The following is a 144179-nucleotide window of genomic DNA, read 5'->3' as shown; positions in this document are numbered from 1 at the left end:
ATTGCATATGATATATATGGTCTGGTTACTATGAGATAAATAAGTTTTCCCACAAGTCTTTGATAATTACCTTAATCAACATCTCTCTAGAGCTTGCACATAGATTTACATTAGCATCCATAGGAGTATTTTTAGGTCGACTCCCCATCATCCTTGTGTCCTCGAGTAGATCCAAGACATACTTTCTCAGAGATAATATAATCCTTTGCTTTGACTGGAATACCTCAATTCCAAAAAAAAAAAAAAAATTACAAGTCCAAGATTCTTTGTTTTAAATTCTTGGCATATCTTTTTTTTTTACATCTTTTATGTTGTCAGCATCACTACCAGTTAAAACAATATCATCTACATAAACTACAAGTAATATTTTTTCCTTTAAGGTATTCTTGATAGAGACAAAATGATCTATTGAGTACCGGCTGAATCTAAACCGTAACATTGCTTGGCTAAATTTGCTTGGCTAAATTTTTCAAACCAAGCCCGAGGAATTTGTTTAAGCCCATATAGAAACTTTCTCAATGTGCATACAAATTCCCCCTTAACCACAAAGCCAACTAGTTGATGCATATATATCTCTTCTTTTATGTCCCTATTCAAAAAATAATTTTTGACATTCAATTGAAATATCGGCCAAAAGAAATTAGCATATAGAGATAATAAGATGCCTATTGAGTTTAATTAAGTCACTGGGGAAAAAGTTTTCTCATAATCTACTCCATAACATTGAGTGTATCTCTTGGCAATGAATCAGGCTTTGAGGTGAGCAACAAAACCATTTGGATTGTGTTTGATAGCAAAATCCCATTTACAGCCCAAAGGTTTCTTGTCGGGAGTAAGAGGAATAAGGGCCCAAATCTGGTTCTCATATAAGGCATCCATATCTTCTTCTATGACAACCTTCCATCTTGGATTTCTTAGAGTCTCCAGATAGGATTGTGGAACAGAGAAGGAAGAAATAGATGCAAGAAACTGACAGCATAAAGAAGACAATTGATGGAGAAACAAAGTTTGATATAAGATGAGAAGTGGAAGGGCAAGTGCAAGTCTGAGGCTCCTTCTGTAGAGTTATGGGTTGAGTATCAAATTGTGGGCCAAATACAACAGGGGAAGAGAGACTTACCTCGACGGGATCAATAAACTCTATAGGTATGGTGTTGGCTAAGACTTCAGGGGGCTGAAGTAGAACCATATCAAATGGCACAACGGGCTTCAGAGCTGCCCGAACTGATGAAAAACCTAGAAGTACATTTTTTTAGGAATAAAAATATGTGTCCTAAAACAATGTTACATTCCTAGAGACAATTAATTTCCAAACAGAAGGATTCTAATAGACATAGAATTTTTGGGCATGAGAGTTGTTAGGAATTAGACGCCCTAATTCCAAACTAATGAGAGCAATAAATATAATCGCAATAGAAAGGAAAAACACGAAAAAGGAACAAAAAGATTTATACAGTTTCACCTCTAGCTGAGACTATGTCCTATCTTCTACCGCTACAATAATCTACTATAAAAATGAAATAGTTTACAAGAGAAATCACACACACTTATAGATATTTTCTCTAACCTCTCTTGGGCTACAACTCTAGCTCCTTCTCAGTGATGATAAAACCCTAATAACGGCGCCCCTCAATTATAAAGAGAAAATTAGGGCAACCACGATACAAGAATAAAATTCTCAAACTGCCCTTAATGAAATAATAATTAATATATCGTGGATCAAGCGGGGGATTGGCCCCCACACCCTTGAGAAGGGGGCTTCTCGTCCCCCTTCCAATCCCCACGGTGACCTTATCGCGAAGGTCAATCCACGTACCGACTAACACATGGCATTGATTAGGCTCCACAACTTAACAAGAGTAACCCAAAAAGATACACTTAAGTGATTTAGGCTCAAGTTTACTCTTTGGAGGGGATGTGATATGAACAAAGCACGTGCAACCCAAAAAATTTCAAAGGAAGGGAAGAAGAGTCTTTATCCAAAAAAAAAAAATGAGTATGGGATTTATGGCTAAGGACTGAAGAAGGTAGCCTATTAATAAGGAAACATGTTGTATGAATGGCATGAGGTCAGTAAAAGTAGGACACCTTCATAGAGTAGAGTAGGCAACGAGCTACCTTAATGAGATGTCAGTTTTTTGTTTCAGCTACACCATTTTGTTGAGAGGTGTAGGCACATGATGTTTGATGAATAATGTCATTATTGTGACAAAAGGATTGAAATTCACTTGATAGGTACTCTTTGGCATTATCTAATTGAAACACTTGTATATTTTTTCCAAACCGAGTGGACACCATTAGCATGAGAGGATTTAATATGGAATAAAATTTAGATCGTTCTTTAGACAGAAATGGCCATGTGACTCGAGTAAAGTCATCAACAAAGGTGATAAAATACTTAATTTGAGATATGTTCAAGACACTTAAGGGTCCTCATACATTTGAATGAATTAATGAAAAAGGAGCAACACCTTTAAGATCAATTCAAGGAGAATATTATATCCTCAGGTGTTTGTTCAACTGACAGACATCACAATTGAATTTGGTAAAGTTTTTAAGGGTGAAAATAAGTGTTGAAGTGATGTTGTGGATGGATGACCAAATCGGTTGAACCATAAGTTTGCATCTGTTTGAGAAGTGGCAATCGCAATGACTGGAGGCAGGTTCAAGTAATAAAGGCCCCCTTGTTTATGGCCGCCACCAATCACTTGCTTCGTTGTGAGATCTTGGAAGACACAAGAAGAAGGTGAGAAGGAGAAGGAGAAATTAAAACGTTTTGTTAACTGGCTAATAGATAATACATTTAAGGGAAATTTAGGGACAAATAGGACAACAATAAGTGGAAGAGATGGTGTAACAAGGGAGGATCCATGCCCAAGAACTTTGGTTGGGATCTGTTGACAATGGTAACAAACTCTTATTACCTGTAAGATTCTCAGAGGCTCTTGAGTCGATGATCCAAGATGAAGAAGAGGAAGTGGAAAAAATTATACTTGAAGCAGTGGTGGCAGCAATAGTAGTTGAAGATGTTGGAGAAGATGGAAGAGATACCATAAGATTTTTCATCCTCTATAAGAGGTCATAATCATCATTGATGATAGTTTACTTTCCTCGTTATGACTCAGATTGGACATTATTCTCACTTTGAATCAAGGCTTAGTTGGCAGTGACCCAGTCTAGTTTGCCATGAAGCTTCCAAAAGGTATCTACCATATGGTCCAATCCACCACAATGAGTGCAGACCCAGTTGTCTGACTTTGAAGGACTAGAGCCACTTCTACCACCTCTTGTTCCGCCTCCTCTATAATTTCTATCGTGCCCTTGTGTGATAGAAGATGTATCCCTATTTCCTATGTACATAGCAGATGATACTTCACTATGTGAGGTGGAGGAAGGATCTGGTATCCGAAGTAATATTACACTGATGTCATCAAATGATGGAAGTGTGGAGGAGCTAAGGAGTTAGATTTTGGCCACTTCTGTTAGGAATTAAACGTTTTAACTCCAAACTAGTCAGAACAATAACAATGATCATAGAAGAAGAAAAAAACAAGCACTATAATACAAAAAAATTTATACAAGTTTCCCTTAAGGTGAGACTACGTCATGTCTTCTGTCACTGCAGTAATCCACTATGAAGAGAAAATAGTTAACAAGAAAAATCGCACAATTACTGGTGTTTTCTCTAACCTCTCTCGGGCCGCAACTCAAGATTCTTCTCTGATGATGAAACCCTAACAATAGCGTCCCCAAATATAAAGAGAAAATTTGGGCAACCGGATTACAAGTATGAAATCCCCAAACTACCCTTAATGAGACAACTATCAATATATCATGGATCTGTGTACCGACTCAGCGTAAGGCATTAATTAGGCTCCACAACTTAACAATCTCCAACTTGGAGACTAATCCATCATCAAATATCTCCTCTATAGTGGCAACAACTTCTCAATCCTCAGAGAGAAGTCCAACTGAAGTTGCACACAATTTCAGTTTCTCAATCGTAACAGTCTTTGTCAACATATCAATCGGATTCTGACTCCCTTGAATCTTCTCAAGTGCTAATACTCCATCCTCAAGAGCCGATCTAATGAAGTGGTAACACACTTGTATGTGCTTTATTTTGGCATGATAGACATGGTTCTTTGCTAAATGAATAACACTCTTACTGTCACAATACAACACATTTTTCCCATGCTTGAGACTTAATTCTTCCAAGCAAGATTGAAACCATACCATCTCTTTATTGGCTTCGGTCACGATGACATATTTTGCCTCAGTAGTGGAAAGAGCAACTATCTTTTGCAACTTAGAGACCAAACTAACTACTGTACCACCCAATGTCTATACATATCCCGTGGAACTCTTCCTACCATCAATGTATCTAGCCATGTCAGCATCAACATAACCCTATAATCCCAAGTCTGACTTTCTGAAACATAAGGCTAAGTATATTGTGCATCTCAAATACCTAAGAATCCAATTCACTGCTTCCCAATGTTTTTTACCTGAATTAGTCATATATCTGCTCACAACTCCCATAGCATGAGTTTTGTCTAGTCTAGTGCACACAATGGCATACATGAGACTGCTAACAACAAAATCATAAGGCACATTGACCATGTAGGCTCACTCCTACTTTGTAGAAGGTGATTGATCCTTAGATAGCCTAAAGTGACTAGCCAAAGGAGTACTCACTGGTTTTGCATCATTCATGTTGAATCTTCTTAGCACCTTCTTCACATATTCTTCTTGTGACAGTTTCAAAACATCAAAATGCCTTGTAATCCTCATCCCAAGGATTTGTTTTGCAGTACCCAAATCCTTCATTGCAAGCTTCTTGAACAACTCCCTTTTCAACTTATCTATTTCCTATTTGTAAACACCTGATATCAACATGTCATCAACATATAGCAATAGAATAATGTAGGAGTCATCAAGTTTCTTCACATAATAGCAATGACCCGCTGGGCACCTCAAGAAACCATTACTACTCATAAAGGTATCAAACTTCTTATACCATTGTCTTGGAGCCTGTTAAAGACCATACAAACTCTTTACAAGTTTGCACACCATTTTCTCCTTTTCCTGTGCTATGAAACCATGTAGTTGTAACATGTAAATTTATTCCTTCAAATCATCATGAAGAAAATTTGTCTTTGCATCCAACTACTCTAAGTGCAAATATTTATTATCCACTAGTCCAAGCATTGTTCTAATAGTAGTCAATTTCACTACTAGAGAGAAAATTTCAGTATAGTCAATGCTTTTTTTTGTTGAAAGCCCTTTACCACCAGTCTTGCCTCGTACTGCTAGCTTCCATCATGTTCGTCTTTTATTTGGTACACCCATTTATTCTACAAGGCCTTCTTCCCTTTTGGTAACTCGGTCAACTGCCATGTCTAATTGGATAACAGTGAAATCATCTCATCCCGCATGGCCAACTCCCACTTGGTTGATTCATCAGCTTGCACAACTTTCTCATAACTCTTTGGTTCACCTTTATCTATCACCAAAATATAATTCAATGCAGGGGAGTATCTCTGTGGTGGTCTGCTAGTTCTGGTAGATTTCCTGAGTTCAGACATAGGAATATCCTGATTTACTTTTGTGGGGTAAGTTTTCCTAGTCTTCCTGAGGAATATTCTCTATCTCAATAACTGGAAGATCTCTCAGTTGAATCACTTTAGACTTCTTGGCTTCCTCACTTGTGCTCTCAGACTTTGTTCTCAACCTATATTTATATAGGGCACCTTCATTGAAGATCACGTCCTTGCTCCTGATAACCTTACGACTTTGGTCATCCCAAAAAGGATAACCAAACTCGATACCACCATAGCCAATAAAGAAACATATCTTAGATTTTGCATCGACTTCTAACAGCAAAATCAATGTGAATATAAGAAACACAACCAAAAACCTTCAAAAAAGAAAGGTTTACCTCTTTGCTGCTCCAGACCTCTTCTAGTATTTTGCAATCCAATGGTGTTGAAGGACCTCTATTGATCAAATAGGTAGCGGTGCTAATAGCCTCAAACCAGAACATCTTTGGCAATCTCGTATGGAATCTCATGCTCCTAGCACACTCGTTCAAAGTCCTATTCATCCTCTCAGCCACACCATTTTGTTGAGGTTTTCCAAGAGTGGCCTTCTTCGTTTTGATTCAATTATCAGCAAAGTACCACTTGAAATCATCATCTATGTATTCTCCCCAATTATCTGACTATAGGCACATCACCTTCAAATATGTCTCATTCTCAACCATTGCTCTTCATCTCTTGAAGGAATAAAAAACATCAGATTTATTTTTCGGGAAATAAAACCATACCTTTCTACTTACATCATCATTCAATGTCACATAGTAGTTAGAACCGCCAAGGGAGGTAGTAGTTGAAGGCTCCCACACATCTGTGTAAACCAACTCATATTTTGTTGTCTTTTGTTCTTTTCTAGCCTTAGAAAAGCTAACCCTTTTCTGCTTGTTGAAAATACAACCTTCACACAAACTGTTGTTTACAATTTTCAACCCTGGTAGCGTCCCTTTGGATTGAAGCACTTTCATTCCCCTCTCACTCATGTGACCGAGCCTATAATGCCACAAATCAAAATTAGTAACAACATCAACAACTGCAATCATGTCTCTGCAATCGGAAGTGATGTAAAGAGTTCCAGTTTTAACTCCTTGTGCAACAATTATGGCTCCCTTAATGACTTTCCAAGCAGCACCATTAAAAGTCACATTATGACTTCATCATCAAGCTGCTCTACTGAGTTCAGATTATGCATCAGTTTTGGTACATGTCTCACCGTGTGAATTTCCACACTAACTTGTTTTATATCCTCAAACTGATATTACCAATATCGACAGTAACCAAAGGTTCTCCTAGTGCAAATGGTGTGAAAAGAAGCTCTTGAATCTAACACCCAAGAATCAATAGGGCTATCAACTGACAAGAGTAAAGCATCCTATACTTCTTCAGTCACTACATTTGCAACATCATTTTTCTTTTCATCTTTATTTGGTGCTCTGCAGTTCTTCTTTATGTGACCAGACTTGCAACAATTTCAGCACTCCACATTCCTTCCGAATTTGGGCTTGCTTCTTCTATTCCTTGACTTCCATCTACCATTGCCCTTGTTGGAATTCCTCTCGAACCTTCTGCCCCTAGTATCGACATTTAGGGCTGAATTAGATGTTGACGATTCTCCAGAGTCCTTCTATGAACTTCCTTGGCAAGAATGTTATTCCAAACATCATTAAAGATCAATTTTCCATTGCCTATAGAGTTGTTAACTATAGCCCTTATAGGCTCCCAACAATCATGTTAAACTCATTCAAATGCGCTGCAAGTGATGTATTTTCTGTCAACTTTAAATTGAAGAGTTTTTTCATGAGATGTACCTTATTATTTACGGAAGGCTTCTCATACATGTCGGACAAAATCTTCATCATCCCCGTTGTGGTTTTCTCTGATGCCACGTTGTGAGTGACATTCTTCGATAGTGTTAACCGGACTACTTCCAATACTTGTGTATCAAGGAGATTTCACTCATCATCTTTCATACCTTTTGGTTTCATATCCAGAAGTGGTGAGTTCAGTTTTTTACTGTATAGATAATCTTCGCTATGCATCCTCCAGAATGCAATATTTGTACCATCAAACTTGTTGATTCTAAGTACCGATCCTTCTCTGCCAACCATTGCTCTCAATCATGTACCAAAGCATTGATACCACTTGTTAGGGATTAGATGTCCTAATTCCAAACTAGCAAGAACAATAATAATGATCGCGGAAGAAGAAAAAAGAAAACATGAAATACAACAAGCTTTATACAGGTTCGCCAAGGTGAGACTACGTCATGACTTCTGCCACTACAGTAATCCACTATGAAGATAAAATAGTTTACATGAGAAATCATACACATACAAGTGTTTTCTCTAACCTCTCTTGGGCCGCAACTCAAGATCCTTCTCTGATGATGAAAATTAGGGCAACCGGATTATAAGTGTAAAATTGCCAAACTACCCTTAATGAGACAACAGTCAATATATTGTGGATCTGCGTACCGACTTAGCATAAGGTGTTAATTAGGCTCCACAACTTAACAAAATCAAGATATGTCTTGATATTTGACAAGAATATAGCACCTGCTAAAGCCTCCCGTTGCTTTTCTTGAACCCATATATCAGTTGAATAGGGTTGAGCAAGTTTCCACTCCTGAATCAGTCCTCTATAGCCAAGAACTCATGCAGGTTATGTCCTTATTTTGTAGTAAACATGTTCTGAAACACATCATATAATTTCTATAAACTTTCAGTGCTAGAGCACAACTTGGAGTAAGTGTCCCATATCTACTTTGCAATCTCAAGGTGGACAACATTATTTGCCACATATTCTTCCATGTTGTTAATGAGACAACTAATGACAAGTGTGTCATTCTTAAGCCATTTAATATAGGAATTATCATCTTCATCTATGGGTGGAGCTGGTTTAGCCAAATGTCCTAAGAGATCCCTAGTGATAAGAAATCTTTTAACCGACTGAGCCCAAAGTAATTTGATAATCCTCTCAGGGGTATTGTGGTAATCTTAAGTAAGTCACTTTACCACTCATATTCACATAATCTTCACCCATCACCAATAAATATTCAATGCACCATATCAATGAACCAATAATAGAGGAGAGAAAACCAATCAAACCAAACCGAGTCAATTAACCATTCACACAATGCCAAACAAAACCAAGGTCTTAATCATTCATGTAATCAAAGAGATTATGACTCCATGTGCTAATAAAAAATAGATAAGATTGATTCCAAATCTTCCTAAATTAAGAAATAATTATAAAGGCAATCGAAATTTCAAGGCATCTGAGACAATTTTGAAGATCTTCTTAAAGAATGCAACTTTCCTTCTATGTCACTTGCGCCAACTATGAAAATAAGATTTCAATGTTTGACTTCCTTCTTTCGTAAATGATTTAGGAAATAAATTCTATAGAATAATCTAATATAGGAAGCCTTTAAATAGATAAATCACAACACTTACTTTTCTCCAACCTTCATTTTTTCAAGTTCTAGATGAAGGAACTTTCCTTCTATGCAAAATGCGCTAGCTTTGTGATTTAAATCACAGTTTGATCTTACCTTTTCTCCTTGATTTTTTTAGGTAATATAATCCAAATGATAACACAACCAATGGAAGATAAAAAAATAGTGCAAAAAGACTAGCACCTTTTTTAAAAAAAATCTTCCTCTCGTCAAACAGAAAAATAGCTTTCACCGAGCTCTTTAGAGAGTAAAACATACACACAACAACATAAACCAGTCTTGAACGGATTTAATCATGCTTTTATCATGATAATCCTCATATACAACAAGAGGACAAGAAAACCTTCATCAAGCATATGTTTTTCTCAGAGACAAAATTGAACATATGATAATCCAATATAAGCTTAAACAGAGCATTCTCTAGTATGGAAAATAAACCGAGCACAAGACATTATCATGCATGAGATGGAACACTTATCTTTTATCCAGAGGAGAAAAACTAGTAAACCTCTTGCTGAGATCAGGACATTATCAAAATCATCTCATGAAGGACAGAAAAATAAAAAAAATCACTTATCTTGCTTGTCGAGCCTTTGCTTCACCAACAACAACACATGAAGCTTCCTGAATGTTGGAATCCTAAAATCATTGCTCCAATACCATGTTGGATTTAGGATCTCATGATAATGTCCTCGATTAGAGGGTGAGAAAAAGGAGAGAAAGAAGAAGAGGAGAAGAAAAAGAGAGGAAGAAGGAAGAGATGAGAAGAGAGAGAGAGCGGGACGGTTAAGGAGAAGAGAAAGGGAGAGACTTTGAGAGAAAAGTCTAATTACGAATTTGAGAGAGAAGAGGGGAGACTTAATGATCTGCCCTTTGCCTTGAGCCTCTATTTATAGTTTATGAAGAAATATTACAATGACTACAATGCCCTTAAGGTTACAAACTCTCAAAAAGAAAAGACATAAGTAGACATACGTCATCTTCTTTAATTACACCCTTGTGCCATCCTTATGAGAAGATCATTAATTTACACTTTGTGCCACCTCCTTGACATGGGTAAGGAATTTACCTTTATACCACTTGGGGTGCCTTCCAACACCTTGAGAGTCATGTAAGACTTCCATATCCGATCTTCAACAACTTTTTAGGTAGTGAATCTAGGTATTGCTCTAAAGTGATGAAAACACAACAAGATAAACTGGAGAAATACTAGAGGAAAACAACTTTAACCAGAATTAGGTGACTATGCAACACTCATTCTTCCAAACGAATCTAGAGTACGACTTTTTTTATTGGAAAACCGGGGGAAAGTAGAATGGTAGAACTTAATAAATTTGACCAAGTATAACTTTTTCTTGGGGTTTTAAAATTTTTTTGGAGTTAACGATGTGGAAGATACACAACCAAGTAAAAAAACGCAAAACTTGAAACCAACGTCAAAATAGGAAATTTTTGCATACCTTGAACGAGAACATCTTGAAGTGATTAATTTTGACCAAAACTCTTTGATTTGAAGAGAATTTTTTTTCTAAAAAACAATAATTCTAGGAGAAAAGGAAACTCAAATCACACCAATGCAAGGAGAGAAAATAGAAGATGAAATAGAAAAAATGAGAAATTTTTGGTAGAACTGACCTCTAGTACTTCTAACATCAGTATCTCCCACTCTATAGATCAGAATCGCAAATCATTTATTGCTTAAGAAATTAGACAAGAAGGGATTTAATTTTATAAATAATTTTATGAAAAAAGAAATGAATCTTTGATGATCTCTTGATTTTTTTTTTCATTCTGAAGCTTGACACGTGCCGACTCCAATGTTAATATCTTATTAAAGATAGAATAGATTGATATGAAATTTACTCCATATGAAACTAGACTTTGATAAATTTCATTAATGTATAATTTTTCTTCACAAAATATACTTCTTTTGGGAGAAAGAATCTGATTTATTTCGAACTCTGTAATTTGGCTGAACTGAGTACTCTTTCTTCTTTAGTCAGCATGACCATTGACTATTCCGAAATCAATATCTCAGTCAAGAAAACTCAGATTGAGAATTGGATAGATAGGTAAGATAATAGACTTACATAGATTTCTTTAAATATATAATTCTCTATATAAAGTATCGTTCTTGATGGTATAAAATGGCTCAAAAAGTTGAAGCATTCTACTGCTACTCGAACCTCTCTTGTAATCTGACATTTTTCTATTTCAAATATCGATTTCTCTTTATAAAAAACTCCGATTACCAAGATTTTTTTTTGCATTGGAAAGTTAACTCAAAGAGATTCTCGTCAACCCTAATGCTCTTTATGAATCTCTAAACTCCACATGGAACTTCTTACTCATCTCCCTCATAATTTTATCCTGCATCCTCGTTTGAGAGAGAGTGTAGAAAGAAGTGCATATATATATATAAAGACAAAATAAATAAAAGAACATGTTGATTTTTGGTACCGACATGCAAGGGTCAAGGTTTGCATAGAAGGCCATTTAATAGGGTCGGCGCAGATACGTTGGATCAGGTCCGGTTGAGACCGACGAAGAGATAGAAAGGGGTTTGATGTGGAGGGGTTAACCGTGATTGAGTGGTGCATTTGATCACGTTCTGCATCATGTGTAATCTAGGTTAAGAAACGGAAAATATCTTCGTAATCTGTTTGTGGATATTTAGACTCGTGGCCCGCAGGTAGATAAGATGAAGGGAGCTTTCATAGGATCTCTCCACCACTCATTTTATTTTCAAAAAGCCTTCTAGAGACGAAGGCTAAAATTTACTCCACCTGTCTCTTTCTGGACTAACCGGTGTATATGTAAAATGCCTCAAATCGTGTAGTGGGTCTTGTGTCTCGTCGCATTCTCTGATTTAGTGTATGGGTAATTTTTTCCAACTGAACGCGACCATTGTCGGACAATGGACCTATCTGTCTGTCACTCGTACCGCATGAAAAGTGTGGTGATTGAAAGAAATCAACCACTAGTGGGCCCCGCCCCGTCTTGATCCCTTTCTCTGGTTAAGGTTCCACATGCTCCGATGCTTTATTTCAGTGCCTATAGTGGACGTGCCGAACTTGTTGCCCCACTGCGGCATCCTGATCGGCCACCAACTGGAGTGCTTTTGTCTTTTATGATACATACATCCATATATGGACCATATATATGTACCATATATGTACATACGTCTTTTCTTGAGTTAACTTTGAGAGTTGAAGTTTTACATTTATGTGGGACTCACACCGGTGGTCTTATCTTGATTCCTTCTTGTACTTAAAATGCGGTCTAAAAAACCTATGAGATATTCTATTGTCCGGTACCAAAGGGCTACACTTATAGTTTTAGAGAGTCAATTATGAGGAAATTTTTTTTCCCAGTGAGCCAAGTTGAATTGGTCCACTAAATCTTATTATTACTTCCTGCAAATTCTTCTTGACTGGCAGAGATGTGGATAGTATAAAAGAAGTCAAAGTGCAAGGAATTCAAAACGAAAGACCTTGGACTTCTGAAATATTTTTTGGGTATTGAGGTCTTCCAATCAAAGCATGAGATTTTTTTATCTTAGAGGAAATATATTCTTGATCTATTAGATGACACATGGATGATCGGATATCAACCGACAGATACTCCTATGGATACTAACACAAAGTTGTGTGAAAACTCTGGTGAAGATGTGGATGTGGGGTAAATATCAGATACTTGTGGGAAAATTCATTTACCTTACATTGACCGGACCAGATATATCATAAATCATAAGTGTGGCTAATTAGTATATGCATAAACAACAACTTACTCATTGGCAAACTCTAGAGAGGATCCTCTGATATTTAAAAAGTGTTCCAGGCAAGGGACTTTTACATAAATATCATAGTCACTTCAACATTGAAGGATTTATGGATGCAGATTGGGTTGGATCACTTGATGACAAGAAGTCCACTTCTGGGTATTACACTTTAGTTGGAGGGAATTTGGTTACATGGAGGAGTAAAAAGAAAAATGTGGTTGCAAGATCCAGTACTGAAATAGAATACATAGCTCTGGCCCATGCAGTCAGTGAAATTCTATTGATCAAATCCCTCCTTACTGAATTAGGGTTTCACAAATAAACTCCTATGGAACTATATTGTGGCAACCAAACAGTCATCCACATTGCTTCAAATCCAGTCTTCCACGAAAGAAAAAAACATATTAAGGTAGACTGTCATTTCATAAAAGAAAATTTTCAAGCAGGCATTTATATCTCATCCATGTTTCATCTCAAAGACAGGTGTTGTGGTCCTGGGTTAAGTATTTGGCTTTTTCTCTACCTATCAGGCAGGTCTTTTGGGTAGTATTGGCTAGGTGCATGACATTTTGTATCAGAGCAGGTGCTACGTCGCGAGTTCGACTCCCGGTGTGGGCGATCGTGTTGACGCGGATGCAGGCGACCATGTAATAGTGGACCTCGTTGCTGTGTGTTAAGCCGCCGTGGCAGTCGTAAAGTTGGGCCACCGTGGACGTCGGCTCGTGAAGGTGGGTGTATTGTTGTGGTCCTGGGTTAAGTACTTGGTTTTTCGCTACCTACCAAGCCGGTCTTTTGGGTAGTATTGACTAAGTGTTTAACATTTGGTATCAGAGCACAAGCGGATGACCGGGTCCCTTTAGCTGCCTTCCGTCCTGTCTATACCAACTTTGAGCTTGAGGACAAGCTCTTTCTCCAGGAGGGAGATGATGTTATGGACTCCATAGTAGGTCGAGTGATTAGTGGACGTCATGGTTAAATCATGTAATTTTTTGGTGTAATCACTTTGTTGGTTTAGATGTAATTTTATTTCTTTTCATGGGCCTTGTTATTGGCCTTTGCTTTGTACTCGAACCCTAGTCCTCTATTAAGGGGGACGAATGCTTGAATGAAATTAAGCTTGATCATTAGTCTTAAATTAGAGATCAGATACTCTTTCTTCCAAGGAGGTCCAAGGTGCAAGCTTCCTTCGACAACTTGAGTCTTCTCAACCATAGGGTGTTCTAAAAATGCCAAACCTCACTCAAGGATGAATTCCAACTTGGAACCAATAGGAGATCGCCGAGTGACTCGATCCATGGCTAGGGACCTTAACAACAGGTGACATATATACTCACAAAGCCAGTCACATCCAAGATACAGACCACTATATATGGCAAACTAGATATTTATGATATTTTCTCTCCCACAACTTGAGAAGGAGTGTTAAAATATGTAACCTGAGTATCGTGGCAGTGATATAAAATGTCTATATTTCTTGTCCTTTTCCTACCTTCTAAGGGCAAAGGGCATTGATATAATTTGTAAGATGTTCAATATTATAAATACATATTGAAGGGGAGGATTATGGACGTCACTCAAACCCTAATCTTCCTTTACCTCTTCTCAAACTCTCTAGTCATCTCTCACTCTTTCTCTCTTCTTTCTTCTATTCTTTCTTCCCTTCTACCTCTCATCTTCCCTTGAATGATGAATCCACGATCTTCATCATGGGATCCAAAATCCTACATTTACCTTTCTTTCATTAACTTCAAATTTCACAAAGAGGCTTCGTCAATTCAAACAGACATCTCCTAGCAACAGGAGTTAGACTACACCTAAGACAACCTTGTCACACTCCAAGGCGAATAGATAGAAGTGTTGCTTAACTTGGACAGCTTGAATGTTGAGTTTGAGGTCGAGACAAATGCCATCGCTACTATCACAACGAAGGTGTGACCATGGATCACTGGCAGCCCCAATTCTTGAACCAAAGAGGTGCTGACGAAGTTGTAGGAGGCGCCATTGTCGACCAATATCACGACTTGTCTGTCACTGATAAGTTTGTGCAACTTTAGTATTTTCTTGGTGGTAACGTCGAGCGTGCAAGGACATGGTGTTATGGACTAAATAACATATCGAGTCACTCAAAGGAGGAGACAATAACTCACCGAGTTTATTAGTTTTATATTTATATTATTTTAAGAATGATTTTCATTAATTATATAGGGAGTATAGATGTAGGGGCAAAATTATCATTTTTAGCCCTAAAACACTTATGATATCAAACCCTATTTATGGGGTAAGGAAAAAGAGAAAAGGCAAACATTGATTTTTAGGTTAAACAGACTTGGAACTCTCGTTGACAAATTATAGGGTTTGGAGGTCTCCCTTGATGATCTCTAGGTCTAGATTTCCTTAAAATCTGCATATCCATCTCTCATTCTTGATCTGTTTTCCATTGATCCGCACCGAGCAAGGAGAGGAGAGTTTTCTGTCCCTTTTCCGAGTCCAAACAGAGGCTTAAGCTTCCCTTCCATCACGAGCAGCCAGAAGAGGAGTCACTCTCTCTTCCGAGCAAGAATTGAGGTCCTCCCGCCCTCCTACCACGAGCAACCAGAAAGCAAGGTTCTTTCCAGCCTTGAGATCAACCAGAAGCTTGGAAGAAATTCCTCAACGTAGGCCCAAGGGCTGTCCAGGTTAGGGGTTTCAATTCTCACACGAGCAGTAGCAAGAGGAGGGTTAAACCCTATTTTTCGAGGTCAAGAAAAGGGAATCCTTTCCCTTCACAATTCGAGTTCATCAACGTAGGGTCCTTTGGCCCTACCGAGCACCATACTAGCCTCATCAAAGATGTTGTTTTTCTCTTTACCAAGATCAGTCCAAAGGGCCTCAAGTCCCGCGCTGTGTTATTCGATCCAATACTAGGAACCGTAACACGTGGTGACGAACTATTGTTCGGGCTGCTCTTCATCGGCCTCGGCCAGACATTCTGCTTCCTCTATCGCTCTGTCGCCATCGTCTTCTTCCTCGGAGACCAATATCACATCCTATCGGTGCAACCGACATCAGTGGCTAGGCCCACTCCACTTAACTTCTCTCCCCAAAGCCAGATCTAAGTTGCGTTCGTCGATCCGTTGCACCAACTTCATGAGTTTCACAAGCGAACTCCGCAGGTTGACTCGCAGCTCTGCCCGAACTCCATTTTTAATTCAATGATGAATGCCCCCATCAACATCTCATCAGAAGCTTCAACCAGCGGTGCCGAGAGTAGCTTGAAGCGTTCCCAAAATTCCGCCATTGACCCATCTAGCCGGAGCTCCATCTGAATCTCATACAATGTCCTGGTCTATGACGATTGGAATCAATCATCGGAGGATGGCTACCCTGAACTGTGCCCGACTTGACATTGGAGCTCTGTGTTCCATCATTTGGAACCAATTAAGGGCTCGATCCTCCAAACAGACGACTGTCGCCTGAATCCGATCATCTTCTTCGACGCTGTTGACGGAAGAAAGTTGTAGAGGTTGTCTCCGGTAAACACAGATTACTCTCAGGGAAAAATGGTTAGAGGGAAGTGCTTGATAACAAATAGAATAACGTCTCAGGATGATCTTATCGCTGAGGACGCAGATGACATTTATTGGACGCTTCGGTGCGGCAAAAACTGATACGAAATGTCTCTACCCAATCAATGCGCTCCAATTATTTTAAAGCAGCGGATCATTTGAATATTAAAGAAGAAGAGAGTTCGATCCATGGTAACACGCTTGATGCTTTGAACGATGGAATTTCAAATTGAATTACCATAAAAATTAATTACACATTTATAGGTGACTCGGGGGGGCTCCGCCACAGTGGGAGTTTCTATGAATTAGCCTACTTTACATCAGTAGTTCAGAACCGAAGGGAAAACAAAAAGAAAAAGAAAAAGAAACAGAGAAAAAAGCTGAGGAGGCCGTTTGCACTTCGTTCTTCTTCTTTTCCAGCGAGTACTCGAGTTTCCGTAGAGAAATAAAAACCAAACAAAAAACGGCTTGGGGAGAGTGGTTGGAGATCATCCAGTACAGGTTCTTGCTGTTTCAACTGTCGATATTGAACCTGTGGTCATACAGGTTTCCCTGCCCAGAGGCAGAGCTTCTTCTCCAGAGCGACTGCATCATACTCTGTACCAACTCTTACCTAAGAAGAGAAGAGAAGATCAGAAAACCCATTTCAGCGACTAGGCGAGTAGAAAAGGAGAAAATGTGAGGACCCACGACCTATTTACGATCATGGCGATGGACTCACAAGATATTATGTAAACAAGTACCTGAATGGTATGAGCCACTTTGGTCTCTGTCCTGTACTGGTTCTCGTACAAGATGTCCAGCTTCTCTTCTTCCAAGATGCGGAATAGAGCGGAAGTAAGTGCCACATCCTTGAGAACGATAGTGCTAATGAGAAGAGCATCAACCATTCTCTTGATCTTAATAGATGGAACGAATGGCTTCTCTGCCTCTGTTTCTTCCTCAAATAACACCTCATCTTCTTCCTCATTGCTCTCGTTCCTATGAGAAGTAATTTGCAAGTTGGTGGAGATTTCTGCATTTTCCTCGTCGGAATCCCCGGCGGGAAGCTCGTCACGGGAAGGCTCATACTCCACAACCCCCTGCAAACACGTATCATCATCCCAGCAGAAAAGAAGGATAAATACACAAGCGAGGAAGAAGGAAAACCGGAAAAGGGAAATAAATCGAATCTCTCACTGTCACCGAGAGGTTATTCCTCATTCTAGTTCTCTCTCGCTGTAATATTACCTCAGGAGAGGGGTTTCGCGGTGGCATCTCAGACTTCAGAGGCGGCACCAAGGACCTTAGCTTGGAAAAGAGTAGATACTCCTGGACCCGGTGAAGGATTAGAGCTTCGGGGCTATTTTTCCGTATAATCACGGCTCGGACGCCCACAAGAGACTTGGAAGAAGCCCTCTTCTCGTTTCCATTTTCTTTCATATTCTTCGTCTCTTTAGCTTTTCTACAAACACGACAGCCCCCAAAAGTATGCAGAGAAGAGTTAGAATTAGCGAGCTTGACAGGGTGAAAGGAGAGAGAGGGAGGTGATTTTAAGGGAAGGGGAGGGGAGCGCGAGAACAAGCGAGGGAGAGACGAGTAAGGTAACCCACGAGGATCTCGAGGGGAACGAGAAGTGCTGCTGCCGCGTTCTTCAACGTGCTAAAGGTGGCGAGTTTCTAGAAGGCCTACATGTATTAATTAACAAAGCATTAATAATTCGTAAAGATTAATTAAAATTTTTAATAATTTTTGGGCTATTAAAAAAAAGAACGGAGTCTGACGACAAACGACAAAATCACGTACAAATGTATTAGCGTCCGCCACGTAGACATGCCAGGTGAATGAATGGCCTTCGGCTTCTAGAATCTAGATAGATACCCGTTTACATGACAGAGACATAAAAAATCAAAATATCCACGCCTACACACTAGTGTCCGTTTTTTCATATTTGAATTTTATATATATTTTAAATATTTGATTGGGTTTCTTCGGAAAATTCATATTAGATATTGAACCAAAAAATCCGGTTCATTGACCGCTTTATTTAATGCTTCTTTTCCCAGTCCTAGTTCCTCGACGTGACTTTGGGGCGAAAGCTTGGGCCGGGCATCGAGTAGGCTGCCTGCCATTCAACTCGCGGATGCCGATGATTGAGACTTGAGAGTCACTGTTCCCACTTCTCGATTAGATAAGCTGTCACATGTTTTAATAATTTAATTCACGGTTATCAATCTCCTAATCCCTTCTCTTCTTCTTCTTCTTCTGCTTCTTTTATTTTCTGGCTCTGGGCTTCTGATCAATGGGTGTTTTATATGAATTTTCCCCATTAATTATTTACGTTTTTCGCTTGCTGTATCCAACAATTGGTAAAGTGAGACAGCGAATTGGGGTTTGAACTTTGAATGGAAAACGTTGAAGGGTGAGTATAACCTCCTACAACCTGTCTTAATAAAATGAGCCACCAGAAAACGATCAAACAAACACAGAAGAAAACAAGAAAAAGCGAGTACACGCCGCGGAAGAGGAGCAGCAGCAGCTGCGGCGCCATATTTCACGTGGGGTAATCTCAACTAGGATCCTCATTCCTCTAGGGCCTCCTTCAAGCTCGGTTTTCACCGACCCAGCGGAAGGTTATAACTTATATACGGTTGGTTCTTCAATCGGTTCAAGGTATTCATTCACCATTCACCTGGAAGAAGAAGAAAGCATAATTGAGAAGAAGAACGTACAGCGGCCACGGCTTAAAATAATCGTAGAATCAAACCAGAATTGAAGTCCCCGGAGTCGAACTAGTTGAGGCGAACGGATTATACAAATAATTGGGACGTCATGTAGCAGTGGGAGTGCACAATACGAATTTTTGATTAAATAATTTGGACGTCTTGTAGCAGTGGGAACGCGCGCGTTCTAGAAGAGAGCGTCTTTTCAACGTGGAAGGGCCGATCGATCGACAAAAACAGAAAACGATGTTTGTCCATTAGCTCGCAAGCAGCTTCCTGGGAGTTTAGTTCTGACTAGAATCCTCAGAAAAAGGTCACTTAGGGAACGAGACAGGCGATTGGGTTTGGTGTTGCGAGAGGTTGCCTCTTCTAGAAGACGACCCTTAATCAAATATCCACCCTTTTGAATGCTTGCTTCTGCTGTGCGTAGGCACCATCGGATTGCGGATATATTCACTCTTTTCACGCACTTATCCGCCAGTTTTTTCTAAAGACTGTTCAAAAGATAGGACACGACCCTGCTACAGAAAGGTAAGCACCAGTGAAAAGGAAAACTGTAATTCTTCGTTGTTTTCTCCTCTGAGTTGGACTTCAATTCACTGGAGAAGAACATGGTGGACCGGAATAGATCTATGACTAGAGACAAAAAAGTGGAGTCCTGAGCTTTCTAGATTTTTTACCGATCTTGGATACAAAGTATGCGGTTTATTGCTTTTAGAAAATGTCGGCCCATCGCGGGTAAAGATGGTTCTAGCCAAGACGCCGAGACGGATCTTCCATTAAAATTTTAAATTAACCAATGGGTAAGAAAGTAAACGCGGTGGTGGTCGTTGTGTTAATTGGAATGATAGGTAGTGGGTGAGAAGGGGGGAGACAGGCGCAGTTAAAAATATTAGTTAAATAAGGTTGAAGAAAGGCTGCCGCCGCGCTTCCGGCCATCGTTTCCGACCATGCGGCAAAACCAGCATCATGGCTGACGCCACTGGAGTTCGTTCGTGACCTCGTTGGAACCAAGTCAAAACCATTGTTTTACCATCGAGAGTCCACTAGGGTTTTTTATTGATCCAGTCAGTTCCGGGGTCGGAACCGCCCAATTATACCCAAACCGTTCTATATTTAACGAATTGGGTGGTTTGGGTCCAATTTTGCGCCGGTTCTTGGCTCCTTCCCCAAGTTCTGTACTGTCAAATAAATATTTTTTAAAATGTTCTTCAATAAATTTAAAATTTTAACATATTATTTATTGTATTATAGAAATCATTTAGGGGGGGGGGGGGGGGGGGGGGGGGGGGGGGGGGGGGTTAGTCAACTTGAAGCCCAAGATGAAGATCAGCCTTATTATACTGTTCATGCTGTTCATGCTGTTCATCAGTTTACGTTGTTAGTGGAGCGTTAAATTTCATGTCATCTGGATACTAGGGATGAAACGGAAAGTCATCTCATCGTTATAAAAAATAGAAAGTAGTTTCCGGCCTTTTTTGCCATTCATCCGGATGAAGCGAACGGGGGTTCGAACCCTTGACGTTTTTTTTTTTCCCTCTCTTTGCACCACCCACCTCTCTCTTTCTCTTCTCATTTTCGTTTTTTCTCCCTCTCTCCCCTACCCCCTCTTGTCTCCCTGCACCCCCAACGCTCTGCTCCCTCTCTTCCCTCAGACTCGCTCTCCGTTTTTCTCTCTCGTTTCTCCCTCTCTCTTATCCCTCTCGGCCCCCCTTTCTTCTCTCGCTTCTCCCTCTCTTCTCCCTTTCAGCCTCCCACTCCCTTCTCTCTTTCTCTCGCTATTCTCTTTTCCCCCAAAATACCTTCCGATTTCGTTCGATTTTCCTATTTCGATTTCGATTTTTTTCAATTTTGACATTTGGGCATCAATTGCTTAATTTCTACTTCGATTAGGCATCGATTTCCCCATTCATCTTCGATTTCACCCTTCTGCTTCAGTTTTCCCCAAATTTCAAAAGGTATGACTAAAGCCTAATTATTTTTCTATTAAATTAGTATTTTATTTTATTTTAGTTTCAGTGCCTAATTGGTTGTGCATAATTATGGGATCTAGGGTTACTGTTTAGGGTCTAAATTCTTGATTTGGGTTAGGGTTTATTTTTAGGGTTTGGTGTTCGATATTTAAGGGACCTAGAATTAGGGTTTAGGGTTTATGGTTGAGTTATGGTATTTTTAGGGATTAGCGTTTTTAAGGTTTAGGGGGTTTAGGATTTTTAAGGTTTTGGGAGTTTTGTGTTTTTAAGGTCTAGGGTTTTTTGGGTTTAGAGTCTAGAATTAGGGTGTAGGGTTTAGGGTTTAGGGCTTTTAAGGTTTAGGGGGTCTAGGATTTAGGGTATTAAGTTATGGAATTAGTGCTTAGGGTTTAGAGTTTAGTAGGTGATAGGGTTTAGGGTTTGATGGTTTAGGGTTTAGGTTTTATGAGGGGTTTTTTAGTCCAATTCAAATAAAGTTAAGTCGCCTACACGAGCGTCCATTAGCCAACGAAACCCCACCCCCATCACTGATAAGGTACAATTCGTAGTGACTGCGAAGTCATATGTGGCTCTACCAGAGGTATTCAGTTAATTTGGACTTGATGTGTGTGTTTTTGTATTGTTTAGTGCATATGTAGTAGTGAAAATAGTTTGATTAATTTTGAAATGTTTTAGAATGTTGTTGAGAATTTTTGAAGTGCTATGAAATGTTTTTGCCATGTAGTGAGGAGATTATACATATCCACCACATGGATTAATTTTTTATAGTTTGTGTTTCCGTGACGGGTAAAGATTGTCTGATAAAGTTTTTTCCATGAGGACCATCTTGGATTTAGATTATACATGGTCGTAAGAAGACAATCAACTGCTCGACCATATGACATTTGGACCTTCGAAGATGACAACAAGATCATGGAAGAAAACATACTAAACGGTAACGATCTATATCAACACTAGTGGGTTCGATTGGGATGCAACCACACAACGAGTTACTGCATATAATTCTGTATGGCTTGACTACATAAAAGACAGTAAATCATGATGTACTATAAAATATTTTTTATGTTTTCCGCGTTAGTATAACTCTATTCTAATACGTTTAAAGAAAATTTTATTCTTGTAGGAGTATAGAGATGCTGAGAAGTACAGACGTGAAGGTTGCCCCCTATACGATAAATTAGTTGTGGTGGTGGGAAACATAATAGCCATGGGTAGGGGTGGCATCGAGCCGAGTCGAACCCAAACCTGCCTATGTTCGAACCGAACCTGATTTAAATATTTCGAGCCGAGCTTCGAGCCGAGCCTCGTCTCGAACCTAAAATTGTTATCGAGCTCGAGCCCAAAAATTTTAATCGAGTTCGAGCTTAGTTCGAGCTTTAACATGCATTTAAAACTTTTCAAAAAATATATATCAAATAAATTGTATATAAAATTATACAAACATTTTACATAAAATTGGGTATGACCTCTGCATAAAATTGGGCATAACCTATATATATAATACATGTATAAGATTGGGCATGACTTCTACTTAAAATTAACCATAATCTATGTATATAATACTGTATAAAATTCGGCATGACCTCTACTTAAAATTAACCATAATCTATATACATAATACATACATAAACACTCCATAAAATTATCTATACATTCCATAAACACTCCATGAAAATTTGTATACACTTCATACACTCCATAAAATAGTCTAAACACTCCATACGCTGCATACCATTATGAATAAACTTCATACAATAATCAAATACAACAAAATTAAATGAAATATCACTATCAATTTACAATCACCCAAATAAATTATATATAAAATTATGCATATATTTTACATAAAATTGGGCATAACCTTTACATAAAATTGGACATAACCTATATATATAATACCTGTATAAGATTGGACATAACCTCTACTTAAAATTGGGCATAATCTATATATATAATACTTGTATAAAATTCGGCATAGGCATAACATCTACTTAAAAATTAGGCATAATCTATATACATAATACCTACATAAAATTATCCATAAACACTCCATAAAATAGTCTAAATATTTCATACACTGCATAACATTATGAATAAAAATAAAAACAACACAAATATAATTCATTCAACTATTTAATAAAAAAAAACTCGACTTTACTTTTTTCGTCACCACTTTATTTTTTCGCGAGCCGGCTAGGTTCATAGCCACCCATAGCATTATGCATCTCATCGATTCTCATCTTCATCAAAGGGATTCTTCCAAAGTAGACCGTTTTTTATCTCAAACCCAGCTAAAAAGGGGATTCCAAGTTTCCAATTCACCCAATGAACGGAAAGATGAGTACGAATATCAAAAAGACAAATGCAGCGAGGCTTGGCATTAGTAGTGCGGTGGATGAGAAGAAAGGAATTAATCAAAATCATGTATCTGCCAGAGAAAAAAAGTTGGAAGAAAAAAAGATAGAAGCGATTCGGATTTGCTTAGAGCAAAAGAAAGCATGCTCTAATATGTGTAATTTGTTGAGATGATTTTATTCGCCAATTATAGATGCCATAGATTACAGATTCGTTTTTGTTCTTTGAGTCTATGGATCCATTTTCTGTAAGCTCCAGTAATCTGGACGAAAGTATCGTGGTTAGCAACAGCTAATGTGCTCTTCTCGATAGATGGCAGAAAAGAAAAAGGGTTTTTAGTGTTTTACACGCAAAATTGAAGCAGGGTTGACAACTTCCGAGAGAGGATTGAAAAGAAAGGAACAATTTATCGATCAATAAAACTTAACATAAAACTAAACCATAAATGTCGTATAAAGAGGAAGAAAGAAAGAAATACCTGAGACCATGTTGTTGGGAATCAACAACCCGCCGAGAAGAATGGAAGCGAAGAATAGGAGAAATACAACCGTTCCCATTGTTCTTGTTGTTTTCCGAGTTGAGACTATTGTGGGAGAGAAATAGACAAAAAAAGAGTGAGCAGGCAACGCCGAACGGAGCCGCAAAGACCAGGCCACGCCGTTGGAGCACAAAATTGCAGCAATGGGCAAGTCGGCGAGCTGCAAAGACGAAGGCCAGAAATGTAGGGCAATTTCCGGATAAAATTTTCGTCAGAGGAGGAGGAGAGGCATATTTGCCCGAACGAGAGAATGCGTTCACAAGAAAGAAACACTTATGAGACTCACATCCAGAAGCAGCAGGTCTTGGACCTTCTCGTGGCCTTCGCTGCTCAGAATTGCGGCCTGAACAACGGCACCATAAGCCACAGCCTCATCAGTGGAAACGGCAGAAGGGCACGGGAATCGCGAAATCGCAAAGACGGAATGGAAGACGACGACTCTCTTTCGGTTCCGAGATCGAGAATCCCGAAAATTTCCCAAACCCCTCGATACCGAAACTCCCAAAAATTTCCCAAACCTCCCCGCCTCGTTAGATCAATGAGCCAGCTCGCGCCGTCGAGCTGAACTGAACCTGATTTCGGTCAACTCGAGAGATACCGAATCGAACCGAACTCGAACCGTTCGCGAGCCAACTCAGTTCAAAGCCACCCCTAGCCATGGGTCAAGAGGTGTAACCTTTGTAGAGCAGGGCAACCTGGCAAGATGATCCTCCTGCCAAGGATTAGGGACTTTGCCCTGTTTTTATGTACTAGTTCAGTAGCTGTATTTTTGGTCTATTTTTAATGTCAGATTCATATGCTCTTGTTGTGTACATTTGAACAAACCTTACTGGAAGCTTTCTAACTCATGGCTTGTCTATCACCGCCTGTTCATAAATCTTTTTCTTAATTGACTACTTCAGCAATCGCAGATGACTATAGATTTTTCTATTTCGGCAACTCCCAATTCTAATGCATGTTAAGCTCCTCTCTTAAGGTTGGTTTCAGAATCTACAAATGTGAATGCTCATAATCTGCCTGCTTTCATGCTCCTAATGGTGCTACTTCTTACCACATTCCGGAGAGTCTTGAACTATTCTTTCTCCTCCTTCTAATTGATTATTTGTAGCAGACACTAGAAGAAAACAAATGAAGAAGGCAAGGAAGTGGGAGAGCAGTTATGATGATCGAAATTAGAACCAGACCAGAAATTTCTCAAGCTTTCTGTATGCCTCCTTAATCCGTGAACTGAAGCATGTCTCTGACGCTCAGTAGCGTTCAGGCTCTATAAAAATAATATTTTTTATCAAAATTCGTTGATATTGCTGATATTCCTCGTAAAACAGAAAAGAGGAAGCTATATTCTTGATGTTCATTCGTTTTTATTATTTTTAACGTTATTTTTTTTTATGATTAATCATGTGCACAGTTAATTGACTCACGTAATTAATATATTAATGTATAATAAACAGTGATCTTTAACTAATATAATATATAATTAAATTAAGTAGTATATTAATATATTTTAGTTAAACATTAAATTAGTTATTTGTGTATTCATAATGTTTATTTTACCTAATTTAATGTTTAAGTATTATATTTTAATTAAATATACTTTACAAGTTACTAATTCTCTTATTTTCAGCGTTTTTCTCATTTGGGGGCACTAACACTGGAAATTGTTTTCCAGTGGACATGAACTCGTCCACACTATCTCCCATTTCGAAGATGAAGATCATGTAGATGCATGAAATGAAGATGAAGATCAAATGTGTAACGTGCGTGAATATGTGGAGTGAATGAATTTTATTTATTTTTTGTCAAAACTCGTCGTGTCTTCAGTCCAACCATGAAAACGCCACACCCTTATCTCTACAAAAGTGGATTAGGCATGGGCACAATATTTTATTTAAACCACCATGATTTCATCCTAACGTGGTTATCCATCCAAACTTCATCATCTACTTCTAAACAAATTTAAAACATCTAATACATCCTATATTTTAGAGTGAAGTTCTGGCAAGTGTAAAGGAGAAGTATACGATCACTTCGTCCTATATTTTAAATCCAATATCGCTAAAATGAAGATGACATTTCTCTAGTGGGAATAGTAAACATATACAAGAGTTGAGTAAAGTTATGCATTTATATAAGCCTAAGTATGTGGGGGACTACTAGGGGAAATGTGTTAGGAAAATATTGGTCTAAAAATCTTCTTTCTGTCAAGTTTGGTGATGTTGAAATTCAGGGAAAAAAAAAATCATTGACTTGTTTGTTAACTTTAAGTATAATGAACCCCTCTTTATAATAGAGGAAATAAGTATAATAAAATTACAATTAAACTACCCATGTCCTAATTACACCCAAAGTCGAACGCTAAACTTAGAGACATGGAATAATTGAACAATTGAATACGAATTGAATATTAACATAACTAACTACCTTTAAAATGAGACTCTTGTGTGAGACTTCCTCTGGTGAGACTCCACTATATGAATCATTATTTGGTGAGACTTCTTGCTATGAGAATTATGTAAGATTCTTCCTTACCTGTTCTTCAACCCTCCCCATCAAGGTGGAGTTTATTACTTCAGCTAGTAAGGAAAAAATATTTTTGGTCTTCAATCTTCTTTGGTTGAAAAATTCTTCATAGATGCAAAATATTTATCTTTTATTCTCCCCTTGATTATCTTGTCCACATAAAATAAAATACCCAAATACCCACTAGGACAAAAAATATGGGAGAAGAAAATTACTCATAGTCATGTAACAAAACTCCATACATCATTCGACATGATCATAATCTGAAAAAGCTCCGCTCAATTCAAAGATAGATAAAAAAAACCTAATTTGAGGCATAAAAAGAGACTACTCTTTTTAAGGGTATCGCAAATTAAAAATCACCTATTGGGTGAAGAATAAAAGACTTGATTCAAGTTGGATGTTGGGTACACTCCTATACTTTATAGGTAGTGGGACTAAGCATTGCTCAAAAGTGATGAATTTTTGATAAATTGTAGAAATACTAGAGGAAAACATAATTCAGACGAAGGAGGCAAGAATGCAATATTCTACTACCGAAATTGACTCTAGAAACTTTAGATAGAGTGAAGTGAGAGTGCAACACTCTACTTCAAAACGAATTTCTAAAGAAAACAACAAGGGCTTGCTAATCAAATCAATAATGAGTGTGACCATTTTTATTTTTTTTTGAAAAAATAGGGAAGACTATAATGGTAAACTGTAAAAATAACCAACACGTAGAACCAAGTATGACCTCAAAGAAGGTTTTTGGGTTGAGCATAATTTTTGGAAGTGACAATGCAGAAGTAAATAAGCAAGCCAACACAAGACAGGTGCCCCCGGGCCAAATTGCCTTATGCGATCTTTCCTAAGAACCAAATTAATAGATGCCAAAATAGAGTGCTTAAGTTTGATTAGAAGGGAAATATGTCTAAAAAATTAGGAGTCTATGAGAAAAGGAAAGTTAACTCATGTGAATGAAGAGCAGATTTGATTGGTCTTAAAATCTTCATATCATTAAGTTGGATGATGTTGAATTTATGGAAAAGAGAAATAATTCATTGACTTGATTATTAACTAAGTACAATGAGACTCTATTTATAACAGAAAAAATAAGTAGAGTCAAGTTACAGTTAAACTACCCATGTCCTAGTCATACCCAAAGTTAAACACTAAAAGATAAGTCCTAAAACAATTGTTGTGAGATTTCTTCCTGTGAGAGTGGTGTAAGACTCATCCACCTATTCTTCAATGGATGATAATAAATGTTTGGAACTAGGCATATGTTTTAAGTGAAGTGAAAACTGATTTCCAAATCATATTTATGCCTTAGAAACTTAGAGCATTTGAATGCTGCTTTGGCATTCACATAGGGGGTGTTAGTGTGAACAACTTCATTTTCGAAATCTTCGAAATAGGGTGTTAGTGTGGACAACTTCATCTTCATCTTCATCTTCGAAATTTAAAACCATTGATTTTATTAATTATAAAAATAAGTTAATTAAACCAAGTGTTTGAGTTAACAATATTTTAATTATTACTATGAAATCACTAATACAATAGAGTAAATAAAAAAATTATGATTAATTAATAAAAAGTATTATATTAATAACATAAGATAGATTTGCATGGTATTAATTAATAATATATTTTGACAAAATTAAAAGTAATTAATTAATCAAATGCATACTTTAATTATATTTTATTTACCAGAGACTTAAATATGAATTTTAATATAGTAATAAAATTAAAAAAATAAAATAAATAAATACATATACAACTTTGAAAATAACCTAAAAAAAATTATTCAAATAACGAGTTTGTGCCTTTAATATTAAAACCAACAAGTTACAAGTTTAGTACATATAAATGACGCATGTTCAAAAGTTATAAGAGTAAACCATCATTTATCGTTCCACATGGAAGTCGATATGGCATCTCGAAATTGTGCGGCTCTTGTGGATTCTAATACACTCTGCCTCTGAATGCTTGTTACTTGGCTACCCACATCCACAAGATCATCGCAATCGTCGCTGTCTGTATCATCCATTGCACCTAATTGGACCGCATCACCTCCTCCACCGAGCTCGCCACCCGAATCATCATCTTCATCTTCAAATATATCATCATAATCTTCTACACGTATATAATTGTGCAATTTGCAACAAGCATGTACAATTTTCACCTGGATCTTAAAAGAAAATGGAGGAGTGCCTTTTAACATGTGAAATCAAGCTTTTAAAACACCAAAAGTTCGCTCAATAATATTCCGTAAAGATGAATGTCTTCGGTTGAATAATTCTTTTTCATTTCTAGGAATATTATCTCCAAATTCTTGTAGATGATATCGGGTTCCTCGATAGGGAGCCAAAAATCCCGAAAGATTTGCATAACTAACATCGACTAGATAATATTTTCCTATAATAGAAATTATATACCACCTAAAATAATTGAAGATAAAATAGATAAAAAAATGATTGCATAAAACTATATTACTTACCTTCAAGTACAAAGATTTAATCTCGACGAGTCAATGCGTCCTTCAATACACGGGAATCAACTGCTGACCCCTCCCATCTAGCAAGTACATAAGTGAATTGCATATCAAATGAACATGTTGCCATCACATTTTGTGAGAGATAGCCTTTTCTATTCCAAAACCTTGGTTGATCTTCAAGTGGAATGTTGGCTTTGATATGAGTTCCATCAATAGCTCCAATACAATCCTAACTATACATTTTCAATTAATATTTACTAACTTTGTATATTAATCTAAGATTATTTAGTTATAGGAAGTGATGTTACCTTGAAGTAGGGATAAAACATTGAATTGGTTAAAATCTTTGAGTGTGTGCGTTCTGAAGGCCGTTTGACGTAATCAGAGTGAAGTTTGAGGATTGCATCCAACACCTTGTTGATATACTTACTTATGGTCCAGTTTGATCTATCAAACATCTTTGCTGTGACACTATCCACTTGTCCTTGACCAACAATTAGGAGGAAATATGCAAGTTGGTCTTCAACTGAGATAGTCTTTGTGGCTGATAAAAACCCTTTACTAGTAAGTATATCTGCCAATTTGTGAAATACCAGTTGGTTCATCCTATAAACTTTCCGAAATTTAACTGGTGATTTGTCTAGTGTCTTTTGCAAATACAATGGACCATTCATCCCACAAGAACGTGGTACACATCTGTTGCAATGGTACATGTAGTATCTTTCCATAGCGATCAACAAAGTTGTGAATGCAACCATAGTTGCAACCTTTTCATAGTCTATCATAGTATCCATGGAAATCCACAAATTCAATCGCCTAAAATTGATAAACACAAGTAAACATCAATCTTTAATCATAACCTATTTGCAATCACACCTATAAACAACCATCTTCATCCACATTCCCACATCCTACATTCATCCACATTCCCACATCCTACATTCATCCACATTCCCCCATCCTACATTCATCCACATTCCACATCCATACTCAAAGCACCATATCAAATCCATGCAATATATAAACACACCAACATATCAAATTTAAATACAAACCATACTAATAAGTCTTGCAACGTCATAATTCAAATATCATACCTAATACATAACAATATTCCAAAAGAATAGAGTATTTATAACGCATTACAATTACTTTTCAAAACAAAATTTATGCCACTCAACCCGTTCTTCCATTATCATCTCCGTAAACATGACCATCTTACTTGGCTTATCCAACCATGAAGGAGCGCGAAACTTCAATTCTGTAGGCAAGTCCGAGATTTCCCTGAGGGCTTTGACCATATCTCTTTCAATATCGTCTTTCATCATGAAATTCTCAAATGTCTTAGCAATTCGATCTATTGCATCAAATAATCTTCTACTAGTGTCATCATCGGGCATTTCGATTCTCTTTCTATGACTACTTGAAGATGACCGTTTACTTCTTTTAGATTGATTACCTAGAGAGTCATCCATGCGTAATAATGGTGATGGAGTATCCCTAACTATATCAACATCCTCTGGCTCATCCATCAGGACATGTTCTGATTCACAGATCACCTCATCGCCCTGATCTACAAAGGTTGCACCTCTTGACCCTACCGCTATTGTGTTTCCCACCACCACAACTAATTTTTTGTATAGGGAGCAGCCTTCACGTTTGTACTTCTCAACATCTTTATGCTCCTACAAGAATAAAACATCATTTAGACGTCTTGGAATAGAGTTATACTAACGCGAAAAGCATAAAAAATATTTTATAGTACATCATGTAGTCAAGCCATACAGAATTACATGCAGTAACTCGTTGTGTGGTTGCATCCCAACCAAACCCACTAGTGTTGATACAACTCGTTACTGTTTGGTATGTTTTCTGCCATGCTCTTGTTCGATTCTTCACCTGCTCAACATTTTTTTTCATGACTGCATCTTCATTGAACTTATTTACACAGTCCATGTATACCTCATGCTTCCACACCCCGTTAGGCAACTTGTTCCCTAGATTGACCTGTTCAACCAAGAGATCGAGCATTTTGCTATCATCATCGAATGTCCAAATATCATATGTTCGACCACTTGGTTCTCTTCTTGCAGCCATGTATAATTTAAATCTGAGACGGTCCTCACAGAAAAAACTTTATCAGACAACCTTTACTCGTCACGGAAACACAAACCATAAAAAAAATACCATGCGGTGGATATGTATAATACCCGAATCTCCTCACCACATGGCAATAACATTCCATAGCACTTAAAAAATTCTCAACAACATTCTCACACGTTTCAAAATTAATTAAATTATTTTCACTAATGCATATGCACTAAACAATGAGAACACACACACAGCAAGTCCAAATTCACCGAAGACCCCTGGTAGAGCCCCATATAACTTCACAGTCACTATGAACTGTACCTCGTCAGTGATGGGGGTTGGGTTTCGTTGGCTAATGGATGCCCGTGTAGGCGACTCAACCTTGTTTGAATTTGACTATAAACCCCAAAACACTAATTTCAGAACTTAATACCTTAAAAGCCCTAAACCCTAAACCCTACACCCTAATTCCAAACCCAAAACCTAAAAAACCCTAGAGCTTAAAAACACAAAACCCCCAAAACCTTAAAAATCGTAAACCCCTAACCCTTAAAACCCCTAATCCCCAAAATACCCTAAATCCTTAACCTAAACCCTAAACCCTAAACCCTTAACCTAAACCCTAAACCCAAAACGCAAACCATAAAAAAAAACCTAAACCATCAAACCCTAAACTCTATCACCTACTAAACTCTAAACCCTAAACACTAATTCCAGAACATAATACATTAAAAGCCCTAAACCCTAAACCCTACACCCTAATTCCAAACCCTAAACCCAAAAAACCTTATAGCTTAAAAACACAAAACCCCCAAAACCTTAAAAACCCTAAACCCCCTAAACCTTAAAAACACTAATCCCTAAAATACCCTAAATCCTTAACCATAAACCCTAATTACAGGACCCTTAAATACTGAGCAGCAAACCCTAAAAATAATCCATACACGAATCAAGAATTTAGACTATAAACCGTAACCCTAAATCCCAAAATAATGCACAAATAACACCCAATTACGCACTGAAAATAAATTTAAATCAAATAAAACACAAATTTAATGAAACAAATTAGGGTTTAGGCATACCTTCTGAAATTTGGGAAAAACCGAAGCCGAAGGGTGAAATCGATGCCTAATCAAAGTAGAAATTAAGCAATTGATGCCCAAATGTCCAAACTCGAAGAAAATCGAAATGAAAATGGGGAAATCGAACGAAATCGGAAGGTATTTTCGAGGGAAAGGAGACTAGCCAAAGAGATAAGGGAGTGGGAGGCCGGAAGGGAGAAGAGAGGGAGAAGACAGAGAAGAAAGGGAGGTCGGGAGGGATAAGAGAGAGAGAGGCGAGAGAGAGCGAGTCCTTGAGAAGAGAGGGAGTCACGGAGACGAGAGAGGGGGTGCGAGAGAGAGGGCGAGGCCGAGAGAAGACCGAGAGATGAGGCCGGAGATGAGAGGGAACTTAGACGGCGTCCAGAGATGAAGGACGAGATCAAGTTTATGGCAGCAGCGACGTCGGGCGCGCAGGGAGACAGAGAGGGAGTGATGGAGAGAGGAACAAAAAATGAGAAATGACGACGCGCGAGGGGGGGTGCGAGGAGAGAGAGGGGAAAAAGCCAGCGTCGCCCGTCCTTCAATTCAAAGAAGATCAAACAAGGCCTTCTTCCAGATGATCGAAATTAAACCGTGGAGATGAAGGACCCCTTCATCCCCTGCATCGAGATGAAGCTTCATTTGCGCTCCACTAACGACTTCAAGTGTTGAAGGGCTTTATGCGGTTGAAGATCATCTCGTCCTTCAAGTTGACTACCCCCCCCCCCCCCCCCCCTAGTAAAGAATTAGAATGAGTGAAAGAGAAGAAAAAGTTAGACATACAAGGAAATTGCCCTGCATCCAAATGTTGGAATTACAAAAAGGAAACAATAATAATAATCAAATGATAAAAAAATTTGAATGGTTTTTGCCTGAAACCATTGGACTGATAAAAAGACAATGTTTTGAAGTTGTTGTCCAAAAGTAAGAACATTTCAAATGTTTTGAAGCAAAAGCTAGTCAACCATCAAAATACCTACTTAGATAATTTTGATTAAAACAAACACTTAAGTTATTAATTAAGTATGCCTTACACAATGAAAACACCCAAAGGAAATTTTTATTAGCACAACCTTTCAACAAGCTAAGGACCATTTAAATGGCCCATACATAAAGGACAACAAGTAGCTTATGCCAAAAAGCACATCATCCAAACAACTTAGCAGCACCATTTAATCAATCAAGAGAGAAAAACTCTTTGTTGAAGATTGTTCACCTAGATGTCAGATGTCATAACAACAAACCCAAAAAAGGCAAGAAGTGTAAAATGGACAAAAGGAGTCGACTGTAGATACATGACTTGACAACTTCAGTAGGAAAAATTGAAGTATAAGAGCCAAAAGGAGTCAACTACATGCATAAGAGTCAACCACTTCAGTAGGAAGAATGAAGTACTAAAGCCTAAAGGACTCGAATACTCGAAACCATAAGTTTGGAATGTATTTTTTAGTTGCTTTTTCTCAGTGTAAAATACAAAAGACTCAACTACTTAAATCAAACAGAAGTTTTTTTTTCAGAATTGGTAAAAGGAGTCAACCACATATGCTATATAGTTAACCATACTACCAATACAAAAGAATAACAAGGAGTCGACCACATGGGAGGAGTTGAATGCATGACTTCAATTGAAGCTAGCAAGAATGAAGGACCTCACTAGACTAATGGTGAAGAAAATTCAAATTCTCATCTTTGAAAACTCAAATCAAAACTTTGTGGGTCTAAAAAATTTTCAAGTTGTCTTGATAATATATTTAAATTGCTAATGATGTGCATTAAATATGGCCTGCACCTCAAAAATAATCAAAAGATATTTTTGGAATCACATCCTCCAGCCAAACAGTCCATACAAAAGGGAAGCAATTAACTCGTACTAGAAAGCACACCATCTAATCAACTCAACAACTCTATTTGACCGAACAAGAGGAAGGAATAATCATTTTTACAAACAACCACCCAAAAAGTGGGTAAAAGAATAAAAATGATAAAAAGAGTCGACCGCATTGCAAATGGTCAACTACTTCAATAGAAGAAATGAATAATTGAGGAATAAAAGAAAAGAAGTCAACCACTTAAGCTAAAAGCGGTTGACCACTACCACTAGTAGAACTTGGTATAGAAAGAAAAATAGTTGATCACTATGGGAGGAGTCGACTATTGTTTCACACACAATCAAGATGTTTATACAAAAAGTAGTCAAGCACTTTTTGTAGAAATTCAAATTGTTTGAATGTTAGACCCATATCTGGAAGCTACATGTCTCCAAATCTAGGAAGTAACTTACCAACATGTTCAACAACAAAAATATTATTTATTGATTATATTTTCAAAATGTTGAATCTAGTTTTCACCTTTTTAAAAAATTCCAAAATAGCCTTATCCATTCACAAGGACTAGTTATTTTTAATGCTAAGAATCATGCTATTTAACCCAAACTCACCCCCAATAAACTCTCTATCTCTATCTCTCCTTACAATGAAAACCAGGCCTCCTAAACCTCACACACGATTTGAGAAGTTTTTGAGTCCTCCAAAACTTGAAAGGAAGCCGAAAGAGATAATTCTATGCTTTGTCATTTAAATTCTTATTGAATACTTAGATCTCACTTTGATTAACATGTATCAAGTGATTTTTAGATCACATTTGATTCAGCCATTGCATCATGATTACTTATGTGATTAACAACCATTTGAAATCCATTTTAGAACCTCTTCTATTTTCAAATCATATTTGTTAAAGAAGCCAATGACATATCTTATAATTAAGGGCTAGAGTGGCACACCTTGTAATTACTAAGAGTTTTTTCGTTCTTTTATCTTTATCATGTATTAGGTTTTTCTACTCAAATGTATAAATAAAGGCTCTAGAGAGGATGAGCTCATCACTTGAGCTCATTTCCTTGACCTAAACTCCTCTCCTTCCAATCATGCCCTTCTGCTCTCTTCTTCTTCTCCTTTTCTTTCTTCTACTTCTCCTTACCTCTTCTTCTCTTCAACCCTAAACTTCTAAAATATAAAACCCTAGAGTCTAACTTGGTATTAGAGCATGGGTTCTAGGTTTTCAAATTAAGCTGCTCTACGTCAAGTCATGCTTGTTAAAGGATGTCCAAATTTATGCTTTGGAGGAGGAAGTTGATAAAAACAATTCTAGCGATAGTCCCAATTAGTTAAAGTCTGTTACTCCACACCCTCTGTATGTTTTTTATCTCCAAAATACCAACTTTGAGTCTCTAAATTGGATGTCTAAAGAAAGAGAATTTTCTTACAAAAAATTGTGCCTTTTTTGTGAAGTAAAGGACTGCATATGGTCTCATTTAGTCGTTACTGAAATCTATTTCATTAAGCCTTTAAGTTGATGCCAAAAATTCATAGATATGAAATTGGAAATTTCTCTTTAGTGCTGGGTTAATAGTCTATGATTTGAAGGCTTAATTGACTCTTGAAGTTTATGAAAACCTAAGTTAGGGTTTGCTGAAATGTGTAGAAGCAAAATTCCTTGTTTTAAGTTGGTTTTCAACCTCTATTCAAGTCATAATTTTCATGGTTTTTTTTAGAAATACATAGCCTATTCAATAGCTGTTAATCCTCTTATTAATCCACCCTAGTTCAAGCTTGTTGGGTTATGGAAAGGCTGGTTGTATAAGTCATCTACAAGGTAATATTTCAGCACTTGATTACAAGCTATTAATCTCGTGTTTGCCTTCATCAGTTGTTGTTTGATTTAACACTCTTTTGGCTTCTTAAGATTGCTGAAAGCTCAAATTCATCTTCGTTTTCCTTATCATATGATAATTTCAACAAACATGATCCTTTGAGAATCACTACTATTCTACTCAAAGCTCTGAGAAATTATTCATCTTGGTCACAATCAGTTAAATGCTTCTTGATTACAAGGCACCTAGCTGATCACTTATCTTAGCTACTTATTAATAAAGATTACTCTTCCTAATCACAAGTAGTAGGAGGAAGACACTTTGGTTATGAGTTCGTTGATAAACATTATGGAAGAGTTAGTTGCAAATATCTTTATGCACTTGGATACAACCAAGGTTAGTTGGGAGACATGTTTTAAATTGTATTCAACTCCTAATTGTCTACAAAAGATTTATGATATTTTTAGGAGATGTGTACGACAAGAAAGTTGGCAATCTCCATTAATACTTTACAAGATTCAAAGGTCTTCTACAAGAGTGAAAGGTTGTTCAGCCATACTCAACTGATATAACAACTCAAGAGAAGCCCTTATCTCTACCATTTGGCTTGCCAATTTAAAACTTTACCTGAATGGTGCAAAATCTCAGGTACTTAGCTCTTTAGCTAGACCTTCTTTTGGTGATATTTGTATTATCATACTTAGGATTCCAGCCAAAGGATCCTTATCTTGATTAGAACCTATTGAAAATTAGGCTATGTTCTCCCAAGAAAGGGGGAGCAACTATTATGGTCGAGAAAGAGGAAGAGGTGGTAGATCAAGTGGTAGAGATAGAGAAAGAAGTGGTGAATTCTTAATCAATTCATTTAATATCAGTCAGAATAGGAAGTGTACTTTCTGTGGTTCAAATAATCATGTGATGGAAAAATGTTGGAATCTGCATAGTAAACCAACATTTTAAAGTCTAATCAAGCCTCTATCTCTACTATGGAAACCAACAATGAAGCCCCCTCAGATTTTTTCAAAATGGAAAGTTTTTATAGAGGAGGATTATGATCTATTACAAAAGATCAAGACCATAATGGCTGCCCCTCAAAGTATTTCTACATCTATAGTTGCTACTGCTGATATGTACTCTCTTCTCTCATGTTCTAGTTTTTCACCTTGGATTATTGACTTTGGAGTTTTTGAACACCTTATTGGTAAAATTGAAAATTACCCTCATTATCTCACTGGGCTAAGAATCGGTTTGTATGTATTACAGATGGGTCCCAAACCAAAGTTTAGGGTATCGATACTTCTACCATTTCATCTTCCTTATCTTTCTCTAATGTTTTATTTGTTCCACAACCTCCATTGATTCTCATGTTTGTTAGCCAATTAACCAAGAAGTTGAACTTTTTGTAATTTTTTCCCTTCACATTATGTCTTTAAGGACAACAAGATGAAACACTGGCTATGAGAAAGGTGGTCTCTACTTCTTGGACTCCACAATTTTGAAAGCAATAGCTACAACAAATCAAGAAGCAATTTAGTGGCATATTTGGCTTGGTCATCCATCTTTGTCAAGTTTAAAAATATTAGTTGATTCTTTTAAATATCCTACTCAGTTATTTGCTGAGTTTTGTGAGCTTGTGGAACATTGTAGGTCTATTTCCCTACCCAAGCAGGATAAAGTTTCTTCAAGTTTCTTTTCTTTGGTTCACTCTGATATTTGGGGACTGGTAAACGTACCAAACATTTCTCAATCCAAATATTTTGTGATATTTGAGGATGATTACTCTAGAGTAGCTAGTTATATTTAATGAGAGATAGATAAAAGGTATTTGCTATATTTGATTCTTTATGTTCTATGGTTGAAACTTAATTTTATAAGAAAATTCAGGTTTTCCAGTTTGATAATGCCAAAGAATATTTATCTTCTCAATTTTAATATTTATGTCAAAGAGGTATTATTCATCAATTATCTTGTGCTTATACACCACGATATAATGGTGTCTCAAAAAGGAAAAATAGACACCTAGTAAAAGTTGCAAAGACTCTCATGTTATGCATGAATGCTTCTCAATTTTATTGGTCATATGTTGTCCTTACTTCATGCTTTCTTATTAAAAGAATGTCTTTCATTGTCTTACAAGATCACCCACCATTCTCAAAATTATTCACTGATGCAACTCCTTTTCCATTACCTCTGTCTGTGTTTGGATGTGTTTCCTTTGTTCATAAGTTAGGCCCTCATTAAAATAAGTTCACCCCTGGGGCTATCAAAAGTACCTTTCTGTTTTATTCAAATAATCAAAAGGGGCATGTGTTTTATTGTTCTACTCTAAAAAAACACTTATTTTGATGATGTTACAATTTTTGAACATCAATCATATTTTTTAGGCTGCAAATAGGCTTTTATAGTAAAATATAACCTTGATGGAATCATGGCTCGATATAAAACATGATTAGTAGCAAAAGGGTATACACAATCGTATGACATTGCTTATGATGAAACCTTTTTCCCTTGTGGCTAATTTCCATTCTATATGGGTGCTTCTATCCATAGTTGTAAACTATAAGTGACCTATTTATAAACCAAATATAAATTTTTTTCTTAATGCTGATTTATCTGAAGAAGTTTATATGATTCAACCACCAAGTTAGTTGGTTGAAGTGGAGAAAGTATGTCAGTTAAATAAGGCAATTTATGGGCTAAAACAATCACATGTGCATGGTTTGATAAGTTCACTATGGTAGTTGTACGACTCAACTTTGAAAGCTATGAAAGTGATCACTCAGTTTTTACTAAAAGCATTGCATTGGGTTGTTAACCGAGCATTAACTCCTTTCTTGATTTTGATGATAACAAAAACTTAATTAACCTTACATTGAAAATTTTATAATTTTAGATGCAATTCTTTCAAGAGACATAAAAGTCAAGGTCTATGCAAAGAATAGACAAAAGCTTCTCAAAGACCTCGAGCTACACTATTTTGTCAAAGTGATCTTGAACAACCACCCTCAAGAAGAAGAATCAAAGAATTGAATATTAGAGTTAGGAAATCTTGGAAAAAAAAAACTTAGTCTATGTAAGAGAGTAGCCCCAAACCTTCAAACTTGAGGTACAATCGAAGTTTTTGGAGCCTTAGGCTAAAATTCATTATCTACATGTTTTATCGATGCATACATATGCTTTAAACATCTTAGAATCACTTAGGATCAATTTTAATGATGCTTTGAAAACACAATTAGGGATCTAGCACTGGATTGATCGATGAATATCTACCAATGATCGATCAACCAGAATGTGCACTTGATTGATTAACCAAAAGATGACCAAAATGAGTTATAAAGCATGATTGATCATTCCATGTGGATTGATCAATCATTAATGCCCACACATTTTAAAATTATGAAGATTGATCGATCAACCACTTGACATTGATTGATCATACAAAAGTTTGCCAACCAGGGACATAAAACAAGATCGATCATATGAACTCCATTGATCGATCATACTTGCAACGCACTAATAGTAGGAATTCTGATTGATCGATCATTCCTTGGACATTGATAGATCAAATTAACTTGGCAGACACAATGGGAGGATATTGATCGATCTTACCATCGATCAATAAGTTATTTTTTCTAACTAAAATATATCAATTACACACAATTGATTGATCAATGTAAAGTAGCCTTTTTACAAATGGGTAAAAATGATTAGTTTGGCTTGGTGAACTTATAAATACCCACCAAATATTCTTTTAAGAAGTTAATAAGAATTTATTGGCATACCCGATGCATTCAAAGTTCTCAACCTTGCAATTCCTTTTCTAATTTGATTTTTGAGAAAGAAAAAGTTTTCCTTGCAAATCCATTCCTTTTTTTCTCAAAACCATCTCCTAGCATTTATTTAGACAAGCTCCAAACTCACCTACATTATACATTTTTATGGTAGTATATGTAGATGGCATTATCATTACCAGGAGTGACACTGTGTGGATTGAACAAGTAATGAAGAACTTGAATAATGTGGTTCACACAAAAGACCTTGGTCTACTTAATTATTTTTGGGTATGGAAGACCTTCAATTTAGCTATGACATAATTCTATCTCAAAGATAATATGTATTTGATCTTCTTAGGCCTAAAAAAAGGAATCGACTCGTATAGGAAGTAGAAGACAAAAGATTTGAGTCAGGCAAAGGATTTGACCTTCAAAAGAACCTTTGGAGGAAAATTGATTCTACCTTAATCAAAGGATTTGACCCACCCCTAACTATAGATATGAAAATCCAAGACTTTTAAGAGGCCATAACTTTGGTTTTAGATCTTTAATTTATGTAAGTGATCTACCAAAATTATAAGCAACACAAGTAGAATTTAGTAAGTCATTTATTTAATTGTTGGTATATATTCACCGAATTTTTCACAAGAGCTAGAAACATGCCTAATATTGTATAGTGACTAGTTTTTTAATTGGAATTCTTTCTTATACATACCTAAGTCTCTATCCTAAAAACAACTCTACACATGAATTTTTCAAAGTTCCCTTGTCATTTTTAGTGGTTTCTAAGAGCCTTGATTTTGAATTTTGAAATTGGTTTCTCCCACTCAAGATTTAGTATCAAATAGCTAAGTATTTTTTTATTTATTTTTACATCTACTGAATACTTTTAAAAGTAATAGAAGTTATCCTTACTATTTAAACTATCATTTTCAAATTCAAATCTTCTATTCAATTAGCATTATTTGAATTTACTTTAATATCTATTCAAGTGTTGTTGATTATTTGGTAGTTCTAGGAACTTGGTGTAACTATATTATTGTTATTCAATTTGATATCTACCTATTTGATTGTAAAGCAAGTAATCCTTGCTCATAGGTCAGTAGGATAAGATGGACTTGTTGTATTTTTTTTTTAAATCCCTTTTTGAGTCTAGGTGCGTGCACCTAGAGTCCCAAAGTATTTGGGTAGGTGTTGTAATCGAATCTTGGTGGTTCTATGCTATAGATGTCGTTTGACTAATCATAGTAAAAATTTTAATTCCAAGGCAAGGGCTCCATGGGTGTGGAGTAAAAACCTAAAATAGTGATTATGAACTACTATACAAATTGTCGTGTATGGGATGTACTTTGATTAAAAATTAGATAACTTTGATAAAAAATATTCACTCCACCCCCCTTTCCCTCATCCAGGTTTCTCTGAGCAAAACTTTTTCGGGTCTTAGAGGTGATTTGTTGTGGATGGCATAGGGCAACCCAAACTTAGTGGAGTCATGAGGGGTGTGTTGAAGACCAAATATGGAAGTCTTACATGATTCTCAAATAAAGAAGTCCCAAGAAAGAAGAATTAATATGGTAGTCTACTGAGAATCTCAATTTTACTATTTCTCTTTAGTAATTATTTACTTTGATTATAATTAGGAGTTTTATTCTAGGTTTAATTGGTAATCGATAATTTTAATTTTACTCTAATTCAAAGTGTTTCCTCTATTATAAAAAGATATCCAATGTGTACAATTTATATACCATCAAATGAAATACTTTCTTCCCAAGAAATTGAACCTGGTAATAGAGCATGATCTGTTAGTTGACTAGTAAACTCATATAAATAATGAAGAGAAGGTTATCCACAACATCAACACCCTTCTCTTATGCTTTTAATTTTTTTGCTCTTTGTTTTAGTATAGCCCCGGTTGTCCACAACATTTAACACCCTACAAGCCTCCCATCTATGGTCTCTCTGCCTTCAACCCAAAGCCAATTCTTTTGATATCAAACTGTTATTTTGGTTTTCTTTGTTCATTGTTCTTGTTCTCGATCAACAGATCCGCAAGCTGATTTCTACAAAATCACTTATCGAATGGAAGACTCTTTTCATTTATGCAATCTTATGAGTTAGAGCCGTCTCTACTTAATATTGCTCTGGTCTCCCGATGATGCCTTGAATATTGAACATAGAAGTTGTTGCTGTCATGGTATGAGAAGTAGCTGTTGTTGTTGTTTGAATTCTCTTCAGCAACATATGTAAATCTCAGTAGCTGCTGTGTTTTACTGGAGGTGTCTTCTAATTTTATTTACTTACTGATATTTGCAACCGAAGAGTCTCTCGTCTGTGTCATTGCCATTCTCCAAATATATTGCAGTTGTCGTGCTTTACCAGAACTATGCGCGAGTCCTGTTATCTTGACTTCATTGCATTCCTAGAAGATTTATTTCCGGATTTTACAAGACCATGCAAGACGAGACGGAGAAACCTGAAGCTCCAGAGTGGCAAAATCCCATCTTTCAGCTTCTTTTTGAGAGAGTCCTTTCAGTAAGCACACAAAAGATACGCTTATTGCTAGTGTTTTAATGGTAGTTTGCTAGTGTTTTTTTAGCTCAATGATGATTCTGGCTTTAGCTCACCGTTATCCTATTCCAGCAGTTGAAGTGTCCATGTTTTTTTCTGAGTGAGCTGCATGTTGTGTCTTTTCTTTTTCTATTCAGAACGTGACCTAACAGAACTAGTATTGGTGTCTATAGCCGCTTGTAGTCTAATCACGTTCCTTGTCCCTCTGCCTTCTTTGCTACTTTATTTTCATAACTAAATTCTGCTTCTTTATGTTTTTCGATGTTTCCTAGATTGTCCAGTCATTGTCTGGTTTTTAGGCAGCAAGTTTGAATTAAATTCTGATATGGAAGCTTCCAGTTCCAGGCTTAAGCATTGCTCTCACTGTCTTACTATTCCTCGTATGTGTTTCGTTGCTCTAAGAGTTGTTCTATGCTGTCCAAGGAGTGAGGATAATCATGAAGTCAAAATTTCCAATTTTTTTATATCACCTATATTTTGGCAGTGAGTAGACTCTGAATTCATTTTGCAATCACTTGGCAAGATTCGATTGGAGCTTTCCATTTGGTCAAGCTACCCTTTGAATTTGAAGAGTGGGTTGTCATTTTGTCTTTTTATTTTACCATAGCCTTTCTTTTATTGTCTTTTTAGTCAATTAGTTGAGTATTTTAATTGGTCAATCTTCTGGTTTTATTATGGACACCTCTTTTATTATGGTTTTATTATTGTCTCTTTGTTAAATTTCAAGATTCCATAGTATTAATGTCTTCAACTTTGAGGTGATGAAGGAGAGAAGAAAGAAGGATAAAAGGAGAAGAGGTGAAGAGGAGAAGGTAATGTCCAAGAAGGAGAGAGACAAGAGAGGATGAGCACATGAGGGAAAAGAAAATAGGAGGAAGAATAGGGTTATGGACCTGTCTTAACCCTCCCCCTTAAACTTTATTTATAGATACCAAAAGTACCAATATTACAAGTTTACCCTTCACCCTAATAAGAGTGAATAAGAAACATAAATTATAAAATAATTACATCAATGACACCATAACTTATTCATATATTCCAACACTCCCCCTCAAGCCGGGAAGTAATGACAGTAATTATCTCCTCCATCATGGTGTCCCAAAGATAAGTACGAAATCGAACACAAATTCTCAAAAGGTAAAAAATAGGGAGATAAAACACAAGTCGAAATCAATCTCAAAGGATTTCGAGCAAAAATAGTGATAATAATCACTAAAGTGGGTAATACCTATCATTCACAAGATGGCATTAATAACCCAAGGTTACCAATAAAAAAAGTCTCACTTGACTTAAAAACACCCCATATATATATATATAAAGGACCAACCAAAACAATGCACCAAAGTGTTGGCCAAAATAGGTAAACGAGAGTCAAATAAAGGATGATAGGAGAACGTCTACCAAGTAAAAGGTTAATGGGGGCTTAAAGTAATAGAAGATGAAGAAGCCACCCATCATGTGCTTTATTTTCCAAAGTAATTCAAATTCTTCATGAGGGTAGACGGCTTTATCTTTTGGAGTAATTCAAGCTCCTCTGCAAAGATGATCATCTTGCCTTTGGTGTTCTTAAGAGCCATTGTAGAACTAAACTCTTTGAACCAACCGAAGTCTTTAAATTAAATCAAGCCGACAACGGTCAATAAATAATGAACCCATCATAATCAATTGAGGATTCCTTCTTCAATAGTTATATCTCAATCAAATAGATAAAATAGCAGCCATGATAAACTATACCATATATAGTGTTATATAGCAACAAATAACACATAAACAATAAAAGTTTCTTAAGAGTAATAAGGACACATGAAATAATCAGAGGTATAACTTCATAACTAAACAGGTTCTGAGACCGAGCAATGAAAGATCAAGTGAAGTTGGTATTTGAGAGACCATCAATGGTCTTTTGGTGGTAGTAATGGAGTGAACTGTTGTCACCAATCCCTCAATCACGCCAAATTTATCATGGATCACCTTAGCCAAGGGAGCAAGACAATTGGAAGTACAACTAAATACTTCCAAGGAGAAATTTTCATAATCCAAAAAGTAGGTAATGTAATTGCAATAGCATGCATGCTTCTTCCAGGCAGAGAATTCAAAGCAGTGTGCCCAACATCCAGCTCATGTCAAGTCTTTTATTCTTCACCCCAAGAGGTGATTTGTGTTTAAGCTACCCTTAAAAAGTGAGTAGTTTCTTTGTTTTACCCTAAAGTTGCGCCATTTTTCTGCCATCAAAATTGAGCTGAGTGTGTTTCAGACTATAACCATTTTGACTTGTGTTTAGAACTTTGTCGTATGGCTCGGAGATTTTTTCATCTCTAATATTATGTTTGTTTTCCAAGTTGGGTCTCTATGTTATTTTTATCCCCATCTTGAGGGAAAAAAGAAGAAGAAGTACTCGAAAGAGATATTTTATGCCACATGTTGAAGTAATTTTTATGTGACCAAAATATTCAAGAAAGGGGGAAAAATATGAAGAATTTTGCATCTATGAAGAATTTTTTCAGCAAAAGAAGATTGAAGACAAAGAAACCTTTTTTTGTTCAACTTTGAAGTTATAAACTCCAACTTGAGGGGGAATGTTAAAGAGTAGGTATGGGAGAGTCTTACATGACTCTCACATTAAAAAGTCTCACATGACTCTCACAACAAAAAAGTCTCACAAGAGCTAGAACTAATATGGTGGAGTCTAAGAGGAATCTCACAGAAGGAAGTTTCAAAGAAGAGTTCATTTGAAGGTGTTTTAGTTATCATAGTCTTCTATTTATGATTAATTATTCAATTGTTCTAGCACTTATATTTTAATGTTTAATTTTGGGTGTAATTGGGACAAAGGTAGTTTAATTGTAATTAGATTCTACTTGTTTTCATTATTATAAATAGAGGCTCATTGTATTAATAAGTGAAGTTCTTCTCTTTTTTGGAAATTCAACATATGCCACCTTCACAATTTGCTAGTGATAATCTTTCCATGATAATCCATATTTGAAGAATGGGAGCTCAGAGAGCTGTTACTTTTTAGTTGGTTCAGTGCTAGAATGGCTGAAGAAGCCTTTTGCCATGTGGTTGGATTGAAGAGCGCAATGGATGTATGGAAAAAATATGAAATTGTTGAAGAGTAAATATGAAAAAGTCTTACATGACTCGCACAATAAGAAGTCTTACAGAACCAGAATTATTATGGAAGGAGGTCTCACAGAAGAGTTTCAGTTTAAAGATGTTTTATTTATGTTAGTCTTCTATTTATGTTGAGATATTTAATTATGCTAGCACTTATCTTTAAGTGTTAGAGTTTGGGTGTAATTGGGACAAAGATAGTTTAATTATAATTAGACTCTACTACTTTCCTTTATAAATAGGGGTTCGTGTACTCTTATTACATCAAATCAATAAAGTTTTTCTCTTTTCCATAAATTCAACATAAATTATTTTTGAAAATCACTCAAAGGTACTGGAGAACAACTCTGTCAAGTTTTAAAAACAATGAAGAAGATGGACGATCAAACTTTGAATGACAATGTCACAAAATTTAAAGGAATATGTGACACTTTAGCAGCCATACAAAGTCCTATTTTAGAAGAGGACAAATATTTTTGCCTTCTCCATGGGTTAACAATGCTTGTCCAACCTCCATTAACACTTATGAAGAAATTATATCGGTACTCTAGAGTCAAGACCTTCGAATAAGTCAAACAATTGGAAATTTATTCTCAATCGTGATGGTGAAGAAAACTTTTGCTAACAAGTCATCAAAGGCAAAAAGTAACAACCAAATTTTCAATCAAAATTCAAGTAAGTCCCCTCAACATAACAACTTCACCCAATCCATAAATAATACTCCTGGTCAGTTCTACATAGTTAACTCCAAAAAATTGTGGTTACTCCTAAAAAATTTATACTTGATCATGTTTATAAGTTCTACTGTTATAGTCTCTCCTTGTTTTTTTTTTAAAGAAAAGGACACTTTGGAAGTATGAGTATTTTTTTAGTTAGTGGAAGGAGGTCTATATGTTCTTTTTATCCCAGCTTGAGGGGGAGATGTAGAAAAAAAAGTACAAGAAAGAGGTATTTTGTTCAACATGTTGTGGTAATTTTTATGTAACCAAAATATTCAAGAAAGGGGGAGCACAAAACATGAAGTTTTTGCATCTGTTTGAAGATATGATGTAATTAGGGTGGAACTAATGTAATTAGTTTAAATTTCTTGTTTCTTCTTCACTCTTATTAGGGTGAAGGGTATACATGTAATATTGGTAGTATTGATACCCATAAATATACCTTATGGGGGAGGGTTTGGATTAAGTCCAAGACCCTAATTTCCTATCCACTCTTTGGACGTATACTATATTTCTATCCTCTCTTCTCTCTTCTTCCTTCTTCATTCCCAAAAGTTATCATCTATGGAATCTTGAAAATCAACATAGTATCAGAGTAATGATTTTCAGGATTCAAATTATTTTTCTTTACTGCTGCTTGGTGATTTCTGCTTTGGAAGTACAATGATTTCTTGATTTTTGGAATCGGTATATTGAATTAAACAGTCATCCCGAGCGTTGTTGTTCATAATCTCTCAGTTGTTGATTTATTTCTAGATCGTATTTTGAGATGGTTCTTCGCTGGACTTTCCATTACATCCTGAGCTTATCGCTGTCAATATTTCTATTATGAGTTGATTTGCCAGACATCTTCGTCTGGTTTGGGATCTTATTATTCCACAACTATATACCGAGCATTACTCTGCATCTGGTATATCAATCTGAAAATAGAATCGATGCGTGTGTTTTTGGGCTGTTATTTTAAACTCCTTGATTACAATTACAATCGTAATTGATTTTCATTGCATATTCAATCAAGTGACTCTGTCGATTGATTTCTAGAAATGCTGAGTTGCTGCAGATTTTGTATCCTGCATATCTTGTTATTCTGCTGCCTATTCTAGTGTTGTCTTTCTTTGCCTCTGCCAAGAATAAATCTACCGAGAAGCGAGTTCTGCTATCACGTTTTTTTTCGGCGACGTGGGGAAGAAGATAATTTTTGCAAAATAATGTTTCCCTAAGGGAGGGGTGTTAGTGCGCAATGTAAGTGCAGGGGAAAAGTGGAATGGAAAGTGAAGTACTTTCCCTAGGGAAAGTGAGATGGAATGTAAAGTACTTGTTTGTGTTAGTGTGGTGTAAAGTGCAGATAGGTTATTTATTAAATAAAATATTTGGATATATATGACTTTTAGAAAAATAAATTAATATTAGTTAATAAATAAAATATATTAAATATAACAATTAAACAAATACTTAATTTTATATTATTAAAATTGTAATCAAATTGTAATTTTGTAATATCTAAATATGAAATAATTATACAAACATCGTAATAATAAAAATAAAAATAATACAAATATAACTCAATCACCTATTTAATATAAAAAAATTACAATTTTACATACAAAAATACAACACAAAAAATATTTGTCAAATTAGGATAGGGAAATAGGGTAGATCTAGGTCCATTTTTTAGCTTTTTTTTTGTCAAATTAGAAGTTGGGGTTTAAAGTTAAAAGTTCGGGGTAGAGTTGAGTTCTTAAAAATATGACTCAAGGTTAGGTTGAGTGTTTAGAAACTCCACTTGACCCAAACATTAAACAAAACTAAAATTATTTTAAAAGGAATGAAAGAAAATAAAAATAAATTATTAGTTTTAATTATAATTTATAATTAAAAAATAAAATTGGAAGTAATTAAATACTAAGTATTGCATAATGAAAAACTCCAAAATATGAATATAAAATCAAAAACAGAAAAATGATATTATAAAAAAAATATTGTAGCTCGTCTTCCTCGCTGTAAACAGAAAAAAAAAATAGAAAATTTGGGAACAAATAACGGAGGTTGCAGAGAGGGGAGAGAAGTCGTCGGTGCTGGGGACGGAGAGAGGAAGAGAGTCAAGAGTCGGGGAGGGGTCACAGAGGGGGCGATTGAAATCGCCGACGGTCGCGAGCGAGGGAGAAGCCGGAGAGGTTGCAGAGAGGGGAGAGATGTCACCTAAGGTCGTTGATGCTGGGGACGGCGTGAGGAAGGGAGTCAAGCGCTAGAGATAGGTCGCACAGAGGGCGATTGAAATCGCCGAAGGTTGGACGCAAGCGAGAGAGAAATTTATTTTTCTCCTTCACCCTCGTTCGACAGAGCTTCCTTCCCGACAGCCTGAGCCCAAGATGTAACTGAGGGAGGGAAAGTGAATTCAGAGCTCGACCCCTCTAAATTCACTTACCATCACTTTATGCCTAAAACAGAGGAAGTGAAATACATATGTATTTCACTTTACCCCTGCACTTACGCTGCATACTAACGGGTTTTGCCTCCATTTACCCAGTGTAAGTGAAATACATTTCATTTACGTTGCGCACTAATAGGGCCTAAGTTAGGAAACTGGGTTTAATCGAGCGACGATTTTGACCTTAACTCGAATTGGGCTGAATTAACTGAGTCGTTGTGTCTCTTGCATGTTGTCTTCCACTTCTATTTCCAACAACTTTCTTTAAATTGAATGAGATTTCTTGCAATGATTCTGACGTAGGCTCAGCTTCGAAGCTTGCTTTCTTAGGTTTCTCTATTCTAAGTATATTTACAGCAAAGGTTATCTTCTTTGCTCGATAAGTCTTTTTGGTTTGTCTTCTCTCGCTTCTCTTGTACCAGATTTGCAAGCTAACCATGAAGTAATCTAAAAGAGAGGAGACGAAGGAGATTTAAAACAGTTTGATTATTTGATCACCTATAATGTTGCAGCAGATTTTTGGGTTTTGGAATCTAGAACTTTACTTGGACGTATGCTGCTGTCTTTTTTATCTTCCATAATTGCAGAGCTTGTTCTCTTCTCTTGCTTTCTCTTGAGACAGAGCTTGTTCTCTTCTCTTGCTTTCTCTTGAGATGTAAGAGCAGCAGTAGAGATCAAGAGAGTATCTTCTTCTTCCTGTAGCGGCAACTGGTTTCTTCTCAGTTATTTTCCTTTGGATTGTTGTAGCTGTTAAGTAGCAAAGTAAGAGAGTTTCAATATAAATTCTCTTAGCAGTAAAAATTCAGAATCTGTCACCTGCTTTGATAAGAGAAGCAACCGTTGCCTTCTCTTCTCCCTAGCATTCTAGCACATTGATGATGACTATGCACATTTTTGAAACTCCTCTAACACTTGGTGCTTTCATTGATGATTGTTGCTTTAATTGAAATATACTCTCAGTGCTGAGATATATTTGGTGACGTTGCTGCTCTTGATGTTTTTAACTAACTATTGAATTAGCATGATATGAATCCATCTACGTGCCTCTTCTGTTTTGCTGCCTACTATGTGCGTCAACTAGAGACTCTATCACATTGTTGATTATTCAGCAGAGTTCCAACAGTTGGAAATAATTACTTCTGGTTTATTTTATCTATCTGGTGAATCAGCAGCAGGTCATGTTGTTAATCGTGAATTGAATATGTTATGGGCATGCATTGCTAATACTTCACGTTATCAATATCTTTGGTATCTCTAATCATGAATTGAATACATTATGGACCTGTATTGCTATAGTCCAATGTATTTCTTTACAACAACAATTTCAAGCATAAATTTCTTTGAAATCTAGTCTTCGGCTATCTCAAGCAGCAGTTGATTTTTCTTGTGATATCATTGGCTGCTAATCAATTGAATTAATATGGCTAGCTCTCTGGTTCTAGCTCTCAGTATGATGTCTTGGCTCAATATGTATTTATATTCTAGCTCTCTTGAGCTATCTTTGGATTTAGTCGATGTAATTAGTTAAGTCCTTGCACTGCTAAAAGGAAGATGCAGACGTTGTAACTCGATTTGAGTTCTTGATTACAATAGAAGAGTATTATCATTCTGCTAGCAGTTAGACATATTGCCTTCTTTTGAGAAGTCCTTTTAGTACCTCTCGGATCCAGCAACACTCGGTTCAACTTATTATTGGCAGTCTGTTACTCGGATTGAGCTTATTACTTGGTGCACAACCTATTGTTACTTGTTTGTCAAGGATGGACTCACTGCAAGTTATCTTATGTGTCATTATTACTCTTAAGGACTTTCACTTTTTACGGGTTATCCGCTACTATATATCCGCATATTTGGTATGTTTTATTTGGGTATTGGCTCATTTCCACTACTACTATTGTGTCTTTTTTATTGAGACATTATTTCTGAAGAAGAATTCCTCGGTTGTTTGCCTTCGGTTCATTATTTTCTAACGTTGTCAGCATTGGTTTGTCTAATGCAGAATTTGAATTTCTTAGAAAAATAAAGCACATGATGGCCTCAGCATCTTATCTTCCTCTTGACTCATTACCCTTTGGCAGTCTTTCTCCTACCATAATTTATTTGACTCTCACTTACCCTTATTGGCCTACCCTTTTAAAACATTACTTTGGTTGGTCCCTTTTATTCATATGGGTGTTTTAAGTCCATTTAGACTTTTTATTGGTACCTATGGGTCTTTATCACCATCTTGTGAATGATAGGCATTACCCCCTATAGTGATTATTTTCACTATATTTGTTCGAAATCCTTTGAGTTTGGTTTCGACTTATGTTATATCACCCATTTCTACCATTTGAGATTTTGTACGTGGTCTCATACTTATCCTTGGGACAACATTATGGAGGAACTTATTACTACATCTATGTTATTTGGTTCAAGCTAGGATCACTGCCATTACCTCCCAGCTTGAGGGGCAGTGTTGGAAGATATGATATAATTAGGGTGGCACTAATGTAATTAGTTTAAATTTCTTGTTTCTTCTTCACTCTTATTAGGGTGAAGGGTATACTTATAATATTAGTAGTTTTGATACCTATAAATATACCTTATGGGGGAGGGTTTGGATTAAGTCTAAGACCCTAATTTCCTATGCTCTCTTTGGATGTGTACCATATTTCTATCCTCTCTTCTCTCTTCTTCCTTCTTTCTTCCCAAAAGTAATCATCTATGGAATCCTGAAAAATCAACAACATCTATAAAGAATTGTTTCAGTAAATGAAAATTGAAAACCACAAATCTTTTTCATTGCAAATTGGTTATAAATTCCAGGTTGAGGGGGAGTTTTGAAGAGCATATATGGAAGAGTTTTACATGACTCTCATAGTAAGAAGTCTCACAAAGCCAGAATTAATAGGGTGGAATCTAAGAAGAGTCTCATGGAAGGAGGTCTCACAAAGAGTTTCAATTAAAAGTGTTTTAATTATGTTAGTCTTTTATTTATGTTCAGTTTATTAGGAAACCTCTTTCCCAACTTATAAATCCAACTTATACTCACTAATCTATGTGAGACTATTTTTTAATGCTCTCTCTCACGTGTTACCCCACTTTTGTCGCTCTATATGAGGACAATTTGGGTGGAGGCTCAAGTATGAATACTTGCTCTAATACCATGTTGAGTTTCTGAAAATAAAATAAAATAATACATTGACTTGATTCTAACTGAGTACAATGAGCTTCTATTTTTAATAGTGAAAGTAAAATCATATTATAATTAAACTACTCTTATCCTAGTTACACTCAAAGTCTAATCCTTAAAGATAAGTCATAACATAATTAAACTATTGAACATAAATAAAATACTAACATAACTAAAACTCCTTTAAACTACAACTCTTCTGTGAGACTCCTATAAAACTCCACCATATTAATTATGCTCTATGAGACTTCTCGTTGTGTGTAAGACGAGACCATACCTGCTATTCAACAATAGTTTTATATAATTAATGGGTTTTTTCATTTTCTTTTTTAGTTAATTTGATTTTACATAATTTACTAATTTAATTCTTTAGTAACAAAAACAATTGATTTTATCTATCAAACTTTCATCTTGGACTAAGTTTTATTTTGCATTTATACAATGAGCATAGTAGCGTTTTGATATGCCCAACCAACATAGAATTTATAGAAAGTGATGAAGTTTTTCTCTTGCAAGAGCCAAAACAATGAAGTGGCTGACTGAAGTACTGAGGAGAAGCTCTAAAGAAAAATACAGTTTCGGGGGAGGCACTAGGCTAAAATTTTGAAATTTTGGAAGGTAGTAAAAAAGAGGGCAATTTAAAATTCAATGCTTATAGTTCCTATAAAGGTTGTCCATGTCACCTTTGCAGAGATTTGTTCTCGATCTCATTGATGCATCGAATCGAAGATCTTTGCAACCCCTGTCTATGGACAGAAGTACCCAGATCAGCTCGGATTCCCCAAAAGGGGGGTTAGTGCACAATGTAAGTTCAGGGGGGAAAGTAGGAGGGAAAGTGAAGTACTTTCCCTAGGAAAAGTGAGAGGAAAAGTAAAGTACTTGTTTGTGTTAGTGTGTGCAAAGGAAAGTGCAATGTAAAGTACTTGTTTGTGTTAGTGTGCACAATGTAAAGTACAATATAAATTACTTGTTTGTGTTAGTGTGTATAATGGAAAGTGTGGTGTAAAGTGCAGATAAATTATTTATTAAATAAAATATTTTGATATATCTGACTTTTAAAAAATTAAATTAATATTAGTTAATAAATAAAATATATTAAATATAAAAATTAAATAAATGCTTACTTTTATATTATTAAAATTTTAATTTTTTAATATCTTAATAAGAAATAATTATACAAACATAGTACTACATAGCGTACTACACAAACATCGTAATAATAAAAATAAAAATAATAAAAATATAACTCAATCACTTATTTAATATAAAAAATTACAATTGTATATACAAAAATACTTCACACAAAATATTTGTCAAATTAGGGTGGGGAAACAAGGTGGATCTAGGTCCTTTTTTTAGCATTTTTTTTGTTAAATTAGAAGTTGGAGTTTAAGGTTAAGGGTTCGGGGTAAAGTTGAGTTCTTAAAAATATGGCTCGAGGTTAGGTAGAGTGTTTAGAAACTCCACTTGACCCAAACTTTAAATAAAACTAAAATTATTTTAAAAGGAACGAAAGAAAATAAAAATAAATTATTAGTTTTAATTATACTTTATAATTAAAAAATAAAATTGGGAAGTAATTAAATACTAAGTATTGCATAATGAAAAAGTTCAAAATATGAATATAAAATCAAAAACAGAAAAACAAGATTATAAAAAAAATAAAGCAGAACATAAATAATAACAATGGTTATTTAAAAGAAAAAATTAATAATAGTAAGTATGGCGTACATTGCATTGAGTTATTGTAGCTCGTCGTCCTCGCTCAACAAATGGAACGAATAACGGAGGTTTTAGAGAGGGGAGATAAGTCGTTAGTGCAGGGGATGGCGAGAGGAAAAGAGTCGAGCGTCGGGGAGAGGTCGTAGAGGGGGCAACTGAAATCGCCGAAGGTCGTGAGCGAGAGGAGCCGGAGAGGTTGCAAAGAGGGGAGAGAAGTCGCTGAAGGTCGTCGGTGCTGGGGACGGTGAGAGGAAAAGGAGTCGAGCGCCGGAGATAGGGCGCATAGAAGGGAATTGAAATCACCAAAGGTCGCGAGCGAGCGAGAGAAATTTTGTTTTCTCTGAAGCCCTCGTTCGACAGAGCTTCCTTCCCGACAGCCTGAGCCCAATGTAATTGAGAGAGGGAAAGTGAATTCAGAGTTCAACCCCATTGAATTCACTTTCCCTCCCATTATTTTACTTTCCCCCCTGCACCACTGGCACTACGCACTACCAGCTTAAGGCATATTTTACCCGGCTTACGTTGGGCACTAACAGGGCCTTTCTTATCAATTACTTTGGGACTTCTTATCCCTTCGATGCCACCGGAACAAATAAACTCGGTCCTGTCATGCCCAGTTTTTTCTGGGTCTCGCTCTTGTTCATGTGCATTCATCACAAATTATTATCAAGATTTATTTCAGATTGCAATGCAACGACGTCGGTGCCCCTGTCACTCCAAGCTCGCGTATTGTGAAATCTCACTTTCACCTGCCATATCCTTGCCATTACCCGACATCATGCTGACCTTTCTCAGTATTAGATGTAGCGTATTGGCATACTATGTACTTCTGATTGATCTTACCTACATTCTCTCTTGGGATTTTTCACATGAAGTGAATGGGCTTTAAAAGAAACTCAAACACAGGTTTTTGGTTGCCAATGTTAAAAACGGAATCACTCGGACAGCACACATGTACGAGTGAAATCTTTTCCCAACTCTTGAATCAGAGCTTGAGAAGCTGCAAAAATCTCAGAAGCACAAAGACGCTCCATGCTCTTCTCCTAAGAACAGGCTTTTTCTTCACCTCCCTTAGCCTTCATACTCATCTCATCCTATCCTATGCCAAATTTCACAAAAAAATTATTTCCGTTACCAATTTATTCAAATGCATGGACGCCACTGACCCATTACCTTGGAATGCTACTCTGGCCCGTTTCTGTCACCACGGTCTCCCCTTCTTTGCCTTAGAAACCTTCTTTTTCATGCACAGAAATTCCCTTCCCTTGGACACTTACTCCCTCTGCAGCTGTTTGAGTGCCTCTGCCTCCACTACAATGGTACAGTTCGGGAAACAAGTCCATGCTCAAGTATTCAAATCCGGTTGGTTGGCGAGCGTCTACGTCGGTGGAGCATTAATAGACTTCTATGTAAAATCCTCTGTAGTGGGGGACTCAGCCAAAGTGTTCGATGAAATTCCTTTTAAGAACACCATTTGTGCTAACGCATTACTATCTGGGTATGCCGATGCCAAAGAGTGGAGAAATGCACTAGAGTTAATCCGTGTGATGGACGGTGTGCATTTGAACACCGACAGGTTTACTTTATCTGCTATATTAAGAGTCTGTGCTGGGCTGTCAACCATTGCCTTGGGCAGGCAAGTGCATGGTAATATCATTCGTCGAGTTGAATATATGGAGAATGATGTGTTCCTCTTGAGCTCTTTGGTTGAAATGTATGGAAAATGTGGTTTAGTAGATCAGGGCCGACTAGTGTTTGATTTGGTGAAAAATGGAAAAGGGAAGAGAGATATTGTTCTGTGGACGTCTATGCTCAATGCTTATGGTCGAAATGGTCAATTCAAGGAGGTGATCCAACTATTCGATGATATGTCAGAGGAAAGGGTCCAGCCTGATGAGATAGCATTTCTGGCCGTCATCTCTGCCTGCAGTCATACAGGTAACGTTGATCGTGGAGTCCAGTACTTCGAATCTATGTCCAAGGACTTTGGTTTACTTCCACAGGCCGAGCACCATGCTTGTCTAGTTGATTTGTTGTGTAGGGCAGGGCAGCTGGAGCAGGCCTGGGAGGTGATGAGTGAGATGCAGTCAAGGGAGGACAGTGCTGGTCGTTCCAGTGGCAGTGTTTCTCTATGGGGTGCTTTACTGAGGGCCTGTGAGGCCTGTGGGAATGTGGAGAAGGGTAAGTTGGCAGCTGAAAGGGCACTGATATTGGAACCTGAGAATGTTGGCATTTATGTTGTATTGTCTAATCTGTATGCCAAGTGCGGATTATGGGATGAAATTGGAGGTTTGAGAGAGCTAATGAAGGAGAGAGGATTAAAGAAAGATGTTGGCTGCAGTTGTATTGATCTCACAAGATAGGTTCTTCGTTGCAGCTTCTTTTGTGAAAGAGTGTTAGGATGTTGATTTACTAACGTTTAATTTACTCTTTTAACTGGTACCCTCATGATTTATTTGTTTGGAGCTACCAGGGTTTTTTCTTTTTTTTTTTTTTGTGAAGGCAGCAAAAACCAAAGCGTCGTGTTTATGTTGGACTTATGTAAGTGATTGGTTAAGTGAGGGAACGGATCTGTGTGGTGATTAAGGTATGATTTCATTGGTTTTCTGTTAACTGTTTTACATATGCTAAGCAAGTTGAGAGGGATGGGTATAATCAAAGATTGGATTCTAGGGAAATCTGTTATAGTGAAATGAAAGAGCTGTAGAGATTTGAAAGACTCTAAGCGGACGTCACCGTTGTTATGAAAGGTTATAATTATGGGTTGTTTGTTCCATTCTTAATTTTTTTTTTTTTTAATTTATAGCTGGAGCGTTAAGCTGAGTACTGTAAGAGCAAAATCCAACGAGGAGATGTTTTAGCCAGAGCGCTCCTTTTTTAGGCTTCTCTTATTTTCACATAGTTCTTTTTATGATTTTAATATGGCTCTATTTCTTCTAAACTTCATAATTATTATAAAAATAATAATAATAATTAATATCATAGAGAAAAAAAAAACTAGATCATAGCAAAGATGGGGTTAGTCAACTTGACGCATAAGATGAACTTCAGCCGCATTATTTAGTGGAGCGTTAGCGTCTGATTTATGTTGATGAATCAGATGAACCTAAAAATCATCTCCACGATTTAATTTTTGGTATCTAGATTCCACAATATATTGTGAATCATTCGGATGAAGCGGGCGGGACCACTCGAACCCTCGTAAAAAAAAAAAAAAAATTGGTCTCTCTCCCACGCTCTTCCCTCTCTCGGTCTCCTTCCCTCGTCTCTTCGCCCTCTGAAATTTTTTTCCTCCCTCTCGGCCTCCATCTCCCTTCTCCCTTCTCCCTTCTCTCTTCTCCTTTCTTCCTCTGGCTTCCCCTTCTCCCTCTCGGCTTCCCTTTCCCTTCTCCCTCTCGTTGTAAACGTCTTCTCGGCCTCTCTCTCTCTCTCACTTGCTCTCCCTCTTGGCCTCCCGCTCGCTTCTCCCTCTCTTTTCCCTCTCGGCCTCTCACTCCTTTTTCCCTGTCACCACTCTTTTTCCCCCCAAAATACCTCCCGATTTCATTCGATTTCCCCTATTTCGATTTTGATTTTCTTCGATTTTTGACATTTAGGCGTCGATTTCTTCAATTCTACTTCGATTCGGCTTCGATTGCTCCATTTGGCTTCGATTTCACCCTTGAGCTTCGATTTTCCCCAAATTTCATAAGGTAAGCCTAAACCCTAATTTTTTCGATTAATTTAATGTTGTATTTGATTTGCCTTATAGGCCTACTTGTGATTGATTTATCTTACTTTTGATTTTTCCTACTGTGTTGAGAAATTGTTGACCAATGCCATTTCAACCATTGTTCTAAGATTTTGTTTTCCAATCTTATTTTTTCGGAGTAGGAGACTTTTGAGACCAGAAGCCTGCTTCAGAATGTCTCATTAGGGCAATATTTATATCCCTATTCAGAATTTTTAGATTGTTAAAAGTAAACTAGTAAAGAATTAGCCCTTTTTTTTTACCATAATCACGAATTTATTATGGATGTTCTTACTTGCAAGTTAGAGCAATACGGATGATATCACAATTGAAGTATTGAAGGAGTTGCCTCCTCTACAAGAGAAATAAGGGGAAGATTTGGAGATCAGTTCAGAGGAGGAAATGGGCGAGGAGGTAAATTCGATGGTGGCCAGGTTGGCTCATTTGACAGAAGAGGAAATATTGATGGCTCTTTTGATAGAAGAGGAAACAGTTGTGGCGGGAGGTTTTCCGGTGGGAGGGGTGGTGGGTTTTTGGGAGGGAGAGGTACCTCCAAATCAAATTGTGGGCTCTGAGTGCTCAACTTTTTTTTGTCATACGATTCTTAATTTGGTAAACATCTTGGAAATGAGGTTTGATGCCTTTGTGAGGCAGGCTGCCTCAAGGATAATAAATTCACTAAAGAAAAATGAATGACATACAAAAAACAATTTTGAGATCTACGGAGGTGATGCAGATTGGCTCTAATAGATTGAGGATTGAGATGAAGAGTACAAAGTGTTGGCTATGGCAGTTATTAAAGCTTTTATAATCTGATTTATTTGTTTCCTTTACTCTATTCATTTAAAACTCAAAGTTGAGTGTTAAATTTTGTAGTTTTGTTTGGAAGTAATGCACAAGGCTTGTATTATTTGACAAGAGCACATGTGTTTTCTTATATTTCTATGTAAGAAAATGGATTTTTTTCCTGATAAACTGTTTCCTAGCATGGAGCAAAATTTCTAGTTGTTGAAGTTATTTGTTTGGGTAGCAATAATACAAAATGGTAGACAAACAACTAAACTAAATTTAAATATGGGATACTTGGTGCAAACCAACACTTAACAACAATGGGCAAATCTAGATCGAAGTATTGTGACTTGGCCTAATCTTTTGCAGAGTTAGATGAGGATAGAAAGCCATCCTATGCAGTGGAGAGTTAAAGATAGGAAGAGCTAAAGGAGGAGTTCTCATCTAGAGGAGTGCAAAAATATAAAGTTTCTCAAAAAATTAATTCCAATAATAATGTACAATATCTAATAAGTAGCATAAAAAATGAATACCCTCTTTGTTTTCAAGAATAGTCCTAGATAAAATGTTTAAAGCTGATCAGATACTTATATCATTAAGTATTCATAATTTATTAGCATTATTTGATCAAAACACATTAAAATTGGGTTATAATATGTTATTAATAAATTAATACCTAAACTTATTATATTCGTTTATGTTATTTTTAACTTTATTTTTTTATTTTTTATAATTAATCTTGTGCACAATTAACTGGCTCATGTAATTACTGTATTAATTTATAAAAAATGCAATTATTAAAATAATATAATATCTAATTAGTATATTAATATATTTTAATTATAATTTAAATTACTTATTCGTGTAACAATCATGTTTGTTTTACCTAATTTTGGGTTTAAATATTATGTTTTAATTAAGTATACTATTACAATTTACTCATTCTCTTGTTTTTTATATTTTTCTCATTTTTGGGCACTAACACTGGAAACTATTTTCCGGTGCACATGAACTCGTCCACACTAACACCAAGTTTGAAGATGAAGTTCATATAGATGAATGAAATGAATTTGAAGCAAGAGATGAAGATGAACTTCAAATTTCAAGTACTCCTCCCCCCCCCCCCCCCCCCCCCCCCTCCTCCTCCTATATTTCTATGGATTAAAACCTAGAATTTAACATGGTATCAAAGTTAGAATTTTATGGTTTAAATTAAAGTTGATCAAGTCATGCAAGTGTAAAGAAAAGGAGTTTCAAAGCCATCCTTCAAGCAAGACAAGGTTCAGCCACTTTGAAGAAAGGAAGAGGCTGAAGTCAATCACTATCATCTCTCTTTAATCTGCTATGTTTCACTCTATGTATTATATTATGAAGGATCAAATTCATGTCTTTGAAAGTTATAAATTTGTTCATGGTCAAGCCTAGTCAATTCTAAAAAAGTATTCAATTTGTCTTCAAGTTTCAAAGGCTGAAATAGGATGCACATGTGTTCATTTTGTTGCTCATGCTTTTGCTTTGAATTTCATGCCATAAATTCTTCCATAATATTCAAAAACTCCTCTAAAATATCTCTTTGAGTTCTGCTTTGTTGAAAGAGTAATTGTTCAATTAATCCATTGAAACCCTTAGCTAGAGTTTGAAGAGTTGTTTTGGATAGTCCATAGTTTAACTGCATTTAGGATTAATTTCATTCCAATTATTATTTCATTTATCCCATGGCTAATTAATTGTGTTTTTGGGTTAATTAGAGTTTTGGTTTAAACTCTAAAAGGAGAAGCAGAAAATCAAAAAGAGGGAGGCCATGCTTGTATGCTTATAGGCCGGTTGCATTCTCTTACTTGATTGATGAATTCAATGTGTTGTTAGTGCTAATTTTGAATTCCATTGCATTAAAATTTTGTTGCTTTGATTCAATCATGTCCTCTTCCTCTAAAGCTCATTCAAGAGTGTTGTTTTCTAGGAAAAAAAATTCTTGAGTCATCATGGCTGAATTTTCAAACTCATTTTCTTCTTCTACATATGTTGATTTCAGCAAAGGTGATCCTTGAGGATTACTACAATTCCACTAAAAGGGTTAGTAATTATTTGTCTTTGTCCCAATGTGTTAAATGGCTCTTGATTACTAGAGACCTTGTTAGACATATAACTGAGTCATCTTTGAATATAGATGACCCCTCTTACCACGAGTGGTTGAGGGAAGATATTCTAGTTATCAATTGGCGGATTAATAGCATGGAAAAACATGTGGTAAACAAAAGTGGTGCACCTAGAGATAGTCAAAGCAATATGCACACATGTTTTGAAGTTATATTCTACTCTTCATAGTCTTCAAGGGATTGATGATATTTTTCAAGAGAGATGCAATACAAATAGTAAATACAACTTTCATGAGTACTTTGCTAGATTCATAGGGTTACTACAAGAATGGAAAGTTGCACAACCATATATTCTTGATATTGCTACAAATGAAAAACAGAGAGAGGATCTTGTTGCAGTTATATGTCTTGCAAATCTAGCATCTTACTTGGATTTAGCCAAGTCACAAGTACTCAGCTTCGCAACAAAACCTTCTATCAATGATGTATGTGCTATTAGGCTACGAATTCCAGTTAAAGAGTCCAACAATCAGCCATACCACATGGAAAGCTCATATATGTTCTCCCAAGGGAGGGGGAACAATGGTTATGGTAGAGGTAAAGGAAGAGGTGGAAAGACATTTAGAAAATCAGGAGGCATAAGTGGGAATGATCCTACCTCTAGTTCAAATAACACTAGTGGTTATCAAAGGAATTGTACTTTTTATGGGCTCAACAATCATCTGGTTGAGAATTGTTGGAACCTACATGGGAAACCACCATACTTCAAAGTTAAACAAGCATCAACTCCCACTACTAGTGAATCATCCTTAGATTCCTCCAAAGGAAGATTGACTCTATCAGAAGAGGATCATGAATTGTTTCAAAATTTTAAGAGTATGATGGGCACTCCTCAAAGCAACACTACAACTACAGTTGCTACTACTAGTACGTATTATTTTTTCTCATGTTCTTGCAATTCCCCTTGGATCATTGATTCTGGAGCCTTTGAGCACCTTAATAATTGAAGTTTTGTCTTTGTTAGAAGGTGAAAACAAAGGCAAAACCAAGCCCACCATGCCCACATGACCAAGAAAGGCGGCATGAGGTGTCACAAGGTGGAAAATTTGTAATCTTCCTTCCTTGATGTAACTCTATCTTCCCCTAATTGGTGTAATTTATCGTCTTTGACTAATATAATTAGGGATCCTAATTGATCCAGGAGTTTCCCTAAATATGTAATGGAAAAAGTATAAATAGGGGTTTAGTTGAAGGGTTTCAATTAAGCTCTCCTCTTCTCAATTCGTGGAAGTATGGGGTCCTAAATTCAATAATATTTTGTGACACCATGTACATTAAATTGATTTGTATCTTTTGCAAATGGGTCCCAAACAAGAATTCAGGGTACTGGTAAATCCACCATTTCACCATCTTTTTCACTTTCTAACCCTCAACTTCCATTAAGTCACTTCAAATCGATTTGTATCTATTGCAAATGGGTTCCAAACAAGAATTCAAGGTACTGGTAAATACACCATCTCATCATCTTTTTCACTTTCTATCCCTCAATTTTCATTAAGTCTTATGTCAGTGAATCAATTAACCAAGAAACTAAATTGTTATGTTATTTTTTTTCCTTCTCACTGTGTATTTCAAAACATTGTTAAGCACCTAGCCAATATTACCCAAAAGACTAGCCTGTTAGGAGCGAAAGACATAGGTACTTAACCACCCAGGACCATAACAATACACCCGCCCTCCCGAGCCGATGACCACGACGGCAATAACACAACAACGCACGCTAGTGGAGGGATCCCATACTCCCTGTCGGCGTCACGCCAGAGGCGTGCGGTCCACCTGCGCCGTGTAATCGCGAGGATTCAAAGTCAGGACGTAGCACCTGCTCTGATACCAAATGTTAAACACCTAGCCAATACTACCCAAAAAATCGGCCTGTATGGAGCGAAAGACATAGGTACTTAACCACCCAGGACCATAACAAACACTAAGATGAGATAGGTGATTGGTGGCAGCCATGAAAGAGGGGATATTTACTATATGGATCCTACCACCTTGAGAATAGTAGCAACAACCACAATAGAAGACGTTTCACAATGGCATAAGAGGCCAAACCATCTCTCTTTAGAAAATTTAAAAATTTTAGTTTTTTTCCCTTTATTCCGTTTCACAATTGTCATGTCAATTTTGTGAGCTTGGGAAACACCATAAGAGGTCGTGCCATCTCTTTTTTTTCACAATTACATTATTGCTTCTAGCCCTTTTTCTTTAGTTTATTCAGATATTTGGTGACTTATTAATGTCCCAAATATTTCACAATCTAAGTATTTTTTTATATTTATTATTGATGATTACATGACAGTTAGATGGTTATATTAGATGAAAGATAGGGCTGAAGTATTTTCTCTTTTCATTGTCGTTTGTGCTATGGTGGAAAATCAGTAGGCTAAAAATCTTTTGGTCTGATAAAGCGAAAGAATTTTTTTCCTCTTTTTTTCAAAATTTTTAAAAGGAAAAATGGATCATTCACCAATCCTCGTGTGTTTATACACCTCAACAAAATGGTGTCTAAAAAAGAAAACATCGATATCTTATAGAGGTTGGCCTCACTATTATGTTATCTATGAATGTTCCTCAGTTTCATTGGATCTATGCAGTCCTCATTGCATGTTTTTTTATTGATCGTATACCATCGAGTGTGCTACAAGGTGCCACTCCCTTCTCAAAACTATTTTCCAATTTAGTTGTTTTCCCTTTGTCACATAGGGTATTTGGGTGCACCTCATTTGTTCATCACTTAGGGCCTCACCAAAGTAAATTTCTTACTTAGGTTGTCAAGTGCATCTTCCTGGGGTATTCAAAAACCCAAAAGGGCTATGTGTGTTACTCCCCTTCCATGAAGAAAATATTTATCTTAGCCAATGTTTCCTTTTTTAAGCACCGGACCTATTTTTCAGCTAGCTCTCCTCCTGGTTTTACACCATCTACAGGGATGCCCAAGCCGCTTATTTCGGTGGATTAAGATTTTCAGATTGAGGACCAACCAATCGAGGATCTTCTCTTATCACCCGTTGCTCAGTCACCAATGGAATCTTCTGATGATCCCAAGGTTTGCTCTCCTCCTTCATCTCCACTAGTTTATGGCTCACCTTATGACTCTCACCCTATTGCTCTTCACAAAGATCCCTACTCCACTTCTGTTAGACCTCCATCCACTTCACATCTTATCTCTCATTATGTTTCCACTCATTGTTTGTCTCCAAGTTGTGTTTCTTTTTTTTTTCTGCAGTATCCTCTTACACCATTCCTACCTCTTATGAGACATGATTTGCGGTGCAAATGTACCATGGATGAAGAGACACATACACTGTACAATAATTCCATTTGGATCTGGTTCTCCTTCCACCTAGAAAGAAGGTAGTTGGGTGAAAAAGGGTCTTCTCACTCAAGTATAATCCAAATGGCTCTGTTGCTTGGTACGGGGCTTTATTGGTTGCTAAGGTTATACACAGTCTTACGGAATTGATTGTGATGAAACTTTTTCACGTGTTACCAAATTGAACTATGTTAGGGTTCTCATTTCTCTAGCAACCAATTTTAAATGGGAGCTACTTCAATTAGATGTCAAAAATGCTTTCTTCAATGGTACTCTCTCTGAAGAAGTTTACATGAGCCAATCACCAAGCTATGTGGTTGAGAGGGAGGAAATATGTCGACTAAATAAGGTAATCTATGGGTTGAAACAATCTCTTCGGGATTGGTTTGATGAATTTACCATTGTGGTTTCAAAGTTCGGGTTCAAGAGGTGTAAAAGTGATCACTCAATGTTCACCAAAAACACCACCAAGGGAAACATCCTTATGGTTGTATATGTGGATGACATTGTTATTACGGACATTGATCTTAGGGGCATTCAGTAGGTTAAGTGGGACCTAAACAAGGAGTTCCAAACCTAGGACCTCGGGCTCTTCAAGTACTTCCTAGGGATTGAAGTTCGTCAGTCTAGGCATGGTATAATTCTATCACAAAGTAAGTACATATTTGATCTATTGAAGGAAACTGGGATGTTTGGATGTAAGCCAGTTGATACACCAATAGAACCTAATGTTAAACTGTGTGGTGGAACTGGGAGTGATGTTGATGTTTGTCAGTTTTGGTGGTTAGTTGGGAAGTTGATCTATCTCACAATTACGAGACAAGATATATCTTATTCACTCAGTGTTATCAGTTAGTATATGCATCAACCTCAACAATTGCATTGGGAAGCATTGGAAATAATCCTTTGGTACTTAAAGAAGAGTTTGGGACAAGGATTGCTATACAAATGTTATGGGCAAATCAAAATTGAAGGTTTTGCTAATGCAGATTGGGTCGAATCTCCTAATGATGGAAAATCCACATCTGGTTATTGCACAGCAGTTGGAGGCAATCTAGTCACTTGGAGGAGCAAGAAACAAAATTGTCGTGGCAAGATCGAGTGTTGAGGCTGAATACGGGCTATGGCACTAGCAGTGAGTGAGTTGTTATGGCTGAAATTATTCATGACTAAGTTGGGATTCCAAATAACCAACCTCATGCAGCTTCAATGTGACAATCAAGCAACTATCCATTATTGATTTTTAGGACTCCATGAATTTAGCTCATGGAGGAAAAGGGAAAGAAACCCATTGGGAAAAAACTAGAGGAAGAAAGTTTATGGAATTGATGATACCTTACCCTCCCCCTGATGCTCTATTTATAGATTTATGAAACTACTATATTACAATAATACCCCTGAACTTAGGGTTTAGGGTTTTAACCCTAAAACTTTAACTTAATTACACCAATGCCATCTCTATGAGATGACCCTTTATTTACCATCCTGCCATCAATGTATATCGACTTATGGGCCTTCTCCTTGATTTATGGGCCTTGAGCCCATCTTCTATATCTCTTGGTTGCATGGGTCTTCCTTGGTCTTATGGGCTTGGGCCCATCTTCTAATACACTTGGATATGTGAGTCTTTCTTGGTCATGTGGGCTTGGGCCCTGTTTTCCAGCATTCCCCCTCAAGCTGGAGGTGAGAGAACAACATGAACTCCCAACTTGCTGCAAATGATGTATAAAATCTTTTTTGTATATGCCTTCATCTTCCAACACTCCCCCTCACGCTGGTGCTCTCGTTCACGAGGCCTAGCTGGTATAATATCAGTGAGAGTAAATCACTCCTAGCCGCTAAGACATTGCTCTGAAGTATCCACCTCCACCACCTTGTCCCTCCAAAGGACAATGACTCTCAAGTGGTAGAGTAATATATAATATTAATGGGGGGAAGTAACATAAATATAATAATAAGTTCCTCCGTCATGGACTTCCAACCACAAAAATGTGATATTTTTTACGAGGATGAAGTTCCTCCGTCATAGACTTCCAACCACAAATTTTTTTATGGGGATGAAGTTCCTCCATCATGAACTCCCAACCACAAATAATATTGATATTTTTTTAGGATGAAGTTCTTTTGTCATGGACTCCTAACCACAAAAATTTGATATTTTTGACAGGGATGCATTTTCTTCGTCATATACTCCCAACCATAAATAAATTTGATATTTTTGACGGGGATGAAGTTCCTCCGTCATGGACTCCCAACCACGAAAATTTGATATTTTTTTACGGGGATGAAGTTCCTCCGTCATGGACTCCCAACCACAAATAAATTTGATATTTTTTACGGGGATAAAGTTCCTCCATCACGGACTCTCAACCACAAATAATTTTGATATTTTTGATTGGAACATAAATAAATAATAGTATGAGGCTACCTCTTTTTTAATAATAATGTCTCATCAAAAGAGACACAATAGCAGCAGTTGAAATGAGCTTGGCTTGGCCCATTTAACACGACCCAAACTAATTCTTGTAAAATTACCCATGAACTAATCTGATGCACATATCTATACCAATTAATATGTTGACCAAGGAATAATCTGTGAATTTTTCAAAAATAATAATCCAACCAAAGAAAAAAATTTACCTAATCGTGGCGAAAGCATGAGTACGTTTATCGAGGCAAAAATAAGTGGCCTGAGTCAGGTTGACCCGAACCCAAGTTGACCCTGACCGAGTTGACTTGGTCCAAGTTGATCTAGGTTGACTCAATCTGCTGGTGCTAAAACAGTGGTCGGTTGGGAACTCTGGCGCGGGCTACACTGACTTGACTCGGGAGAGTCCAGGTTGCTCGGCATGCGTTGGGTTAACTCAGCGCTCAATTAAATTTCCTAACTTAGCCGCTCAAATAATAAAATTTCCTAAGTTAGGAAATTTAATTTTTCTGTATCTTCTTCCTCCCTGATTCTCGACGGAAACAGAGCTCGGCTCTTTGGGAGGAAACTTTCCCAGCGAGAGTTCAGATCTCTCAGGCAACGACATGTTCGTCCTCCCTAAACAGCAACCCAACAATAGCAATAGACGTTTTTTATCGGCACCGACGGACTCTCAGCAGAAACCGTCCAGAAACGGCAACTCGCATAATTCAGCGTCATTGTCCTCCCGTGGAAACTATGCAGTAGACCTTTTTTTTTCCTCCCAGGTGCAGAGTCGTCTTCTCCGGCGACGGTGGGTCGTCTTCCCTGTCAGCCAAACAGACACAACAGCAATACATCTCCTTCCCCGACGCCGAAGCTATAATGGATTTGGTGACGAAGACAACTCGCCAGAAACAACATTCTGGACTAAGTGGCTCGGGCAGAGAAGTTTTTTTTCGCAAGCTGTCGTCGTATTCGAATAGCGCAGAGTTGTCTTCTCCGAAAAAGGCAAACAGAGAGTAGCCAACTTCTTTCTTCTTCTTCGACAACGGTGGCGAACACTCCTCCCTCTTCGGTAACGGCACAAACAGAGAAGCAACTAAACTCTCTTTCGCGAGCCTCAACAACAGTGTCTCCTCTCTTTCAATTTTTTTCCTTCTTTGGCAACAACAACGTTATCTTCGGCAAAAACCAGAGCCTCGGCATCACAGCAACAACTAGAGAGCATAGCTGGTGCTACAACAACATAAAATATTCATGCCATGAAGCAATACGGGTTGTTTAGTCGGCTGCAACAAATGGCGGGAAGACTGGATAGTAGGATGGCAGAGAAAACTAATGTTTAACGATGCAAAACCAGACTTAACGAAGGAGAGAAAAAAACAATAATAGTAATATGACGGGTAAAACAAAACTAACAAAAATTTGAGCAAAGAAAAAAATAATGGTTTCTTTGAATCTGAAAACCACATATGGGAGTCCTGAAAGTCAATGCTCTAATACCATGTTGATTTTCAGGACTCCATGAATTTAGTTCATAGAGAAAAAGGGAAAAAAACCCATTGGGAGAAAACCGGAGGAAGAAGGGTTATGGAATTGATGATACCTTACCTCCCCCTGAAGCTCTATTTATAAATTTATTAAATAACTATATTACAATAATACCCCTAAACTTAGGGTTTAGGGTTTAGGGTTTTAACCCTAAAACTTTAACTTGATTATATCAATGTCATCTCTATGAGATGACCCTTTATTAACCATCTTGTCATCAATGTATGTGGGCCTATGGGCCTTCTCCTTGATTTGTGGGCCTTGAGTCCGTCTTCTATATCTCTTGGTTCCATGGGTCTTTCTTGGTCTTATGGGCTTGGGCCCATCTTCTAATACCCTTGGATATGTGAGTCTTCCTTGGTTGTGTGGGCTTAGACCTTATCTTCCAACATTCATAATGCAACCAATCTAGTATTTCTTAAAAAGACCAAGCATATTAAGATTGATTGTCACTTCATTCAAGAAAAACTATAAGCTAGGTTAATATTTATGCGGTATATACCTTTGAGAAATTAAATTGATCAAGACAAGACGTATCGCAAGAGCAGATATAGTTCTTTTCTCTGTACCAGGAATATAATTTCTTAAAACCCTTTCCCACTCGACAAGAAAAGAATTGATAAACATCTTCAAAAAAAAACTATTGTTGTGAAGTCACTCACAGATACATGCACCAAGTTGGGAATATTTTATATTTTTTTACCAGCTTGAGGGGGAGTGCTGAAGACATTCAAGTGTTATATCATGTAAATAAGAGAGTGAGTGATATAAGTTTAGGGTTATTTTTTTATTTGCTTAGATACTAGGGCATTCAAGCCCCACCTATATAAGTAACACAGTGAGGGGGAGGAGGCTCATTCAAGCTTTTCTCTAAACCCCAGTTCTTCACTCTCCAACTCGTGCTCCTTTCGTAAACTCACTTCTCTTCATCTTCTCTGCTTCCTTCCTTCTTCTTTCTTCTCTGTTATCTATGGATTAAACCTTAGAATTTAATATCTTGTAAATTGGGAAGAAAAAAAATTTCCTCCTACTATAGTAGATTGCTCTCAATTGACTAATCTTTCCTTCACGACATCCATTACATGAAGCAAGCCAAGATTGGATTAAACATTTTCAAATTAGTTATCAATATTTTGCTCCAATTTTAAGTTTGATTAGTTGTTTAATTTTCTTGTAACTTCATTTATCTGATTGTGTATTCAGTCTTGGTGAAGATCATAGAACATGACTTTTTTGTCGTCCTAAACGATTTCCCGCAAAGGTGTCTCATATTGTATATTTCCTCTCATACTTTTCTCGAAGTTTTAGTTTTTCAAATAGAAGCTCTCAACTAGAAAGAACCTTCTCTCTGCATTTGATTAGCATATGGATGTATTTAATTAACGTGTCTCTCCCTATTGCTTCCTGACTTTAGACGGGTTCACCTTCATTGGGTTTATCAAGTGTCATAATCTACTCTCCATTTCATTTTGGGTTGTTTTTTATTCATTTTCTTTGGTGTTAGTATGATTGCATGGATTTTTGTGTTAAAGTAACCTATGTTGCATGGATTATTGTTTGTCGCATATTTTGTTGCTTCTTTTAATAATTATTTTTTTTATCCTAAGTCTTTGTGTGTTGTTTTAGGATACCTTACTTTGTTACTTTTCCTTTGATCACCATATCAGGTAAGCTTGATTTGTGTAATTTTTTAAAGTTTAGCTTTTTTCCCATATTAAAATTCTACTTTCAAGTTCTCTTTTCAAATAGGCAAGAGAGGGATCAACAACTATATTCCAGGTGCTAGAGTCAGTTATTTGAAATTTCACAGACACTCATTGAAGAAACCATGTTAATTTGGATGCACTTGAAAACTTTTTAGAGCATGCCTAAAAATGCCAAAGAAAGATCAATACCAAGTAATATTGGGCAAGATTGGCTTGAGAGGTTGAAAGAAGTTGCTTATGCTGCAAAAAGATGTGCTCAACGAGTTTGTGACTCAAGTTGAAGGAAGGAAATTGAAGGGCTATATTGAAACGGGCAAGAGGGGGATTGATGACTATAATCCCAGTATTGGAGTCAATTGCTTGAAATTTTCAATGTGATTTGGTGCATTAGAAAACCATATTACAAAGAATTTTAATAGCTTTGTCAAAGAAATTTGGAACACATTACTTGATTAACATGATTTCTTCTCATATTTTCTCATTTCATGCCACCTCTGACGTACAACATGAGCAAATCATATGTTTTTCAATAAACAATATGACTCACATTAAGATGTGGTATGAGAAGAAATTGTCTTCATTTTTATTTCCTAAATCAAAATGACATAATCTAGTAAAAGAATTCACTGAAAATTTTCAAAGTCCGATTCTCATGCAAGGATGTGCATCAATCTATTGTTGGAGTTGGAATTAATGACAAAGCCGAAGTGTTTGGGAAAACCCATAACAATCCAATTTGGTCTTCTATTCTTTGATGAGATACTTCAATTTTTTTACATCATTTTCCTGTATTGGATGTAATTAATAAATGAATCAAAATTTTCTAAGGTGGGTTTTGTTGAAATTTTTGTTTTAATGCTACAAATTTTGAGAATTTAGTTGGTGGATCATCCCAATCAATACATTGTCTTGATATGTTATCATTTGGTATTGCAAGAAAAACTTTTAAATGTGTTTATTATTATTCTTTATATTATTTTTGGCATCTACTCCTATTTTTTACCAAGTTTTTATGTTTTTTTTTAGTTGCATAATTTTTTATTGCTCTTGAGTTTTACATACATTGAACTGATTGGTAAATCTTGCCATTTCTTGTTTTTTTTCTTCTCTTGAGTATTACACTATAGGTCTATAAAATGATTTCTAGTTTGATTCTTTCCATTTTTTGAAGTCTTAGATTTGTTTGTGTGGTACGTCTGATCCTCAACTCTAACCGAGAGGTTATTCGTCTTTCTCCTTCTTTTTTTTCTTTTTTTTTCTAACAGCTAAGTCTTTGTTTTTGTTTGTTTACTTTTCAAATCAAGCGACATAATAAAAAAAGTTGTTGTAAGATAAGGTTTTTAGTTTTTACCGGTGAAACTATTTAATCCTGGTCATGTAGCTCATGCTCTCTTTTTTTCCTTATTGAAAAATTACTTATTAACCATAATCTCTATATATCAAATTTATTTTTTCGAATGAAGGAAGCCAATTAGAGAGTTGCTATTAGGTAGGACTTATTTGACTTTTTCTACTCAGTCTTATGAAATTGTTTAACTTTGATGTGGTGAGTCATTGTTTATTAATTAGCAAATCCTATAGTGTGGTGAGTCTTCTTAGTTTGAGAAAATCCGTATTTGTTCTTCTTATTTAGATTGTATTGTTGTTCTCTTTATTTTTTCAAATAGAAGCTCTCAACTAGAAAGAACCTTCTCTCTGCATTTGATTAGCATATGGATGTATTTAATTAACGTGTCTCTCTCTATTGTTTCCTGACTTTAGACGGGTTCACCTTCATTGGGTTTATCAAGTGTCATAATCTACTCTCCATTTCATTTTGGGTTGTTTTTTATTCATTTTCTTTGGTGTTAGTATGATTGCATGGATTTTTGTGTTAAAGTAACCTATGTTGCATGGATTATTGTTTGTCGCATATTTTGTTGCTTCTTTTTATAATTATTTTTTTTATCCTAAGTCTTTGTGTGTTGTTTTAGGATACCTTACTTTGTTACTTTTCCTTTGATCACCATATCAGGTAAGCTTGATTTGTGTAATTTTTTAAAGTTTAGCTTTTTTCCCATATTAAAATTCTACTTTCAAGTTCTCTTTTCAAATAGGCAAGAGAGGGATCAACAACTATATTCCAGGTGCTAGAGTCAGTTATTTGAAATTTCACAGACACTCATTGAAGAAACCATGTTAATTTGGATGCACTTGAAAACTTTTTAGAGCATGCCTAAAAATGCCAAAGAAAGATCAATACCAAGTAATATTGGGCAAGATTGGCTTGAGAGGTTGAAAGAAGTTGCTTATGCTGCAAAAAGATGTGCTCAACGAGTTTGCGACTCAAGTTGAAGGAAGGAAATTGAAGGGCTATATTGAAACGGGCAAGAGGGGGATTGATGACTATAATCCCAGTATTCGAGTCAATTGCTTGAAATTTTCAATGTGATTTGGTGCATTAGAAAACCATATTACAAAGAATTTTAATAGCTTTGTCAAAGAAATTTGGAACACATTACTTGATTAACATGATTTCTTCTCATCTTTTCTCATTTCATGCCACCTCTGACGTACAACATGAGCAAATCATATGTTTTTCAATAAACAATATGACTCACGTTAAGATGTGGTATGAGAAGAAATTGTCTTCATTTTTATTTCCTAAATCAAAATGACATAATCTAGTAAAAGAATTCACTGAAAATTTTCAAAGTCCGATTCTCATGCAAGGATATGCATCAATCTATTGTTGGAGTTGGAATTAATGACAAAGCCGAAGTGTTTGGGAAAACCCATAACAATCCAATTTGGTCTTCTATTCTTTGATGAGATACTTCAATTTTTTTGCATCATTTTCCTGTATTGGATGTAATTAATAAATGAATCAAAATTTTCTAAGGTGGGTTTTGTTGAAATTTTTGTTTTAATGCTACAGATTTTGAGAATTTAGTTTGTGGATCATCCCAGTCAATACATTGTCTTGATATGTTATTATTTGGTATTGCAAGAAAAACTTTTAAATGTGTTTATTATTATTCTTTGTATTATTTTTGGCATCTACTCCTATTTTTTACAGAGTTTTTATGTTGTTTTTTAGTTGCATAATTTTTTATTGCTCTTGAGTTTTACATACATTGAACTGATTGGTAAATCTTTTCATTTCTTGTTTTTTTCTTCTCTTGAGTATTACACTATAGGTCTATAAATTGATTTCTAGTTTGATTCTTTCCATTTTTTGAAGTCTTAGATTTGTTTGTGTGGTACGTCTGATCCTCAACTCTTACCGAGTGGTTATTCGTCTTTCTTCTTCCTTTTTTTTTTTTTTCTAACAGCTAAGTCTTTGTTTTTGTTTGTTTACTTTTCAAATCAAGCAACATAATAAAAAAAGTTGTAAGATAAGGTTTTTAGTTTTTACCGGTGAAACTACTTAATCCTAGTCATGTAGCTCATGGTCTCTTTTTTTCCTTATTGAAAAATTACTTATTAACCATAATCTCTATATATCAAATTTATTTTTTCGAATGAAGGAAGCCAATTAGAGAGTTGCTATTAGGTAAGACTTATTTGACTTTTTCTACTCAGTCTTATGAAATTGTTCAACTTTGATGTGGTGAGTCATTGTTTATTAATTAGCAAACCCTATAGTGTCGTGAGTCTTCTTAGTTTGAGAAAATCCGTATTTGTTCTTCTTATTTAGATTGTATTGTTGTTCTCTTTATTTTTTCAATTGCCATTATGTGAATTTTGACTTATTTTTGTCTCTCGTTTATTATTAAGGTGGATATGAGCAAACTATAGCATTTTGACTCTTTTTAATGATTCTAACTATTTCCTTCATTTCTTTTTATCTATAGGAAGTCTTTTATATTGTTAGACTATTGCCCACCCAGAGACTATCGGGTTAGTACACTTATTTAGTGTAAGTGAAAGTGAATTACGTAGTGTAAGTAAAAGTGAAAGTGAATCACTTGTTGGTATTAGGGTGATAGGTGTAAAATGTACTGGAAAACACTTTCCTGTGTTAGTGCCCAAAATGAAAAATATAATGTAAACAAGAGAATGAGTTACTTTTTATAATATACCTAAATAGATCATATACCTAAACAAATAATTAACCTAAACAAACATTGTTACTACCCTAATAAGTAATTAAATTTAGTATTAAATTGTATTACAATTCTAATTAAATAAATAAGATATTTTATTAATAAAATAAGATAGATTATGGTTTATCTAAATTAATACAATAATTACGTGTGATAATTAAATGGAGTACTAATTAATTGTAAAAATAGATAAATAAAAAGTAAAAAACAGTAATGAACATAATAAATAATTAAATATAATATTTTATTAAAAATCATTAGTTTAATTAATGATAAAAATGAATAATTAAACAAAAATACTTGATCTATTTTTTACTTTAAAAATATTTTAATTACCACTCTTAAATCACTAATTTAATATATTAATAAAAATAATTAATATAATAAACGGTAAATAAATAAATAAATAATAGTATTAATTAATAATATAATTCTACAAAATAAAAAATCATTGGTTTAGTTAATGATAAAAAATAGAATAATTAAAAAAAATACTTGATCAATTGCTTATTTTAACAATATTTTAATTAAAATTCTTAAATCACAAATTTAATATAGTAATAAAAATAATGAATATTATAATTAAATATATATAATATTTTATTAATAACATAAGATATATTTTACATAGTATAATTAACAATATATTTCCACAAAATTTAAAATAAGTAATTTATTTAATGATAAAAATAGAATAATTAAACAAAAATACTTGATCAAATGTTGACTTTAACAATATTTTAATTGACACTCTTAAATCACTAATTTAATATAGTGATAAAAATAATAAATATAATAAATAAACGAATATAATATTTTATTATTTACATAAGATAGATTGTTATGTAGCATAAATTCATAATATATTTCCACAAATTTTAAAATCATTACTTTAATTAATTATAAAAAATAAAATAATTAAACAAAAATGCTTAGTAATGAACTGAAGTAATAATGAGCGAGAGCTAGAGGGGGGGTGAGAGAGCGAGAGCACTGAGAGGAGTGCAAGATCAACTTTCACAAATTGAACCACGAGTTTAAGTGGATGAACCAGGATTTCGATGGGAATCCTGATTCACGCATCCGGATCAAGTGATAATGTAATCTAATTCACTTTCACTTGACCCAAAAGTGCACTAACATGCCCGTAATATTCCTTGGTAATAAACTATTAGAATTGATAGTAGAAGATTGATAGAAAGAGATAACGTTTCTAAATTTTAACCATTTTAAAGGAGGTAAACCCTTCAGTTCAAGAAAGACCTTGAGCTTCATGATGAGAAATTGTTCTCCTCCAATAAGATCTTTTGTACTAAATTGAAAAGTAAACCCAATAAAGTGTTTTGTTCTTTCTTTATTTTTGGTGAATAAATTTGTTCTATATTGTTTATGATTAAAAATTTTATTTGTTAAATATTTTTTTATTTTAGCAGCCAACATATCCTACCTCCCCTTGCTCTTTCCACTCACAAACCTGTTGAACAAGAATATTTCTTCCATTATTTCAGCAAGAAGCTCCTCCCTTAGGTTGTTGTTCATCGTCCTTGTTTGAAGTGGTTCAAGGGGGCTAAGAGTTGTGCATGAAAGTTTTTTTTTTTTTTTTTTCCTCAAGTAATATTGTGTTCATGTCAAGTCTTAAAACTGCTATGTTTGACAAAGACAAAGTTAATCTACCCTTTCTACTAACTCTACATTTGAACTTTTACAAATTATAAATTATGAGATAGCTTTTCCTTAATAAAACATAATTTTACCTTAATTTGTCAAATTATCCTTCATGTAAGATAATATGGGGTAATCATATTAGTATTCTGAAATCAAGTCGTCGTCTACTCCATTCAATTTGCTAATATGTGTTCCATTAACAAATTTTAGATGGGTAAACATGAACCAGTCAAACTTGAACGTCGTTTCTTTCCTAGATGACCCATATAGCATGTAGCGGATTGCTGATAGAAGCAATAGTGAGGATCATTTTCTGGGTCTATCTTAAAAATTAATTAATGCCGACTGACAGTGAAGGATCCTACGACTAGCAACTTTCACTCTTTGTTTCTGATAAGAACATGGATTGCAAGATCGGTAGAGCTTGCAGTGAAAATGGATGAAAACTATGACTTTTTCATAAAGCATTTCAGACCTCACAAAGCGACATGCACACGAGGACAAGCACAGAAGAATAAAAAATGAAACTCGTTAATGGCGGAGGGCTGCTCGATCGTGTCCAGGCTTCTGGAGTTCGTGGTTCAAATGCTAGCCATAGACTGCGTCCACCCAAAGATCTGTTTCAGTGAAGACGAAAGGTGTGTTTTATAATCCCATAACGAGGAATATAAATGGGATACGAACACGCAGTAACTCCCCCTTGGCTGAAAGGTCGGTGTTTGCCAGCAAGATCATGGAATTCGGGCCAAGCCTAGTATATTTAAATATTGTCTGATATTTGGATGAGACAGCCGACAGGGACGAGCTGCCTATTAATGGCTTTTCAACTACATGAGAAACAGCCGACTTTTGTAAGTTTTAGAGAAAAAGGAGGGTTAGATGTACCAGTGGGCTCCATCTCTGCCGCTATTTACCGACCATGTCTCAACGCGTGTCCTCGGATTCCATTTACAGACTAGACGTCCTTGAAAGGAGGCAAAACATTCACTGAACAGAAAGAGGAGACATCCTTACTGATGGAAACTGTAAGTTCTTGGTTTCTGGCATTAATGGTGCTCACTACTGAATCTTCCAGTTCAGTCAGTACAGTTGGACCATGATATCTATGAATGAAGAGGTCGGAAGAAGAGGGGAAGTAATGAATTAAGAAAACAAATTGAAATTCCTTTCTTTTTCTTCCATAAAGAATCTTACCATTTCGGTTTTTTTATTGGCACGAGCTCTGAAAGTAATAAAAAATCTTTCTCGTCTTCTAGAGAAATGACAAGAACAAAACAACGATGATTCAGTTCAATTTATCTGGAGTCATTCCTATATCCTATCTGCTTTTGCCCAGAGAAGGAAGGTACTTATGAATTAGTGCCCACAATACATTCTGTAAATAGCGTATCTTTGATCATTTGTCAAAAAAATTGATTTACTGCAGAGCTCGAGTGTTCTTCAAGCATTGCTGAGCTAGCTAGCTTTTAATTATTAGTGGGTAAATCTTTTTCTGGGAGGCAATTTTGGTTGCAGATGAACTTACCCTGGATTGGAGATCCATCGATGTTAGGAATTCAGTTGAAATCGACAACAAAAGCAATCAGGGTATGCCGACTCATTTGTCCACATTGTGTTGCATGCTTGCTTCCTTGACATTGGAGTGTCATCTGACGAAGGTAGCTTGTCACTTACCAAACGCTGTTGTAGTGGAGCCTCCACTCAGTTAATAAAGCTTTGATGTGTAACACCGGACAGGATCAGACGTAAACTTCTGGGTTCTAATTCCTGCTTTCTTTCTTTCGTCAAATACTTCCGTTTATCACTTCCAAATGCGACGGGGAGCTTCTCTGCTTTTGGGAGCTCCAGCTCCAATTTCTAGTTCAACTTTCAGGGGTGACACTGAAAAGTGGTTAGAGAACCTGAATTCCTCAAATTTCAGAACCTGAATGCAGTCAGCATGTCTAACAAAATGTGCCTTGTGGTTTCTATACTTATCCACTACTTGAAGAACATGTACGAAATTAAAGTGGGGAATAAAAACTGGAGGATCGAACGCCTCTCAGTCTCTGATTCTGCTCATAAAATATGATTCCAATTGGTTTTCGAACATATCTTTTGAGGTGGCTTAACTTGTTTTTTTATTAATTTTTTACGAAACCTTCCTTCATTATTCGCCGCCTCCAAGTTGGAATTTGGTATTTGGACCAGTTTGAACATTCTGCGGCAGCCATGGATTATAGCAGATTATACCATATCTGCGTCTAATATGCAATTTCAGTTTGAAGAAGGCTTCGGTTCATTCACTCTGAGCAGAGGGTTCGGGAAACGGAGAGATGCTAGGGCAATGACAAAGCCAACCAGCTGGGTCCCACCTTTTCCTGAGGGCATTGTCGGCCTTATGCGATGAGTATGGTCAGAGAAGGAACAGATGATGCGTTTTCATTTTCGAAAATAATAAATACTCGTCGGAGACTACTGTAAAACGCATGCAAGGGCAGTAAGCTTTCGCAATCGCTACCAGACTCGAATTCGATGCCTTGGTCTTAATCAGAGCTGCCCTCGATCTCGCCTCCAAGTCGGTCAATTCTGTGGTTAGATGGATTTGTCCTACCTCGGAGAGGGATGATTAGGTAAGCTGTATTTTTATAATGGCGTATGTTATTTCACAATTTATGTATTGCCAATTGTGGAAAGAAAATATCAAAAATTTCGAGTTTCCCGAGAGTAAATACTTCATATAACATATGCACACCGAAAATTGCTCGTGTGATATGTATGCAACTGGGTTTCCTTCGATTCGGTTCAGATTTACGGAGCCTCCTCTTTGCCTCCCTTCTGTTACTACTTCGATCTGAAAACATCCCGAACTTCTAGAATTTCATTCCCTCTCTCTTTTCTTTGGTCTTTCTTCTTCTTTTTCTCCGTTCTCCTGAACGTGGTAAGGTACTCTTTTTTTTTTTTTTTCTTTTTTTTTTTAAATTGCGTCATTGATCTATCTCGTTGTAATAACTTGTGACAAAGGCCTGAGTTTATCGACTGGGAGAAATAAATTTTTGGGGTTTACTTACTGAAAAAGGTAATTAAAGACTTGTCGGTTGTTTCGCTTAGTTTTCGGACATATTTTGAATTTCTAAAACGACTATTTAACTTGTTAGATATATGTTTTGCTTTCGAGAATATGTGAGAGCATGCATTCACGATAGTTCGTTTCACTAATTTCACGGTTGATTTAAGTTTTTTCCAGTTATGCAAATGTGAGACTGTGTGTCAGGAAAAGCTCAATTGAAGTTTGACAGTTGTACTCTTTCGGTTGTGTAAGAAAGCGGTCCGTAATTTGATAATTTCCATGTCAGATAAATATTTTGTGATCTCTTCAAGATTGTAGTTGGTTAATGTTGACTAAATCAAGTTTTCTCAGTGGATTCAAAATTGGCAATCCTTATGAAAGTTCTAAAGTATCCAAACATGGACCTTCAATTTCTTTTGTTTATATGAGTTCAACAGTAGTTAAAACAACTTGGGTTGCCACATCCAAATGCATCTTGTTGGGTGGAAATTTATGTTGGTGGATTAGCTTCACAGGAGAATCTGCAATCTTGTTTTATAAATACTAAGTTGATTTTCTTTCTTTTCAATATTATCTATCAGACTCCAAAAAGATTATTAGCATGCTTGTTTGGTTTTTCTTCATGCCTTTCTATTTTCTCCAGTCATCCTTCTGCCTCTTCAATCATTAATATTTTCCTTTTTTTGAAAGTATTAATATTGTCTATTGTAGTGAGGAATCATAGAATTTCCTTTCTTTCTGGGATTCGTCCTTTGTTTTCTTTTCCATCTCAATCTGCTGCTAGTATTTTTTTTCATAGTGGTTTTCGTAAGATTTTCTTGCTTTAAAGATAGAAAATATAAAGGGGAGGGAAGATTTTCTCAAGACTTACAACAATGATGAGTGCCCTACAAACAAAGATTGCCACGAGACACCCCTTTTGGCTAGTGTATCTAAAATTATATTGGTTGCCCTGAGGTTTTGATGCCAATGAACATTGAGATGACTGCATAGATCTGTTCTATCATCAAATATATTTGCAAGTTTCTGTAGTGGTAGGGATTTTCTTAGTATTCAACTTATGACATTTGCTGAATCCTTTTCCAAACATATTTGCAAGTTTCTGTAGTGGTGGGGATTTTCTTAGTATTCAACTTATGGCATTTGCTGAATCCTTTTCCAAACATATTTGCAAGTTTCTGTAGTGGTGGGGATTTTCTTAGTATTCAACTTATGGCATTTGCTGAATCCTTTTCTTCTATCACTGGGTCTTTTACAATCTGCTGCTAGTATTATTTTATTCGGAAGCTAAAACTCCCTCATGACAACTCTTTTTGTTGGATATACTATTCATGTTCATTTATGCCACAAATGGTTTGATAATACTTTGATACTAAAAATATACTCAAATACTCATGCACTTAATGAACTGTGAACTGTGCCCACTGTGACATCATATCAGTGCCAGCTCCCAATGAGTTGTTTCTTTCACATTTCAGTCCCTATTTCCTTCATTTACTAACTTGGGTCATTCAAGAGTATTTACTATGTTGATTCGAATTTGGTTGTTTACAAGAAATTTGAGTTTTTAATCTGTTCAAGTTCTCTGATATCAGGTTTCAACACGGGCTGAGTGAAATCTGGCCGATCGTAGCAGTCATGTACGAGCCTTTTTGTTGTGAATGATCGATTCCATACAAGTCTTATTAATACAATCAGTTGTCTTCGTCTGCCGCAAATGACTTGTGTTGCTTATCCTCCTATGAGGGACTGAGTCCTCTGAGTCATTATGCATGTCTGGCCCTGTGGCCCTTCCCGATAATTTCAATGAAGCAACCCATTTTGATGGAAGATCTAGACTCTCTCATGGTCACTCTCTTGTACAGGCAAATGGGCAAGCCCCCCATCCATCTGATGAAACTGGTGGTTTTAGAGTTGGGGAGCTTTCGCTTCCTAATAGAGAGTTCTATTCCGGGACCTTATTGGGGAACATGCCTGAGGGGACTGGGAAGTATATATGGTCAGATGGGTGCATTTATGAGGGTGAATGGAAAAGAGGGATGAGACATGGGACCGGAAAGCTCTCATGGCCTTCTGGAGCTGTTTATGAGGGTGAATTCTCCGGCGGATACATGCATGGTACAGGAACCTATATCGGTCCTCAGGAAATATCTTACAGAGGACGGTGGCGTTTAAATCTCAAGCATGGTTTGGGTTGTCAGACTTATCCTAATGGAGATGTCTTTGCTGGCTCTTGGATTCAAGGATTGATAGAAGGTCCAGGTAAGTACACATGGAGCAATGGAAATGTCTATGCTGGAAACATGAAAGGTGGGAAAATGTCTGGAAAAGGAACTCTTACTTGGACCAATGGGGATTCATTTGAAGGGAGTTGGTTGGATGGTATGATGCATGGGTTTGGGATATACGCATGGGATGATGGTGGGTGCTATGTTGGTACATGGACCCGTGGTTTAAAGGATGGAAAAGGAGTTTTCTACCCGAAAGGGGGTAAAGTTTCTGCTGCTCAAGAATTCTACTTTAATGCTTTGAGAAAACGAGGGTTACTACCAGACCTTAAAAACCGGAGAAATAGATCCCACATCCGTCATGCTTCTTCAATTGACATGGGGAATGTGAAGGTCAGTGAAACACAAGGGTCAAATTCTAGCTCCTCTAATAAGCTGCCTAAGGATGAAATCCTAAATTTGGACACATCCCGGAACAAAAACGTATCATTAGAAAGGAGATGGAGTCTTGAAGTAGCTATTGAGAAAGTAATCGGCAACAATTTGTTGTTTAATTCAGGAGAGTCGGTTCTAGAAGATGATGACAAGGAGTCTGATGCAAATGCTCCAATTCTAGAAAGAGAATATATGCAAGGGGTTCTGATAAGTGAGCTAGTTATAAACAACAGCTTTGCCTCTCTCTCCAGAAAGGCTAGGAAGCGGCAGAGGAAACTTGCTAAAGATGTCAAGAGGCCTGGTGAAACAATAATTAAAGGTCACAGGAGCTATGATCTAATGCTTAGCTTGCAGCTTGGGATCAGGTAGCATTCGCTCTTAGGCCCCTGTTTTTCGAAGGTAGAATTTCTGGTGGTATGGGTAGTTCTATCCATATTTTTTTTATTGCTTCTTGTTACTCTTTTTTTTATTAATATATATTAGCAGCTGACTGTTGTGTAATGTTTCATGAAAAATTGCTTCTCATATGTTTCACTGTTTACAGTTTGTATTTATTTGTTATTAATGGACTGCATATCATTGTCATAAGAATGGGTTTGGAATTCATGAAGTTTAACATCGGCTGTCAACTTGATGTTGCTTTCCCAATATAGTCGGGCTTGGGCCTGGTAGTGAATTAACAATTGCAAGTAGAATATTTTTACATATCCATCACTATATTCATCTTGTTTGATGGCATAATATAGGCCTTCTTCATGGCAGAAAGAACCGGTACTGTCTAGCAAGACATTAGCACCCTTTTGTAGCTCAAGTTGAGCTGATTAGACTCCATTTCTGGAAGACACCATTCTGAGAGTATCTGAAATGTTTCTTCTTAAATGGGTATTGACTTATTATTAGTGTGTTGTAATAGATATACAGTTGGGAAAATTACACCAATTCAGAGGCGAGAAGTTAGAGCATCAGATTTTGGCCCAAAAGCAAGCTTTTGGATGAATTTCCCGAAAGAAGGGTCCCAATTGACACCTCCTCACCGTGCTGAAGATTTCAAGTGGAAAGACTACTGCCCGATGGTTTTCAGGTAATCTTTTATCATTCCTATAAATAACAGGGTAATATGAAACATGTATTGAATGTTCTGCCCTTTTCATATGGTTAATCATGGGTTAGTTTGAACCAATCATTTATTAAGGTGCATTATTAACCCTCTAAACAGATGTATTATTGGTACAAAATTCTTCTTTAAGTTAATTTCAAATCATATGTTCCTATAAGGTAAGAGAGTATATGACTTTTTAAAATTGTTATTTAACTTTCCTCTTCTTTACTTTTCTTGTTATTCATTCCTTTTCTTTTCTTTCTTCTTCTTCTTCCTTTATTATTTTTTCTCAGATCTTCCACTCCAAGGCTACAGTTTTTACCCAAAATAGTATTGTCCTAGAGGGGAAAATTATAGAAGCTGTAGAAGAACGAGAAAAAGATGAAAATGGAATCCTAGCAGACTGACTAATTTGCTATTAATATACAAAACAAAGACATGTAAGATTCATATACAGTTGTCAAGGTTACGACAGTAAGATCCAGACACAATTAGCCTACATTAGTATGTTTGACAAAAGCAAAGAACATCTACATGAGGCACTACTTAGAAGGTCACAATGTCCAATGTTATTTATTATTTTATTAGCTCAAGTGGCTATCTTTTATTTAAGATTTATGTGGTTATATTTGTGCTGCATTTGTTGCTTAACTTCTGGTCACTTCTTTTCTATAGGAACTTGAGGGAGATGTTCAAAATTGATGCTGCTGACTATATGATGTCTATTTGTGGAAATGATGCTCTACGAGAGCTATCATCTCCGGGGAAGAGTGGTAGTGTTTTCTTCCTATCCCAGGATGATAGGTTCATGATTAAGACACTTAGGAAATCAGAAGTGCAGGTAGTAGTTGTTTCTGCTCATCCTTTCAAGTTTAGATCTACAAGAGGCTGCAGCCCCTCTGTCCATGACTTCTAAACCATCTTTATTCCTCTTGTTCTCCTCTTTTGAAGGGATGGCATATTCAAGTTCCTTATAGTTTTTATTTTTTATTTTCTCACTATGTTTCTTTCTATCTTAGCAAGACACTTCGTACATGTCTATCTTACAAGGACACTTCTTGTACTTGGTCTCATGTACTTAGATCAACCAATTCGGCTACTGATTTGTGCGCTAAATTAGGCCCTCCCCTTCAATCTCATGTTGTTAGGGGAGGTCTTCCTTGATGTATCTTCTCCATTGAAATAAAATTATCAACATTTCAAAAAAAAAAAACTTCTTACATATTAATTTTTTACTATATAATGCATTAACCTAAGTAGCATGAGCAGTACATTGTAAACAAAGAAGAGTAAAGGATTTATGTGTATACCTGTCCCTGGTTTGCACACTTAAGAGTGATGGCCGATCTCCTCTTTTTCTCAATTAGTTAAGAAGGGAGTGTGTTTGTACCCTCCTCTTTTTTCTTCTCTTTCAGAAGAAAGAGATTGTCTAGTGCAGCTTATAAGACTCTAGGTACCATGCATAAGCAGAATTATCTGGCCATCAGTCTCCTCTATATCTAAGCGCGGGAAACTTTAGATCTCTATAGCATACTCTTCTATAATCTCAATGAAACATGTCTCAGTGAAGATTTCTCTGACATATTGTTCTGGATGTGCAGGTTCTTTTGAGGATGCTTCCAAAGTACCATCATCATGTCCGAACATACGAAAATACTTTGATAACTAAATTTTTTGGGCTTCATAGGATCAAACCATCAAGTGGACAGAAGGTGATATGTAGAAAGCAGTTTAAATCCCAGATCTGCACTCATTACTTCAGTGTCGTGTCCAATGTTCTTTACCTTCCTTTGCTTCTGATGCTCAAGTTTGAACCTTGTTTCCCAGGTGGCTGATCCTTGTGCTGTCCTTTTGCAGTTTCGATTTGTTGTCATGGGCAACATGTTTTGCACAGAATTGAGGATCCACCGAAGATTTGATTTGAAAGGTTCATCTCTTGGACGTTCTGCTGACAAAGTTGAAATTGATGAGAATACCACATTAAAAGATCTGGATCTGAACTATTGCTTTTATTTGGAACCTTCATGGCGAAAAGCTCTATTGGAGTAAGGCATTTTACTTGCACACTGTTGTTTGAATATTTTTGAATTTCTGTTTCACTTTCTTGTGCCAACTGTAGATGTACTGCTCTTGATGAAACAGAGATAAATTTTGATGAAAAAAGGGAAAAAATAAACGTACATTTTTATTTGTCAAAAGCTATTTTGAGGCATTATACCTGTTTGTTGGTTGCTTGTCCAAGTGTAGGATTTAGACAGATCTATCCTTAACTTGTCTGAAGAGTTAGCTTTAATCATTATTTATTTCACTAGGTCAGCTTTTAGTATGAAAAATGATTTTAATTGTTGAAGCATAAGAATATCATATATTGAAACTGTACAACAAAGAAAAAAATGTTTTACCTTTTAATAAAATATGCAGAGCTTGCTGAGAGCATTAAGTTAAAAAATCCTGAAATAGTTTAATCTTGTTTCTTGATACTTTCATGGTCACAGATACAAACTGGACTCTCTTTTAATCTACCACTTCTAATCTAGTAGAGATGTCAAATTTTATTTCAGAACTAACAAAGAAGTGCAATTTTTTCTTTATTATTTTCTTTCCTTCTATGAGTAATAAACATAGAAAGTGCTATGGGGGGCTCAGAAAGATAGAATATTTTTGTACATATAGAGTATGGTGGTTATGTCTGTCCACTTATATTCCAGGTACTATGGGTATTTGAGTGGGAGAAAAGTGATCTGATTCCTCAGGATATCAGAGAGACATGGTTTGCTTTCTCACATTTTGAGGAGGTCCACATTAATTTGGCATGAATTGGGCCAAGCAATAGTGAATAAAGATGTGAGGTAGCCACAATAAAGTCTAGTTGGATTAGTTGAGTCATCTTATGTATGAATGGTGAAGACCGAAATTAACCTAGTTCGCTCATTTATATAACTTTTTATCAATGTATGATCATTAGAACCCAACATGAAGTGAGCTCTACCGAAGAAAGCATCGACTGTGGACAGTTAGTTTGTATGTCTGCTAGAAGAAACATGACATTATTTATATAAGAATTTACCTTAAGTAGGATCTCATATGATTTTTGTTTTAGGCATTATTTTTATGAGCCTTCTTGACCCTATTAGATTGCAAAAATCAACTCTATTTAAAATTTGTGACCACGTGTTGTATTGGAATTGTTTTCAAACCATTTCAGCTTAACATGGGCCAAACAGTTGTAAATATCAGAGTTAATCTTGTGTGTTTATTTTTTGTTAGAGTTATAAATAAGTGTTAGACTACTGACAACTGGTTCAAGGGAGTATTTAAAGAAGCACCTGCTATGTATTGATGAACAGCAATGCACAGTGACAATGATTATACTATTAGAACTATTAATATTCATTTAGTGGACCTATGATGTGAAAAATATGTGATTTTTGGAGAAAATAGAAGAGGAAAAAGAGTTCTGGAAGAGGAGCAGCTTTGCTGACTTGGAATCCGAGCCAGAAAGGCCTGTCCAACTTCTTTATAATCAGGGTTTAAGAGAAAATTTACAAAAGGACAAAAATACCCCTAAATACTCAAAATTACATATCTCCTAAAATACATTTTGTAAATTGAATGAAAATTTAACTAGAGATAAAATAAGACATTCTCTATTTAATACCTATACTATAAGAGAAAAATGTAATGTGGAAAATATGAAAAAGGACCAAAATACCTTTGGACTTATATTTTAACACTCCCACTCAAGCTGGAGAGTAGGTATCAAACAATCCCAACTTGTCACTAATGGATACATGTTCACGTCTTCCCAAAGTCTTGGTAAATATATCTCCCAACTGGTCTGAAGGCTTTACATAAAAAGTTACCACCTTCCCTTGCATAACCGCATCTCTAATGAAGTCGAAATCAACCTCTATATGTTTTATTCTCTCATGGAATACAGGGTTGTCGACAACAAAATTGGCTGCCTAGTTATCGCAATTCATAACAAATAGGGTTAGGTAACTTAAAACCAAACTCAAGAAGCACAGACTTAATCCACGTAAGCTCACTAATTGTATGAGTCATTGCTCGATACTTGGCCTATGCGCTGGACCTAGCCACAACTGTCTGTTTCTTACTTTTCCAACTTACCAGGTTGCCTCCAACAAAATAACAGTAGCCTGACATAGAACGTCTATCCATCTTACACCCAACATAATCGGCATCAGAATACTCAAGTACATCAACTTTCCCATTCTGAGTATACAGAATACCCTTTCCAGGTGTACCCTTCAAGTACTTCAAAATCCTCTTGAGTAGCTTCTAAATGGACTTTTTGAGGATTTTCAATGAACCAGCTTACAACTCCCACAACAAATGAGATATTTGGCCTGGTAATTGTAGCATAGATCAGTTTGCCAACTAATCGTCGGTATTGAGTTTTATCCTTGAGTGTAGGACCTTGGGTGCCATGTAGATTATGATTAACTTCCATGGGAGTGTCTATGGGTTAAGCACCTAATAAACCATACTCCTATAACATATCCAATATATATTTTCTCTGAGAAAGAACAATACCTCGTTTGCTACGAGCGATTTCAATGCCAAGGAAGTACTTGAGAGAGCTCAAATCCTTTGTCTGAAAATGTGTGGCTAAATATTGTTTAACTTTTATCATACCATCAATATCATCACCAGATAACACAATGTTATCTATATAGACAACCAAAACCACTATACAAGTCTTTCTTTTAAGTAGGAACATAGAATGATCACAATGCCTCCTATAGAACCCAAACTATAGTACCACATCACTGAACTTTTCAAACCAAACCCGTGGACTCTGTTTAAGTCCATAGATAGCTTTCTGCAACTTACACACCTTTCTTGTCTCCCCTTAAGCAACATACCCAGGAGGTTGGTCCACATACACTTCCTCATGTAGATCACCATATAGAGAGGCATTCTTTACATTGAGCTGCAAGAGAGGCCAACCCTTATTAATAGCCACAAATATTTAGATACGTGCAGATGTAAGTCGGACCATAGGAGAGAATGTCTCAAAGACATCAACTGCAAAAGTCTACGTATACCCCTTCGCTACTAGTCGAGTTTGTACCATTCAATAGAGCCATCGGCATTATATTTGATAGTATAAACCCAACGACACTCCACAATAGCTGCTCTTGCAGGTTGATCACATAGACGCTATGTTCTCGAGACACGAAAGCACTCATTTCATCATCCATAGCTTGTTTCCATTTTGGAGAGCACAAGGCTTACTGCACTTAACAAGGTTTATGGGAAATAAACAATGACATAGAAAAGGACTTGAATGATGAAAACAAAAAATCAAGAGACACATATTTGGATATTAGATGAGAAATATAAGATCATTTACCTTTTCGTAGACTAATAGGCAAGTCCAAATCAGAAACAAAAGGATATGAAGGCAATGAGGAAGTCGGTGGATCATGAGAAGAGAGACAACTGCTGGAGGCATTGGAGGAGCATGAGAGCGACGACTGTAAACGTGAAGAGGCAATGAAGAACTCGATGAAGTTGGTACATCCAAAACTACAATAGGAACATGGCTGTCTGAAGGAGATTCAGGTGATACATGAAGCTCAGTAGATGATGAAAAATATGGAGTATGTTCAAAGAAGGTCGCATCGGCTGACACATCTGTCTTCCGTTGAATAGGATCATAATATTTGTACCCTTTTTGTCGACGAGAATATCCAGAAAAACACATTTGACAGACCAAAGTGACAACTTATCAACCGAAATTCCAAACATACGAACAAAACAAGTACATCCAAAAATACGATGAGCCACATCAAACAATTTACAATTGGGCTTTAAACTTGAAGAGAAACTTAACCATTCAAAACAGACGAGGGCATACGATTGACCAAGTAGCACGAAACTAAAACTATATCTCCCCAAAAAAATTTAGGAGCATTCCTGTGCAGTAATAGTGTCCTTGTAACCTCAAGGAGATGTTTATTTTTACATTTTGTCACCCCATTTTGTTGTGGTGTATAAGGGCAAGACGTTTGATGGGTAATACCATGAGAAACACAAAATACTGAAAATTTATAGTTAAGATATTCCAAACCATTGTCAGTACAAAGAGCATGAACACAGGCACCAAATAGATTTTTTATTTTATTGAAAATATTGAGGAATACATCAAATACTTTGGACTTCTCCCATAAGAGATACACCCAAGTGACTCTACTGAAATCATCAATGAACGACACAAAATGCTTAAAAACCAAATGGGGTAGGCACTCGAGATGGACCCCATTAATCAAAGTGGACTAATTCAAACAACTTGGTGCTTTGACTAAAACTAACTAGGAAATTGGATCGACGATGCTTTCCCAGCTGAAAAGATTCGCAATCAAATGAAATATCGGCTAGCAAAGATGGAAAAGACTGACGCAACTTAGCTGGTAAGGTATGTCCCAGATGACACAAGTAAGAAGAATCTGCAGTAGTGAGAGCTACAACTTTAGAAACGGATACATTATCTAGCATGTAGAGCCCTCCTTTCTCATTTCTTGAACCAATTGTCCTCTTTGTCTGCAAGTCCTGGAAAACACAAGTAGGATAAAAGGTTAAACAATTTAAGGATTTAGTTATATAATTCACAAACAAGAGATTTAACTAGAAGGTTTGGTACAAATAAAAAAGAATCTAAGGATATTTGTGGAGTAGTGTGAACAGTATATTCCCCCTAGATGGGAGAGGTGGATCCATCAGCTAAAGTAACTCGACGATATGAATGAGATGACTAATGGACTGAAATAGGGAGGGCATACCTAACATGTGTGGAGAGGCTCATGAATCAATGATCCAAGAGGCGGGATGAGACACATTCAGTGCATTCATACCTATACTAGCCATCGAGGCACTCGTTGAGGAAGGAGGAGTATCAGTAGTCTGAGAAGCAGTAGAAGAAGCAATTAGTTGACCCAGTTGCTATAATAACTGCTGAATTTCCTCGTAGGATCCAGTGTGTGAGGAGGCATCCTTATATGTGACTATAGAGTTGGCCCAAGTAGGCTTACCAAAATTTTCCTAACATTTCTCAAAAATATGATTAGCCCTACCACAATGAACACATTTCTGATCTCCCCGATCATTGCGGCATGACCACAGGTAGAGTGAGAGTGACCTCTACCTCTATTATTACCACCATGAAATTGACTATCAGGCTTACCAAGCTTGAAGGTTAAGAGCAGCTGCTTCTAAGAGAGCTCCACCTGACTCATTCTTATTTACAACTGCACCTTCAGCTCGAAGAACTCTGTTAAAGGCTTGCTCAAGGGTGGTCACATCCTCATTGACCAACAACTAGGCTCTAATAGCATCATACTCAGGCCCCAAACCACCCAAAAACCGGGCTACTTGAATCTGATTTTCTTCCTTACAAATGTCTTTAACATTCGTAGTAAAAGGATGGAATGTACTAATCTCTTGTAGTACTCCCCTCATCTCAGTGAAATAATCTGCCACTAATCTACCTCCACACTTCATATTAAAAAACTTCACATATAACTCATAGATCCTTGACAAATTACTTTCTTGAGACAAAATGGAAGCCAAGGTAATCCACTTTGCCTTAGCAGTATTGCAACTCAAAATTTGGTGACTAAATCTAGATTCCATACTATTGACCAACCAAGTCATTACTAAATTATCTTTTGTCACCCACTCTTCAGTAACAGGCATTGCGGGATCATCGATTATATATTTTGCCATTCTTTTAGCCCTCAAATACATCAAAACTGTGGACCAGTTTACAAAATTTGATACATTCAACCGGAATGTAGTTATGTGAATAGACTGAGAGAATTTCACATTTGAGCTCTCAGCAGTCCTCTGGACAGCAACCTGTGTACTGGAATCAGCCATTAAATATCACCAAACACCATAGCTCAATACACTAGAGCATCAATTAACCAAAGGGAAACACTTTCCCTAAACTTCTATGCTTGCACAGTCAAGTGGGCCCCACACCGAATTCAATTAGGGCAATTCAGCACCCGATTTATTCAATTTCAAACCAATGGTGATCAATTTTAGCAATTGAGACCATAAATCGATGAAAGACTGACCTAATTGCAAGAAACCAGGATGATGATGCAGGCAAATTTGAGAAATTTCCTCAAATTGGGATCATCAAACACTACTAAATCCCAACAATCGATCAAATAAAAGTAGTAATCATTAGCCAATAGGCTAAGATAGGCAAAAAAAGGGAAAAATTAGAATTTTTACCCTACCAGTCTAGAAATCTGGGAAAAACCTTCAAGGAGATTGCTGAAAATGGAGAAAAGATCTACAAAATCGACAGAAACCTGCCCAAGATTTGTGTTACAGATCGGATACCATGAAAAATATGTAATTTGGGGAAAAAATAGAAAAGGAAAAGGAGTTCTGGAAGAGGAGCAGCTTTGCTGCCTTAGAATCCTTGCCAGAAAGGCCCGTCCAGCTTCTTTATAATCAGGGTTTAAGTGAAAATTTACAAAAGGACAAAAATTCCCCTTAATACTCAAAATTACATATCTCCTAAAATACGTGTCGAAATTGAATGAAAATTTAACTAGAGATAAAATAAGACATTCTCTATCTAATAGCTATACTATAAGAGAAAAATGTTGGGGAAAATATGGGAAATGACCAAAATACTCTTGGACTTGTATTTTAACATGATGATTTTTTTTTTTTTTTTTCGTCTGTACTTGATGAACTTGACCCATATACATTTTGTGAAGTGTACATGTAAATAGGTTATTGTACCTAAATCATTTAATGCAGAAGTTTTTTTTTTTTAATTTTTTTGGCACAATATCTGTGTACGAAAAGACCAGAAGGACATTATTATTGATGATCTGGTAAAATTTCATGACCTATGTATGACTGCAGTCATTCCAAGTTGACATGGGAACCCACTAGCATCAGACTATCTTGCAGAGCTAAGACCACTCTAGTGAAATGCCCACCTAAAAAGTATTAGCGACAAAAAAGAAAGGGACCTTTTTTTTTTTGAGAAGTAAGTGTGAATGTATTACCGAAGAAAAAGATTACAAACCTTGAAGCTAAAGAGACAGTTCCTCCACAACAAGGTGTTGGAGGGAAATACATTTTTTTGCTTGAGCATCGGCTAAGTGATTAGCTGATCTTGAAACATGTTTCCAAGTACAATTTAAAACAGAAATTAACTTACAGATTTCATCAAATAACTCCCAATGACGCCAAGGAGGTTTGGATGGCTTTGTGCACTAGTTGATAACGACTTGAGAATCTCCTTCAACTAAGAGAGCACTTTCCTTTTTTTGCTTGAACAGTTTCAGACCGCAGTACAGCCCATGTAATTCCGCGCTAGTAGAGTCATATACACCAATTGGGCCCGCATATGTGAAGATAAGATTGGCTTGTTCATCGTGAATAACTCCGCCAAATCCAGTCGGTCCCGGATATCCAAGAGCACTTCCATCAAAATTTAGTTTAAAGTGCCTAGGAGGGGGTTTGAACCATTCAACCATTTCAAGGGCTCTTTCTGGTTTAGACATACCTGCAACATTTCGCCAATTTCCACGCATGTTTGTCCCTTTCAAGTTGTAGAATTCTTTGCGTTGGAGAACCCAAGAGGTTATTTGACCGATAATCTGATCACAAAGAATTTTCCTTGGGAGAGCTTTCTTATTGAATTTTCGATTATTTCTTTGTTTCTATAAATTCCACGCAATGTGTCCAACATAGCAAGAGATTAAAATTTTCCCAACTTTGGGAGACGAGAGCTAACCAAAGTTAGGATAGTGTTATGTAAATCTTGCTATGGTCAGTATAATATTCCGATTTTATCCATCAATTCGGTCCAAATCTTATGAGCATATGCATAGTGCAGAAGCGTGTGATCTGCTGTTTCAGGAGATGAATTACAAAACGGGCATTCTGGGTTAGGAACATTAGTGCCACGTCTTTGTAAAGCGTCAGAGGTTAAGATTTTCTTACGGCATATCATCCAGATAAAGAACTTTACTCGAGGAGGAATAGGTAGCGACCATCCAAAGGCAGCAGGATGTGCTGCTTGGGGAGTCAGATACGAAATCATATGGTGGTATGTAGAAGCTGTGGAGAGCATACCGTGTTTGTTTGGCATCCAGATGAGTGTGTCAGTAGAGCTTTTTAATGTTACTTCAGAGAGCAATTTAACCAGGCTAGTGGCTTCCAGTGCTTCAGAGTCATTCAATGCTCGCCTAAGATGTAGATTCCAGCCACCCGAAGGCTGCCAATGGTCAGAAACCATCGTGCTACGAGATCTTGACAGTTGATAAAGACGTTGATGACTATCCTTTAAACAGCTTGAGCCTACCCACCAATCCGTCCAGAATAGAGTTTCTTTTTCGCACCCGATGTAGCATTTGACGGCAGACTTGAAGGTTGGTAAAAATTTGGCAATTTTCTTCCAAACAGGAGATAACTTATAAAGCCTTCCCCCGTCCATCCACCAACCATGAACTGTTCCGGACTTCATTTTAACCATTCTGCACCACAACAGATTGGGTTGCATGTTGAATTTCTAGATCCACTTCATGAGCATTGCCTTGTTTGTGGTAGGAGTGTCCCGAATCCTGAGACCCTCCATTATAATTGGTTTGCAGACATCTCTCCATTTTACAAGATTAAACTTTTTTTTCCCCATTTGGCCCATCCCATAAGAATCTTCTTTTTAAAAACTCTATTCTATCCCGAATAGATGCAGGACAATGATACAAGGATAAAAAATAGGATGGAATACCGTGTAGGCAAGATTTGATAAGAACCAACTTACCAGCTTTGGATAAAAATTTCCCTTTCCATGAAGCGAGACGCTCAACAACCGGGAACCAGGAGTTCTTTGTAGGCAATAGTGGAGTCAAAGGCAAGCCCAGATATGTGCTTGGAAAAGACGCAACCTTACAACCCAGATAATTCGCCATCGAATTGAGAATAGAGGATTCAATGTTAAATCCAAAAATTGAAGTTTTCTCCCCAACTAATCTTTTGACCAGTGGTCAATTCAAAGATGTTCAATACAACTTTCATGTGTTTGACTTGTCTCATGGACCCTTCTCCGAAAAGGATAGTATCATTAGCATATTGTAAAATGGGACCGTCATGGTTCGGATCAGCAAAAACAGGATTTAGCCAACCTGAATGTTTTGCAAAACGGATCATAGAGGTAAGGTATTCTCCTACGAGAGTAAATCTGAATGGAGATAGAGGGTCTCCTAGTCTTATCCCCCTAGAGGCTTTGAAATAACCACTAGGTTTACCATTTACCTAGACAGAATAAGAAGGAGAGGAAATAAAACTCCTCATCCAAAATTTCCATCTTGTGCCAAAACCCATACGGTCAAAAAGATAATCCACAAGTTTCCTGTCAACCCAGTCAAAGGCTTTCTCAAAATCAATTTTCAGGACAAACCTTGGAAGGGATGATTTTTTGAACGAATCAAGGAATTCATGAGCTGTTAGAGAAGAGTCCAAGATGTTTCTGTTTTGGATAAAAGTACTTTGACAAGGATTAATTACCTTGTAAAGGACTGCTTTCAACTGATTAGCCAAGAGACGCCCAATAATGTTATATGAATTGGAAGTAAGGCTTATGGGACGGAAATCCTTGGGTAACTCCGAATTTGTTTTTTTGGGAATAAGAGCAATAAAAGAAGCGCCGATCCCAGAGTGAGTTATACCCACTTGGTGAAAATTGTGAATGAAGGCACATACATCGTTTTTTAACAGGTCCCAAAAACAGTGGTAAAACTCACCATTAAACCCATCTGGTCCAGGGGCTTTATCTTTAGGAAGGCCAAGTACAGCCCGTTCAATTTCTTCTGGTGAAAATGGTTTTTCAAGAACTGCAACTTCTTTAGATGAGATACGCTCGAAGTCAAGCTGATGGAGTTTTGGTCTTCTGAAACATTTTCACCAAAGAAATTGAATATAGTTTTGCGAAGTACTTCACCAAGAGGTTAGAAATGAAGGCACTATCCGTAATCACTCGTTCTCCGTTACATAGAGCAGTGATACGGTTAGTCCTCCTCCTGGCCGAGGCGATGGAATGGAAAAACTTTGTATTCCCATCTCCCTCGGCCATCCATTGAAATCTTGAACGTTGTTTCCAACGAACAGATTCAAAACGAAGAAATGAAAGATATTCTGAATTTAAATTATTTCTAACTAGTAAATCAGAAGGCGAGATTAACCTTTGTTCCTCCAGTAGATCCAGCTCAGAAATGCGACGGCGAATTGATTCTTTCTGGGAAGCAGCAGAAATTCGGTGATTTTTTCTCCATAGTCTGATCTTGGCCTTGAGGGCTTTGAGTTTCAGAGGGAGGGCCCAGCTCGGGTTAGGATGATTTTCCTGCTCGAGCCACCACGTTTTGAAGGAGGGAATGAAGGCCTCAGTTAACATCCAGGCATTCTCAAAACGAAAAGGAGATCTTTCCCACGTAATTGGCCGAGTGTTGAGTTGGATAGGCCAATGGTCAGATCCTATTTTATTTAGGACTTGGTCAGAGACGTTTGGGAAGAGGAGGTTCCACTCAGTATTTACAAAGTATCGGTCCAATTTAGACAAAATAGGGGGGTTTTGGCAGTTTGTCTAGGTGAATTTTTTCCCCGAGAGAGGAGCCTCGGATAGAGCAAGACTATTGATAAAATCAGAAAAAGCTCTCATAGTTGATGAGGTTCGTGAGGCAGGAGGGCTTTTGTCAGAGCAAAGAAGAGTTGTATTGAAGTCTTCTCCAAGGAGCCAAAGGAGGACCCATAACTGGACAAGCTGGAAGATTTCCTCCCAGAAAGTTGCTCGGTCACGGGAACGAGTAGGTCCATAGATGCCGGGCAAGCACCCAAGAAGTTCCGAGGTTGTGATCGAGAAGCTGGAGACCGATTGAGTATTGTCCCGGAACGACAAATATAGCATCAAAAGCAGTTGGATCCCAGATGACAATTATGCCACCGGAATGGCCAATTGCATCCACATTTGCCCACGCAGGGTTGGTGTCATACCATAAATCACATACAATTGAATAATAAAAAAACTGCAGCTTAGTTTTAAGAAGAATAATATTTTTTGGTTTAACATCAAAAAGCGCCACTCTGATGAGGGCTCGCTTAGACGAAGAGTCGAGTCCTCTGACATTCCATGATAGAACAATCATGGAGATCGGAAGGTGTTAATATTCCACACCGCCAAGCCAGCTTCGAGGTATCCCGAACAGAAGATGTTTGCAAGCGCCATCATTTCTGAAAATTCCTCTCGTGGGAAGTCTTGTTCTTGCTCTAGCAGAAACAGGAGGAGATCATCCCGCGGAGTGGGAGTTAAGGGGGTTTGTCGAGGTGGATAAACCCCGGGAAGGAGCCAAGGTTGTGTGTGATAGAGTGGAGAGATGGGAGTTTGTCGAGGTGGATAAGCCTCGGGAAATGGAAGGTGCAAAGGTGGCGTATGACAGGTGAGGGGTACTCAAAGATCGTGGGCTTTGGGAAGCGGGGGATTTCGGGTAGGGAGGCGGAGGGGGAGGTGGTTTAAATATGAAGGGACGGGAGGTCGACGTGATGTGGGCTGAGGGGATTTGGGGATTGATGTGATCGACGGTGGCGTGTAGGAAATTTTTGGCTGCGGTGGATGTGATGGTTGAAAAGGTCTATGCTGTAGGTAGAATAGGACACCGGGGCTCGAGGTTTCCAGATCGGGGGGGGGGGGGGGGCATTGGGGATACCATTGATTTGAAGTGGTGATGATGGTTTTCGGGAAATGGAGGGGAAGGTATGTGGGAGGACGGGCAGGGAGCTACCCTACAATCACTGGTTTTAAGGGACGTGCTCCCTCAAATTTTGTAATTCTCTTTCGTTTTATTAATACATCTTCTTCTTAAAAAAAAAAAAGGTATTGGGAGGACGTGTTTTTTTTTTTTTTTTTTTTTTTTTGTGTCTTGGTGAGGTAGAGTGTGACGGTGATGGAGGTGAGAGGGTGGTGTGGTTTATGATGATAGGACTAAAGGGGCTGATAGGAGTCTTGTCATGAGATGATGAGGATGGGGAAGTAGCGGGAGTTATGGAAGGAGTATTAATGCCCTTGTCAGGTGAGGTTGTGACGGCGGATCGGCTCGAGAGATCTTGTCAGATAGATTTCCTTTTGGGGTTGGTGACAGGTATTCTGCAGTTGGTTGGGGAGTTCGATTACCGAGGGATGGCACTGTGGGTAGGGGTATTGTCACTTGGGGGATTTTGTCGGCGCGGGCATTAATTGGGCTATTGAAGATTGGCTGCGATTGGACTGTTCTGGGATTTGGGTTTTGATTTGGATTTAGATTTGGGGCCGGATTTTTTTTCGGAACCCACGTCCGATTGGACTCCGAGTGATGTTTCCGAGTCGGCAAAGTTGGGTGAGTCGACTCAACCTGAGTCATGCCTCGTGAGGTTTCTTCCGAGCTGGGGCAAACTACCAGAAGGACTTCCAGGTCTCCAAATTCCATGGAGACCCAAGTCATGGTTTTTCCACAGGAAATATGAATAAATTGTAAACCATTTACCAGTGATTTTGGCCGGATGAAGATTTTTTCTCTGTGAAGGTTCGTTGGCTGGCTTTCGGCCCATATAAGTTCTCCGAAACCTTTTGTGAGGCATTCCAGAGTATGCCTGCATTGGATTTCCATTGGAAGACCTTTGACAATCACCCATTGCCTCAAGAGGGGTGCTGTGAGTTCTAAGCTCCAATTCGTCATGTGAAAGATCAGTGATTCAGTCTCTGTCTTTAGTGCATGTATTCTCTTGCGGTCCTCCTCCGAATTAAAGTTAATTATCCAGCTCCTCTCTTGAGCTTTGGTGATGGCTGTGGTTTTGATATTTTGTTTTTGTAGCAATTCTTGGATTTGCTTGCTGGTGCAAAAAAATTTCGGAGCTTCTATGATCACTGCCAGGGACATTCTGCAAGTGCCCTCAGTTTCAATGTGGGGCTGGCAGGGATATGAAAAACTGGTTTTTGTGGGGTGAGGCTTGAGGGAGTGGTATTGGTGGTGGTGGTGGACAATTGTTTTTGGTGATCTGAGTTTTTTTCGTTGGAGGAGCGGTTGGAGGCGAAAAAATTGACTGGTGTGAAGTGTTTGGCTGTGAATGGATTTTTTTTTTTTTATGTGGTTAGATGCCGAGTATTTGATCAAAGCGTTTCCATCCCATTCCAGAAGTGGAGAGCTGTGGTAGGTATATCATACCCATTATCATTTGGCCACGTCTTTGGTGGACGACACATTCAAGAAGTCCCCCGTGATACTGGATGTGCACTTGGAATTCCAGATCCCTGGTGAGGAGTGATCTGCTGTATTTTCTTCTCGTGTTCCCTAATTGGACTTTCCTGAAGATGTCTAGGAAAGAGCTGACTGCATAGATTGGGAGGGAGATGTATGCTTTGTTTTTCCCCTCTTGCGCATGTTGGATTGCTTCCCCACTCTTCTCCTTCCTCTTCCGAAAAGTCAGTTTCGCTTTTCCGTTCCGGAATTCGTATCTTGCCGGCTCCTCCACTAGAATCCTTCGTCGTGAGGATCTCGAGATTACAGTTTGCCATTTCGCTCCTGAGCTATCTTCGATGTCAATACTTTCTTCTTCCTCCTTATCTTCTTCTTCCAGTTGTTTGCCTTGCTGTTGCTGCTGCTGCCGCAGACTAGTTCGTCGGCGTTGTCCTGTTAGAGGCATTGGATCAGAGGGAATGGTCGTTGGGTAGGAGTTACTCCGTTCCCCAGTTGGTTGGTGGGAGGGAGTTACTCCTTGACCGACCCCTCATCTAGCCATTGTCTCTTACACAAAAAGAAAGGGACCTTGAAATCATCTTAATTAAGTACAAGAGTTACATGACACATTAATATTTTTATTTTCTGAAAGATATCAAATATTTTGATATTTTTTCTCCATAAATGTGCAATAATATGTAAAAACTTCATATATGAATATCTTCTCATCTATTCAGTAGATGAAGTAAAACACATTATGTATACCAACTTGTAAGAGTATTGTTTATGAAAATTTTCTGAGGCAGTTTTCGAAAGATGGAATGGCTTTGGCTGCACCCAACATTTCTCTTCCTTACTAAAGCTACTCTATTTACGAGAATGTCATTACTTCATTATGTTTACAATCAACCCCTTACCTCCATTTTATTTTTAAAGAACTGATAAAAATGTGAAAATATTTCCAAATGAACATCAACATGTATGTATGGGATAGTAAATTAATGTAGAAAAAGCATAAATCAATTTTTAAGTTATTCAATTCAAATTTAACGGTTAATTGAAAATTGGGTGCACCTAAGCTTTGATGGACTTCCATATTCTTTCTTTCCTTTTTCGGAAGCAACAATAAACAATGGCTTTTTGTTTTGCCTTTTCGGTGAAGCTTTCCCATCTACTCTTTCTGTATAATTTGTGGTTGACATGTTTCTAGTTAATATGTACATGGTATGGGTGGGTGTGATTATCATATTCATGTGTATTTTTTTAGTGACTGCTTTGTCTTAAATTCTTGATTGTTAAGTATATTTAACCAGTTTCTATGTATCCTTTATTATCCTTATTTTGTCTTATAGGCTTCAAACATGTTAGATTTACATAACTCAATGCCCAACACCAATTTATAAAATGATTTCCTCTTCATAATTAGCCATATGTAGATAATTCGTCTATTGTTAAGCATGATTTTCATTCACAAATTTTAGATATTGATGATTCAGACTTCTTTTTTGCTTTCTTTTTTGCATTTTTTAGTGCATGACTCCTACCATCAAAATAATCTACGGAGATCACTAGTTTTATTTTTTTAAAAAGAAAAAGATGAAGCAAATTTCATTTTCAATAATCAGCAATGAGGTCCAGGCAAATTTACTTTCATAAAGTAGCAGCGAGATGTTGAAGGTGACAAGAAAATAATGACTTTTCTCCAGTTTAAACATCTAAGTCTGTTTCATATCTTTTTAATTTACTCAAAAAAATGTGTTTTTCTTTTTTGCAATTATGGATATCTTCATCATTTTGGAAGTATCTCTGCCTTCAGATGCAATTCTATGTCCTTTCTTGACTCTAGGAATGATGGGATCATGTAGTACTTAAAGGCGACCATCATGGACACCTTAATCTGTCCTCTGTAACTTCTTAAAATGCTTGGGAACTATCCATGGTTTGAAACAAACCCTATTAGTAGACATGTTGGATGATTGTTATATGTAATTTGTGTTTTATATTTGGTGCTCAAAATCTTGGAACTTGACAGATTGCTATTGTTTCTTTCTGATTGATGAATTATATTTTATTGTCATTTGCTACCAAGAAAACACTGTTTCTCTTTTGCATTTTCTGAGTCATTATCATGAATCAAATGAATAGTGGAGTCTTTCATGGTTTGCCTTTTGAGGTTTAGAGCTTGCGATCAAAATTTATTCAAGTCAAACTGTAAGTTCTGCATTTGTTAGATTTTTTTCCTTTTAATGGTGTCTACTTATATCTGCAGGCAGATTGCAATTGATAGTAAATTTCTGGAATCACAATGCATAATGGATTACAGCCTTCTGTTGGGTGTGCACTACCGTGCGCCTCTTCATGCACAATCTTTTGTTTCTAACCATCGAAGTGTAACTGCAGATGGTTTGGCTGTTCTTGCAGAAGGTGAGCAATGATCTCATTTAATATATTTTTACAACGTGTTGTATACGTTTGGTGTTTAATATTTTCAAGTAATGGCAACAGAAAAGGTCACATTCTGGTCTTGGAAATTATGTTTGTGACATCTTGCATTGCATCATCAAATGCAAGTTACTGCACTAGTTCTATTGCCGTAATTGGTATTTATTTGAAGTTTCAAAGCAAAGGTTACATTATTTGATGTTAGATGAAGAAATACAGAAAATAAGGGGACAGGGCCTCCAACAGAAAAGAAACCAAATTCAATGGAAGATGGGGACTCTGTCAACAAAAGGATGTTGCTTAGAGATCGTCTCTAGTACAAGACTCAAATAATACTTTGCATACATAGACACCAACTCTAAGAAACTGAAACCTAATAAGGTTGCAGGTTCCTTTGAGATGGCGGGGTCCCCCAGAGGGTGGCCCATTATTTCTCATCCAACAGATAATGAGACTCAATTATTATAGAGCTGGAGAAGTGAAGATTGACAAGGTGATTAATTACTTGCAATAGATCTTGGGATCCAGCCTATGTCGAATCTGTACTGCCAAGAGGGCTGGAATAGGATAATAACACATGAATTTCGTTACTCTTGTCTCTCTCCTGCTTGGAAAAAAATCGTCCTACTTCTCAAGAAAGCAGTCAAATGCTATGTCGACAATGGAACCTCAACAAATTTTCTTGGTTATCTCACTTGGGGCCCAACTCCTTGTGTGGGCTAGTGTGGAAAAGAGTAAAATCTGATTGACTTTGAAGTTTCTTAAGTTTCTCTCTTTTTGCTAGTTTTTTTCCTTTTACTGACTAATAAATTAGCTAGGGATTAAAACATATTTTCATTGCAATAATTTTGTTTTTAGAAAGGAAAAAAATGTTAGCCACCTAATATGGATAATTCAACAATTTTTTTTTTTTTGAAAAAGATGCATTTCTATTAACAAGAGAAAAATTACAAAGGAAGAGGGAGCAAATTCCTAACAACAAGAGATCGCAGGGTCGCTCCCTGCTTGGAAAGCACATCTGCTGCCGAATTTGCAGATCTCGGGATGTGAGACCAAATACAAGAGAATAGTGAAGCGATTTCTAGAATCTCCTGAAAGATGTCCCAATGGTGCCACAGGGGAGGGGATGACCACCTTTAAGTCTCCTTCAATGTAAAGGGGACCATTGCAATTGTCTCTAAAAATGCGAAGCCCATTGAGGAAGCCATGGAGCTCAACCAACGTTGAATCGGAAATGTCTAATGGGCAGGGATACGAGAAACACTGATTGCTGGATAGATCCGAAATAAGTTCCCCAAAACCAGCGATCCCGAGATTACCGAGAGAAGAGCCATCAAAATTCAACTTTAGGTAACCAGCTTCAGGGGGAGTCCATTCCCACATAACTAGGACCTTGGTTCCAATGTGCATCTTTGCCAAATTGCTCCAATTTTCATGGATAGAGGTACCCACGAAGGAGGAAAAGGGCTTCTTAGTTAGAAGCCAAACGGACATTTGGCCCGACACCCGGTCCGCGAATCTTATCGCTGATTCACTTTTTGCATCGAAATGCCTTCGGTTGCAGTCATTCCAAAGCCCCCCGTCAACCAATCATCCCAAAATTTGAGGGATCTATCGTTTCCAACAAAGAATCTACTAGCGGAGGACATTTTTGGAAGAAGTGAGTATAGTGATCTCCATCTCCAGGTTGAGGATAGGTCTCTCCGATTACCACCTGAAATCCACCATGGAGAATTCCAACCAAGCTTAACAAGAACCATTTCTTTCCTACGATTGGAAGAAATTATGGTGAACTTCCATATCCAATTTAGGAGCAAAGCTTGGTTCATTTCCTTTGATTTTCGAATCCCTAGACCTCCCAAAATCTTTGGCAGACAAACTTCATCCCATCTGACCAGGGGATATTTAAATGCATCACTCGATCCCCTCCAAAGAAACCTTCTTTTTAACTAATCCATGATTTTACATACGGAAGAGGGGCAAGGCATAAAGGATAATGCATAATTCGGGATGCCCACAATGCAAGACTTAAGGAGGATGAGCTTTCCAGCTTTGCTGAGTAAATGCCCCTTCCAAGTTGCTAACCGGGACTCAATCTTTTAACCACCAAATTCCATAGACTTTGGGTTATGCGGCCATTGAATAGGGGGAGGCCAAGGTAAGTAGTTGGGAGGCTAGTTGTTGTACAACCAAATATATTTGCCATCTCCGCAAGGAGCTCAGGACCAACGTTGATTCCCATGAGTGATGTTTTCCCCCAATTAACTTTCTGCCCAGAGGCTAATTCAAAAAGGCCCAATACCGCTTTGATCCTTTTAGCTTCTTCTATATTACCGATTCCAAATATGATGGTATCATCCGCATACTAAAGGATGGGAATATCAAAAGCCAGTTGGGGCCAAGATTAACAATCGAATAAAACATAGAGGAGAGGAATTCTGCTACCATGTTGAATAAGAGCGGAGATAGCGGGTCACCCTGTCGGATCCCACTGGTCCCTTTTAAATACCCCGAGCCTACACAACTTCTGATCCAAAATCTCTATTTTTCGCCGAAACCCATTTTTTCCATTATCTCATCAAGCAGAATCTAATTTACTCTATCAGAAGCTTTTTACAGATCAAGCATTAGGGCGATTCTTGGGTCCTTGTTAAGGTGGAAGTGATCAATAAGATCATGTGCTGCCATTGTGGAATCTAAGATTTCTCTCCCCTTAAAGGAAAGCGCCTTGCCCTCTGTGGATGACAATAGGGAGCAAGACCTTAAAATGATGAACCAAAATTCTAGCAATGACTTTGTAGGCACTCGTAACAAGACTGATTGGTCGGAAGTCTTCTGGTTTCTCAACACTAGCTTTCTTCCGACCAAAGTGATAAAAGATGCGCCAATGTTGTGGAAGGTGATGCCATTCCTGAAGAAGTCATAGATCATTGCTATGATATCCTCCTTGAGTCAGGACCAAAATATTTTTGAAAAATCTCCATTGAAACCATTAGGGCTAGGGGCCCTATCACTTTCCATGCCTAAGACGGCCTGCTCAATTTTTCCAGTAGAGAAGGGGGATTCTAACAGTTAGGTAGTTGTTGGAGAGAGATAACAGAAGCTGATGTGTTGAAACTTTGGCCGGTTTGGACACTTCGACGAATATAAATCTGTGAAAAACTTAATCAACACATTAGTGACCGAGGTCTGACATGACGTTACCTCATTATTAATACATAATGAGGTAATTCGGTTGGATCTCCTCTTTGTTGATGCAACGGCGTGAAAAAATTTAGTGTTTGAATCGCCTTCCTTTAGCCACTTAAATCTGGCTTTTTGCTTCCAACAGATCTTCTCTTGATGTAGGATGGTATTGAGATTAGAATTTAGAGAAACTCAGGAAGAGAACTCAGCAGGAGTTAAGTACCTTTGTTCCTCATCCAAGTCCAGGGCAGCGATCTGAGAAAGGAGAGAAGCCTTCTTGGCACCCAAAGAGGTACGATGACTTGCGGCCCATTCTTTTATTTTACCTTTTATGAATCGCAACTTTAGAGGGAAGGCTCACTCCCTTCTTCCAAAGCTTGGACCCTCAGTCTACCATCCATCAATAAGAGCTTCAAAATTTTTCTTAACCGACCATAAGTTTTCGAAACGGAAAGGAGAGGGCCCCCATTTTTCAAAAGAGGTGGTCAGCATGATAGGCCAATGATCAGACGCAACCTTATTGAGAACTCTTCCAGTAACGTTCCCAAAAAGTTGGAACCAGTTAGGATAGGCCAGAAAACGGTCCAATTTTGAGAGGATAGGTTGTTGCTGGCCGTTAAACCAGGTATAGTTCTTTCCAAAAAGAGATATCTCATCCAGCCCATATCCGCCAATGAAGTCCGTGAAGCCTCGCATTGAGGCAGATATGCGGGTTGTTGGAGGTTTCTTCTCATTACAGTATCATATAGCATTAAAATCACCCGCAAATAGCCAGGGTTGACTCCATGTTTGGTGAAGCTCACTGAGCTCTTCCCAAAAGAGGCTTTGCCCCCGATATCTGGTCGAACCATATACACCACCCACATACCATATTCTGTCGGAGGATTGATCCCGGGGCTGGATACCCAGTGAGAAACGACCCTCAATAGCATTAAGAGAATCAAAATTCGCTGAGTTCCAGGCTACAAAGATACCTCCAGAGTGACCAATGGCGTTTACCACCGCCCACTTTATTGAAGGGCACGACCAGAGCTCCTTGACTATGACATCAATCATCTTCTAACATTTCGTCTCTTGAAAGATTACTATGAAGGGCTTAAATTGTGAGAGGAAGCTAGATATCATGTCGTGCTTCCGAACAGAACCAATTCCTCTAACATTCCAAGATAACAAAATCATTTGTTACCTCGTTTCTGGACTCCCGACGCGGTGTTGTCTCCAGGAAACTGACCCCTATAGACAACACCCATATGGCATGCCAAATTCATATCTGTAGTGTCTCATCATCATATCTATGATGTTCCACTTGGAGTTCCTCCACTAGACGAGTTGATCTGTCATTTGGGGGAGAGGAAGGTTGAGTACTGTTATCTCTCTCAGGGAATTGAAGATTGGCCGAACTGGATTCACCCTAAGGAATATATCGTTTTCTTGACGTCGTCTTCTTCTTTAATATGTAGCTAGGACAAGGGGGAGGCTGGGTGTAGGGGAGGGGAGATTTCGGGTGTGGATTCTGAGTCTAGGTGATTAGGATGTCCGGGCTCTATGTGAGTGCCAGGAGGCGAGGTAGGGGCTGATGGCCTTTCTGTTCTCAGATGGGGGGAGTCTTGCTCAACAGGAGTAAGATGGTAGCTGGAACCACCGTGAGCATCTCCTGGCAGTTGGGCATTCCATTTCCCGAAAGATACAAAGCTTGAGGGGAAGAGGGCTCTATCAACAAGATGATTCCAGTATTTTCAGTGCTTGAGGTATCAAACCACGAGAGCTGGCTGTTGTTATCACGGTTGGGCTTCTTTGGGGCCTCGAGATGAACCATGATTGGGGAACTTGTCTCGAGGTTAAGACTGATAGTCAACTTTTAAATATTTGTCATCTCGAGGCAATTAGTGCGCTTGTGTCCAGCGAACATCAGCTGAGTATCCCAAAATCTCGAGCTCTGTAGAAAGGTTTCTTGGGACGAGGAGGAAAAGGTCGAGGTACAGCTGTTCGTGAAAGGACTTTTCTGGAAAAGAGGGTTGGACAAAAGGTTTGTGACGGGACTGGGGCTTTTTTGGAAATTTGGAAAAAAAGTGAACGTGGGGGAATGTGCATTTTCGGGGTTTGAGAAAGCGGCTGACAAGCGGCTTGAAGAGAAACCTAACGAAATTTGAAAATTTGGTGCTGATGTGTGAGAAGATTCAGTGTTGGAGATCGGGGAAGAAGGGATGGAATCTGACATGTAGCTGGCTTTCTCTTTTTGGGACTTGGGATTTAAATTTGAACCAGCTGATGGGATAGCCTCGTTAACGAGGACCGCGGCAGAGAGGGCAGATCTAGGGAAACTCTCCAGAAAATTCAAATTCGAAAATTGAAAATTTGGTGCTGATGAGCAAGGTAATTCCGCGTTGGAGATCAAGAAGGGATGGATGGGGAATCTAACATGTATCCAACTTTTTCTTTTTGGGATTTGGGATTTAAATTTGAGACAGCTGACAGGATAGCCTCGTAAACCGGGACCACGTCAGAGGAGGAGGATTTCTAAAAGTTCTCCAGAAAATTCAAATTCGAATTTGAGTTTTGAGTAAGAACTCGGAAGCAATGTAGACTCACCTGAGCAAGAGGGATTGTGTTGAGTGTATTCTGAGTTGACTCGGTGGGGAGGTAAGGTCGTGTGCACTCAAGAGAGAAGCATCCCCTTCGAGTCCGACGACTTCAAAATACAGATTTCCCCGAAAGACACCTCGATCCATACAAACTTTTCACCGAAGATTAATTCCAAGAAAAAAGGCTCGGTCCAATGGGAGTTTGGGGCTACGAAAGCTGTCGCTACGTCTAGTTTTGTTCTCTCCGACGTGGTTTCCGCCCACTGTATCAGATTTTTGAAGGAGCTGAAGATGCTCTTTAGCATCTCCTCCGACCAGAGCTTGGTCGGCAAGCCTCTAACTGAGACCATTGTCCGAGAGGTCGGCACAGCGGGGTCTCCTCCCATTTCGACACAGACATCTCTTCTTCTTGCTCCCATTTTCTAGTTTCCAAGGCAGCATCCACCTCCTCCCTCGATTTGAGGAAAACCCCATTTCTGAGGCTCCAACCAAGCTATTTTGGGCAAGTAATCAAGTTGGAAAGTATTGCGGATCCATGGTGCAAGACTTGTACTATTCCAACAATTGGATTTTGTCGCCACGATAAGGGCTGCGTTCAGCATCTTCTTTCCTGTTACAAAAGTGTCGTAGGGTAAATGTATAGTAGGGTTCTGAGTAGTGGGGTGGGGGAAAGGAGTTTGTTTGATTTAGTGGCTTAAGGTTTAGACTTTTCTGGTTGGTATTGGGGGGGGGGGGGGGGGGGGGGAGTTTGTTTGATTTAGTGGCTCAGGGTTTAGACTTTTCTGGCTGGTATTTGGAGGGGGGGAAGTGATGAAGGTCGTTTCTGGAAGGGATCGAGGATTTTAAGGTTTTCGTCGATGGTACCTTAACAAATTTCTCTTCGATGGTTAAGATAGCGTCCCGCAAAGCTTTCTAATAGGGAGAAGAACTAAAATTTTCCGATAGGTAAATGCAAGCCATGAGGATCATCCCCCTTCTCTGGATGATCTTGAGCTCTCTAATCCCCTTCTTTCGAAACACAGAATGAGAGAAAGAGATCTCCCCAATTTGGATTTCCAGAGTCTCAGTGCTCTCCCGTGTCCCCTTCTTCGAAACTTCGAGCGAAGTTCGAAATCACAGCCAAAGGGATCGAAATGAAAGACCTTCTTCACCCATTTCTTATAGTTATACGGATTACCTTTTCGCTTCGCCCTTGTTTCAATTCCAACATAATCTCCGAGTTGCCGCAGACCCACGATGAGTCCCATGCTTTACGTTTTTCTTTCTCCTCCATAGTTCTTCCTCTTGTCGTGCTCCAAAGCCCATCGTCCTCTGTCGCTGCCGATTTGCCGAGGTCATCTTGCCTTTGATGAGTCGCCGCGACTGTAATCTCCTCATCGTCTGAGGTTCTAGGCTGGGTATGTCGTTGAGGATCACCCTCCAGCTCCCCCGTAGACGAGGAGAGCAGCGGAGCAACCTCAGCCTCAAGCACCGATGCTTGAAGATGAGGGGTTCTAAGATGAGTGCGCTCCTCCTGACGTCGTCTCATCTCATCAATTACATCAATAATTCAACAATCTAAAGCAAAAGAACTCTCCTATTGGGTGATAACAACATTGAAGTAGCAGCATGAGAATCCTTGTACAAGAACAAGCCTCATAAGCTTCATTGACCAAATCCAAAGGTCTCTTTTAGTTTTAACTATTGGTACCCTACCTGACAAGGAATCACTCCAATACACGCAAATATAAGAACTTACAGAAAAATATATTAATGAAATAGATTTCTCTCATAGTAATTTTTCTTTTCATAAGACTTCCCATTTCCTTGGCACTTTAGGGACATGTATTATTCATGATATGCATTGATCATTTTGCCATTATATGATCATTTTAAACCGTAGTATAATGCTTGCCAGTGTTTTGATGTGCTTTAGTTTCTTTGCATAATTAGGCTCCTGTTTGATGGATGGGACCTCTATTTAGTTTTGAGTGACAGAAATCCTCTTGGGGCATCGATTTGGCTTTGGAAATTTAGATTTCTTAGGATGTGCATAGTTCAACTTTAACATTGGAACTTACACAAGGAGAAAAGGATGCTGCTTGAATTATTAGGTGAGCAGAGGCAGTTTCTATTTCTTCACCAAAATGAGAAGAGAAATATTTAGCAAGTAACCAATTTTTTCTATTGTTCTTATGTTATGAAAAATATTAATTTCATGTTTTGTTTCCCCTTAATATAGCATTTTTTAGGTTTTTATAACTATATCATTTGTTTTTCGTATCATATACTTAGTATTTAATGTTGCTAATTAATCGGAATCTGTGTATATTACCCGAGCGTATTATTCAAAAAATGAATGAGTTTTTTGGTCTATGCGTATTGTCTTTGTGCTGAATGGAATTAAGTAATTGCTAGTAGTGTTCTGAATCCCCAGTACAAGGACTTTTACACACTTTTGCAGCTGTGTACTTGATTAGGGTTCTTACTCAGTGTTGAATTAAGATTAGAATCTCCTAGTCTTACGAGGATATGTGTTTTATCAACTTCTATTAGGATTGTTAGCTTGGGTGTATCTAAAATCTGTATATGTAATGCAAAGTTAATCTGATGTTTCCCAAGAGAACAACTATGATTATTTCCTTCTGTAAATCCTTTGAGCTATTAAGTACTTTCTATAAGTAGAGGTTTCTTGTTGGGATATGAAATCAAGTTAATACTGACCCGGAAGCATTTATTATTTAAGATTTTATCTATAAAATGGATGGTAATAATACACTCTTCTGCAAATTTATTTTCAGATTCTTGTTAAACCCATTGCATTTGATATTCTGGTACAGTGTGCGCTCTTAAGATGCAAACAACCCAAATGATATACCACTAGTGGACCTCTGCAAACTAGCTGTATTTGCCGTCTGGCATTTAAATATTGCTGTTTGTGAGTGCTAGCAAAGTGTTTACTCGGAGAATTACTTACAGTATAATTTTATCTATAAAATGGATGGTAATACATACACTTGTCTGCAAATTTGTCTTCAGATTCTTGTTAAGCCAACTGCATGCAATATTCTGGTACAGTGTGTGCTCTTAAAATGCAAACAACCTAGTAGACCTCTGCAAAATAGCCGTACTTGCCGTCTGGCATTCAAATATTGCTGTTTGTGAGTGCTAGCGAAGTGTTTACTCTGAGAATTACTTGCAATGTAATTTTGATATATTAAACGCTTTATTAGATTAATTATGTCAATATGAGAAGTAGGTAGATGATTACATATTGGTTTCCAATAATTGAACTTGCAAATAACAGATGAACAGTCTCTGATGTCTGTGTTATATGTTACTGGTTACCCTATATTTTGGTAGCAGTAAAGGGTCAAACTAAAGTTCTGATCATCATCCATTACCAGAATCTCAGGAGGACGAATCTCTCAATTATCCTCAAGGGCTGGTTCTGATTCCTCGTGGAAGCAATGAAAACAGTGTCATTGTGGGTCCTCATATTAGAGGCAGCCGGTTAAGGGCATCAGCTGCAGGAGATGAGGAAGTAGATCTCCTGCTTCCAGGCACTGCAAGGTAAACAACTTCCCAAGCCGCTTGAATCTGTGCTTCAACTTTTCCATTTTCTGTGGACTGGGCAAAATCATTCTATCCCCTTACTTTTCTTTTAACCAGACTCCAGATCCAGCTCGGAGTGAACATGCCAGCTCGGGCAGAGCATATTCCAGCCAAAGAAGACCCCCAGCTGTTTCATCGAGTATATGATGTTGTTCTCTATCTTGGGATCATTGATATATTGCAAGAGTACAACATGAGCAAGAAAATTGAGCACGCATACAAATCTCTTCAGTTTGATTCGTTGGCGATATCAGCAGTGGATCCCATGCTCTATTCCCAGCGCTTATTGCAGTTTATACAGAAGGTGTTTCCAGAAAATCGTTAGAACATGAGAGCCCTGACAGCAGAGGCCAGGTGGGGTCTTGGGGAAGGCTGACAGTGAGGCAGAACTAGAGAGCCCAACACGTCCAAGGAAGGTCCTCATTATATAGGGCTGCTTGGAGGGGGAGAGTTTCAAAAATTTGAGGGGGACCCGGGGGGGGGGGGGGGGGTGGGAAGCATTGGCCCGGCAGCTCTTCTTTTTGCTCCACCATGTTGACGGCATGAAATCCTCTGTGGTTGTCATTGTGATGAATCTTTGGCTACCCTTTTGTAGAGTTCGTAAGTTTAGAGACAGGCGATGGATTGAACTGAACCCTACCTGGAAAATCTCTGTACTATATCAATTCATGCGATTATGTATCATTGTAGATTGTAATAAACATGTGGATCTTTTTTCTGTATTTCATTTTGTTCCCTTTTCCTTTTCGGAAGTCATAGTTTGCTCTTCGTCGGTGTCCAGGGGTGAGGGGCAGCAGCTCGTTTATTATGTTTCTTCTACCGAGAAAGCAAACGATTAAAAACAACATGGGAGCTTCACTTTATTGCACAAACTTAACAATACTGATTGTAATATGTTCAGTGAAGAACAAACAAACAACAAGACCATTTTTCTTTCTTCCTAACGCAATGGCTTTGTTGAGTTGAAGAGGGTGGGAGCAGTCTATAGGTATACCTTCGATTCAAAGAACATATGCGAAAGGCAATAATACTACTACAAGTGACAATAGAAACCCAACTTATAGAGCAGAAAAACTGAAATGAAAGCATAACCTATCATGAAAAGACTAGTGAAGAACCAATCTTCCTAATCTTGAAGCAACGACAAGCACACAAAAGCAAAGCGTGGCTGACTATTCAATATATGAGAAGAGAATTCGAATAGATTCACAATTCTGCTGTCAATCCCATCCTACATTTACACTGCCAATTATGCGTGCTAGAGACAAAGAGAGAATCAGAAGAAAATCCATCACAGAAATCTTTGGAAGATTATCCTATAAGAGAAAGCAGATAGTGGGAATCTCCTTTTTTCAAGCCAATCCGACCTTTAAGAACTCTCTCGCATCACAATTTCTCTCTCTAGTTAAGATACAGAGAAATCTTTGTGGAAGAGAAGGACTTTTAGATAAGAGTGATTTTCAGTAAGTTCAGGGTGAGACTCATCCATTAAAAGGTGAGAAGCTTTCTAGAAAAAAAGAAGATTTTACTTTTGCATATAGTGCTAGCGGAGAAAAAAAATTGTAATATATAAATAAGAGAAGAGGTAATTTATTGATACTATTTGAGAACTTATAAGATCATGTAAATGACTGCAATTCACTTGAAACAATGGTAAAGGACTCCATATACCACTTCAAAGGATGATGGAATACAATAAACTTGCTCCCTTTTAAAAGATATTTTTAATAAAAATAAAATATTTTTATAAATAAATAATATTTAAAAAATAAGTTTATGTACAAGAGTATATCAAATGAAATCAATTATCCATATCATTTTTCAAACATTTCCGTTCATTCTCCATATTCCTCACTGTACATGAATTGTTGAAGAACATGTATGGGAGAATCTTACGAAAATTATAAAAGAGGTAGAATTAATATGGTAAAGTTTAAGATGAGTCTCATGGGAAGGAGGTCTCACAAAAAAGGCTTAATCAAATGTGTTTTAATTATGTCATTCTTCTATTCATGTTCAATAGTTATATTGTTTTAGAACTTATCTTTTATAGTTGGACTTTAGTGTAACGGGGACAAGGATAGTTTGATTATAATTTGATTTTACTTGTTTTCTCAATTATAAATAGAACCTCATTCTATTCAATTACAATCAAGTTAATAAATTATTTATGTTTTCTAGAAATTCAAAATGGTATCATAACAAGTTCTATGAATTGACTTTGTCAACCCACAAGACTATGTTGGAGCAGTTATTCCAGTGTATTCTTTAACTTTTAATTTTTATTATGTAATCTTTAATTAGTCCTCTGTGTAGGAGTTTGCATGAGAGTGTACTTCCTATACTAGGAGTCCTTAATGTTTTAACAGTTTTATAGGTTCCTAAACAAGTCTTAGAAATCCCTGAAATTTGTTTTCAAAGAATTTGAGAATAGTCATTGTAGATCTTGAGTTGTCTAAATTTACCAAAACTCGCTAGTTTTTAGAATTCATAACTTGGAAAAAATCAAGGCTTTAGAATTCACGGTCGTTAACTCGTTACCTATGGCCGCCTTGGTGCTGAATTCCCAATAGAACTCAACTCTGATAAGTTGCAGCCACGAAATATCAAGTAAATTTTTGTTTTGATTAGAATTCCCTTTCAAGTTTGTGATTGATTTCAGCCTCAGAGAAACCAGCATCTGTCACAGTTTTTTCAGTTATACACATTTATTTTCTGGAAATTTTAGTAAACTAACCATTTTTAAAAAAATATTTAAGAAAATAATCAACTTAGAAACTTAATTAGAAAAATACTTAACTTTGACTAAATCAACAACCTTTCAGAATTGAAGTATGAGTGTTTTTATCATCTAAGGAGAAGAACTGCATTCTATAATGAAGAATTCCACGTATTATGATAACGAAATTTTATGTGACCAAAATATCTACGTCAGGGAAAGTACAATATGAAGAATTTTTTTCTTGAAGACCAAGAACCGTTTTCAGTGCAAGCTGAAATTATAAACTCTAGCTTAAGGGGGAGTGTTGAATAACAAGTATGGGAGAGTGTTACATGACTCTCACAACAAAAAATTTCACAAAATCAGAATTAATATGGAGTCTAAGAGGAGTTTCATGGGAAGGAGGCCTCACAAAATAGGCTTAGTTAAAGGTAATCTAACTATGTTAGTCTTTTATTCATGTTCAATTTTTTAATTATTTTAGGACTTATCTTTTAGTATTAGACTTTGGATATAACTGAGACAAAAGTAATTTGATTGTAATATGATTCTACTTGTTTCCTCTGTTATAAAGAGAGTCTCATTTTACTCAATTAAAATCAAATCAATAAAGTATTTCTCTTTTTTAGAAATTCAACATGAACTAAATGAGTTTTTGGGTACACCAAAAGATGAATTGAAGAGGTATGTCAAAGAGAGTTGGCTTACCGACCTTGGAAAAAAATGTCGTCAGTCACTCACTAAAGCCATTAGCCTCATATTTGGGCTGACAATATGAAGTTCCTACGATATTAAGATCAAGGTCTGAGTATGAGCTTAGACTTTTCATGGAGATTATGACTTACATCCCAAATCCAAGAAAATGGACTTTCTCGAGGTTAACTGCATCTGATATCTTTTAGTTAAGGGCATTGATCCAATGGGGGGAACTTAATTTTGGCCACTTCATGGATGGTAGGTGTAGCAAATAATGCAAGTGTCGATATTTTTTCTTTGGGCAGATCATTACCCTTATTATGGAGCTTCATTGTGTTGCTTTGGAGTGGAAAGAAGCCATTGTTTTTGCAAAGAAGATGACTATCAGTGACCTTAAAGTAAACACGTTTAGATTTGAGAAAGGAGGTCCTTCCAAACACTCCAAGGGCAAAGACAATCAAGAAGAAGAATAAGCAGGCCATGAGCCTAGTCTAAACCAAGATCAAACAAAGCAATATGCGTTCGTGAAGAGAGAGAAATGATGCATCATCCAGCTCCAATCGACTAATGCAACTGAAGGATGACATGGCTGACATAAAGGAGACACTTATGAATATAGGCAGCCCAAGTTTAATTGAAGATGGACAAAATGAGATAAAACACCTCCTCTACTATGTTGTTGACTTTGTCTCTTTTCTCACAATCGCCTCCACGTCAACGTAGTGTCTTCATCAGCCTAGTTTTAACCTAGGATTGACCCAACTTATAGTTATTATATTTTATTTGTAATTAAAATTTGGTTTTCAATTTTACTTCTTGTACTCCTACACATTTTTGAAATTATAAAATGAAACGCATATCTTTTTACCCTTCTACTCATTGTCATCTTTGTGCTTATCTTTATTTATTTATTTATGACAAACGGGTAGAGAGAACATTAATATCACATTAAAATCGTCCTTAAAGTTGAATGCACAAATTTAGGAGGAGAAAAAGTAATAAATACCTCACATGAAATACTCTATGAGATTATGTTTATTACTTCTACAATTTTATTTTGTCATCATAAAAAAGGGGGAGTTTCTTGCCTAGGTTGACCCCCATCTCATATTTTGTTAACAAGAACACTTAACCTGTTTGAACTAATATTCGTAATTCAAACAATTCATATATATTTCCTTCAAGAGACATAAAATCAAGGTCTATGAAGAAGAATGGACAAAATCAATACAAGACCTCATGTAAAAATGAATTTTTAAGTCATCTTGAAGAAGCACCTACAAAAGAGCTTGAAGACTTAAAGATCTAGAATAATCTAAAAAATGCTAGCTTGGTAAGATAGTCAATCAAAATTTCAATCCAAAGGCATTTATGAGCATTGGAGCTTTAGGGCATGAAATTTGTTTAAAACCATGTTTTACGAATGCTTACAAATAATTTAAAAAGTTTAAATCCCTTGGTATAGCCTATATCATGCTTAGAATTCAAATTGGCACACTTACAATAGGCACGATCGATCAACCTGTATGGAATGATCGATCATCCAGAATGCAATCTGGCAAAATCTATAAAGCATGATCAATCATCTTGCATAGGCATAATCGATCATACAAAATGTTGCAAATAAGAATTTATAAAGCATGATCGATCATATAGACAATGCTAGCCAGTTCTATAAAGTATGATCAATCCATCGATGAGGTATGATCAATCAATGAATTTTGTAAAGGGTTGATGTCTTGATCGATCAATAGACTTAGGGAAATAAAAAATTATAGTCGTTATACATGGTTAATCGATCATACTTTTTCGTTGATCAATCAACACTTGATGTAGCTCTTTGTAAACAGTAAAGAAATGACTATTTTGGCTAGGAATTTTATTAATAAGCTTTCAAATTTGCTGAGAAGAAATAACCGAGCACTTTTGGCATGCCAAAATATTCACAAAAGGTTTCAAGCATGAAATTCTAAATCTACCCTTTTAGAGAGAAAAGGCTTGAGTGTGCCAAAATCCCTAATTTGCTCTCAAATCTCTTGGCATTCCTAAATAAATCAAAGTTTCATTATTCTCTACTCTCGTAATCAAGGAATAGGAAGTTTAGATCTCTCTACGAGAAGGTTAACTCTCCTACAAAAAAGTATAAGTTTCTCTTTCTTCTTTTGTATTTTCACATTCTTGTGATTGAGGTTTTCTACAACCATAATCTAGAAGGGAAGTGGCCACTAGAGCCAAAATCTAGTTGTAGAAGATCTCTTGGGAGATATTTGTGTTGTGTAATTGGGTATTACACTTGCATAAAGAGAATCAGAATATTTTTGCATGTAAATTGGAATTTTTCTAAGCAAGGTTTCTTGGGCGGTGATTACCATTAGGGGAACATAAAAAAAAAATCTTGATCTCCTTGTGGTGTGTGTTTGTGCCTTAAATATTTTATATTAATTTTACACTTTAAGCACTTAATTTTTGAATGTGTTGTCCTTCCATTGAGAAGAAAGTAGAGTTGTGCTTCCAGATTACTTAACAAAATTTTCTTTTCATTTCACAGTTTGAAATTAAAGTTTTCAAAAAATATGTTTTTCCAGTGATCCTTCACTGTCATAAACAAAGAAAAATCCTCTTTGATTACTATCAACTATCGGAATTATAGCACCATAAATTATTTTGTTCACTATTAAGGTCACAATATAATTACACAAATTGATGGTGTGATTTTTCAACATCATACTTAACTCCTCAAATATCAACTTATTTGTAGTCAACAACTCATTGTAGTTTTAATAATGTCATAGATGAAAGTTTCTTTAATGATTAACCATTTCTATTAAAAACACTTTCAATTTCTATCAATAGTGTCAACTACTCATCAGGTATGTCTACTAAGGGCCTCTTTGGAACATACATAAAAGAAAAAAAAAAAGAAAAAAAAAGAAAAAGTTTTTTTGTTTGACAGTAGAGAATCATTGAGAGAAAAGAAAATAAGAGAGAATTAGTTAATAAATTTTCTCACACAAAATGATAGAATTCGGGGCAAAAAAGAAAAGAAATAGAAACTTGAGAGAACATCTTAATCATCAAAATTTTAAAATATTGTTAATTTTATTTTATTTTTTATTTTTCATGTGTATCTTCTCTTCTATTTTCTCTCATTTTATATCGGCATCCAAACAAGAAAAAAGAAACCTCTTTTCTTTTCTCTCCACTATTCTAAAGATAGCCTAAAAGTTCATCGAGTTTCTATCTTGTCTACCAATACAGTTTCCTCGTATGTTCAAATCCCGAAAATGCCATATGGATGCCTAACTTTTTAATATGACTAAATTACAGGTAAAAAAAAACATTAAAATTGATGGAAAATGGTTATTTAGTTTAATTAGATAAAGTTTAATTAATTCTAAAAATAAATAGTAGTCTTAGTTGTCCTTTAATAATTGTAGTATTTGACAATAAGGGTGACGGAGGAGGCCATTTTAACAGTTCTTATTAGTCGCAGATACGCTGCATCCACCAACCGCTTCTTTTGACCAACGTAGCTCGCGTGCCACTAAAAACTATAGACATTGCTTCTCTCGTTTTGTCACTTGGCTCGGACCTCTTTGAGTTAAACTTTTGAAATAGGTCCGGATCTTGCTTCGGAAACGGCCGTTGCTCTGCCGAACTTCTTCCTCTTCCCTCTTGTTCAAAAAGAAGGTGAAAAGCCCTCTCCTTCTTTTTGGCTTCACTACTCATCTCTGCTTCCTGTTTCTTTCCGTTCTTTCTTTCTTGTTCTTCCGTGATGATAGAAGGATGCCCAAAGAGAATTTAGCCGGAGAATTTTAAGATCCACAACAGTGTTTTCTTGTCATTGTAACGAGACTGTTAAAGCAGAATTCTAAGATCCACATCAGAATTTTCTTGTCATTGCGATGGAAAGTTGTATGGGTGAGCGAAAATTCTCTCATACGCATGCACCAGGTATCCTCCATGTCATTCAACTGTTATCCTTCACCTTCTCTATTTGTTCGTATCTTTTCTTAGTGTGTGTTAAATTTGACTCGAAAAAGATATCTTTATCCAATGTTCTGCAGAGAAGAAGGCAAATGGTGAAATCTATGCAACTGGCCGCCCTTCAAGGGAGTCTGCACGGGTCCGCCTTTCTGATATAACTAACAAACAGCGCCCGCTAACGTTTTCAAAGTCCACTACCCTTTCCTCGGAAATGGACGCTATCCAGAATTTGCACAAGGCACTTGTTCGCGTTCTTTTCCATTTATCCTATCTTTAGTTTTTACAGTTTCTCAGTTTAAGGATTAACGAGCCTACTTGGAAATTTCAGGAAAACATGATGCTTCGGAAGCTTATTGATGAGAGAAAGTATCTTTCGAGCTAAATGTTTAACTGATTATTCTTTTTTTATTTTTCCCTCTTTCTAAGGACTCTTCTTAATGCCTTTTACAGTAAAACAGTTGAGCTGACGGCACTCGAGGTACAGAAACTACGAGTTAACTTGCAGAAAGTTTATACACAAAATTGGCAACTTGCCAAAGCCAATTCTCAGATTCTAGCGGTTAGTACTATTAGTATCATGATAGTAAGTTTCCAAGCGTTTTTATTTTCAATTTCAACCTTGTATTTTTTTTTTCCTTGTGTGTGTTTTGGGGGGTAGAGGATCTGTACCACGTCTTTGATTACTTTTCTTCGCTTCCTCAGGAGCTGAACTCAGGGAAAGACAGGGTAGGTAAATTTTGCTCCATTTTTACTAAATATTTAGTTTAGATACAACAAATGATCAAACTTCTAGAAACATTTGATTTCCCAGCTCAAAGAACAACAGCATGAGCACGGGTGTGCCATGGCATTGCTTAGGGCAAAGAACTCTGAACTGGAGGTAAATAGGTGTCAAAGCTGTTAGTAAGAGTTATGATCTATCAATTTATCACGAGTAAACACATACTGAAGTAGTATTTATTTTGCCAGGAAAAATTGAAAAACCAAAGTCACCATACCCTCCCTGAGGTAAGGTTTCAAAAACTAAATTGTCTTTGAAACTACTCTGGTGGTGGTATATATTAGCTGGAAATAGCTTATCCTAATGTTTTGTTAAAGGCCAAACCGTTCAACTGTGATGAGGTACCTGCAATGTCACTAACAGCCGGTATTTGTGGGAAGACTTCTACTCTGAACAGGAGGCGCCAATCAAGAAACACAAGTAATTTACTGAAAAAACCACTTGAACGTATAGAAACTGTTGGTCATTTTGTTTTCTTTCTGTTATTTCATTCTCTTTTTGTGGAGCTTAAATCAAAGGCAATGGATACTTTGCAGCATCAAATGTCAAGTCTAGTGGTGATCAACAAGTGTTGGAAAAACTTGATAACAAAAGGTAACAATACCACTCTGGCTTTCACCTTTCTTTTCTGTGCTTTCAAAGGATTCTCCCAATATCCATCTTTGTTCAATCTTGTAAATAGTGATTTCATATTCATTTCTAATCAAAACAGAAGGAGGAGATCCAGTGCTTTCAAAGCAGAATCAACTGAGCATACAGAGAACTTGTTTGAGTTAGAGAATGCCAATTTTAGTGATCTTCACAAGCCTGATGAAGCTATGCATGATGATTTTCCTGCTTTACAAGATCTTTCAAACACTTGTATTTCTACTAGTGATAGGGAACTAAAGATAGTGGAAGAAGATAGAAATCTTGTACCACAAAGTGAAAATGTTGAACAGCAGAAATCAGTAGTTGGAAGAGCCATGTCAAGACAGGTCCAAAGTGCTTGTCCTTCTGCGAAAAAGCTCATGAATGTTGAGAGAAGAAGGTCAGGGTAAGTGAATGAAGTTTCTGTCTTTTGGGACTACTAGCTTTTTGATTCTCTTTTATCATCGGTGTTAATGACTGAACATTTTTGTAGTTGGTATTCCTAGATTAGGGTACCTATCCCTCCATCATCTTCTAATGTAACCCCCAACCCCTCCTCAAAATCAGAAAAAATCCAACATCTTAATTGACTGATATATTTGAATTGTCGGTTGCCTCAAAACTTGCAACTGATATGGGCACCGTGGCTGTGGTTTCGACATTTTTTTTTTTGTTCATCTAGTTCTGCTCAATATCTTTTGCTCAATCTAGCTATCTTTCAGTCAATACGAGGATAAACTAGAGAAATTTATTGGGTAGTGATTTTTTTGAATTAGATTCTTTCACTCATTTGTTATTTCTATTTGTCTTATGGTGTTCCAAAACAGCAGAAGGCGATCTAGTGCCATTAAATTAGAAACAGGGACTCATAACTCCCTAAAGGTGGAGGATGCAGCGATGCCAACGCTGGCAAAGCCAATAGATCTTCCAGCTGCTTTAAATACATTTACTGATATCAAAGGAGACATGGAAGAAAATGGAGGACAGATATGGAGCGAACCTCAACCACTACAAGGTAGGAAGTCGCTGAGAAGAGCTGTAGTAGGGAAGGTAATTTCTTATAAAGAAAAACCAATTAACATCAAGGAGAGGAGATAGTAAGAGGTTTGTTATTTGATCTCTCGTGTTGTGTTTCATATCATACCTTGTGTGCCTACAGAACTATTCAAGTCTTAGTCTCCTGTTGGTGACTAATGAATGAAGATGCTTAAAAATGAGCTAACCTCAAGACTCTTTTGTATGTATCTTTGATGAGTACAAAGAGAACTGCCTTTTATCTAGACTCAAAATTTCTTTTCATTTATCACCATCTCTTCCTGAAAATTTGAAGATCAGAGAACTGCAGTTATGAGTAGCCTTTAAACCAAAAAATTAGGGAAAAAAGACATTCTCCAGAGATGGATTACATGTTCTACAGAAATCTAGTTCTACACTGATTACGGTCAGGCTTAAAAGTAAAAGTGTTAGATGTAATCTTGGAAAAAGATCAATCTTGTAATTGAACTAGTTGATAGAATAAAGAGGAAGACGTGGGTTGTTAATTTTAACTGTTTGTCAATTTTCTGTTTGCATCGTAGGTATCAGACAACTTTACCAATTATTCGTTTACAGTTCATGTTAAGAGGATCAAATTCAAACTTGATTCCATCGTAGAACACAAAACATGGCCTCGGATTATCATCACAAACTACAGAAAGAAGTAATTGTAAAAAGTGTATCTAAGAGACTAAAATCTCCTGACTGATGCCTTCTCAATTGCGCCAGGGATCAACACTTTACTAGATAAACTATTCATTCTCTCTCTGAGCAGTAGTTTGTAGAAGGTAAGAAGCTTTATTACGAACCTACAGAAAGAGACACTGTAGAGTTAGACAGAGAAAAGTGCACTACTAAAGCAGCTCAATAAGCAAAATCCAAATTCTCACCTTCGATGCATAAGGCCTCCAGTCGGTGCTAGTAATTTGACAAGAACAGTTGCGAAGGTAAAGGCCCCACATTGCAAGAATTGCTGGTCTTTGTTCTAATAGATAGCCAGAGAAGAGCCAGTTCTCTGACAGAACTAGGTAGATGTAGATCTTGAAAAAATCACATGATTTATCCCGAAGATTAATGGAAACTAACAATTTGAGAACATCTTCAGCCTCAGTTACCTATAGAGAAGAGAGTCATTAAAATTCAAATTCCACAGATTTTCAATAACACAAAAATTATTATAATTGTGAAAGGAGAGTAAAAAGCACTGAAAATATATGAAATAGAAAAAAAAACTAATCAGATTTGGGAATCTGCTTATAATGAAACAAATTCTTTTTTAAGAAAAAAAAAGTGTCCATGAGTGAGCATTTCGTATCATTATTCATACAGGGAAAGCAACCTCTGTGTCAAGGCAACATAACAGAATATGCAGAGCTACTTCACTTCTGAGGTGCTTGCTGCGAGCGTTAACCCCAGGAATGCACTCAACAATTCTTAAACAGTTCATGTCCACTTCTATTCTGCAGTTACCATCACTCAAAAGTCAAAATCATTAGTATATACTAGCCACACCTTTAGTACAAAATGATGAAGAATTCAAACTACCAAGTCCTGAACTTCTCATATTGGATACATTCCAGTTAATCATATAAAAAGTTCCCCAGTTGTATAGTCATACTGAAGCTTGATACTTAAAAAAAAATTTCTCCCTCTTAATATGGTGGCAAGAGACACAACAAGCCACTGTCCATTAAATGAACAGAGAGGATAGCTGTATCTCTCGTCACCAGCTGAAGAAGGATTACCACCCACAACTCCACATGTTCTCTCATCACAATTAGAGTTTGTAGATGGCAAAAGTGTCCAGTAGTATTATTGTGTAGACTTAATACAGGGAAATCTAAATACATTAAAATGTTTTGAACCAGCATTATTCCTTATTGAAGTCACCAATATAGACTTGCCTTTAGGTCCAGAGTTCTCACACAGCAACACTCATATTCATGAAGTTCATCTACGCCCTAAGACTATTCAATCAACAACATGTTCTGTTCCTTTTTTTTTTTTTTCTGATAAACACAGGTTCTGGACCATTAGTTTTCAGATGTAGGATCCTTCAATTAGAAGACATGGTTTGCAAGAAATATTACCATATGTCTGCATCAAGAATCTACTTTGTTAAATAGGCCATTTAGGTAGATCAAACAGACCCAACATACAGATTTATGTCTCAGACACAATCAGTCGATAGTTAACCTTTCAGCAAGAGACTTTGCCGCATTTTTAGAGCTAGAAATCCATTCATCATCTGTAAAGAAATTGATAAGTGACAACAAACATTCACCCAACAGCAGGTAGAGCCCCTCAAGTCTCCGATCCAAGAATAACTTAATTAGAACACCAAAAAAATACTCTGCTTCTGCAGTTGAGAAGATAGCTTGAATATGTCTGCATTATAACAAGTAACAGAGAAATGATAAATAAAAATTCAAGATACCACAGTTGAAGGACTAACTAAAACAAATAATGGCTAATCCAAGTACAAAAATAAAAGAATTAAAGCATTAACAACAAAATTTGTATTTACCTATATTGACAGCAAGCAGCAAGATATTTTATCCAAGATCTAATATTTTTTGGTGGACCATCAAGAGAAGAACCTAAGTGACAACAGAAAAAAAAAACTGTGTATGAGAGAGAGAGAGAGAGAGAGAGAGAGAGAGAGAGAGAGAGCAATTCGACCATAATCATCACCTAATTAGCATTTACTAAATCTTTTCCTTATGCTGATACATGTTGGTAACTCCCAAGGTTACTTGAAGAACATTATAAAAAATAAGACAGTACAAAACTAAGATTAACAGAACAAGAGAGAGGTTAACAGGGACAGCTCAACCTAGGTTTCAGACCTGAAGTGACAAAGCAATGAAGTATGTATAAAACAAGGGGGATCAAATTTTGTGTCCATACCCTTGTGATAAAAGGTAACACTTTTTTATACCATTAAAAAAAATGGAAATTACTTTAAATCAGATTAGGCAAATTAGCTCAATATGTAACAATGAATAATTCCAATGGTTGGAAAATTTCTTGACAATTAATAGATAATCAGAGCACAATGAAGAATGTAAGGCAAGAAACAACATGTGTAAACTGAAAAATCAACTAATATGAACTGTGAAAATGCCAGTTTACACTGTTATTTCAACACTAACATATCATGATAGTTAACAAAAGAATAAAATGAATCTTTTCACAATTTATCAAAACGTTATGCTTGAACCTGTCATTAAATTGGACAACCAAGATTTGAATAAACGGTTCAAACTGAATTCTATGGTATGAAGAAGATTTTACTGGAAAATTATGGATCGTGAACTGTTCCCATGCAAAATTAATGAAAAACAATCAAAATTTTCTCCATATTCTTCTAGTTGCTTTTCTTTCCCCACTTACCAGGTTAATTTAGCAATTTATGCCTCGTAACATTTTTCACCTATACAATGCAATAAATAACATTACAACTATCTTCTCACTACACAAATCATACTAGGAATTCTCATAGACATTTATGACATGCATCACTTGCAGTTTGCAAATTGACAGTAGCAAGAAACCTCTACATAGTTCACAGGTCAATCAATGTTAGCCCTTCAGAGCATATAATGCCTATAGAAGTAAAGGAGAAAAGGTTAAATCAAAACAGTTTCCACAAAATTATCTCAAATATCTTATGTTTGCAATTCCACTCAATTAAGTGTGGTTAGCATATTATTGCAATTTTGGTATATGGCAGAAGGAACAATGAGACTTTTGATTCTCGAATGGATACCCATAAAATAATAATGACTGACTAAAAACTGTTTCTGCTGAGCACGACATGGAAAACAATTCCCTAAATTTATTCAAGTATGGAAATTACATGGACTAATTTCAAGGAAAAGGGAAAAGAAAAACTTACCAGTTTGACAACCAATTGTAGATGAACCAGGCAGATATCCATAGACCTCAAGGGCAGCTTTCAGTTCATCACAGTGAGGAAGCCATTGAATTTTTATAGATGGTACATTGACCTGCAAAAATTTATTATACATATATTGATGAGTATTTTAGATAACTTTGCTATTCTGTCTCTCTCAAAAGTATAACAAATTTCTTGCAAGAGCATAAAAATTCATGCAGAAGGATACAAAGTAACTGCAATAACAACAGAGACAGCAAAATAACAAGAGTAATGACATTGACAAAGAAAGACAACTAAATAAACCAAATCATTTGGCATATTATAACATATTAATCTTAGTCCAGTAAGAACTGTTTTCTACCTACCTGATCCTTGGACTGAAGAATAGATAACCAAAAGTCACACGCAGATGACTGTAATTGCTCATTTGGAGAGTACAACACTGATAAAATTAAAAAATGTAAAAATGGATAACCAAAAGATAATCCAGACAAGAATTTTAAAACAAGAGCTAATTACTGAGGTTAGAGCTCCAAGTTGCCAATGTTTCTTCTACGTGACCACATACAAACACCAATTTTGCAAGCCAGCCATTCATAAGCAATCCTTCAAGAAATGTTTCTCCTGTCAGCATGCACAGAGAAATGAGAAAGTCAGTCTTCTTTTAAAACCAATAATGTTGGTTTATACTGTGACTAATTATGACGTGACATAAAATTTTGAGATGAAGTGATGTAAAATTATGTTCAAACTTCAATTTGGTTCACTCATCATATACATGTCTGTGTCATCCATAAGTGCAGGCATTGGTATTGTTGTGAGTATGTAGAAAAGTTGAAGTGTTTGGGTTAAGCCAATGGGTGGTTGCAATATCAACTAGACCAGGAGCAGAACAAGGGAAGCTCCCCCCACAATGCTACACCAGCAATTATGCATTCTTTAAAAATGCCATTTGCATTTTCCAAATTTACCAAATCTGTTGGTGCATTATGCACAAAAGACAGTGATTTCCTTCCACTGAAGAAGAAGAAGCAATCTAGCAATGAATTTCATTGCTAGGTTGCCTCTTCAATAATACAGAGAGACATGATCGAATAACAAACACCTTAAGCTGTAGCACGGTGTAAAGCACCACCACATGTCATTTTTCAGAGCATTTTCAACTAACAAAGAACCTGTTTACTAAATACATGACGAAGCATTTTAATCCAAAATTTCTCATTCAATCTAAAACGTTGAAGGTTTCAATTTAACACTTAACATTTATCACCTTAAATAGAAGGTTTGAAATTTTTAAGAAGAAGAAGAAGAGGCAATTTAGCAATGAATTTCGTGGCTACATTGCCTCTTCAATAATACAGAGAAACAAGATCAAATAATAAACACCTTAAGCTGTGTAAAGCACCACCACATGTCATTTTTCAGAGCATTTTCAACTAACAAAGAACATGTTTACTAAAGACATGACAAAGCATTTTAATCCAAAATTTCTCATTCAATCTAAAACGTTGAAGGTTTTCAATTTAACAATTAACATTTATCACCTTAAATAGAAGGTTTGAAATTTTGAAGAAGAAGAAGAAGAGGCAATTTAGCAATGAATTTCGTGGCTACATTGCCTCTTCAATAATACAGAGAAACACGATCAAATAATAAACACCTTAAGCTGTAGCACGGTGTAAAGCACCACCACATGTCATTTTTCAGAGCATTTTCATCTAACAAAGAGAAACCTGTTTACAAAATACATGACGAAGCATTTTAATCCAACATTTCTCATTCGATCTAAAACATCCACGGTTTCAATTAAACAATTAACATTTGTCACCTTATATAGAAGGTTTGAATTTTTGAATTTCTTTGCTAGATTGCCTCTTCAATAATACAAGAGAGACATGATCAAATACAAAACACCTTAAGCTGTTGCATGGTGTAAAACACCACCACATGTCATTTTTCCGAGCATTTTCAAGTAACAAAGAGACACCTGTTTACTCAATAAATGATGAAGCATTTTTATCCAACATTTCTCATTCTATCTACAACATCCAAGGTTTCAATTTTAACAATTAACATTTGTCACATTAAAAATAAGGTTTTACGTTTTGTTGTGGAGAAAATTTCAACCTTTAGTTAATCTGCAAAACCCTCTGTAGTTTTCACGCTGTCTCATAATTCATAATCTTTCTTTCCATTTTTTAGAAAGTTCACACCGTTGTATATTTCAAGGCTTATTTATCTTAATCTCTCCCTTCTGCTTACAAATCTGAAGAAATGGTACTGAAGTAGCTCCTAACACTTAAACCCCCACGAACTATGGCCAAAAAAGAAGCTAATTGCTGCAAATGCAAAATAAGTACCAACTACAAGTAAAATAAATACCATTTTCAGCACTCAGTTCTAGATTTGGAATTAGCTCGCTCTTCATCATAGATTGTAACAGGTCACAATTATCCAAGCCGGGGAATGACAACGAAGGAGGTTCTTTCTGCAGTTCATGTAAACGGTAAATTGGACTCCGAATGTGATAAAACTCCATAAACACAACCACAACATTTCATAGCAACACAAGCACTGAAGTATAACTCTTAAATAAGTTGATAGAGAACCTGGTGTCCAAAAACATGTTGACCCCACGAGGGCAGCTCATCTTCAGTTGCCATCTGGGTAACCTATAAGAACTTACTCACGTCATATCGTTATATGAGACGTTAAGTTATGTAGAAGAAGAAAAAGAGTATATTGAATTTTGCCTGTTTTTGGCAATCATCGACAAACTTGGATAACAACGCCTCTTTGTTTTTACGATTTTTATCTTCATCCTCATCAGAATTATAAGCTTTGGTGGCTTTCCCCTTTTTAAATTCCTTTGCGACGACTCGGCTTTTCTCCTTGTAGAAATCCGCGAGAAGATCGTCCAAGCCTATGACTTTTCTTCTGAAAAGTGATCCAAGAAGGCCACATTAATAACCTAAAATCCCCAGTTCGCCATGCTCAGCAGAACCTTTCATGGTAAAGTCGTTCAAAATTGTTCAAACAAGTAGAGAGGTGCAGAAAGATAGGGTTCCATTTTAAGGACCTTTTATTGGAAGGTGGCGGCTGTAGGAGTCGATCTTCGGCCTCGAAATCGAGAGGACCATCATCGTCCAGCATTCTCCCACCGTCCTAGAGGCTATTCCCACCGGTATCGGAACTCTTTAGAACACCTGCGCAGTCTGGGAGCTCTGGCCTCTGGGTTGATTTGAATAGCGTGGCTAGTGGGTTGCGCGGGACAATGCTTTACGCCTAACCCGGTAGAGGCGTATAAACGAACAGGGCTTTGGAGAGGGAAGAATTCGACTTTCCCGTTGATTCTGATACCTGAGGAGCAGGGTATTCTTGTTAAAAAAATATATAAACAAAATTAACAATACATGAATGAAAATGTAAAGAAGTTCTTAAACCTGAACCCAAACCCCATTCCTGCCACGTTTCCCCGTCTTCACACCGTACCTGCCCCGACCTGTATCTTTCAAGATAATGGCCCATTAAATATTTTATAAACCTTTAAAAATGATAAACAAATTTAAAAAATTAAAATAAAAAAATAAAAATTTTAAGAATATCAATACACGGTCAAAATATTATAATAAATTTATACCCCTAAGAAACTTTAAAAATTACATCATTGTGTCATAAAATATATATCATTCATATATTTTAAAGGATATTGTGGGCATAAAACTTCAAGTCGGGTTCGGGAAACCGGTTCTCACGAGATGGGTTTCTTTCTCTACCTCATTTTCGATTATAATTAAACTATCATCGTCTTAGTTACCTGAAAAGGAAAACACTAACAGATAAGTCTTAGAACAATTGAACAACTTAACATAAATAGAAGACTAACATAACTAAAAAAAAAATTAAATAAAACTCTTTTGTAAGACCTCGTTCTATAATAATTTTGCCTCCGTAAGACTTCTTGTTATGAGAGGTGTATAAGAGGTGTATAAGACTCTTCCCTAAGTCACCAATCAAATATCAAAGTCACAAATCAAAATCAAAATAAAGATAAAGATAAAAATAAAGATAATGATAAATTTTATAAATAATAATACGATAATATTATTATCTACGAATCCATTCAAACTTAGCATTGTCAGCGGGCGGCGAAGACATTCTCCCCATATGCCATGTTCGAAAACAACCGGCGTCCGAAAGTCGCACAAAGGATTGACAGCCCATCAGAACGGACTTTTGTATTTCGACGATTTATGCATATCTGAATCGAACCCACTTGCCAACATGTATAGAAAAACGGAAAGGACAAAAAACTCGTCTTCCTTCGTCAGCCTCTCAACACAATTAAAGATGCCGAGAAACACAGAGAGGCTAATAAGAGCCGTGGTGACCTTTTCATTCATAATTTACATACGGAGAGAGATTGGCCAGTCACTTCGACTGAGATCAAGAACACAGAGCTCTGGCAGCTACAGTTTGGCGTTTACATGAAGGCGGCCTGTAAATGGCACGTATAATAATTTTCCGTCGAGTAAAATTTTGAATCATGAGGTGGTGCCCAAGGAATTGGACAATGAAAACAGCGGAAGAATAATTGCAGTGAGACATGACAAAACGAAAGACGGTGGCAGCAGCGAGGCCGCGCCGCTCCCGAATGTCATTCCAAAAAAACCATCGTTTTCGTCACCAGATCCAGATCCACCGCCGCTGGATCCACCATTGTTGAAACCCGGGTAGGCGATGCTCATGCTGTTGTCCCTGCATCAATCCACCAACCAAGGAATATCCAGTCAGCAATCACTCCCCCATTTCACATGCGACTCATCTCAAGTCTAAAAAGGAAAAAAGAAGATAAAAGTAATCAAGGTTCAGTCCTGATGGGGTAGTCAGAACACTGAAACACCGACGTCTTTAGCTGAAACCAGACAAGCAAAAAAGCAAAAGTGGAGAAATCCATTTACAAATACGCACAAGTGCGGATAATTCTCCCTGATGAATCATCGGATATAGTCTCATAAAGCGAAAAGCTAATTAGTATTTTTCTCTCTAAATCTTTGAGTGAAAGGAGAGCAATTCCTGATTAATTATTTAGAAAATTATGATTAGATTTTTGAACACAAGGGATTTTCATAACAGCCAAAGATAAACATGGAGATCCTTGGGACTATAGGCTGTCACGCACCGTGAAAGAGAATAAACAAGAATAATAAATCTCACACAGGCAAACAGAAAGCTTAAAAGAAAAGGCTGAAAACCCAAAAGGGACTCCACCGCCAGATTCATATTCTATATAGAGTATCTTAGCCTCTAGGCACCATAGAACCTGTCTCAAGTACCAAAAATGGCGTCATACTGTATAACTCAGTTCTCTAACGGCCGTTCACCGGCGCCGATCGGCGGAGTCAAGACAGACAGATTCACCGGTGACCGACCCACGAGACGTTTGAATTAAATAAGACAGGATGCCGTGTAACGTCCATATTGTCAGCAGGGATGGAAAAGAAAGCTGCCAGCGAGACTGACATCCAGAAAATGGGCGACCGTTTTGGTCTTTTTGCCTTTCTCCTCATATTTTTCAATTCTAAAAAGATCTGAGATACTACTCAAATCTCTTTCTCCGTGTCCCTATTCGGAAATGTGACCCAATCAGTAATCAGTTATCAGGAGACGATCCTACAGTAGCAGGGACCGATCACATAATGCTCCTATTCTGAAGGGGACCGTGTGGAGGGTTCTTTTCGGCGTTCGCCAGGTTCCAAACCGACTAGACGACGTATTGGAAGTCGGAGTTTACTTTCAACTGCCTAGTTCTAACTGTGAACACGTCCGTTGAGGTTAGGCTGACCTGACCTGACTCAGCCAAAGGAAAGAGGAAGGATCAATTACCTGGTCCCACCCAAGACGCCGGCGTTCATGGTGAGCTGGTCAATTAAGCCTGAGGATTTAGGGTCCACGCTGGAAGCTTTGGCATACTTTACAGCCAATCCCTCCCCAGATGCCACAAAGAAGGCACCATTTACCATCATGTCACCTTCCGTTCTCCAATTCCAGCCGCTCCACTCCCCATCCGCCGTTTCGACTCTCTTCGTCACCTGAGACACAGCGTACAAGAAGCAAACCAATTAACTATAAATCCAACAGAGGGAGAGAAAGGGGAAGACAGGTCCAAACAGAAGAGGGGGAGTGAACTAAAAGATGCATTTACCTCTTTGGCATTAGGGTTTGAGGGGGCAATGTACCGGTTCCCCTGACTATTGATCGTGGGATTGGCGCTGCCGCCAATGGCATACATCTCCCACTGCGTGAAATCGTTGTTGACGACGTGTATGTAGCCGCGCCTGCACCTGGGCATCCGCTGCACCAGTGCCTGCCCGAAGTGATTGAAGATGATGGTGACTTGCATCCCGGAGTCGGGCAAATAGTCGTCCCTGTGACCAAGCAGCATTACCTCGTCGTGGTGGGAGAAGTAGTTGTTTGATATGGTAATTGCGGTGGACCCCATGATGGCGTCGATCAGACCGTCTTTACAGTAGGAAAGCGAGCAGTGGTCCACCCAGATGTTGGATGCCCCGAATATTGATATACCGTCGCCGTCAGATCTCGACCGCCATCCCCAATGCGTCGGGCTCGACCTCACGTTCGCGTTCCCCGTCGGCACACAGTGGTGAATGTGAATGTTATGGATGATCACGTTGGAGACGTACTGGAGGGTGATGCATCCCCCTCCTGCAATGTGCACATTCGCCCCCCGCCCGTCGATCGTCTTGAAGCTGTTCACGATCAGCTCCTCCTTCAACCGGATCAGCATATTGCCGGAGAAGATTATCCACAGCGGCTCCGTTTGGATCACCGCAAACCGCAGCGTACCCGGCGCTGGATTCACCGCGTCCCGGTCCGACGAATCAGTCACCACGTAGATCTGCCCCCCTTTCCCGCCCAGCGCATTTCGCCCAAATCCAATCCCGCAGTCCGCAAGACGCTGCCGGTTGTTCTGCCAGTTTTGGTCACAGCGCCAGCAGTCGTCAATGGGGTTTCCTGTTAGGCAAGAAAACGATTCCTTCTCCTCGTTTCTACCCAATAGCACGCGTCTCCTAGACACGGAATGATTTAAGCTCCTGCAAGTCCAAAAACAGAGTGAGGAAAAAACAGAGCTAAAGAAAAATGACAAACAAAATGGAAGATTTTTGTTCAAGCAGCTACATTTGTACTTCTTGGACAACAGCCTCCGGATCCGGGTGCTGGTGGGGAAGGGTGAGATTGTAAGCGGCTTCGACAGCATAAGGCGGAAAAGCATTTGAGAGCAAAACCAAACAAATGCAGGTGACAAGAAGCATCTTGGCCTGGAGAAGTTTCTTTTTCTGCAACGAACAAACAGGGAGATGTTCGCTTGCTAGATTGATTGGGAAAAAATCATCAAAATGGGTTGTATTTAATACAAATATAACATTATAAAACTAATAATGCATGGAGCTTGAGTTAGGGTTAACAAAGAGAGAATGGAAGAGAGAGAGAGAGAGAGAGAGAGAGGAGAGCATCTTCCCCAGGCTCCTGCTGCTTCTCCCGCTCTCTGGCTTTCCCTGCAAAGCCTACCTTGCTTGGAATAAGCCATCAAGTAAATATATCAATCTTTTTAAAGTAGGAAAAAAAGGGCAAGCGACGAGGGAAGAGAAAACAAAAGAGGCCAAATCCGCACTTCAAAGCTCCTACTGTGCCGCCTCGGAAGACTGTTTTTTATTATATTCTTTCCTTGTCCCAACTCGCAAGCAGAGAAACAGCGGATGTAATGTTCCATCTATTATCCAGTCACTCAGCCATCTTCATTCCGGCGGAAAAACGCTCCAATCAAATAATGAAACGATAAAAAAACTCCCTCTTTCACCCAACTCGGTCAATCCAGTCCTGGATAATGGGAAAGCACGACGGACATTCCTCGATTTCTCATCGCCTTGAAGCTTAAACTCATTCTCTACCATCGATAAGAAACAATGGGATTCGCAGAATAATCCGGTGGGACCAGCTAGTGCACGGGATATTTTTTCTCCACCTGGTTGCTGTGTTTTTCATCCGCTTTACACGTCTGAAAAGAGAGCAGCCATGTTTAGTGATGTGGATGGCAGGTGTACGACCGGCGGGTCCACGATGTTGGGGATTGGGCCCGGTTGGAGCCATCATGAGCGTGTCTGAGAGTCTCCTCTAATTTGACGATTTCGCCTTTTTCCGGTGTAGGGGAAGAAATAGGGCAGGCAGGTGAGCGGAGGACCGAAGATAAGAGCAGGAGGCTTTTGAGACATGACAAAATCCGGCCCCATTGCCGCCGGAGCCACGTTTGCCATCTTCTATGTTTTGCCCAAAGGCCCCTTTTTTCCCCCCTTTTTAAGCCTGTGAAAACTACGGCTCTGGAGTTGTCAATGGTGGGAAAGATTCTTTGCCAACGGGGATGTCTACGAACAGCTTTTGCCTGCTTCTACCGTTCGGACAATATCGTTCAGTACCAATTGCCACCCAATTTGGCTATCTTCAGTTCACTTTTCGCTTTCGATCACTTAGCGGATTTGGGTCTTCGAAAACCAAAATTTTCTTTTGTCTGAAGAACCAGCTCGAACGTTGAACAAAACCTGGGGAATTTACATTATTGCCGGAGGTTGCAAGAGTTCTAACGATGTTGGTGTTACTAATCAGAATCGATTGACCACATGAAGATACCATAATTGCAAATAAGAAAACACAACAAGGATTCTTTATTTCAATGCTCGAATCATAAGCTAAACACTGACCTGGGCTAAGCCTCTCGCCCACTCGCCGTTTTCTATTTGTTAATACGAAGATATGATGCTCAGAAAATATACCATATGCAAGTGGTTACCGACAAAGAAGCAAAGATCATATTTTTTTCCGTAAGTTTCAGATTCCGTAAGTCTCTGTTATTTTTGTATCGAGTTTTCTGTCTCTAAACACTCTCGGCGATGGCTAAACTGAAGGTTGATTGAGTGACGATATAGGGAACTAAAACAATGATCTGAAACCAACCTCCCATTAAGGTTACCGAGTAAGTTTTAAATGAAACGGTTAACATTCTCCCACTTGGTCCAAACTTTTAATATAATCTTAAACCCATCCATAATCTGAATTTAATTAATAAATATATGAATCATGGCGATAGGTTCTCTAATGACGAGTATTATCTTCTATATATTACTATGTATTTATTTTGTATACTTTATGAATAAACCCTATGTTTATTCATGCTCCAACACAAATGATTTTTTTCAAAATTAAAATCCACATAAATATGAGAAAAAATATCACATTAATTAAAAAAATTCACTGAAATAATATTATTCATACAATGAAAATTTTACATAATAGAACCAAATCCATATCTCTTGAAGTATCTCAGCTCTCAACTTCAAAATACTCTCTGTTGGTGATTCTGGACAAACAGTGTCTGCTTCTCTACTTATTGTTGGTGATTTTGGACAAACAGGGTCTGCTTCTACTTATTCTAATCTTCACTTGGAGCAACTTCGATGCCGATCCATAAAGTAGAAGAGGAATCTAACTGAACCTCATAAATCAGACTTGAAATTGTTCAAATGGGGATCTCAACGTGTCTTTTAAGATTGATTTGCAGGTTGCTCCTAGAACGCAATTAACTTGAGAATAAGATGAGGAGGAAAACCAGACGAACCTCGGTAAGAAAGAAAGAAAAAACCCAAGTTACCAACGGGTAACAATAATGGCCAACAAGAATCACTGGCACCCATGAGAGAAACAGAGCCAGAAATCGAGGGAGCATCTCTGTTCTGAACGAGAAGAAGGTCGTAATATGCTTCCATCATGGGTCTCTCTCTGTATGATGAGATGAGACCCGAAGGTCAAAAGGAGATTTACGGAAGATGGAAGCAGATTACGTACTTTTTTTTTTTTTCTCTACAATTGGCCCTACTTGCCACCTGAGTGAATTATTTTTCTTGACGAGAGAGATACCATTCACTTTTCGAAAGTTCTGATAGAGAAAGAGTTGGGTGGATACCGTTTTCTCTTTGAATGAACGACTCCGATTTCGTTTCGTAATAGGATGTGACTCAGAAAATGTTCACGAGCTTTTAACCTTTTCTTTGATCTTGTCCGGGCGTCCCATCCAAGTTTTAGACATTATGGATGTGGTGGGTCATAGCGATTTAAGTAAATATTAATTATGAAGATTCTACATATTATATTCATTGGATGCTTCATGCAAATTTTAAATCCGTTTCAATTATAATTTCCGGCCTTATTCAAGGAATGGATGTAATGCCCTTGGGACAATAATTGTTGTGACTAATTTGGGGTTGAGGGATATAACTCAAATATATTTAAAACAAATGTAATTTACAAATAAGATCCTTTTATATTTATATAATTTTTTTTATAAAGTTTATTGAATATTGTCATTTGTAACACAAAATATTATAACACCTAACCCGATCATCAATAGGTTGAAGTGAACCAATTCAATTGAATTAGGTCGAACTACGACTTTAAATCAATACCCACAAAGAGATTTACAACAACACAAATAAGTTACATAACCCCTATAGCACCTTACAACCACATAAGGCCTTACCACAAAGGTCAAACAACAGGCAATGGCTAACGCAAGGGGAGTAGCCACCACTAAAATTTTTCTACACCTCAAATACAGTAAAATTATTACCCTCAATAAAAAGTGATGCAACTTACTCCTCCAAAAACAATCTAGACTACACACTAGCTATCTTCATCCTTATTGCTGTTTTGGAAACTTCATCGGGTGTGAGAGGAATTAATGCCAAAAATATTTGATAACTTACCTCCTTTCTAAAACTATTTGGCAATTTTTTTTCACTCCCATTTTTGGCTACTTTTTTTATCTTCTCTCTCAGCAAAAAAAATTGCATGAAACAAAACCTAATTAGGTTTTTTATCTAAAGCTATTTTTTTTCACTCTTGACAAAAAATTCACTGAAAGAGTTCACTGGTGTGTTTTCACTGTTATAGTCATTGATCGTAGGTTGACTCTTACATTGATTTTGATGATAACAAAACCTAATTGAACTAACAACTTGAAAATCCAAGTATTTCAAATACTTCATCTTTAAGCGTAAAAGCATTTCAAGGTCTAAAGTGTCAAAGCCAAAACTTAAGACCTCAAACACAATTGAAGAACATCACTTGAAGAAACACCCACAAGGAAGTAGACAACGAGAATACTAGAGTTCAAGTGTCATAGATGAGTATCTAAACTCAATCACTTTTGTAAGAGAGCATTCTAAACTCCCTTTCCTTAAGTACATATGTGAAATCAGAGTTTTAGGTCATAACTTGTACTTAGACATGTTAAGGATCATCATAAACATCATTTAGAACATGCAATAACATTTAGAGAAAAATTATCATGCTCCAAAAATTCTACACTTTTAAAACTGGCATTGGAATGATCGATCAACCACTGGTATTGATCGATCGTCCAGAATTGAGTAAGAAAAAAATATAAAGCATAATCGATCAATTATAATCGATTGATCGATCATCCAGGACATGGCCATTTCATGCTATAGCGCATGATCAATTATCCCACCTGATTGATCGATCATCTTTGCCTAGGCAAGCTAATTTTTCATGGATAATCCCCTTGATTAATTGATCAATCAGAATCTTGCTAGTAAGGGACTTCAAGTATGATCAATCATAAATAATTACACTGGTCGATCATACTTTTATTGCACAGCTAGAGGGAATCTCAATTAATCGATCAACTTAAATTTTTTGGACAACCAATAACATATTGATCCATCCGACCATCGATCAATGTCACTATCTGATAGAAAAGTAGTTGTTATGATCAATTGATTGTTCAATCACTTTGTTGTTAGTGTTGTTAGTCAATATAAGCATAAGCCTCAAATCATCCACTGGCAAGTCATAGAACAAATCGTTTGATACTTAAACAAAGACTCCTAGACAGGGACTCTTATACAAATGCTACAATCACATTAATGTTGAAAGCTTTGTTGATGCAAATTGAGTAGGATCTTCAGACGACAGGAAATCTACTTCGAAATATTGCACATTTGTAAGAGGTAACTTAGTGACTTGGAAGAGTAAAAAGCTTGTTAAAAGACACCCACATGTGTAAGGGTGGCATTGCTAGTAAATAAGGAGGAATTTCATAGATATGACATATAATTGTAATTATGCAAACCGGTATATGTCCTATTATGTCTTTTTCCTTTTGAAGTATGTAGCTCTAAGGGCATTTTGGTAATTGTAAACACCTTTACACAACTATAAATACAACCCCAAGGCATGTGCTAGAGCATTCAAGCCTCTTTCTCATGGCTCAAATTCGTCCATACACCTCTCTTTCTTTTCCTCTTCCTTCTCTCTCTTGGTTTCTTCTCTCCTCCCTCCCAAGAACTAGAATTCCTCTCTTTTCTCCTTCCCGTAAGATCTCTTGTGTTGTGTTGGCCCAAGAAATCAATATGGTATCAGAGCGGGTAAATATCTGAGATAGAAAAGAAAAAGAAGATGGAGAAGAAAGGAAGGTAGAAAAAGAAAACAAAAAGAAAAAGAAAAAAAAGAAGTTTATCGTTTTTCCTTAAGTCTTTATTTCTCAATTCTTATTTTTCATTAGATGTTTTATTCTTTTACTATATATTTCCTATAAAAATTTATATACCATTGGAAAGATATTTGAGCCTATTTTCCAACTCAAAAAATAGTCGTTGAAATGGGATTTTTCTAGAAAGAGAAATCAATATCTAAAGCAGTAAAGGTCAAGTAGTAGAAAAGTTTCGTGTAGTAGCAGAAAACCTCAACTTCCTGAATGGTTTGTACCAACATTACTAAGGATTTATATTGAGAATTATTTCTCAAAAGAAAGCTATGTGAGTCTACTTTCTATCCTAATAAACCATTTCTCAATTTGATCTTTCTTGAGATAAATATTCACATCGGAACAATTAAAGGCCATGTTGGTATCCTGTTGCATGTGAAGATCCGAATTTGAGCCAAATATTTTTCTTCACTTTTTGAGTTGCTAATGTTCGTTGATTTTCCTATTTGTTTTGAAAATCTAGTCAAGATTTTACCAACTTGAATATCTTTCCTTCCTTAATTTTTTTTTATCTCACATTCCACTAGTCTCCTTAAGAGAAGTCTTTCCTATTATCAACTTAGTTGCCTCTTTGACAAATTCTAAAAAAAATTTATTTTGAAATTTTTGTTTCCTAATTATAGCTTCCAAATTAGTGTCCTAAATCTCCCTCATTCCAGAAATTATCTCTTGAATATTTTCTTTGCAAATTGGTCAAGTTGTGGTAAAGAGTAATTATTTTATATGAGAAGTCTATTTTTAGAAAGTTTGCATTATTATGTTCCATCTCAAAACTCTCTTATTGGAGATTTTTAAAAGTTTCCTCAATCATCATGTTCATAGAGGATTTTTTTTTATCTCTCTCTTGAGTAAAACCTGGTCACTTCTCCATCTTTTGGTCTAAAAGTGTCATCTCCTTTTTACTTAGAAGAATGAAGAGTAGTTGCATTGTGCGCATCCTTTCTTTTGAAGTATGAGAGTTGCTAACTTTTTATTCACACCCTTAATTCGTCAACTCATTTTCTTCAATTTATTTTTTGTTAAAATTACTTCAGAACAATGCCTATAAACCCACTACCTAAAAAGTGTAGGAGTGTGTCCTACATCCAGCTTGAGTCAAGCCTTTTTATTCTTCACCCAATAGGTGTTTTCTGTTTGAGTCACCCTTAAAAAAGTGAGTAATCTATTTGTTGAGCCCTAAAGTCAGGTTGTGTCTTCGCCTTTAAAATTGAGTGGAGTGTCTCTAAGAATATGACCGTTTTGACTGGTGTATGGAGCTTTGTTGTATGGCTAGGAGTATTTTTCTTCTCTCACCATTATATTATGCAAGTTGGGTCTCTTGGTAAAGAACAAAGAGATCTCTAAGTTGAGGGGGAAAACTAGAAGAAGAAGTTCAAGAAAGAGATAACCAAAAAAAAGAATTACAAGTGTTGTGGTAATAAAGTTTTATGTGGCTAGAATATCCAAGGGGAAAACAAGATGAGAACAAGAGGAGACTACAAGCAAGATGTGAACAAGAAGAAGATGAATCAAATCAAGATAATCAAAATTTATTTTTCAAACACACAAGTTTCTTAATCAAGATTATTTGCAAAGTGAAGTTACAAACACCAGTTTGAAGGGGGGTTGTTAAAAGACACCCGCGTGTGTAGGGGTAGCATGGCTAGTAAATAAGGATTTTCATATAGATGATATAAAATTGTAAGTATGCATGATGGTGTATGTCTTTTTTTGTCCTTTTTCCTTTTGAAGCATGTAGCCCTAAGGGCATTTTAGTCATTGTAAACACCTTCACACAACTATTAATATAACCTCAAGGCATGGGGTAGAGCATTCAAACCTCTGCCTCTTGGCTCAAATTCGTCCATACACCTCTCTCTCTTTTCCTCTTCCTTCTCTCCCTTGGTTTCATCTCTTCTCTCATAAGAGCAAAAATTCTTTTCTTCTCTCTTTTCCTTGAGATTTCTTGTGTTTATGTGTTGGATAGAAATCAACAAAGCGAATTATTGTTGCTCGATCTAGTGCCAAGGCAGAATACTAGGCTATGGCACATCTAGTGAGTGAGATGTTATGGATTAAGGCACTTCTATTAGAATTAGGGTACAACTAAAACCTTTCAATGAAACTTCATTTTGACAACCAAGCAGCCATCCACATTGCTTCTAATCCAATTTTCCATGAGAGAAAAAAACACATCAAGGTAGATTGCCACATCATTAGAGAAAAACTACAAGTTGGTGTTATAACACTAGAACGTGTCCCATCTCCCAATCAAGTTGTCGAAATATCCACAAAGTCAATTGTATCGAAGATACTAACCACAACTTGTTCCAAGATGGGACTCTATGATGTTTTTGCCAGCTTGAGGGAGAGGATGAGAAGACAAGAGGCAGAATGGCACACTTGTAATTTGCTTATATTTTTAACCTTTATATCTTGCTCTCCTACACTAGGGCATGTATGTAATTCTTGAATGAAGGGTAAAAAGACTCTTAGGGGGAGGATTAGAGTAAGTCGTTCACTCTAATCCTCACACCCTCTTTCCAATCTTTTAATCCTCATTTCTGCTCTCACTGCTTCTACGTGAATCTCTTCTTCTTCTCTGTTGGATTTAGGATCCCATAACAATGTCTTCGACCAAGGTGATGAGAGAGGAGAGGAAGAAGAAGAGAAGAAGAAAGGAGAGGAACAGAGAATAAAAGAGAGAAAGAGAGAGACGACTATAGAAAGAGAGAAAGAGAGAGGTTGGGAGACGAGAAAAAGGCTAAGGACGAGTTTGAGAAAAGAAGGGAGACTTAATGATCTAACCCTTGCCTTGAGCCTCTATTTATAGTTTATGAAGGAAGACTACAATGACTAAAATGCCTTTAGGGCTATAAGCTTTCAAAAAGAAAAGACAAAAATAGACATAAATCATCTTCTTTAATTACACCCTTGTACCATCCTTATGAGATAATCATTTAATTACACTTTGTGCCACCACCTTTGTTAAGTTGGGGAGCCTAATCAACGCCCTACATTGAGTCGTTACATGTCATCGTGGGGGTTGGAAGGGGGTGGGGAGCCCCTCTCCCAAGGATGTGGGGGCGGAGCCCCCACCAAGTCCATGATATATTAACTGCTATTTCATTAAGGGTAATTTAGGAATTTTACTTTTGTATCGTGGTTCCCCTAGTTTCCTCTTTATATTTGAGGCGCCGCTATTAGGGTTTAATCATCTAAAGATCATCAGTTGCGGCCTGAGAAAGGTTAGAGAAAAACCACCTATAAGTGTGTACGATTTCTCTTGTAAAGTATTTAATCTTCATAGTGGATTACTATAGCAGTGAAAGATAGGACGTAGTCTCACCTTGAGGTGAAACTGTATAAATTTTGTTGTTTGTTCTCATGATTGCTTTTTCCTTCTTCTATGTTTATTGTTATTGTTCTCATTAGTTTGGAATTAGGGTGTCTAATTCCTAACATCCTTGACGTGGGAAGGTTATTATCTTAATGCCACTTGAGGTGTCTTCCAAAACCTCCCTTGAAGTTGGTGGGGAGAAAACATCTTAGATACCTAGCTTACTGCATATAATGGTTAAGATCTTGAATGTGATTGGTTTTGTAAGAATGCCTGCCGCCTGCCACCTGCCCTAGTGATGAAACATGACTGAGAGATAAGATATCAACCTAAAATTTCTCCTATTTAAAGTGGCAGTCTACCTTGATGTGTTTTATCCTCTCATGGAAGACAAGATTTGCAGTGATATGTATGGCCGCATGGTTGTCTCAATGTAATTCTATAGAAGCTCCTTTATCGAATACCAATTCTGTAAGAAGGGATCTGAGTCATAGAAGGACACTAACTGTGTGGGCCATAGTTCTATGCTTTGCTTCCACACTGGACTTTACAACAACATTCTTCTTTTTGCTTCTCCATGTAACCAGGTTACCTCCAACTAAGGTACAATATCCTAGAGTGGACTTCTAGTAATCAGGTCATCCAACCCAATCTGCATATGAGAATCCTTCTATGTTGTAGTGGCCATGATTCTTACAGAGAAACATTATTCTCGAAGCTCCTTATAAATATCTTAGTATCCTCTCCAAGGCTTACCAATGCGTAAGTTTTGCTTTATGCATATATTGACTCACCACATTTATTGCATATGACATATTTGGTCTGGTCAGCGTGAGGTAAATAAGCTTTATCACAAACCTCTAATATTTACATATATAAACATCTTCTCTAGAGCTTGGTTTTACATTAGCATCCATAAGAGTATATGCAGGTCGACTCCTCATCATCCATGTGTTTTCTAGTAGATCTAAGACATGCTTTATTTGAGATAATATAATCTCATGATTTGACTGGAATATCTCAATTACCAAAAAAATATTTTAGAACTCCAAGATCTTTTGTTTTAAATTCTTGGCATATCTTTTCTTTGACTTCTTTTATGTTGTCCGCTTCACTACCAGTTAAGATGATATCATCCACAAAAACTACGAGTAATACTTTTTCCTTGAAGGTATTCTTGATATGATCCACTGACCATCGGCTAAATCCAAACCGTAACATTAATTGACTAAATTTGTCAAACCAAGCTTGAAGAAATTGTTTAAGCCCATGTAGAGACTTTCTCAATTTGCATACCAAGTCCCCCTCGACAACAAAACCAAGTGGTTGACACATATATATTTCTTCTTTTATGTCCCTATTCAAAAAAGCATTTTTGACATCCAATTGAAATACTAGCCAAAAGGAATTAGCAGTTAGAGATAATCAAATGTGTACCAAGTTTAATTTAGCCACTAAGGAAAAAGTTCCTTCATAATGCACTCCTTAACACTGAGTGTATCCCTTGGAAATGAGTTGGGCTTTGAAGCGACCAACAGAACCATCTGGATTATGTTTAATAGTAAAAATCTATTTACAGTCCACGAATTTCTTTCCAGGAAGAAGAGGAACAAGGGCCCAATTCCGATTCTCATATAAGGCATGCATTTCTTCTTCCATGACAACCTTCCATCATGGATATCTCAAAGCCTCCTGATAGGATTGTGGAATAGAGATGGAAGAAATAGATGCAAGAAACTAATAGCAAGAAGAAGATAACCGATGGTGATAAACAAAATTTGAAATAGGATGAGAAGTGGAGGGTCTAGTGCAAGTTTAAAGCTCATTCCTTAGAGCTATGGGCCGAGTGTCAAATTGTGGGCCAAATACAACAGCGGAAGATGGACTTACCTTGGAAGGATCTATAAACTCCATAGGTGTGGTGTTGGCCGAGTCTTTAGGGGACTAAAGTAGAACCACATCAAGTTGCACAACGGGCTTCGGAGCTAGCTGAACTGGTGAAAGACCCAAGGATGCATCTTTTGAGGAATAAAAAGATGTGTCCTCAAAAAAGGTGACATCCCAGGAGATAATTAACTTCCAAATAGAGGGATTATAATAGACATAGCCTTTTTGGGTACGAGAGTAACCTAAAAAGATACACTTAAATGATTTCGACTCAAGTTTACCCTTTGGAGGAGATGTGATATGAATAAAGCATGTGCAACCAAAAAACTTTCAAAGGAATAGAGTCTTCATTCAAAAATAATAATATGGGGATTTATGGCTAAGGACTGAAGAAGGTAGTCTATTAATAAGGTAGTAGGCTGTAAGAATGGTATGAGGCAAGTACAAGTAGGGCACCTTCATATAGTAGAGTAGCCATGGGCTTCTTCAAGGAGATGTCGATTTTTTCTTTCAGTTACACCATTTTGTTGAGGATTGTAGGAATGGGATGTTTGATGAATAATGCAATTATCATGTAAAAAAGGTTAAAATTTACTAAAAAGGTACTCTTTGGCATTATCTGATTGAAACATTTGTATTTGTTTTCCAAACTGAGTGGATACCATAGTAAGAAAGGATTTAAATATGGAAAAAAAATTCAGACCGTTCTTTAAACATAAATAGCCATGTGACTTGAGTAAAGTCATCAACAAAGGTGACAAAATACTTAATTTGAGATATGTTTGATACACTTAAGGGTCCCCATACATCAGAATGAATTAATGAAAAAGGAGCAACATATTTAAGTTCGGTTCGAGGAGAATATGATGTTCTCTGGTGATTGCTTAACAGACAGACTTCATAATTGAAATTTGGTAAAGTTTATAAGGATGGAAAAAAGTGTTGAAGCAATGTTGCGAATGTTATGAAAAACGATGACAATAAAGTAATCACACACGTCACAAAATTTTGCGTGGTTCGGCAAATTGCCTACATCCACGGGAGCTGCAGAGGATTTTATTACTTGAGGAATCTCAAGAAGGTTTTTACTCACGACAGTACACAACCTCACCGTTACAACAAGTCCAGAGAGTTCTCTATAACAGCAATGACGGGTGCTTAGAGTCTCTCTTCCGGCAATAGCGTCGAACGGCAGCACCAGAATCACCTCTCTCTGCTACCTCTACCAAAAGCACCAGAACGACTCTCTGCTACCTCTTCCGGCAGTAGCGAATCTTAGCGCTGCTTCCTCTAGTTGGCCACAACGACGCAGATTCGAAATCCTGATAAAAGTTCCCTTGTTTCTGTGAGTCCCGAGAGAGGAAAAAAATCAGCATAGAGGGAAACTTAATTTCCCCTTGAGTGCAGCACATGCTAACGGAAATAAAGAATATGTAAAATCTCCTCCATGTCCTGCTCAAGTGGTGTGGGTCAGGCTCCATAGTACTCAACAATTCTCCCACTTGGAGACTGGTTTACCCACTGTATCGCCCTCTTCCTCAAACATGATATCCTTCACCTCTACAACTCACTTCCCCTGTTTTCATGCTAGAAGACCACAACTTCAGTTGCTCAAGTGTAACACCCTTTGTCAACATATCAGCAGGGTTCTTACTTCCACAAATTTTCTCAAGTAACAATTGTCCGTCATCTAACAATGATCGTATAAAGTGATACTTGATCTGAATGTGCTTAGTCCTGGAATGAAATGCTAGGTTCTTGGCAAGGAATATGACACTCTGACTATTGTTGTAGAGAGTGCCCTTCTGATTCTTTTTGCCCAATTCCTCCAAGAAACCATGTAGCCAGATCATCTCCTTGGCAACTTCTGATACTACAATGTACTCAACTTCTGTAGTCAACAAAAAAACTATTTTCTGTAGATTAGAACCCCAATAAACTGCAGTACCACCCAGAGTGTAAAGAAACCCTGTGGTACTTTTTCTGCTATCAATATCTCCAGGTAAATCAGCATCAACATAGCCCTTCACCTCTAAGGTCTCTCCTAAGAAACACGAACACGTTTCTGAGGAGCCTTTTAAGTACCTCATAATCCACTTCACTGCCTCCCAATGTTGTTTTCCTGGGTTACTCCATGTATCTATTTACAACTCCCACGGCATGGGCAATATCCGGTCTAGTGCAAACCATAGTATACATAAGTGAACCAATGGCTGAGGCATAAGGAACCTACTCATGTAATCTTGTTCCTCCTCTGACTTTGATGAGTCTGAACTGACTGCCCAAGGGTGTGCCAACTGATTTGGCCTTGTCCATATTGAACCTACTAAGAACCCTTTTCACATACTCAGCCTACGAGAGTCTCAACGTGCCTCTGACTATGTCTCTGACAATTCTCATACCAAGGATTTGCTTCGCAACTCCCAAATCCTTCATTGCAAAGTGTTTTGACATCTGCTTCTTCAGATTATTGATCTCATCACTACTAGCCCCTGCAATAAGCATGTCATCCACATACAGTAATAGAATAATGTAAGAATTGTCAAAATACCTAACATAGCAACAGTGATCTGCCTGACATCTGATGTACCCAGCACTGCACATAAAGCTATCAAATTTCTTGTACTACTGTGTAGGATCTTGCTTCAGACCATACAAGCTCTTCTTCAATCTACAAACTGAACCTTCATTTCCCTGTACTGCAAACCCCTCAGGCTGGTGCATGTAGATGTCTTCTTCAAGGTCTCCATGAAGAAAGGCAATCTTCACATCTAACTGCTCAAGAAATAAATCTTCAGTAGCAACCATGGACAGTACTAACCCGATGGTTGTGATCTTCACCACAGGAAAGAAAATCTCAGAGTAATCAATACCCTGCTTCTACTGCAAGCCCTTTAAAACAAGTCTAGCCTTGTACCTCTTACTACCATCATGCTCAGTTTTCACCCAGTACACCCACTTGTTGTGCAATGCCTTCTTCCCTGGTGGAAATTTTGTCAACTCCCATGTCTGATTCCCTAACAGGGAATCAATCTCATCCTTCATGGCCTACTCCCACTTGCTAGAATTTTCATCTTGCAAGGTTTCTTCGTAACTTTGCGGTTCTCCACCATCTATCAACAGAATATAATTCAAAGTAGGTGAAAAACGTTGTGGAGGCCGAATAGTCCTAACTGACATGCGAACTGCAGTTGCAGGAGTGGACGGCTCTGGACCTGACTGCGGAATAATAGGAATGGGTGCACTAGACCCACTCTCCCTGTCACTCGCATCTCTGCACTGCACGGTGGCCTCTGGTAGGTCATCCAATCTCACGAACTCGGACTCCTGAGGAACTGCTTCAACAATTGTACTGGACTTGTCTTTGTGCACAATCTTCTCATTGAAAATCAAGCTCCTGCTTCTTATAATCTTCCGACCCTGATCATCCCAGAAACAATAGCCAAATGCCTCGTCTCCATAGCCAATGAAATAACATTTCTTTGACTTAGCCTCAAGTTTACTACGAGCATCAAAATCAAAAAGAACATAAGAAAGACAACCAAAAGTTTTAAGGTGAGAAAATTTGACCTCTTTCCCGCTCCATGCCTCCTCAGGCAATCCACAATCCAACAGAACTGATGGCCCTTTGTTTATCAAGTAGACAGCAGTACTGACTGCATCTGCCTAGAAAGTAGGTGGTAATCCAGTGTGCAGCCACATGCTTCTAGCACGCTCATTTATGGTTTTGTTCATACGTTGAGCAACTCCATTTTGTTGTGGTGTCCCAGGAATGGTCTTCTCCATTATGATACCCAGAATTGCACAGTACTCCTTGAACCTGCCATCAATATACTCACCGCCATTATCAGACCTCAAACATTTAAGTTTCATGCCTGTTTTTTGTATCAACCTTGGCCATCCAAATTTTGAACACATTAAATACTTCAGATTTCTGCTTCAAAAAATAAACCCATACCTTCCTGCTATGATCATCAATGAACGAGACATAGTAACGAGAACCTCCAAGGGATGCCACTAGGGAAGGTCC

The 144179-nt window shown here is 37.2% G+C and overlaps 6 protein-coding genes across 10 annotated transcripts; 3 read left to right on the top strand and 3 right to left on the bottom strand.

Annotated features, from left to right (window-relative positions):
* Positions 1–16578: 16578 nt before the first annotated feature.
* LOC137941722 (uncharacterized) lies at positions 16579–17974 on the bottom strand. The gene is made up of 3 exons (XM_068787262.1): positions 17608–17974; positions 17121–17459; positions 16579–16990 (listed from the first exon to the last, which is right to left on the bottom strand). Exons 1-3 carry the CDS (start codon positions 17797–17799, stop codon positions 16916–16918), a joined length of 606 nt encoding a protein of 201 aa, XP_068643363.1. The 5' UTR covers positions 17800–17974; the 3' UTR covers positions 16579–16915.
* A 36094-nt stretch (positions 17975–54068) lies between these two features.
* LOC137942056 (pentatricopeptide repeat-containing protein At3g14330-like) lies at positions 54069–55960 on the top strand. The gene has a single exon (XM_068787733.1). It carries the CDS (start codon positions 54144–54146, stop codon positions 55626–55628), a length of 1485 nt encoding a protein of 494 aa, XP_068643834.1. The 5' UTR covers positions 54069–54143; the 3' UTR covers positions 55629–55960.
* A 20882-nt stretch (positions 55961–76842) lies between these two features.
* Positions 76843–109010, top strand: LOC137941196 (phosphatidylinositol 4-phosphate 5-kinase 9). 3 transcript variants are annotated; one of them, XM_068786507.1, is made up of 9 exons: positions 76843–77285; positions 79318–80750; positions 81299–81466; positions 82160–82325; positions 83086–83196; positions 83342–83529; positions 99017–99171; positions 108344–108509; positions 108609–109010. In XM_068786507.1, the coding sequence occupies exons 2-9, from the start codon at positions 79495–79497 to the stop codon at positions 108874–108876; spliced, it is 2478 nt and encodes an 825-aa protein (XP_068642608.1). In that variant the 5' UTR covers positions 76843–77285; positions 79318–79494; the 3' UTR covers positions 108877–109010. The 3 variants fall into 3 exon arrangements, with proteins under 3 accessions (XP_068642608.1, XP_068642609.1, XP_068642610.1); XM_068786508.1 differs by lacking the exon at positions 76843–77285 and adding an exon at positions 77443–77593; XM_068786509.1 differs by lacking the exon at positions 76843–77285 and adding an exon at positions 77443–77598.
* Positions 109011–115632: 6622 nt separating this feature from the next.
* LOC137941837 (SHUGOSHIN 2-like) lies at positions 115633–118698 on the top strand. Of its 2 annotated transcripts, none has more exons than XM_068787432.1 (11): positions 115633–115923; positions 116037–116194; positions 116285–116322; positions 116407–116515; positions 116659–116682; positions 116768–116836; positions 116926–116964; positions 117055–117157; positions 117274–117331; positions 117450–117773; positions 118195–118698. In XM_068787432.1, the coding sequence occupies exons 1-11, from the start codon at positions 115875–115877 to the stop codon at positions 118463–118465; spliced, it is 1242 nt and encodes a 413-aa protein (XP_068643533.1). In that variant the 5' UTR covers positions 115633–115874; the 3' UTR covers positions 118466–118698. The 2 variants fall into 2 exon arrangements, with proteins under 2 accessions (XP_068643533.1, XP_068643534.1); XM_068787433.1 differs by having other exon boundaries at positions 118198–118695.
* Positions 118699–118926: 228 nt separating this feature from the next.
* Positions 118927–125632, bottom strand: LOC137941946 (uncharacterized). 2 transcript variants are annotated; one of them, XM_068787570.1, is made up of 12 exons: positions 125386–125632; positions 125060–125243; positions 124916–124978; positions 124689–124794; positions 122826–122930; positions 122672–122748; positions 122304–122415; positions 120930–121002; positions 120599–120790; positions 119730–119862; positions 119293–119517; positions 118927–119211 (listed from the first exon to the last, which is right to left on the bottom strand). In XM_068787570.1, exons 1-12 carry the CDS (start codon positions 125457–125459, stop codon positions 119155–119157), a joined length of 1401 nt encoding a protein of 466 aa, XP_068643671.1. In that variant the 5' UTR covers positions 125460–125632; the 3' UTR covers positions 118927–119154. The 2 variants fall into 2 exon arrangements, with proteins under 2 accessions (XP_068643671.1, XP_068643672.1); XM_068787571.1 differs by having other exon boundaries at positions 119742–119862; positions 125386–125630.
* A 930-nt stretch (positions 125633–126562) lies between these two features.
* On the bottom strand, positions 126563–129946 carry LOC137940341 (probable pectate lyase 12). Its single transcript, XM_068785358.1, has 4 exons — positions 129507–129946; positions 128512–129421; positions 128193–128398; positions 126563–127064 (listed from the first exon to the last, which is right to left on the bottom strand). The coding sequence occupies exons 1-4, from the start codon at positions 129638–129640 to the stop codon at positions 126851–126853; spliced, it is 1464 nt and encodes a 487-aa protein (XP_068641459.1). The 5' UTR covers positions 129641–129946; the 3' UTR covers positions 126563–126850.
* Between the last annotated feature and the right edge of the window lie 14233 nt (positions 129947–144179).

This window comes from Aristolochia californica, unplaced genomic scaffold (assembly GCF_029961685.1).
Source record: "Aristolochia californica isolate CCGP_79_NKW_82.1479 unplaced genomic scaffold, dmAriCali1.0.hap1 SCAF_9, whole genome shotgun sequence".
Classification (NCBI taxonomy): domain Eukaryota; kingdom Viridiplantae; phylum Streptophyta; class Magnoliopsida; order Piperales; family Aristolochiaceae; genus Aristolochia; species Aristolochia californica.
Note: the sequence above shows the minus strand (reverse complement) of the source record. Positions and strands in the feature narration are given on the sequence as shown.

What these genes read in the sequence shown, in the direction of transcription:
- LOC137941722 (XM_068787262.1), bottom strand. Translation starts at nt 17,799, where the DNA reads ATGAAAGAAAATGGAAACGAGAAGAGGGCTTCTTCCAAGTCTCTTGTG. An exon ending in CGCGAAACCCCTCTCCTGAG is followed by an intron (nt 17,460 to 17,607) that starts GTAATATTACAG and finishes ACGTGTTTGCAG; the next exon opens with GGGGTTGTGGAGTATGAGCC. An exon ending in AAGTGGCTCATACCATTCAG is followed by an intron (nt 16,991 to 17,120) that starts GTACTTGTTTAC and finishes TTCTCTTCTTAG; the next exon opens with GTAAGAGTTGGTACAGAGTA.
- LOC137942056 (XM_068787733.1), top strand. Translation starts at nt 54,144, where the DNA reads ATGGGCTTTAAAAGAAACTCAAACACAGGTTTTTGGTTGCCAATGTTA.
- LOC137941196 (XM_068786507.1), top strand. Translation starts at nt 79,495, where the DNA reads ATGTCTGGCCCTGTGGCCCTTCCCGATAATTTCAATGAAGCAACCCAT. An exon ending in TTTGGCTGTTCTTGCAGAAG is followed by an intron (nt 99,172 to 108,343) that starts GTGAGCAATGAT and finishes ATCCATTACCAG; the next exon opens with AATCTCAGGAGGACGAATCT. An exon ending in CTGCTTCCAGGCACTGCAAG is followed by an intron (nt 108,510 to 108,608) that starts GTAAACAACTTC and finishes TCTTTTAACCAG; the next exon opens with ACTCCAGATCCAGCTCGGAG.
- LOC137941837 (XM_068787432.1), top strand. Translation starts at nt 115,875, where the DNA reads ATGGAAAGTTGTATGGGTGAGCGAAAATTCTCTCATACGCATGCACCA. An exon ending in TGAACTCAGGGAAAGACAGG is followed by an intron (nt 116,683 to 116,767) that starts GTAGGTAAATTT and finishes TTGATTTCCCAG; the next exon opens with CTCAAAGAACAACAGCATGA. An exon ending in GAAAAACTTGATAACAAAAG is followed by an intron (nt 117,332 to 117,449) that starts GTAACAATACCA and finishes TAATCAAAACAG; the next exon opens with AAGGAGGAGATCCAGTGCTT.
- LOC137941946 (XM_068787570.1), bottom strand. Translation starts at nt 125,459, where the DNA reads ATGCTGGACGATGATGGTCCTCTCGATTTCGAGGCCGAAGATCGACTC. An exon ending in CCGCCACCTTCCAATAAAAG is followed by an intron (nt 125,244 to 125,385) that starts GTCCTTAAAATG and finishes ATCACTTTTCAG; the next exon opens with AAGAAAAGTCATAGGCTTGG. An exon ending in GCTGCTTGCTGTCAATATAG is followed by an intron (nt 120,791 to 120,929) that starts GTAAATACAAAT and finishes GTTATAATGCAG; the next exon opens with ACATATTCAAGCTATCTTCT.
- LOC137940341 (XM_068785358.1), bottom strand. Translation starts at nt 129,640, where the DNA reads ATGCTTCTTGTCACCTGCATTTGTTTGGTTTTGCTCTCAAATGCTTTT. An exon ending in GTTGTCCAAGAAGTACAAAT is followed by an intron (nt 129,422 to 129,506) that starts GTAGCTGCTTGA and finishes TTGGACTTGCAG; the next exon opens with GAGCTTAAATCATTCCGTGT. An exon ending in GGCGTCTTGGGTGGGACCAG is followed by an intron (nt 127,065 to 128,192) that starts GTAATTGATCCT and finishes GGATTGATGCAG; the next exon opens with GGACAACAGCATGAGCATCG.